This window comes from Cupressus sempervirens, chromosome 6 (genome assembly GCF_028749045.1).
Source record: "Cupressus sempervirens isolate cs-2001-9-10 chromosome 6, ASM2874904v1, whole genome shotgun sequence".
Taxonomy (NCBI): domain Eukaryota; kingdom Viridiplantae; phylum Streptophyta; class Pinopsida; order Cupressales; family Cupressaceae; genus Cupressus; species Cupressus sempervirens.
This window is the reverse complement of record NC_143123.1, coordinates 709756991-709895715: the sequence shown is the minus strand read 5'-3', so window position 1 is coordinate 709895715 and position 138725 is coordinate 709756991. Positions and strand designations below refer to the sequence as shown.

Here is a 138725-nt window from a genome sequence, read left to right as displayed (position 1 = left end):
ACAGAATTATCACAATATATTGAAGCATCATTTTTGTCATTATGTAACATTCATTTTGTTAGAGAGAAAGATGCAAAACAATTGCAACAAGTCAAAAGAAAGTAACAAAGCAAATCTGATTTTTAGAAGTAATTGAATGTGACTAAATAAAAAAGACCCCTCAAAAATGATCAAACCAATATTTTAATATTCAGAAAGTATAATAGATTTATTATTTATTCTAATTTAATAAGTTAAAAACTTGACCAAAATACACTAGTTTTTCTACTTAATATTTATAAACATTTGATGAATATACTAATATTCCTTCCCTAATATCAAAAATAAAAAATATTCCTAGCTTAATATTTAAATAACTTAAGTAATGGTAATAATATAATAGAATGCTTATGAGCTTCATTTTCTTACTCATATTTTTGGGGGACCATTTTTTGGGATGGCATTGGAACATGAGCACATAAATATAGTTATCAAACATTAACTACCCTATATATATATATATATATATATATATATATATATATATATATATATATATATATATATATATATATATATATATCACCTCAAACATCTTTATAAGTTATACAAGATTTCTGAAACATCACAAATATATTTTAATAATTTCAAATTAAGGACTTAATATGATTTTTAAGGCATTTTTACTAAGATTAATAGTTCATATGCCTACATGTGGCCTTTCGATCTTCTTCCTCCATCATAAAATTGTTTAATATTTTCATCATGTCAAAACTCCTTTTCTCATTGGAGTGGGATTAGTTAGAATCCATTTTTATAAGTTAGTTTTATTTTTTAAACATTTCTTGTCAACGTTTTTTATTTTATTTTGAGGTTTGGCCTTGAAATGTATTCAACATGTTTGTGCTAAAAAAAATATTAGAGTTAAATGTTTTAAGAAATAAATTTATTAAATCTAAATTTCTATTAAATCATAAGCTTTAATCTATATTTAATATATATTCTTAAAATCATAAGCTATATAATTTTTATTTCACAAATAAGAAATATGTATTTCTTTTGAAAAATTGTATCTATGTTCTTTTCTTTATATAATAATTTGTTTATTTTTAAGTTGATATTTAGCTGATAGGCTTTATGTGGGAGCTTTGCTCCCTTAAAAACAATTCTACTGGAAAAATTGTAAGACTTTGGCTGTTTTTCAGTTTTCCAGTCATAATCTCAAATTCTATTTCTAAACTTTTAGTTTATGTGCATTATTATTTTTTGTTTCTTTATTTGAATTTCTACATTATGTAAGTTTCTTATTTTTACACAAGATCTGAGGGATTTTTAAACATGTACTCAGAATTGTCAATGGCAATTTTATAATTGGGCATTCTTATGAAAGGATGGACATCACTTGATTGAAGGAGAGTTTCATAAGTGACATTATGTGGTGAAGCACAGTTGTTAGAAGGGGAGACTTTGCATGCATTTATATTGTTTGAGAATTTGTTGAATGTCATCTCCACACAATTTCTATATTGTAATGAGGTTCATCTATTTTACACAACTTAAAACTAAAAATCAAATTTTTATTTGTGTCATCTTATATTTTAAATGATTGATTAAAAATAATCAAATAAAATAATAATTAAATTTAATACTTGTTGATTCTTACATTAAAATTTAGTGTGTTAGAAACATTCTCTTATTATATTATTTCTAATAAAATAGATGTATCTTTTATGAGAAGCCATTAAAAATACTATTCTATGGATCAAGGAAAATTAATAACAATTAGGCATCTATAAGCTCTTTATTATTTTTGCATATAATAGCCTCTATTTTATTCCCAATATGAACATCATTGAATATCAAGGTTATTTAAATGACAAAAAAGACTAATTATATATCTCAAGCCATCTACTTTCATATTACATAATAGATAAACATCCTAGCAATCTAGAATGTTTATCTGTCAAGCATGATGTTATTTTTAGACATATTTGTAGTTAGTTTTCAATAAACATCTTGTACCACACACTAATTTGTTAGTAATATATTTGATGTTACAATTTTTAAGTCGATAAGCTTATATGTGGGAGCTTTGCTCTCAAGTTTTGCTAATTTTTGTCAGCAAATTGTCAGCCTTGCCAGCCGGTTTTATAATTTTTTGTTGACAAATCCTCATCTAAATAATTCTATTTCTAATATTATAATTGTTTCTTTTAATTTTTCCTTGTGTTAGAATTTTTTTTTTTTTCCTTTTTCATGCCAAATGTTTAGGTTTGTCATGCCCAAATACGAGGGCAAAAACACACAATTTTTTTATAAAAAAAAGTTAATAACAATAAGGTCCACTAGGGTTCAGAGTTTGATATGTAAGTTAAAATAACAACTCACTCAAAACATAATTTTCATCTAATTTAGAAACCTATGGAAACTAGCAATTAAAACATTGTTGAGCAAAATATTACTGAACGATATATTGTAATCACTCTGATATTGATTGGGTGGGGTACAAGTCTGATTGTTTCATAACAGAGACATCAAAGAACTAATTACTCTGATAAAATGAAACAATTTTCTATACTACATTCAAACTCAATTTTAAAATTTAATATAATTGAATTTATGAACTATTTGTAAAATGATAATAATGAATAACAAAAAAAAATATAGTCAGCAATAAATTTACTAGAACCTAAACTAAATTAAGGTAATTTATATTGCCAACACAACCATTACTTTCTTTAACAAAGAAACTAGATTTACACAATTTAACTTTTGCTAACCATTCCATAACATAATTAATTTAAAACATCTTAAACAAATATAATTAATACAAGACAATAATGGACCCTTTTCTAATCACCATTTAATAATACTTAAGTACACTAATGCTAATACAAATTTAAATTTAACTAACATAAAATTAAGCTAAACTAACCCAATATTAAAATGTAAACTAATACCAATTAACACTTTTGTTAATACTAATTTCTAAAAATAACAATTACTAACTGAAATATGAACTTCATACATTAAATTTAATCCCAAAAACTACATAAATAAAATATAACAAAATAACTAACAAATTCTAAAGCAAATAGACCTACCCACTAACCCTATACTACCCTAACTCTACCTTACCAAACAACTACCCTCCAAGTGGCCCACTCCACTTGTTCCCCATGCAACCCAAGGCTAGCTACTAGGTGCCTCCCAAGATACTCCATGCAAAACGAGGTCTGTCCCATGACAGAGTGTGCCAGGACAAGGGCGCAAGCACAAGCAAAAAGGGGAGAAAGAATTAATTATGGGTTTCTCCATAAATGCAACTCCTGACTTTGGTCAGTGGGGGGGGGGTTTAAACACATTTTCTCAAACAAACAGTGACCCCACAATCCAACACATGGCCCAAGGAGGATTCATGCAAGTGCGCCAACCAAGGACTTTGTTTTTAAAGCAACAACAAGGCAAGTTACAAGTAAATTTGACTTCAAACTAGCGCCTGGGAAAGTTGGAGATAGTTAATGCATAAAGTAAATTTGGTAGGGTAGATATTTGCTTATGCCTTAACATTAATTTGTTTATTTTTCTAAATAAGTTTAATTATTTATTTCAAGGAATAATTAAAGATTCCTCTAAGATTCTCTATCATAAGGGGGGGAAATTTAATTTGTTTCCCATACAAACTCCAAAGAGAAAAATGCTCCTGGGAGGATACCTTTTTTTTTCCCTCATGATATATATATTTTTTCTCTTCTTTTTGTGCAATCTTTTACAAACTTGCATAACTATTAAAGAGGCAATTTTTCTGTTTGCTAGGTGTTTATAAAAATTAAATGTATATAATTTTTTGTGTCAATATCATGTTTTTTTTGCAATTAGGTTTATAATGAGGGTGTATGCTTCCCTTTAAATTTGGGTTCACCATTTGCATGTTTTATCAAGATGATAGAAATAGTTCTTTAAATAAACAAGGAGGAAATTATTGCATCTCCTAGCACATATGGAATTTGATTGAAAATTCAACATGACAAATTCCTTACTTAACATAATTGAATTTGAAAGGAAATGTTATAATTAAGCATCACCATTTAATCTATCCTTCCACACATATACACATGAATTGAAATAACATAAGATGCAATGCAAGGAGTTTCTCTCAATCTTTTCTCTTTATTATTTTAACCTGGTTCAAGGCTCTGTCGGGAAAGAACCAGTAAGAAAACCCGACATCTTTGCCAAATACATCAAAATTTAAAATACATTTTTACAAATATTACAATTCAATTGAATTCTCTTCAAGGGTTTTCACAAGAGATCTTTTCCAATGTCTTCAATGCACCAAGGGAAGCATGGGAAAACAAGAACTAACATGGAGGTAAAACAACATAATAAAATGAACAATTCAAGCATGCATTCCCAACCCAGTTTTGCACAATAGGTTCAACATTGAACCAAAATAGGGGGGAGGTGGATTTTCTCAATAGGAGAAGTCAATCACTATACCATAACACAGCCCTTTCGGGGCTAAATTCAAGAACTTCCGTTCTTCTACAAATGCCCTTTCGAGGCCAATGCAACAAGGATTTTCATTCCTTCCCTTCCACAAGAATTCAATTTTTCATAGAAGTATGTGATGAAAAGTAGGGGCCCATACACCCTACCCTCTTTCCCTCTTCTCACCATGAGAGGAGACTCTACACTATTGAGGTCCAACTAGGGCCCTTCCCCCATACTTGGCCACTTCTTCCCTATCTAAGGGTGAGTAATGCCAAAACAATCCCCATGAAATCTCCTCAAAATTTTCAAGCAAAGCATAAAAATGACATCCAAGAACAAGTTAAGATTCCCCCCAAAATACCCTCAACGCACATACAAGCATTACAAGGATCATAATAATGCTTTATGCATGAATCAAGCATGAACAATAAGAAGAAACATGATCAAAAGAGTGAAGAACCCTACCTTCACAAAAGTTATGGTAAAAAGACAAGTTGAGAAGAGCTTATCCTTCCTTTTTTTCAATCTTCAACTGCTCTCTAAAAACTAGAGATTGGGTAACAAAAGAAAAACATTCACAAAAAGCCTCTAAATATGACCCTAACTCAATTAGACTTTAGGTAACCCCAAGGTGGAGTTTGAGTCACCAACTCATGGAGGAGACAAATAAAGTTTTGCAATCAACCAAAAGTAGGGTTTTTGAGTGACCCTAAAAGTCAACCTAAGAGGCTAAGGGGTTGGAGAGTACTTCCAACCCATACCCTTACCCCTAGGATACTTAAATTTAATATTTTTAGGCCTTAAAGACTTAATAAAACCCAAAAAAAAGCTAGGAGGATTTTAAGACTAAATAAAAACCTTTAAAGAAAGACACTGCAAAGATAGCACAAATTAACAAAGGGTTTAGTTTCGTCTTCCCATGGGGTTTCCCAGCTAAATTTCCTACAAACTCATTGCACACATCAGTAGTTCAACACACACACACACACACACACACACATGTAAGGATACGTATCAAGAAATTCATGTAAATTAAAACATCCATTTTATCACAAATTCATTGTTTATCGAATTCTATTCATTAAAATTGGAAAAATCAAAGTGTTAGTTCTGCATTCATTCACTTCATCATTGTACATGTTCATAAAGCATTAAATGATGAAATCAAATATTTGAAAGTAAAGCATCACACATCATAAATAACATAATAATGTTCAGTGCATCAAATAATGTTTTGACATATCGAGTCATGAGTATCAAAATAATAATGTATCATGGATGCTAGGATGGGTTAGGGCGAAGCCTCACAAGGTTGACATGTTAAATTTGAGCAACCGTTTGGACCTTTCAATTTGTTCATTTGTCCATTTTGATTAAAAACTTCTACTACTTTGGTAATGGCTTGAAGGGTTCAAGTCCCTATGCATCTATTCCTCTATATGATGAGTTTTTGAATGCTATATCATAAATTTAAGGTCTTTCTCCTTGAATTTCTTAGTCCTTTTGTCTTCAATGGGACTTTAGAAAGAGGGTGCACAATTTAAATTGAGAAAGAAACATTAGGCATTGGAACATTGATGCTTGCACTTCTATGTAACAAGGTACCTTTTCATGTGTGCATTCTTAATACCATTTCTCTCACATCTCCTATTACCAAGTTCCTTGCAAGTCGAAATTAGAACCTTGCAAAGGGATATTAGATACCATTTTATATTTTTAAATTAGGGTTATAAGTGATTTTTTATTAGAGTTTTAAAGCCCTATTTGAGGACAACTTGAAATTTCATCGGGGATGGTTGGATTTTCTCACTTAAAAAAGGAAAAACTTTATATTTTTGCAGATATGGTATCCATTGTGGTCAATTAAAACAAATTAAGTTTTTTAGTTTTATAAATTTCTTGTCTACTTGCTCTGTATATTGTTCATGTTATAATTGCATTTGGATTTTATATTTTTTTGGGCATCATCTACTAATTTGGGTATTGGAATGAATGTTGTTAAACTAAGCAATGATATTTAATAAATTTTTTTCCTTCAAATTTTAAGGTTTTTTATAGAAAATTATATGTTTAAATATATCTAGAAATTTATAGAAATATTATGTTTCTATTTAGATTTAAGTTTTAAATTTATTATTTAAAAATTATATAGATTTGAAAAGATGACATCTAAAATAATTTAGAAAGATATTAGCTAAGATAATATTAGAAAGATTTTACATCTATTTTAATTTTAGTTTTAGATTTATTCTAAATTTTTTTGTTGATTAATCAAAGTTTTAGAAATAATAATTATAAATTGTAAATGATTTGCATGTGAAATTCAAAAAAGAAAACTAAAATTTGATTGCAAATGTTAAATTCATAATCATTATTCAAATTTTAAGAATTATTTTTAATACTAAAATTTTAAAAATATATAAATAGTATGATTGTTTAGAAAAATAAAATAATTCTTAAGAATGGTAAATAGATAAATATTTCACAATTTAAAAAAATATTGTGTGAGGAGAAGGATAGAGTTAAACTAATTAATTTTTGAACAAATAGTATTAGGGTTTACTAAGAGTTGATTTAAGGTTAGTGCTAAAATTACATAATACACTAAAATAATTCTAAAAAGTTTTTATATCTATTTTGATTTTAGTTTTATATTTATTGTTGATTAATTCAAAATTTAAAAATAAATAAATTATAAATTGCAAATGATTTGCATGTGTAATTCAAAAAAGAAAACTAAAATTTGATTATAAATGTTAAAATATTGAGGAGTTTTTAAGAATGGTAAATACATAAATATTTCACAATTTAAATGAAATATTTGTGTGAGAAAAGGGGTAGAGTTAAATTAATTAATTTTTTAACAAATAGTATTAGGGTTTGTTAAGGGTTAATAGTTAGAGAAATCTTATCACCTATCGGCTCATTATTGTACATACAAAAATGTACAACTGTTAGTATATAGATTACATTAAGGTATTTGTAAGGCAATATGTTTAACAAGCTATGGACAAAATAAAATATAATGACAATGTGAGAGAATCATAAAATTGATCAATACAAGAATCTATGCTTTCATAAGAAAGTACAACAAACTAAAAAGATGTGATAATTATGTCAATAGTCATTGGCTCTTAATTGAAGAGGTTTAGTGGGAAGACTCCCAATAGCTAAAAAGATTTTGTGAAAGACCTCCATAAAAATAAAATACAACAAAGCATAACAAATATGTAAAAACTAGGCCTCCAAGCCTAATTATTAGACTATTATTAGTACTTCTCAGTAGGCTAAGTACTATTGTGCTAGTTTTTAGATTACTCATTTTAGCCAGTTATTAAATGGGTCCTACTCTACCAATTAAAATTCTTTTTATTTGATAATTTTTATACGAATATTCTATTTCTTAAAAAATACACATCAATTTTTTAAATTTGTAAAATTTGGTCTATGTTAATTTCCTAACTTTTAATTGGATGAATAAATTGGATTCTTATATGTGATGTGAGTTTGTGAGACATGATTTTTTATTAAATATTTGAATTGCTTTCTCTTCTCCCTAATTTTCAACACTTTTTTTTGCCTACACCATGACCATATTATCAACTTTGTTATCTATTTATCAAAAGGTACATTAAATATTTGTTTTAACACTTTATATATATATATATATATATAGATATATATATATATAGATATATATATATATATATATATATATATATATATATATATATATATATATATATATATATATATATAGATATATATGTACATATATATATCTATATATATATATATATATATATATATATATATATATATATATATATGTACATATATATATATGTACATATATATATATATATGTACATATATATATATATATATGTACATATATATATATATATATATGTATATGTATATATATATATATATATAATGTACATATATGTATGTATGTATATAGATATATATGTATGTATATATATAAATATAAATAAATAAATAAATATATATATAATGTAGAGTTTTAGTAGCTATATAGACAACTACTAAAACTCTACATTATATATATATATACATACATACATATATATATATATATATATATATATATACATAGATATGTACATACATACATACATACATACATACATACATACATACATACATACATATATATATATATATATATATATATATATATATATATATATACATACATACATACATACATACATGTATATATGTATGTATGTATGTATGTATATATAATATAATATGATAAGTATATTCTTCATAATCTAATGAATAAACTTTAATTTCAAGGTTCTTTCTATTTAATGCCTAGTAATATGAACATTTATCTCTTGAGTATGTGAATAAAAATGTATGTAAAATAAATTTTTAGTCCATTTAATTATACTACCAAGGAATCTATATTAAACATTAAATATTTTCATGTTATATTACCAAATTCATGTTAAAGTACAAGTGGTGGAGCATTTACCTTGGAGGAAGATTAGTTTCTTGGCTGAGAAATAAACAATATTGTATTTCACAAAGTACAATAGAAGAAAAATATGTACTAACAAAAAACAATTACAATTAGATCATGTGGATGAAATAGATTTGAAGGATATTGAGATAGAGTTTATAGAACCTATTATCATACATTATGATAACACAAGCATACTGAGAATGTCTAAGAGTCCTGTGATACATTATAAGACTAAGCATATATTGATTAAGTATCATGTTCTAAGGGAGAAAGTTGTAGAGAAAGAAATCAAATTAGAGTATGTGAATATGAAAGAGAAGATTGTAGAACTTTTTAAACTATATTTTCCTAAAGATACATTTGAATATTTGAGAGGTATGCTTGGGGTTATGACCCTACCTACTCTTGAGTAGATGATGCAGTGAGTGCATCAGTCCAATGGAATAGAGCACTATTGTTTATTTGGATTGAATGTTGATGCTTCCTGTATGGGGGACTAATTGTGATTGAGAAGTGCCACTCTCTTGGTAGCTAGTATGAAATAGTTTCTTCAGACACTTGAGCTGGTTGAAGACTTCAAGCAGATGATTGACATAATGATGCCTTTGTCATTGATTTCTGTTCTAGAGAAATTGCATGAAAAACATTTTTTTGATAGTATGTGGGAGATGTATATGAAGGAGAGAATGTATGGGAGAGAATTATTCATGAGATATTGATGTCAATGGGGAAGTATATCAATGGGGGAGAAGTGTGAACAATTGATGACATCCATATAAGAATGAGGAAGCACAGACAAAGAGTTATTCCTGTGGGTTTCATATTTGATTAATGAAGAGGATTTGAAAAGATGAGAACAACACCAATAACAGAGTTGAATTTAGTATTCTTGGAACTTTAATGTTTTTCATCTATGTTGCCATCAATACCAAAAGGGGAGATTGTTAGCATGAATGTTAATGGTGTTCCTTTGGGGGAGTATGCCAAGCATTGGTAGAAAAGTTGGAGAGATTGTTACCATAATTGACATGTTGGATTCATGGCTATGTTTGTCATTGATGTCAACATAGTATTATTTCTATAAAGAATGACATAGTAGAAAACAAAGAACACTATCATATGAACTGTCTATTGATGATGAGGTCAACCCCATTTGAGGATATGTTCTACAATGTGTCATGATGATATGGAAAAGTTCATGTGTAAAGAATCAAAGATATGTGAGAGATATTCATGATTTACAGAAGACAATATGTAGACATAGTACCACTTCTTGGTTTCTAATGTTTTGATTATGTCTCTTAACATGGAAAAAATCATGATGAGAAAAGTTAGATAGTGATAGTAGACATCTTGATGATAATGTCAACAAGTGTGCAAGGTCTGAGGTCATACGTGTGAGAAGTTGTATTTATTGTGAGCTGGCAGTGTTTTGCAATAGTGAAAAATGTAATGAATTGTAATATCTTAATGAGATCCTATTATAATCAATTGGAAAAGCCTAAAGGCTGGTTTAATGAATTATTTTGACGATATGGTATAAAGGAAGATTAATTTTCTTGTGGTGAAAGTGTGCAATGTGTGTAGGATAAGTGAACTTGTATTGTGATAAGAAGACTTGTATTATGATATGCAAAGTTGGTAAATGCATGTAAGTGATAAAAGGGAATAGACTGAATAAATTTTGAACATCTAGTATTGAGATTTGAGAAGGTATTTGGTGTGGTATCAACATAGTAAGAGGAAAAAGAAAGAATTTGAGTTGCGAAGATCAGTTTTCATTTCTATTATTCTACAACGAATAATGCAGAGGCTAGTTGGACAGTGAGTTTGGTGGTCTTACCCTTGAAGCTATTTGGACAGTGAATCTATCTACCTTCTACAACTCAAAACATGGTTGGCACAACTCCTAACATGGATTCAAAGTCTCCTAACAGATATTGATATGTACTAAAATGTTTCATTGGTTCCTAACAGAGTCCATCCTCTTACAAGGAATATTTATATTAGTACATCAATTTGTGGATACCATCCCTACTAGAGTTTTCCCTTTGATGAAGGGTTTCTCTCTTAGTTATCTTGGTGAACTTTAATTTCTAACACATTGGACTATTCATAGGATTTTTATGGGAGGTGGTGAACATTGAACATGATTGATAGACCTTTTTAGCAAAAGGATGACACATTTTATTTTATTTTAACGTGTTTCATAAGTAAATGATTTTTTTCATTTTATTTGTTTAGATTTAAATTTGTGGATTATCTTTGTAGTGCCTAGCCCTAGTTTTCTTTTTATGTTATATTGCCAAATTCTTTTACGCCAACTTTCATGGTTATGTGATGTGATTTAGCTGTACTTGGTTACCAGATTTGGTTGATGCTATTTACATACTTAGATTATATATTTGATTAGATACGTTATACTTAGATATTTGATGTGTTCATGGCTATTCTTTTGATGATGATATTGTGCATATTTCATATAGTGATTTCAGTTACTTTCTTAATGACTGATTTATATGTGGTTTTATGGTTACTTACCCCATACTTGCATGTATATGGTGTACATGAATGTTTTATTTTATGTTTGACATATCTCATGTGGTTGAGGGAGGGAGTTGTAGTCACCTACTAGTTAGGATCTACATGATGTACCACTCCCTACCATTTCCTTTTTTGTTTAGATATATATGCATGCGTACATGTTTGACTTTTATGTAGATTGTAGGTACTGGACATTGACTTCCTTAAATTGCCAGAATGAACATGCCCTATCACAGTATCTCAATGATAAAAGAGGGGAGATATTTCTCAAGTTCAAATCCTAAACCTGAGCCAATTGTCCTAAAATATAGGACAAGTATACATATGATTTATTTACCTTTCTGAATTTGTCAAAATGACATGAATTCAAGATTTTTAACCTTTGAGTTTTATTTGTACTTTGTCTTTTAGATGATTTTTTTTTATTGAGTTTGTGGATTTGTTGTAATTTTCAAGTATAATTAAATCAACCAAAGAGATTCTTAACTACTTTAATTAAATGAAAATTTTATAAAGATAAATCAATTTTATTATATTTAATTGATTGAGAAATTAATTAAATAGAATAAATAAATCTAAACATTTAACTAAAAGACTAAATTTAGAGTAATTATATTTATTTTATTTAATAATAATATTTAAAATTTATATTTAAATAATGGACTTTAAATATTATTATTAGTTAAATTAATAAATATGTTTTCTAAAAACTACTTCTTATTTAAAAAATGAAGTGGAAATAATTTAAATAAAGTTTATTCTAATTAAAAGAAAAATGCATGCATAAGGGAATTAAATAAATTAAAATAATCAAAGTTTATTTTAATGAGAGACCCTTGAATGTTCAAAAACTAGAAACCCTAGGTTGAGTTAAACTCTTTATTGAGAGATTGAAGCTCATTTCTACTTACACAAGTTTTGAAGGAGCAATTTTCAAAGATTGGAAGATTAGGTATTTCTGAAGGATTTGGGAGATGAGAATTTTTGCAATCATTGAGCTTTTGTTAGATTGTAGAATTAGATCGAGGTGAGAATCTTTTAGATTTCATTGTAGTAAATCTCTTGAAAAACCTCTATCTTCTTTGTGCATGTTGTTTTTAAGGAAAAGTGGCAAGCCACCATAAATTTATTAAAAATTAAACTAGTTCAAAGCTTCAAGAGGAAAGAGCCAGAAATAAAACCTCCCAATAATGATTTTGTTAATGGAAAACATAATTTAGATCAAAACCCTTGTTCTAGAAATAATTGTTCTTCATTATTGAATCATCTGGGAGAAATGAAATTGAAAACCTTTATTGGTAAATTGATTGTACTTCATTTCTTATACATTTGTAAAAATAAAATAAAAATTGAAACTCTTACCAAAAAGCTTGAAAACTAGAAAATGGATTCATAGGTAGGGTATGAAATTGAGGAAAGAATTATTTTCAATAAAATTGACTAATTGTATCTATTCTTTCTATTAGATTATATAAAACAAAAAACTAAAAAGAAATACATAAAAATAAAATTATTACAATAATAAAGTATTATTGTGGTAATTTATCTTTACAAGAAAAACTAGGCATGCAATTTTTTTATAAAAAATATATAAAATAAAATGTATATATTATTAAGGGAGGTGGGGCCACCACCCCCACCTCCTTTTCTTTTAATTCATGTCAACAACCTTTAAAGGGTTGTGCATGGTAGGCCTTCTGTCATAGCAGCAAATATTGCTGGCACAATACCTTGCTACTGTGGGAGCAGGGTTGCCATGAAAATGCCTTACCCCAAGGGGGGCTTTTATGCATTGAGGTATGCATTTTTAAAATTTTTTTTTTTTAATTTAAAAAATATATTAAAAGCTATTTAAACTATATGTCATTTTCAAAATTAGTTTTCATAAAATTTGATTTAATTTAGTATTCAATTAAATTATGATTTGTTAAGAGAAGTTTAATTAAAATTTATTATAGTTTTTTAATATATTATTTTGAAAATTGGGGTTTCACTTTAAACATCAGAATTTACTATTATTATTATTTAAAAAAAATAGTAATGACTATTATCAAATTTAACAAAAAATTAGTTTTACTAAAGATGGGTTCTTTTAAACTACAAAAAATAGGTAATTAATTGTATTATGATAATCTAGATTTTGAAGACACATATACTAGTAAGACTTTTACAAATAGAACTTGAATTTTATGCAAAATGATTTTTATGAAATTATGTCGAAAACTAAAATGGTTGATTAAGTACACTTGTCTTATATACTTGTTGAGGTTTTGTATTTTATCTTGTGATGGGTTTTGGGGAAACCTAGTGTCTTGACCAGTTAGGCATGTTTACTAGAGGATTGGGAAATGATTGGTTTATGATGCTATTATGTGATTTTTTTTAGTCACAATTGTTTCATTCCCAGCCATTGTGATGCATTCAAGTGTTTTTGTGGTGAGAACCTATTCTATTATGTAAGCTCATGTGATTTTTATGATATAACCTTTGAGGGTTGATTAGTTATCTATCATGCTTTCTAGTTACTGGTATAGGACTGATGTGGTTATTGTGATGTTATGAGATATTATTTTATGAGCTTAGGGTAGGTTATATTTGTGTATGCTGAGAAGTGGCTTGCAATAGAGGCTAGAGCCCTAAAGAGGTTGTTGGGTAAGGCCATGGTAATGGTTCCCACTTTTTGGCCAAGTTTGACACTAAAATAGACATTTTTAACAAAAACTTGATGTTCAAATGCATATTATTAAAAAGATGTATATAATTTGATGATGATGTACACTAGTGATTTTTAACATTTTCTATCTAGTTTCCAACAATATTTTCAAAATTTTTAATAATTTAATTTGAAGTCCATTTTTTATCTCCTCTGAGAAGCGATTTATACGAAAGCTGATATTTTCAAAAAGTGATGGGTGTTTTGATCAACATAGCTTTAAAAAAAAGAGGATAATTAAAAAATTATTTCAAGACTAGAATAGTAACATCAATAGATAGAATTTTTTGTTGGTTTTGTGCAATTTCATAAAAAATCATAGATTTTATTTAGTGACAAAGTGACACTAACGATAATTTAGACATAGGTTGCTTTTGATCAATATTAATAGATTTTTAGTTATCGAAATGCAATTTTTCTTGACTTTCTAGAAAGCTAATACACATAGCTTTGATGATCATTTTTCAAAAAAAATTATTCTTTACTTTTATTTTTTTCCCAAGCCTTCAAATGGAGATTTCTAAAATGATAAAAAAACCTATATTTGATAAAACTAAAAATAAAACATAACAATAAACATAATATATGCTAAAAATGTATTAATTAGAAAGATTATTAAAAGGACAACACCTTTTCAAACTTAGTTTTAGAGTTTAAACTTATTTGGCCCTTGTTTGAGCTATCCAAATAGGAAAATTTGACAGAAATTGAGAATAAATTGAGAAATTTCCATTTTTAGCCACTTTGCAAGAAGATGACTTAATTATAAGCCCATTTATGGGTCTTTGCATGAAGAGTCTTCAAACAAAGCCTTTATGGCAGTTTACCAAATTCTAGGAGGGGTTTTGTTCAAAGCCCCTTGGGTTGTTTACTAGCTACTAAGAGAGGCCATGTGGGAAGGCCCAAAGGACTTTGTTCAAAGCCCACTATGCAGACGAGGGGCTTTGAACAAAGCCTCTTAGCTATTGCTTTGGATATGAAGAGTATTTATATGAGGCATACATCATAAAATCATATACATATGGCTTGAGTAAGAGAGTGAATGAGTGAGTGAGTTTGTGTGTGAGAAAGAGATAGAGGGAGTGAGAGAGATGATAGAAAGATAAAAGCTATGATAATACTCTTACCTACTTATTTGCTTCATGTTTGGGAAATAATCACTGTTTATTTTAGAGCATGATTGATTATAATAGATGGAAAATAAAATCATGATTTCCTACTATTATTTTAGTTGCATTATGTTGTATATCTCTTCTATATATTTTCAACTCATTTCAAATGGAGTCAATTAGAGTTTGGATGTGAAAGTGATGGCTTCCATAGTGGCACCTATTTTTATTTCTTTAAAACCCAATAGAGTTTTGAAAAAATTGATTGAGTTTTGAATGAACTGATCAAGTTTTGCATAACTTGATTAGTTTTTTAATAGATTTTTCATCCTAGAAACTTGATCAGGTTTTGTTTTTTATGTAGTATTTCTAGCCTTAGTAACCAAGCATAGCCGATTTTTGAAATTTCATATAACTTGATCAGGTTATTCACATTTTTTTGTGTGTCCACTAAATTGTACACCATCTTGGTGCACCCACCCTTATACACACATGACATGTGAATATATATTTTTATCTCTAATATTTTTGGTATATATTAAATATGTGTCTTCAGGCGTGGATAGAAAACCTATGCATGGTTGCAAGAGGGTAGAAAAAGCACAATCCTTACATTCTGTTATGAGTACCAAAATGATTGCAATTAGACATTGTACATGAGAGACTACTCATTTTGTTGTTGTTATTGCATTGCTAAGAATTTCAATGCATGCATCAATCAGGATCGTAGATATGTAGGTCTATGGACTTTGGTACCAATTGTTGTTACTAATACAAATAATAGAGATGAAGATGAAAAATTTGATGACATTCTTTTGATTTCTATTGATTATAACCATATATCTGGACTAGTTCAAATTGGTAAGTAAAATTTTAAAAATAATATATTTATATATATTAAAGTCACCAAGAAATTTTAGAGCTCACAATATACATGTATGATATTTAATTTGTGTGTATAGGAAAAGTCTTTACAATTATTGCTAAGCTTGGAAATGTAGGAGTGAGTTACTATTTATTGCATTGCATTGAGAAAGGATGAAGTTAACTGAACCTGAGAAAAGTGATGGAATGTTATTCCCTATAGATATGTGCATTAAATTAACTAAATTATGTGTGTTTATATTTAAATGATGAATTTTTTTATTACATGTATGTACATTAAATAAATTTTTAAATGTATGGTTTGTAGGTTCAGTTGTTTGGGAGGGAACATATCTCAAGTAACACAAATTAGTGAAACATTGAATTCACTTTGTTGATTACTAACTTGAAAATAAAGTGCTTCAATATACTCACCATGTTATTGCTATGTCCATTTCTCTACATCCAATTGAACATAAAGGTGGATGTTGCAAGTGGAGATTAGATATTGAGGACCAAGAGAGAATATTAAATATTCTCGATGAGCATGTGGAACCACTTGGAACCACTTGACATATTTGACATTTGTAGCACTGGCTTAGATATTTCATATTTCGAGGACTTGCTACATTTAATACTGCATATTTTTAGCTCATTTGGTTAGATATTTCATATTTCATATTTAATTTAATCCATTTCATGTACATATATGTTCATTATATGTGTTTGAACATGTGTACATGTGTTCATTTCATACATAACTTGCTAGGACTTATATCTAGTGTATACATGTATGTGTTCATTTTATGTAATTTTCTAGGACTTATATTGAATACTTACATGTTCAAATTATATGAAGTTTAGGAGTTTATTTGTGTACATATACATTTTCATCAATCATGTGTACATCTAACCATAAACTAAATACATATATAATTAGTCTAATCATAAATTTAACCATTCATGTACATGTCTAGCCATAAACTAAATACATGTATATCAAATGGACCATAAGCTAGAAACATGTATATCACATTTAGATAATCATAAATTGAACCAATCATGTACATCTAACCATAAACGAAATACATATATCCCATCTAGACCATAAACTAGAAACATAAATTCATGATTGAATAAATTTCAAACCAATCATGTGTTTAATAAAAAATGAATCATAAACACACATGTGCAAAGATATATATATATATATATATATATATATATATATATATATATATATATATATATATATATATATATATATATATATATATATGTATGTATGTATGTATGTATGTATGTATGTATGTATGTATGTATGTATGTATGTATGTATGTATGTATGTATGTATGTATGTATGTATGTATGTATGTATGTATGTATGTATGTATGTATGTATGTATGTATGTATGTCAAATCATAAATGTATATGTCTCGATCAAATCAATGATAAAGTAAACATGTTCATGAGTCCTAAACTAGAGAGTCATCCAGATGCATACAAATAGAGTGGCCCTCTAATCGAGACTCATGAGGATCATGTGTTTGTGAACTATCAATTGAGCCCTACAAATTAAAATATAAAAATGTGTTAGACATGTCTAGGTTTGTATATATGTATATGGGTTCTAGTTTCAAATATTTAAACATATGTTTAAATTTAAATGCATTGATACAAGTGCACATGTATCTAGTAAATTCCAAATTAATCTAAATTTCTATGTAAAAATTACCTAAGCACTAGTGGGTGTCACATCCATCATATTTGTATCCCCATGAGTAGTAGGTGTCATGTTGAGAACATCTCTCCTCCCACTATGATTAGAGCCCATGCTAGAAGAAGCATGCTTTGCAATCGGCGCCTATAAAAATATAACTCATTTGGAAATATAAGTACATAATTATATACTTGTGAATAGAAATTTGTTATTGTAAAAATGAAACTTAAAAGAGGTGTACTTGGGTTTACAAAGCAAGATGGTCAAATGTAGTGAAACATACTAAGGTGTCATCAACAAAAACTCCAGCTCCAATATTCTCAATCCTTTGAAATAGAGAGGAGTGCAAAGGACTAAAAAGCTAGGATGGATGTGGTGTAGAGTTAGTAGGCTGAAATAGCATGTCCATGTATGATCCTATCTTAGTAGGAACATGAATTTGACTCAAATATCAAAACTATTAATCAAGCATGTCAAGTCCATTAGTAGAAATAAAAATATCTCGACCAACTCCTAAGGTCCCCTCAGTTGGAGCTACAATAGACTACTATATTTAGTGTTGAGCACTAGACTGTTGAGTGCCAGAGTATTGTGTAGAGTGCTCAATGCAAAATTCCTATGTAGAGTGTTGTGTACTCTAGTGCATATGACTTGATGGCATGTCATGGGATGCTCAAAATATAGACCTCTGTGAAATCATCTCTGTGACACTATGTAAAGGCATCCCCTATGTATCTATGATGTATGAATATGCTTGTAAAAGATCACCTAGAAGATATAAGGCCATCTTCATGTGTTTGTGCTCTCTAATGAGGCCACATACTAGGGTAGGAATATGTGCAACTCTATGGATCTCATTAGTGGGTAGTGTAGTACTAAATGATGCCTTAGAAGATGATATGCACTGACTAGGTCTACTCAAAAGATATCTGCCAAGAGTGCTAGATGTAATACTCCTAGTAGAAGATGTAATCTATCCTATCCAATCAACTACTTCCCTCTAAGAAGTAATGAAAGCTCTATTCATAGTAGTAGCCATCATTAGAGTCACTTTTGGGGTCCTAGATCCCACCAATGCATAGTTATGAGGAACAACACGAGTCAATTCACGATCAAAAATTCTACTACATCCCTGACCATAATATCTTGGAATATATAAATAGTTTACGTAGTGCTCCAAATGGAACTCTGCATACAACTACTTTGCAAAAATAATGGAATATAATGACCATGTTTTGCTAGGAATTGATTGGTCTTAGATTAGTTTTGACAACTGAGTGTCAACACACTTAACCACTTTTCATATAGGAGCCAAGTACACTACATGTGCTGAGCTAGAATTCCAACAAGTGCCAAGCATTACATAGGTGCTGAGTGATATATAAGTGCCGAGTCACAGTTGATGCCAAGCAAGACATTATGTAATAGTTGCTGAGAAAACTAGGATCAAACATGTGCTGAGCACCAATAATCCAGTACATGCTAAGTAACACATAATCAACATATGAGTTTTTGGCTTCACAAACATAGATGTAAACCATTTTTTAAGTTGACATAGAAGGGTTTTGAAGGATAATAAGGATAAGAAAAAATCTTTTATATTTCCTATGCAATCAACATGCAACCAATAAGAAAAATGGAGAAGGCATATAACTAATGAGAAAAGTGAAAGGAATGAATGAGAATTAAAGATTCAATATGAATTGTAGATCCATACCTAACCCTAAATGTACAAAGTCTTTATAATAAGGCTTAGAACCCATCATTTTATGTTGCTGAATAGAAGTTAAGGAAGTTGCTAAGAAAATAACAAAAATTGTAGAACAGGGCAAATAGCAGGGGCATCACAAACTTAGTGAATTGAGTAGAAATTACTTATCCAGCTGATCATAATAGAACAAGGGCTATGAACAGATATCAGATCAAGCAAGGATGACATCAAAATGAGTAGATCAAATGCCTAAAATTAGCAATTGAAGATTGTAAGCAATTAGGTCAAAATATTTCTAATACTTTCCAGCAATTGTATTAGATAGTGGTAAATCCTATGTTGATAGGTTAGCTTAACAACTATTTTTTAGATCCTTTAAAGAGGTGAATAAATCCTTTAACAAGGTGACACTTCATGTAAAGTGTTTGTAAATTCTTTAGCCAGGTCACTATTGACACAGTGTAAAGCCTTTAACAGGACAGACCATCAGAAGTGGTCAAACAATTATAGACACAGTGATTTTGTGGGTATCATTCCCAACCTGGTTTTACCTTCTTATTCCTGGAGGGTTTCTAGGTTACCAAATTCTTGTGTCATCTGTTGATGCATATGCTTATTTTATGTTTATTTAATATGTTTACATGCATGTAGTTTACTTTTAGTTATTTATTATAAATGATTTAAAAAGGTTAAAGTGTGGTACTTCTAATTCACTCCCCCCCCCCTAAGATGTACTCTTCCCATTTGAATATTCCAACAATTAGTATCAAAGCAAGGTTCTCACAAGGAGAAGCCTAATAGCTTAGAGAAAAGATCTGAAGATGGAAGTCTTCAAACTTGGAAATATCATAGACAATCGAGTGATTAATGTGCACCTCACTGTACATAAATTGGAGGATGCTAGAGAAGAATTGAGAAATTCCTTGAAAAGAAGGAAGGATATAGCCATAGCTTAAAATGAAACACACTACACGGAGATTGACACCACATAAGTGTTTTTTGATGGAGATTCCAAGGAATTTGATGCAACAATAGCTGAATTGATGGAGAAGAATAGAGCTCAAGTAGAAGATATCAGAATACTCAAGCTTGAACAAGAATCACAAACCATAATATTTTGTGAAGTAACTGAATATAAGAAGAAATCTATTGAAGAAAAGGCTATGATAGAAGATGACAATAGAAATCTTACCAATAGACTGGAGGAGAAGACAATTGAGTTTGAAAGAATCTCAAACATGTAGCTTGACACCTTAAGCTAGATGATGAATGCACATCATGAGTTGAATATGAAAGATATTGAGATCTCTACACTAAAGATAGAGAATGAACAACTACAAAATGACATAAAAATAGAGAAGGAAGTTGCAGAAAGCTTCAACAAACCTAGTGAAGCTATCAAGTACTTTGAGTAGCTACTAAAATCACCAAGGGCTAGTTGTCATGTCCCCTTTTCAAATAATTAAAAAATAATAATCTTTGCTAAGGCAGGCCAGGCCCAAGAAAGCGAAGTTTCGAAAAAAGGGGGTTAATCTTTGAAAACCGTTGGACTAATAAATGAAAATTATTATTAAAATATGTTTCATTAACCTATCTTGGACGTGAGTTACATTTATGCCCTCTTTTAAGGGGGTTTGGAGACATTTTGGGCACATTCCAGAACTTGATTTTCGCTCATTCTTTGTTATTCTTCAGAGGCTGCCAAACCTGTGGAGAAGGAGACCCAAGAATGGGAGTTTGCAGGTTTCCAGGGAGACTCAAGAATGGGAGTTTGTAGGTTTCTAGGAAGGCTAAGGATAGGAGTTTGAAGCCATTCCATGTGCATGCTCATACAGAGTTTGCCTTTGTGCTGAACAGTGTAGATTTGTGGGTTTTTGGGTATGTTTTTTGCATGAGTTTGGTGTTTTTAGTTGAGCATTTCATATCAGTTTTAGTTGCTGCTATATTTCAGACTTTAAGCTGTAAAAATAGAGCTGAATATATGTATTGGGACATGATTAAACTTTTGAGATAGTTTATTAGTGTTTTTGTGGTGTTTCCGGGCATTTTTGTGTTAATTTTGGGAGCCCGATGAGCATAGTTTTTGTCCTACATTTGTGAGCTGTTGTGTAAAGGCTGTATAGATCTGGAAATTTCATTTTGTAGGCTGTTATGCTGCTGAAATTTCTGTAAAAGAATTTCCATTTTTAAATTTATTAATAATTTGTGAAGTTCTGAAGCTTTTGGCACTATTTTCAGCATACCCGATTTGGGGTTTCTTGAGAAATTTGGTGGATCTTTGTGATATTATTTGTTTGATCTTGAACATCTAATTAGAGGATTGAAATATCATACAAAATCAGAAAAGGGACATTTCAGTGGTATCAGAGCCATGATCTTTCCAGCCTAAGGGTTTGTAGAAGTTGCAGGTCAGTTTTGACAACTACCCAGATCTTGCATGTCAGTTTTGACAACTACCCAGATTTTGCATGTCATAATTTATGGTTGCATGTTTCTTCTAATTAGCTACATGTTAAAATTTATGGTTACATTCTACTTCTAATCATTTTCATGTTATTTCTTGGTGAATTTGGTGGTTGTAGAAGTTTGCATGTTAGTTTTGACAACTACCTAGATCTTGCATGTCAGTTTTGACAACTACCCAGATCTTGCATGTTAGTTTTGACAACTACCCAGATCTTGCATATCAGTTTTGATAACTACCCAAATCTTGCATGTCAAAATTTATGGTTTCATTCTACTTCTAATCATATGCATGTTAGTTCTTGGTGAATTTGGTGGTTGCATGTTGCTTCTAATCAGCTGCATGTCAAAATTTATGGTTGCATGCAACTAAGTGAAAGAGAAAAAAGATATTTGCAACGAGAAAAGAATAAAGAAATTTTGATCAAACCTCCAGTTGAAAGTAAAAGTACAAAATCCAAGGAAGGGAAAAGTATGGCTGATCTAGATGAGATGGCAAAGAAATTCTTCCAAGACATCCAAAATACTCAGAAGCAAACAGTGGATAGTTTGGCAGAAACTAGAGAGGCTTTGCGAATATTGACAGAAAAACTACAAGAAGTTGCATCTATTAATGAGAAAGGGAACACTTCAAAGGAGCCAAGAAATCTGAAATCCACACCATCTAAAACAACCAAAACTATTTTCTTTCCTGCAGATGAGCCACCAGTACCAAATCCAGCCATTAATCCTATGGAAGGGGTTACAGGTAACTTGATTACATTAAGAGCTACTTATAATGGCTTAGATGATGACTTTCATAGTTTAGTTCCTTTTAGAGAGTATGTGGATATGATGAACACTTTGATGCCCAAGAAAGAGTACATAAGGGAGCATGACATAAGTGGAAGAGAGCTCAAAAATAAAATAAGCAAGTTTATAGCACCTACTTTTGATGGAACAAATAAAATTTCAGCTAGAGCATGGCTACAAAAATTACAGACCTTCTTCACACTTAACCCCATGAAGGAGAGTGATGTTGTTCAAATTGCAAGTCTACACTTGGAAGATGTAGCCTATGATTGGTGGTATCATGGAATGACTACTCAAGGTCATGATTAGGTAACTACATTTGATGATTTTAGTCAAAGAGTGATAGATAGATTTGACCTCAAGGATGATGATTATGAGGATGTTGTTGTGCATGATGGTGAGATACCTGGTGTAGATGACCAGACATTGAGCATTCATGACTTTTCTAAGAGAGAGTACCAGGCACAGTTAGATGCTTCATCACATGAGGTTGAGGCTAGTAGTACTTCACATGATTTATCCCTCCAGCTGAAGGTGAGTGAAGACAGTATTGTCACTACATTATCTCATCATGACAGGTATGTGGAGTTAGTTGGTATTGGTCATATTACTCAAGTCAAGATTTTGCTTGAGTTACCAGCTAATTCTAGTTTACAGATATGGACTCGAGATTGTTATATTGACATTTGGGGTTCAGTTGACTATAAATCATTAACACTTTTTGGTAGCAGTGATTGTTTGGGTGCTAACATGGATTTGATTAGCAAATTGCACAGTGTTGTCTTTTCTTGTGCTAGGAGCTTATCCGATGTTGGTATTAGTTTTTATACACCGGTGTTGGGCTTTGTTCATATATCCAGTCGACCATACTTGCTGGAATGTGTTGATGATATTTCATATTTGGCAGTGTGTACAGATGAGTCCCAGGATCATATTGGCATTAATGACATCTAGGAGGATGCAGTGGGCAGTTTTGAAGACTTAGTTTCCTTGGGTATAGAGGAGTTGGACAGCAATGCTAATGTTTTTGATATTCCGTATGTTGATATGAGCTTTAGATTTGATTCACAAGATATGGATGGTAATACTCTAGAGACTAGTAACTTTGAGGATACTCCTTTAGACAGTGCATCAGAGGAGATTTATAGGAGACAGTCAAGCCAGTGCCATCATGTGTCTAATCAGTTGAGAGTTAGTGACCGAGAAATTGCTATCACTTGCCAGTATTTCGATGTTGCTCGTCAGTTGTTAGCAGTTTATGGATGGGGTTCTCCTACTAGTGATGAGCAGGAAGGCATTTATCTTTCCTTGATAGAGATCCACTCTTTATGGGAGGCTATTCAAATTTTAAGACAGAATTATATGCAGTTGGTAGCCGATAGAGATTATCTTATGGAGTGGGGTAGTACAACATATGATGCATTGTTGGCCAATGAAGATGAGGTGAGTGAGCTTACTGAGCAGCTTGAGGTGACTTCTGAGATTCTTGAGAGTACATGGTTGGATTTCAAGGAGTCACAGTTTCATTTGGCTAAGGTGACCATGGAGTTAGAGTGACTACAGTCTTTACCTGATTCTATACAGTCACAAGCTGTGGTGTTTGGTGATCCGAGGATGACCATGGCCGAGATTGTCAAAGATAGTGGAGATGGGGATGCATCCATCCTTGATACTAACATTGGCATATCAGGTTCATTCCCACTAGAGTCAGGTTCAGTTGAGTTGGGTGTTGTAGCAGATTGTTGTATGCCTGACATGGTGGTGGCCTCTAGTACTGATGGCACAGAGACTAGAGATGTATCAAAGATCATGTGTGATGTTGGTGAGTCGACAGTTGGCATGGTTCCTGCTAGTAATACTACTCCCTTGGTGATATCTTTGGAGGTAGTAGTCAGTTCCAACATGGTTAATGATCAATTGCAGTTAGTTTCATCTAGATTACAGTCTGAGCCACTGACTGAGATTGGCGCATTCTATTGGCATTACACTATGAGGTACGCTCATCAATTTACCTTTGATGACCATGTTGATGAGATTATGATACAGAGATGTACTTTGGTTCCTAGTGCTTATCATCAGTCATGGAATAGTTTGATGCCTCAGGATGAGAGTTGTGATGGTCACGACATGGTGATAGGTCCTGCAGTTGATAGCTTTGATAATACATGACTTAGAGCAGGAGTTTTGGAGTGATGCTTCAGCAGGTGTTGTTATTGATTCTACTCCTTTGGCTATGACATCTCCTAACTTAACTAGTGATCAGTCACAGTGGGTTATATCACTTGTTCATGGTGAGCTGTTGAATGAGGTTGGTTTTTTTAATCAAAATTATATTGTAGGGTATGTGCATCAGTTAGCAATTGATCTTTGCGTTGAGGAGTTGATGGTGGAAAAATTTGGTTTGGGTTCCATTTCTTGTTGTTTATCTTGTGATGGCTTTTCACCATTAGGGGTGCATGAGAGTTATGGTTATGAGACAGTGGCTGATGATCTACAGAGTTGTGTTGACTGCAGGAGTTGTATAGTATGTTGATTCTCCATACTTGGTATAGTTTCATTTGAGAGCATTCACCATTGTTGCAGAGTTGGATTGTACATTCCGTATAGGCCAGTGGAATGCATTGATGGTATTTACTATGTTGGTAGTCCACTTTACTTGGGTTTTGATGTTTTAAGAGTTTGTGTCTCATTGGTTTCTAACTGTGGAAGTTGTGATTTTGGAGTTTGGTTGAGCTATAATTGTCAGTTTGATTATGGATTCCTCTTGGTCATATTGTAGAGGATATTGCAGGAGCCTGTGTTAATTGGTAGTAGTATAGTTCATGACTACATTTGGGATCCAGGTGGATTGATTGGTTTATTGTTCAGCCATTGCTTGAGGACAAGCAATATTTGGGAGGGGAGGACTTGTCATGTCCCCTTTTCAAATAATTAAAAAATAACAATCTTTGCTAAGGCAGGCCAGGCCCAAGAAAGTGAAGTTTCGGAAAAAGGGGGTTAATCTTTGGAAACCGTTGGACTAATAAATGAAAATTATTATTAAAATATGTTTCATTAAGCTCTCTTGGATGTGAGTTACATTTATGCCCTCTTTTAAAGGGGTTTGGAGGCATTTTGGGCACATTCCAGAGCTTGATTTTCGCTCATTCTTTGTTATTCTTCAGAGGCTGCCAAACCTATGGAGAAGGAGACCCAAGAACGGGAGTTTGCAGGTTTCCAAGGAGACCCAAGAATGGGAGTTTGCAGGTTTCTAGGAAGGCTAAGGATGGGAGTTTGAAGCCATTCCATGTGCATGCTCATACAGAGTTTGCCTTTGTGCTGAACAGTGTAGATTTGTGAGTTTTTGGGTGTGTTTTTGCATGAGTTTGGTGTTTTCAGTTGAGCATTTCATATCAGTTTTGGTTGCTGCTGTATTTCAGACTTTAAGCTGTAAAAATAGAGCTGAATATATGTATTGGGATGTGATTAAACTTCTGAGATAGTTTATTAGTGTTTTTGTGGTGTTTTCGGGCATTTTTGTGTTAATTTCGGGAGCCCGATGAGCATAGTTTTTGTCCTACATTTGTGAGCTGTTGTGTAAAGGCTATATAGATCTGGAAATTTCATTTTGTAGACTATTATGCTGCTGAAATTTCTGTAAAAGAATGTCCATTTTCAGATTTATTAATAATTTGTGAAGTTCTGAAGCTTTTGGCACTATTTTCAGCATACCCGATTTGGGGTTTCTTGAGAAATTTGGTGGATCTTTGTGATATTATTTGTTTGATCTTGAAGATCTGATTAGAGGATTGAAATATCATACAAAATCAGAAAAGGGACATTTCACTAGTAATGATAGCTCAGGACTTGGTTACACCGGCACTGAACAAGGAGAATCATTTAAGACTATAGAAGAAAGGAGTAACAAAGGTAAGAACACTAAACCTACTTGTCATTTCTGTGGTATAAAGGGACATACCTCTAATGTATGTAGGAGCAAGGATGGCAATCAGCATGATAAGCCTAAAAATGCAAGCTTTTGTCACAAGTGCAAAAAGCAAGGACATCAAGCACATGAATGTAGAACCAAGACCATGAGGACACCAAGATTTGATGGTCACTACTACAATTGCAAGAAATATGGACATAGAGCATTTGAATTCAGATCAATGCCTATGTGGACACACAATCAGCCTACAAATGGAAATAACCATGGTCATCACTACAATTAGGACTATAACACCAAGTATAGCTACCACTACTATCAAGAATATGGACACATTCTTGAAAACTACATAAGAACACACTTCAGAGGGAACTACAGTAGATGGTTAAGTCAAACCACATGTTATAGTTACTTGAAGACTTCTAATGTCCCCTTTCTAGCATTCATAGCATGATGTTGTCATTAGCCTATTTCCCCACAGTCCCGTAGGCTAACTAGGATATTAAAAGGGCTTAGAGGCCATTTGGCCTAGATAGTTTCAGTTGTAGGTCTTTTTGAGGGGTTCTGAGGCAACTTTGAGCATACTTACGATTTATAGTAAGTCATCTTGGACATGGCCGGACATTCAGTCACAGTGGTATGTCAATGGTAATTGTTTAAAATCGACAGGAAAACTTACTTATCATTGATAAAATTTGTTATGCATTGATAAAGCCATTTTATAAAGTTAAATTTAAATATTTAACTTTATTAATGCATAGACTATAGTTTGTGGGAAATATTTAAATTAAAAGAGTTCCCTTTATTTTTATAACACATTGGAGACATAAGGTACATAAAGGGAGTTATGTTTTATCCCACATTGAGAAAACGAAGGATTGAGCTCTTGTGAGAACACTATAAAAGAAATGGAAGAGCTTTTTTTTTGTATGCTTGGATGAAGATTAATGTTATGTTGCTAGATATCTGATTATTGGGCTTGGAGGACGGAATCTCTCTTTGCTAGCATTCTCTTCACTGTTGGAAGACACAGTCAGGAGGATCAAGGGTGTTTTCACTTCAGGAAACACACTGAGTTTCATTTGGGGCGTCTGCATAAAGAAATTTACAAGGGTTTGAGGTGCAGATCTGAAGTTAGTTATTGCTATAGTGCCGCATGAACAGTATTTTGCTACAGTACGGTGTGAACAGTGTTGGTATCAAGTTTACTTGTTTTTCTGGTTGATTAGAAGTTTGGAGGGCTGGCCGACTTCATCTGCAAAATACTACGGCCACTAATTCTAGGTTTCTTCTGTAAAATTTTGATATTTTGCATAATAATTGTTGAATACAAGTCTAAATAGTTGTTGCAGCCTTTAAGGCAGCTGTAAGTGCACATCTACATTTAAAAATCACCCTTTATTAGCAGATTGAAAGAGTTTCCAGATTTTTCATATACTATTGAATGTGTGCCAAGTGTTTGGGAAAATGTTATGATGTGTATTATGCATTTTAATGTCACTTCATAGTTGTTTGTATATCTACTCATTGGAAAGCAATTTATTGAGGAAATCAGCTTTATGAGTTTGCATACAAAGTGTTTGACAATATTCCTTAAGTTCAATCTCTGCAAGTCAAAGTTCAAATCAGGGGAGGATATTACAGTGGTATCAGAGCTATAAGTCTTGCCATCCTGTGGAGGTCTTATAGGAAATTTGGAATTGGTGGATAGAGGGGAAAGTGTTTGATGAAATGTCAAAACACTAAAATCAGAGTATTTATGTTTGAGCATGCGCCAGGGGCCTTATAATTTCTGCAATACCAGAGTAAGACAAAGTAGGAGTTCAGACCTGCAAAGAAAATAGTCTAGTTCATCCGTACAGGGGGGTATAGAATCCAGTCATACAGACACAGTGGAGGTATTCTTTGATCAAGACAGCAATATGGGTGACCGAGATGACATGAATACAAGATTAGGTGGAGGCAGGAATGCCGGTCTAGATCTTGGAGAGGAAAGATTCTTACAGTTATTAGAGACCTTGGTACAGGGTCAGCGAGTAGCAGAACAAAGGGCACAGGAACAGAATCAGAGATTGGATCTTATGATGCAAATGATGGCTCATCAAATGGGGTTGAATGCTAACATGGGTGGAGGAAATAATCAAAATGGAAATGATCAGGATGGGACACATAATGGAGATGAAAAAGTTGGGAACAATTTCAGTCATGCACCCCAGCGAGCTAGGACAGTGAGTTCAAGGCCCATGATTCTTACGTTTCCTCCTAGAGCTCCAGAGCAGCTCATACCAGAGCCCCAAATTACTGATATACAGGACCAGTTGAGGAGAGATTGGGAAGCCGGAGGGCCAGATTTTGCTGCTGCAATTACCTTTAGGGAGTATATGGATGTGCGGATGAAACATATGCCACGTGGACATGACAGGAACTAGAGCTATGAGCTACGGAAGAAAGTAGGGAGACTTGAGTTACCATATTATGATGGCTCACGAAAGTCTACAGCAAGAGCTTGGGTTCAAAAGCTTGACACATACTTTCAATTGAACCCTATGCCCGAGGAAGAAGCTATTAAGTATGCAACAATTCATCTGGATGGGTTAGCACACGAGTGGTGGCATCATTGTATGGTCACTATGGGACATGCACACATTACCTCATATGTGGAGTTTACAGAGAGGCTGATTGAACGTTTTGATAGGAAGGATCCAGAACTCCATTTCAAGGAGTTAGCTCAGCTTAAACAGTGGGGATCATTGGAAACTTACATTTTAGAGTTTCAGAAACTTGCAGTGTTAGTAACAGATGTATCTGAACGGAGGATACTAGTTCTATTTATGGATGGGTTAGCTGATCCATTGAGAGGGTGGATTAAAGCTCTCAACCCTCCCACTTTGCAGGAAGCCATTAAGAAAGCTCGTGATAAGGATTCCTCTTCATCTTCAAAAAATAAATTCTAGGAAAAGAGTTTCCCTTCAAGGAAAGATAAGGACAGGAAACCTTTTCATAAAGAGGTTCAACCGGCTAAGGAGGAAAGTAAGAGGTTGGACAATGAGACACTTAATGATCTCAGGAAGAAGAAGCTTTGTTTTCATTGTAGGGAGCCTTGGGATTTGTCACATAAGTGTCCATTGAAAGCAAAAGCTAAGGAGATGGAGTACTTTTCAGCCGAAGAGTCAGTAGATGGAGATTTAGAGTAGTCATCCAAATCAGATGGAGATGATGATAGTTCTTCACAGGACGAAGCACACGGTGATAGCACGATAGCTCAGTTGTCAAGTATACAGGAGGCTTTCACTTTCAGAGTTAGGGGAACCTTGGATTGACAGAGAGTTGTGGTACTCATTGATACAGAAGCGACACATAACTTCATTGATGAGAAGTTTGTGACACGTAAAGGGCTACATACAGAGGAGCATAGGGGATTTAAGGTGATAGTTGCCGATGGCTTAAAAATTGAATGTACCAAGAAAATCTCCAACTTGCAACTTCATTTGGGAGATTATGACATGACAGGAGATTTCTTTGTGGTCAACATTGGTGATCAGGATATGGTGCTTGGGATAAACTGGATGAAGTCTCTGGTAGAGTTTACATTTAACCTTGAGAAAATGGAAATGAGATTTGAGGCAAATGGTAAGAAGATAGTGCTTAGAGGTTTGTCAGATGGGAGACTTCGAGTGGTGTCACTCAAGCGGATGCAGAGTTTCTTTAGACATGATCAGGTGCAGTGGGCAGCAGAGTTTAGAGTAATGCCTAAGATGATAGAGTAGCATAAACAAGAGTATCCACCTAATGTACAAAAAATAATAACCAAACATACTAAGGTGTTTGGTGAGATACCTCCAGGGAGACCCCCGGATAGGGGAATCGAGCATGTTATTGAATTAGAGCAAGGGGCTAAACCAGTTATCATCACACCCTTACCGCCATATGAAGAGATGTAAGGATGAAATAGAAAAAGAAATTAAGGAGTTGATTGACATGGGGCACATACGGCCAAGAAAAAGTCCTTTTGCTTCTTCAGTAGTATTGGTGAAGAAGAAGGATGGTACAATGAGGATGTGCATTGATTATAGGGAGCTAAACAAGAAGACAATCAAGAACCGATACCCTATCTCGCGCATCGATGAGCTTATTGATGAATTGCATGGTGCATGCTACTTCTCCAAGATTGATTTGAGATCCGGCTACCATCAGATACGGGTTAGAGAGGTGGATGTGGAGAAGACAACTTTTAGATGCCACTATGGACATTTTGAGTTCTTAGTCATGCCCTTTGGGTTGACAAACGCCCCTGCCACTTTCCAGTCCTGTATGAATAGAGTGTTCAGAGATCAGTTGAGGAAGTTTGTGTTGATATTTTTTGATGATATACTGATATACAGCCGTACTTGGGAGGAACATTTGAAGCATATTGATACAGTGCTCAGTATTCTAGAGAGGGAGTCATTATATGCCAAGATGAGTAAATGTGAGTTTGGGATGCTAGAGTTGCTCTATCTAGGGCATATTATTAGTGCAGGAAGTGTTTGGGTTGACCCAAACAAGATCAGGGCCATTCTGGATTGGCCACCACCGAGGAACACTTCACAACTCAAGGGATTTCTCGGGCTTTGTGGGTTCTACCGTAGATTTGTGAAGGGATTTTCACAGATAGCAGCACCACTTACAGATTTGACACGAAAAGATAGTTTCAAGTGGTCAGAGAGGGCTCAGGATTGTTTTGACAGGTTTAAGGAGCTGATGAGTACATATCCTGTTTTAACCATTCCAGATTTCACCAGGCCCTTTGAGCTGCAGTGTGATCCCTCGGGAGAGGGCATAGGAGCTATTCTCATGCAAGAAAAACATCCCATCGCATATGAGAGTAGAAAATTATGAGGTGTGGAGAGAACCTAAAGCATCTACGACAAAGAGATGCTAGCAATCATGCACGTGCTAGCTAAGTTCAGGCAGTACTTAGTGGGAAGCCGATTCATAGTAAAAACAGATCATAATAGCTTGAAACATTTCCTTGGACAGAAGGACCTTAATGACAGGCAACAGAAATGGGTGAGTAAATTACAGGCCTATGATTTTGACATAGCCTATGTCAAAGGGAAGAAAAATATTGTTGCAGATGCTTTATCTAGAAGGCCTCATTTGCTTGCTGTTGGGATAGTCATGGATGATTGGAGAGAGATGATCTTGGCAGAATGTGCTAAGGATAGTTGGGCATCTAGCATTATTGAGGAAGCTATTCAAGATAGTCGATACACTGTTGTAAATGATCTGATCATCTACAAGGAAAGGATTTATTTAGTACCCGGGTCTGCTATGAAGTAGAAGATTTTGAGGGCATTTCATGATTCACCAATGGTAGGACATCCCGGATTCTTTAAGACATATCTGCAGGTGAGAGAGCGCTTCACTTAGAAAGGACTCAAATCAGAGGTGCTTCAGTTTGTGAGGGAATGCCCTGTGTGTCAGCAAAAAAAATAGGAATATTTTTTTTCGGGTGGTTTACTACAGCCCCTACCCATACCAAAGAAGAAGTGGGATAGCATTTCCATGGATTTTATCACAGGCCTCCGCAAGGCACAGGGTCGGGATTGTATCTTTGTTGTGGTAGACAGATTGACAAAATTTGCACATTTCTTTGCAATTTCATCTACATATTCAACAGCACAAACAGTAGAACTATTTTTTCGAGAGGTATTCAGACTACATGGGATACCATGAAGCATAGTCAGTGACAGAGATAGTAGATTTATGAGCCACTTTTGGTAGGAGTTGTTCAGGTTATGTGGAACAGAGCTCACTCCGAGTACCAGCTACCACCCCCAAACTGATGGGCAGACAGAGATAGTGAACAAATGGGTTGATGGGTACCTTCAAAACTACATTGCAGGAGAGCAAAAGGCTTGGGTGAAGTGGCTACATCTAGGGGAGTATTGCTATAATACCTCTTTCCATATGTCTATTCAAATGTCACCTTTTATGGCACTGTACGGGTATGATGCTCCTAATTTTTTGGATTTGTTATTTGGGGACAGCAGGGTGCCTAAGGCCAAGGATACTTTGCAAGAGTGTCAGGACATTATGTGATCCTCGAAGGAAAATTTGCAAAAAGAAAAAAATCAGCAGAAGCAATATGCTGATCAGCACAGGGTTGAGAGGTCTTTTGAGGTGGGAGATATGGTGTACCTCATGTTATAGCCGTATAGACAGTCCTCTCTCAAGAAGAGTGGAGCAGAGAAATTGAAAGCTACTATGGACCGTTCAAAGTAATCAAGAGAGTGGGCGAAGTAGCTTATGAGTTGGAGTTGCCTGCAGACAGTAAAGTGCATAATGTGTTCCATGTGTCACGCCTTAAGAAGGCATTGGGTCACAATGTGGTGCCTTCAATAGTATTGCCACCTCTTGATGATGAGGGAAAGCTTATCTTGGTTCCTGAGGCCATTCTTGACTCCAGGGAGAGGGTGCTTTGTAGGAGGACTATCAGGGAGTATCTAGTGAAGTGGAGGAACCTACCTGTCGAGGATGCTACTTGGGAAAATGAGCAGATATTGCAGCATCCAGAGCTGAAATTGCTTAAGGACAAGCAATTTTGGGAAGGGCAGACTGTAATGTCCCCTTTCTAGCATTCATAGCATGATGTTGTCGTTAGCCTATTTCCCCATAGTCCCGTAGGCTAACTAGGACATTAAAGGGGCTTAGAGGCCATTTGGCCTAGACAATTTAGTTGCAGGTCTTTCTGAGGGGTTCTGAGGCAACTTTGAGCATACTTACTATTTATAGTAAGTCATCTTGGACATGGCCGAACATTTAGTCACAGTGGTATGTCGATGGTAATTGTTTAAAATCGACAGCAAAACTTATTTATCATTGATAAAAATTTTTATGCATTGATAAAGCCATTTTATAAAGTTAAATTTAAATATTTAACTTTATTAATGCATAGACTATAGTTTGTGGGAAATATTCAAATTAAAAGAGTTCCCTTTATTTTTATAACACATTGGAGACATAAGGTACATAAAGGGAGTTATGTTTTATTCCACATTGAGAAAATGAAGGATTGAGCTCTTGTGAGAACACTATAAAAGAAATGGAAGAGCTTTTTTTTTTGTATGCTTGGATGAAGATTAATGTTATGTTGCTGGATATCTGATTATCAGGCTTGGAGGACGGAATTCCTCTTTGCTAGCATTCTCTTCGCTATTGGAAGACACAGTCAGGAGGATCAAGGGTGTTTTCACTTTAGGAAACACACTGGGTTTCATTTGGGGCGTCTGCATAAAGAAATTTACAAGGGTTTGAGGTGCAGATCTGAAGTTAGTTATTGCTATAGTGCCGCATGAACAGTATTTTGCTAGAGTCGGCATGAACAGTATTTTGCTAAAGTACGGCGTGAACAATGTTGGTATCAAGTTTACTTGTTTTTCTGACTGATTAGAAGTTTGGAGGGCTGGCCGACTACATCTGCAAAATACTACGGCCACTAATTCCAGGTTTCTTCTATCAAATTTTGATATTTTGCATAATAATTGTTGAATACAAGTCTGAATAATTGTTGCAGCCTTTAAGGTAGCTGTAAGTGCACATCTACATTTAAAAATCACCCTTTATTAGCAGATTGAAAGAGTTCCCAGATTTTTCATATACTATTGAATGTGTGCCAAGTGTTTGGGAAAATGTTATGATGTGTATTATGCATTTTAATGTCACTTCATAGTTGTTCGTATATCTACTCATTGGAAAGCAATTTATTGAGGAAATCAGCTTTATGAGTTTGCATAGAAAGTGTTTGACAATATTCCTTAAGTTAAATTTCTGCAAGTCAAAGTTCAAATCAGGGGAGGATATTACAAGACTGGTCATATCAATATGAATTGCCCAACAAAGTCAAAAGCACCCAAGTCAAAAGTCAACAACGGAAAAGAGAAGGTTGATATGGAACACATCAAAGGGAAAATGAACAAGGCTTGGAAGAAGAAAGATGAGTTCAACACATCAAATGGAGGGATCACTTCACCCAAGAGGTCAAGTGGTCATATCTCATCCAACTAAGCAAGAATAGGTGTATGTAGGTACATACCTCTAATGTATGCAGGAACAAGGATGGCCATCATCATGATAAGCCTAAAAATGCAAGCTTTTTTCACGAGTGAGAAAAGTAAGGACATCAAGCACATGAATGTAGAATCAAGACCATGAGGACACCAAGATTTGATGGTCACTGCTACAACTAAAAGAAATATAGACATAGAGCATTTGAATGCAGATCAAAGCCTATGTGGGCACCTAATCAGCCTGCAAAGGGAAATAACCATGGTCATGACTACAATTGGGACTATAACACTAGGTATAGCTGCCACTACTGTCAAGAATATGGACACATTCCTAAAAACTACATAAGAACACACTTCAAAGGGAACTAAAATAGATGGTTAAGTCAAAACACATGTTACAGTTGCTTGAAGACTTGTCATATCAGCAGGAATTGCCCAACAAAGTCAAAAGAACCCATGTTAGAAGTCAACAAAGAAAAAGAGAAGGTTGATATGGAACACATTAGAGGGAAAATGAACAAGGCTTGGAAGAAGAAAGATGAGTTTAGCACATCAAATGGAGTGATCACTTCACCCAAGAGGTCAAGTGGTCACATCTCATCCAACTAAGCAAGCATAGGTGTATGAGACTGATATACAAGTTATATCATACATCAGTTCCAAGACAAAGAAGTACCGCAAAGAAGAAATCAGCATGAGAAAAGATGCTAAATCAAAATTTGAAGTTTTCGCAAATATTGCTAAATTATCCTAAGATGCTGAGTAAAGTTCCAGTCCATGCCGAGTTGCTAGTAACAATCGAGTTGATGGTTGATACTGAGTTGAGAAATGTTAATAGAAGCTAAGTGAAGTGGAAATCTAGTAGAAGCTAAGTGAAAAAAATCCAATGGAAGCTGAGTCATGTTGAAACCTTCAAGTGCCAAGTTTACAGTTGTATGCTCTAAGTAGTTAATGATAGGTTTTGAAAAGTATAAGGTCAAATTTTGATAATTTTTATGCCATTCAAACACAGAGCAAAGATGAGAAGAGTGAAGAATTCATCAAAAAACAACCTTGAAGCCTTTTGCACTGATTTCAACATTAATTCAACATAAATTTCATTGATCTAAGGTATTTATGAAGTGCCAAGCTATGTAGTGTTGAAGTTTTTAATATATTGAAACCCTAGATTGGTATAATGGTTTCGAGTTCTAAGAACCCCAAGGTAAAGGAAAGTCATGAGGTCCAACTAGTTAGTAATGAAGTAAAAAAACTTGAATTTAGACCCATTCCCAAGGTAGCCTACAAGAATGACCCTGCCGACATGTTGTCCATAATTCCACCTAAGGTTGTCATGGTGCAGGATGTAAGGAAGTGTTACAACTATAAGATAGGGGCTATAGGTGACCTTGAGACATTTCAAGCCTATGACAAGCTGTGTGATAACAAAATACTCAAGGAGGAATTTCACATAGTTGAGAAGAAGAGTTTGACCCATGCCCTAGTTTACCGTACAAGTTTTAAAATAGAGTGGATAAGAATTGTTTTAAGCAGGATACACAATGGTTGTCTATGGCTAGAAACATGACCAGTTAAAATAACAAAGAAAACAATCCATAGGGTTATAGGTTTCCAAATCGTAGATCAGCCTAAGAACCTAAGAAGAGATTCAAAAGAGGTCATTGAAAGGAATATAGGGGCTAAGTGGAATAAGAGGGGTATGACAATTGATACTGTAATAGATCCTCTTCTAGATTTTGTAGTGAGAGTGATATCTCACAAATTTTACCAATCCAGTAGATTAAACAATGTACCATGTATTTTTGTTGATGTAGCCTATAAGCTTGTAAAGAAAGATCATACATGTGATCTAGCAGAACTAATGCTTCAACAGATAAATGATAGCCTAGGAGCAATAAGAAGGTGAAAAGGTGCTCAATGCAAGTTTGGTTTAGTTCTTGTATGTATATTTTTCTATGTCATGGAAGAGTTTCCTTCCATTGGAAAAGTGAATTGGAATCTAAACAAAACTAAAATCACACAAATCAACGAGTACACTGATTAGATGGTGACAATTTTGAAGCCCAAATGACAAGCTATTTTGAGGATTTTAAGAAATCCATGAAATAAAGAGTGAGAATACCAATTTCCTTAGTGGAAAAACATATCAATGATATATGCTTCCTAGTAGACATTGACTACACTTACATACATGTAGCAATTCCAAGGGTAAGATGGCTTAGACTGTTAGGTTATGAACTAGATGTGGATGAAGCTTTAGCAACAATCACTACATTGCTTGCAGAAGAGATTGATAAGGAGGCTCCTCATTTTGGCACATATGATGTTGTGAAATCTAGAGTTGAAATATAGTTGAAGACAACCTCTATAATTAAGAGGAAAGATAAACTAGTGAAGAAGATAAAGAAGAAATTGAAGGAGAAGTAGGTGCTGAAGAGGAAGGAGAAGAAGAAGGTGAAAGTGAAGAAGAAGAAGAAGGGCAAGGCCTAATGGAACTGACCTAGGGCTTAGGAGAAGATAAGGAGGAAGGTGTTGAGGAAGAAGAAGCTGTGGAAGCACCTACACAAGATGAGTTAAAGAAGAGAAAGGCTAAAACTTAGCCTCTAGCCTAGCCTAAAGCAAAGAAGGCTACAGGAACAAGACAAGCCAAACCAAAGGCACTAGTAACAAGAGCTACCATAAGGGCATCCTCACAAAAGGCCAAGGAGGAAACAAAAGAGAAGAAAAAGGACACTGAATAGATTGGTGAAGTGCAGAAGAAAAGAAGAAAATATGTAGCACAACCAAATTCTAATGAGGAGGAGAAGACTAAGATAGAGGATATTCAACCAATTCTGATTGGTGAGCCATCCTTCCAAATCTAGTATAAATAAAATTTGTGAAAATATTAAGAATGCAGATTTGAATGATTTGAAAAGCCTCAGTTTCAATAAGCTAAGTAGAGAAGAGAAAAAAAAAATAGAGGAATCTGTATATGCCATGATGGTTGAATTCAAAAACACACCTCTAGAGCTAAAAAATGCCATGCTTAGGGAGTTATATGAGATAGATAAAAATAAATGGTATTATTGTCTCGAAATAGAGAAGGAGATTAGAGAATCTACTTTAGCACAAGTGATGCATGACCTAACAAGACGTCAAATTAGTAAGGCTACTAAGAAACATGGTGAAAAATTTGCACCAAAATATAGAGCCTTTAGTATTCTATAAAATAAAATTGAGGATGTAGTGAATAAGTCCACATAATTGTGGAAGTCAATATACAAATTGACTGATGACAAGGATGTAGAAGTAGATAAGGCTAAAGCTAGTGAGAAGGAAAAGAAAGCCAAAGTAGTGGAGGAGAAAAATAAAATAGAAGAGAAGAAAGAAGAGGAAGAGAAGCAAGAAGAAGAGAAGAAAGAAGAAGAGGATAAAGAAACAAGAAAAGGAAAAGAAGAGAAAAGAGAAGAAGAAAAGGAAGATGAGGAGGATAAAGAAAAATGAGAGGAGGAAACAAAAAAGGGAGAAGACATGGAAACAACTAAGTAGTAGCAGCAAGAGGAACAGAGTGTGCAAGACACACAAATGCCACCCCCTAGCCCTCCTCATGTAACAATCACATCTGCAGACACTATAACAGTCAAGGATGTTCCTAAAAATTCTACTTAGAACATCAATCCCCTAACTATAGAGGATCTCTCTAGGATCCTTCACCAATCAACTTTATAGGAACAATTATGCACAAATCTTTTATTGGTGAGTGTAGATGAGTTACAAAAGGCAGTAGCAGAACCAAAAAGAGACAAGGTGAAACCAGAAGAACCATCTTTCATCTATACAACTACTAGCACTCAATTTTTAATGCTTCCACCACCATCTCCAACAATTGCAACAATTGACACATCAAGAGTAGGTGACACCATTCAAAAGCCAAGTGTAGAAGAAGGGAAGTCTAATGAGGAGAAGGAGGATACATCAAAGGAAGAGGAGTAGGCTTCTATTCAGACATTGGTAGAGCTACCAAAAATAAGCACTCCTACAAAAAATATTTAGAAGCTAAGTACTAAATCCATACCTTTACAAATATCAACACTAGGCTCGAGCTCAACCAAGGTGACCAAGGTACTTCATTATGGAGACCCCGAGCTAGATGAATAGATAGTAATACCTTCTTATGACTCAAATACTATCACCATGGAGTAAATTATAAAGATGCAAGATGCATTAAATAGAAGGAGAAGACAAGAAATGCTCAGAAAGGAGTATAAACATAAGAAAGCATTACATGAGATTAAGGAAATCTTTATGGATGCCTTTAGCTTGCAGTCACTAGATGAGTCAAAGCCCATAATTGAAAAATTATTAGATATAGTTGACCAGGTGACAAGTGAAGACTAGGATACCAATGTCAAACTTATGGAGTAGTCTGAGAGGAAGTTTCAAGGGAAGGTGAATGAGAAAATATCTAGTGGCATAGCACTTGCATAGGTAGAATTGTCCAAGAAGATTGAAAAGGTCAAAACAATACTTGAGAACATTTTCTCACTATACAAAAAGCTGTGTGATTTTTCCAATTTCACACAAGAGACAAGAAAAAGGATAATGAGCTTGAAGGGAAATCTAAAGATTTCTAGGATGCAATTACCAAGAGATCCAGCTCAAAGTGAGAAGCATTTTTCCTAATTGCTTCACACTCAAAGAGAATTAGCTGCACTAAGTGAAGAGGCCAATATATAGGCCAAATTGATGCAGATAGAGTCCTCCATTACCCCACATTTGGAGGTCCTCCACAAAGAGCAAGTTTATGCTGAAACTATTTTAAAGAAAGATCCCAATCTTTCTACATTACATGGACTTGTACATCTTTTTGCGGAGACTTCCATCTAACATAAGTCACTAGACAATGCTTTGGAGAATTGGGATGTAGCTCTCAAGATGATAATGGAGGTAAATAACACATTTTTGGCAAAATATGGTATTACTCCTTAGAACCCTTTGACATAAGTATCCAAAAGGGGGAGATATATATAATTTTTAAGGGGAGAAACAACAATAAGGAAGATATTACTAAGGGGGAGAATACTAAGTATTCTAGTAATTACATTCTTTCATTTATTCTTTTGGAGAATAAAAGGGGAAAAGATTGTAGATAGCCAAAAGATAGAACAACTCAACACATAGGTATAGATTATAGATTACAGAGCAAAGGCAAATAGTATCAGGTACATTTAGCACAAAATTTTGGTTACAAGAATAGACAAGGCATAATCAGCTCAGGGGGAGTTATAAGGTATTTTGAACAAATTTTGAAATTTCGTACATATGCAGAGTAGAATGATTAATGTATTCATAAGGTTAGATCAATAATGTTTAGTTAAGTGTTTTTCACACTCATGTCAAAGGGGGAGATTGTTGGTCTTAGATTGGTTTTGACAACTGAGTGTCAACACACTTAACCACTTTTCATGTAGGAGTCAACTACACTACATATGTCGAGCTATAGTATGTGTTGAGCCAGAATTCCAATAGGTGCCGAGTGACTTTAGGTATGAGCATTACATAGGTGCCGAGTGATATATAGGTGCTGAGTCATAGTTGATTCCAAGCAAGACAAAATGTAATAGGTGTTGAGCAAACTAGGATCAAACATGTACTAAGCACCAGTAATCCAGTATGTGCCAAGTAACATAGAATCAACATATAAGTTTGTGACTTCACAACCTCAGATGTAAACCATTTTTTGAGCTGACATAGAAGGATTTCGAAGGATAATAAGCATAAGAACAAATCTTTTATATTTCCTGTACAATCAATATGTAACCAATAAGAAAAATGGAGAATGCATGCAACCAGTGAGAAAAGTGCAATGAATGAGTAGGAATTAAAGATTCAATATGTATTGTAGATCCATACCTAACCCTAACTCTATGAAGTCTCTATAATAAGGCTTCAACCCCATGATTTTATGTTGTTGAATAGAAGTTAAGGACAGTGCTAAGAAGATAGCAAAAATTGCAGAATAGGGAAAATAGTAGGGGCATCATAGACTTAGTGAATTGAGAAGAAATTACTTATCCAATTGATCAAAATAGAACAAGGGCTATGAACCAATATCAAATCAAGCAAGGATCACATCAGAATGAGTAGATCAAGTGCTTGAAATAAACAATTGAAGATTGTAAGCAATTAGGTCAAAAGACTTCTAATACTTTCCAGCAATTATATTAGATAGTGGTAAATCCTATGTTGACAGGTTAGCTTAACAACTATTTTGTAGATCCTTTGAAGAGGTGACTAAATCCTTTAATAGGGTGACACTTCATGTAAAGTGTTTGTAAATCCTTTAGCCAGGTCACTATTGACATAGTGTAAAGCCTTTAACAGGGCAGGCCTTTAACAAGACAAACCATCAAAAGTGTTTAAACAATTATTGCTGCAATAATTTTGTGGGTATCATCCCCACCCCAATTTTACCTTCTTATTCCTAGAGGGTTTCTGGGTTACCAAATTCTAGTGTCATGTGTTGATGCATGTGTTTATTTTATGTTTATTTAATATATTTAATATGTTCAATTATTTGTTTTAAAGGATTTAAAAAGGTTAAAGTGCGGTACTTCTCATTCACCCCCCCTCTCAAATGTACTCTTCCCATTTGAATATTCCAACAAAATTGAGAGTATATCATACAAGCAATCTGTGGCATAACACATCTAGTAACATGATATGCCTTGACCTTGGTCTTCCCCTCATAAAATGGGAAGACTTCTCATTTGATAATCTCCTTAGAAACTAGGCTTTGAACCTAGTCTAAGGATATAATAATCAAGATCTTTGCTCTATGCTCCGTAAAAATCCTATCTATAGATTGTGATGTCAATGTAGTCTGTGATCTAAGTCTTTTAGTAAGCTCCTCAAGACTAGTCAAAATCTACTAACATATACCTCTATATAGATGTTCCTGAGATCTCTCAATAGATGATCTTAGTTTAGCAGTCTTTGTAGTCAAAAACTAGAATTTAGTCATCCTATCAGGAACACAAGGGTAGACAGATGATACATCAATAGGTGGTCCTTGTCCTTGAACCTAAGGTTGTGAGACTGAGCCTGAGCTTGAGCCTGTACCTATCCTTGTCCTTGTCCCTAATCATGTTCATGCACCTAATCCTCTCCTTGTCCTTGATCCTGAGGTCAAGGTTGATCATGGGATGCCATCTATAGGTACAATGTGCAAACTAAATGTCCATAAAACTTTGTGTCCATCCTTACCCTTCTTCAATTTCCTTCATCAGATCCTTCTTGAATTTTCTCCATCATAGATCTTTCAAAAAAATTTGACACTCACATTAAACCTTCTCAAACTTTCCAAATTTCCATCAAAAGTTAGCATCAGACTCCAATTTTATAATATTTTCTTGTAGCTATCAAATGGTAAACATTACATTTACTCAGGAAATATATAACTCAATTAATACTAACTTACTTATGAAACATTGTGTTCTTCCTTCTTCTTTATAATCACTCAGGTAATACTATAGTGATTTGCTAAATATTGTTTCCCTTTATTAACCTTTTGACCCAGTTAAGCTTATGATCTTCAATACATTGTAATAATACATGATTATAAAACAATCAAACCAATATTACATAATCATTATCTATCTCATTTAGATTCCCATTGAATACCTTATATATCAACTCTATCTTCATCATACATTTTTCAAATCCTCTTCATCAATCTAATGATATGGTACTTTCCCAATTTAGCATAATGTCTAGCAAACTAATACTTTGACATCCATGAAAATATAAAAATTGATATGAATCTTTTACATACATTCATAACATCATCGCCTAATAATCTTCCACTTTTAATTAGGGATAAAATTATGTTCATTCCTAAAGAATGACAAACTTGTTAGAAACAATAGTCCACCAAGATAACTGAAAGGGTTGGGGGGGGGGGGGGGGGGGGGGGGCGAATCAGTTATCCAAAAATTAAAACATTTATCTACTTTAAACAAACTTAACCATTCAACCAAAGTAAAAAAAAATCATAATAAGATGTACACAGACAATTACATCAAATATGTTAACTAGGGAAACCCTTGATCAGAGGGAAAACCCTAATGAGAATAATGCCCACAAGATGATGTACTAATATAAATATTCCTTGTTAGAGGATGGACCCTATTAGGAGTCTATTACAACATTTAGTGCATAGAGTCCTTGTTAGGAGACTTTGAATCCCTATTAGAAGATTCCAACCCTGTTAGGAGTTGTAGTACAATGTATGCAAGAAGAGCCCATTGCCCAAACATGTAATTTCAACTACAAGAAGAGCTCACTACTCAAACATGCAATTTACTGCTATATTTTTCTTTTCTTTGTTTTGTCAACTAAAGCAATCACTATCAAACCTTTTGGACTAGGTCATGAACCTCAGATCCAAATATCATACCTTGGATCACTCAGCAAAAACTCAGCAATGAAGTTTCCTTCACTTCCACTCTTCTTTGCTCAACTTTGCATTTCACTCTTTCTGCTACTTACAAATATCATCCGCAACCATTCCACATGCACTTTATGATAAAGGAAAATGTTCTTCCTTTATACCAAGTCCATAAAAAAATCCCTGAGTTAGCTATTAGACCTTCTCAATTAATCATTATAGGACCACATTAAGAACATGTTACACTTAGTGATAACATTAATCTTCTACCTTGCAACTTGAATAACTTTCTGCACATGTAATATTATAATGAGTGAAATTAGACAAATCATCACCAACATGTCTTCCAAACATCCTCAACCTTAATTCTTAGAATAACAATTCTGATAAGAGATATATCAAGTTTATGAGAGTATGCTTCTGTAAAATCTATCTCAGAATAAACATCACCAAAACTTACATAACTTATTCTAGACTTAACATTTCTTCATCTGATGTTGATTGCATATACTAGATACTTAGACGTATCTCCCATGAGCTAGGATAGTTAGAATACATAACTAGATATTTGTACCAACTTAATCTTTTCACTATTCTTCTGTCAGATACCACAAAAAATTTCCATGTTGACATCAATGACATACTTAGTCATGAATGTAACATATCATCATAGTAACATATCTACAATACTCCCCCATAGGAACATCATTAGTATTCATCTCTCAAAAAAACCTTCAACCATATGTTTCCTTTTAAGAAAAAGTCAGCCCCAAATATTTAGATGTCCATACCTTTGATGTCATAATTGACTATCATGCACCTCTATAGTACCCAAAACTTACTCTCCTGAAGATAAGTTAAAAGGAAATATACAATCATTCGTAATCTCTGCTCGAGAAACCCTTGCATATCTCTATGACTTATCCTATTGTAATTATTTTCAAGCATCTAAGAAACTGATAATAAATTCTTTTTTAAAGTAGGAACTAACAAAGTATTAGAAATATGCTTAATCTTTCCATTCTCATTTCTTACTTCAATAAATTTTATTCCTTTGGACCCATAAGAATAATTTCCCCCCAACAAAAAAAAACTATTTAATACTTTATCAAAATTGATAAACAAACCTTCATTGGAAGTCATATGCGAGGAGCAACCATAATCCATATACCATAAAGTATCTTCATTTGATCCTTTATTTAGATAAGGTAGAAATAGATTTTGTGTATCTTCTACAATATTATTAGTGGATTATTTATGCCAAAATTTAGATTCATAATGACCAAACTTGTTCATTGAAGACATTGAACTTGAATTTAATCTCTATTTGCATCCCTACTTCTACATCTGCTTCTACCTCTCAAATTGTTATTTCTTCCTTGGCAACAAGAACCTCTTCCTCTATTGTTTCCTCTACCTCTAGAGTTGTGATTAGCTTCAGCTCTATATCTCAGTTTGCAATTATTTGCATTATTAGATCTTTGAGTAGCCTTAGAATAATTGTGACTCTTCTTCTTATATTTTTCTTTGATGCAAATGCTTGTTCTAAAGGTTCTTGATTACTTTTCAATCTTTCTTCTAATGTTAATAAAAAACCACTTAACTCATCAAGTCTCATAGATGTAATATCTTTAGAAATTTTAATAGTATAAACAAAATTATCAAATTTGGAAGGAAAATTGCTTAGAATATTCTCAATCACATTTTTATTACTTATACCATCCCCTAAATTTCTCATCTAATTTATCATCCTCTCAAGTTTTCTTAAAAAATCATTAATTGATTCATTTTGGTTCATTTTAACATTTAAAAAAAAATTCCTTAGTGTTCGCAATTTGGTTGTATGAGGACCAAGATATGAATTTTCTAGAATATTTCATGCATCTTTATAACTTTAAGCACCACATATTCTAGGAAAAAAATGATTGAATTAATGCACCTTGGATTTGAAATGGTCAATGCATTTGTATCTTGAGGATTTGTAAAACCCTTACAATATTCTACAAATTCTTAGATTTTAATAGAGTCTACATTATTACACTCGAATAAGAAAAAAATATTCCTTAAAAAATAGGAATCATTACCTTTTTTATGCCAACCATATTTTCCATCTTATGCAAAAAAAAAACTATTTTCAAAGAACCATTCTTTAGTAATATCAATAATCTTTTTACAAGAAAATATTTCGACAAAAACTACTTTGAACAAATTATAGAAAAATAAATCTATTACCTCTTTTACTGCAGATTTTTAGATTGGATTTCTTTCAAACTCTTCTTTTGTAGAATATTTTTCCTTCTAGATATGTTTTTCCTCTTGTATTGCAAATATCTTGAGGTGTTTCTCTATTGTTTGAATTACAAATGGAAAGGTAAACTTCTAAGAAGGGGTGGGTGAATTAGCAGTTCAAACTTGGACCCATGAAACTTTTTCCATACATCCATCTCATGCTTTCAATATAAAAACTAAAATAACATGTAAAGAAAATACATCTAGATCACATAAACATGTAAACATTCACACACATAACACTAGATATGACTACCCAAAAACCCTCCAAGTGAGAAGGTAAAACTGTGGTGGGGATGACACCTACAAATCTTCACTACTGCAGTAATAAAGTGTATCCAATGAAGGTTATAATGTTTTGATCATGAGTCATGATCTACCCTGTGAAAGGTCTACCCTATTAAAGGCTTACAAAGACTATTAGGTCTCACCTTGTTAGAGGATTTTTACACCCTATTAGAAGTGTGCCTTGCTAAAGGACTTTAACTCACAACTAAGTAAGCACCCTGTTAAAGGATTTCATACAACCTATTAGGACTACTCTGCTAATTTTTTTTATTATTGAAATCACCCATTAGAATGTCATAGTATTGATCCAGTGGTTAGCACTTGATTGCTTGATAACATATCACCTCTAAACAATGTCTTCTTGATCCTTCTTGATCAAATGTCTCTTTGTTTTATACTATTCTCTATCCTCTATTCTGCTCTAACTGATTCTACAATGTACTTTCACTTCATAACTTCTAAGTCACTATGAACGCTCTTGTTTGTGCATACAAACTTCTTTCTTCACTCCTTCAATTCTTTACACATTCATTAGAGAGTTTAGGGTTTCGTCCTCCTTAAGAAGACTTAGTGACTTAGGGTTAGGTATGAATCTACGATTGAGATTCATCCATTTTACCACTTAAACTTTCCCATTTTATAATTAGATGCATGTAATTGCATAGGGAATCCAACTAGAGATTCATCCTTATCTCCAAAATACCATAATTTAATCTTAAGTCAACACAAAAATGATTTACATAGTTGTTTGTGCCATTACAAAGAAATATGTCAAAATTGTTTCACTTGACATTTGAAGTCTCTGATGCTTGGCGTACACTATATTTCTATTGTGACTCGACATTTGTATTTCTTAGGATCCATTGTCTACTCGGCTCTTGTTTCAAAAACACTTCAATATACATTAACATCTTTAATCTCACAAGTATAACATAACTTGACTCAGCTTATATACAAAACTTCAAAATTTCAAAAAATGTTATAAACACTTAGATACCTCAAAATATAATAACTCCCCTTGAGTTGATAGGTTTTTTCTATAACCAAAACTTTTTATTCTTATTGAGTAAATGTGTCTCTATTGATACACTTTGACTTCATGCTTATACTCTTTCATCTGATTTTTAATTTTTTTTTAAAAAAAATTTAACGCTTTGACTTGGAGCTATGAACCAGTGAGGCCACAAATGGGGGACCTCATCCCCATGAGATTTGAACCTTGATGGTAAGGATAACAACACAACAACTTAACCATCACAACATGCCACTATTGGCATACTCTTTCATCTGATATTTTGATGCTTCTCTCCCATTTTTATCTTTATCTTACTCTTCCTCTTTATCTTGTTTTCCCCTCTTCTTATTTCCCCCCCTTTTAACACTTATGTCAGTGGGCTATACACTAATTGTATTTTTGTCTAGAAAGGATTTATGGACCTCCATTATTATCTTAAGAGCTGTATCCAATTCTCACATGCAACATCCAATGGCTTTATTTGGATTGCAAGCTTGACAACAAGGTGGACTAGACCATCTAAAGTAGAAAGATTGGGGTCTTTCTTCATTAAGGTCTCGACATAGCCTAGTTCCTTGTGCAATATTTCCATATGTGGGGTGAGAGATGCTTGGATGCTAGTCAGTTTGGCCCTTATGTTGGCCTCATCTATTGTCAATATAGCTAATTAACTCTAAGTTTGAAACAATGTATTGAAATGCTTCTCACTTTGAGGTAGGCTATGAGGTAGCTTGGTACCTGATATGTTGATGTGTCTCTCCAGGCTCAAAATGTGACTTTTGGTCTCTTGGGTGAAGACTGTTGGATCACACAATTTGGTGTACAATTAGAATATATTCTCAAGTACCTTCTTCACATTCTCAACCTTAGTTTCCAATGAAACTTGTGTCACTGCTATATCACTGGATATTTTCTCTTTTACTTTGTTTTGGAACTTCTTTTCTGACAACTCTAATAGTTTGGCATTAGTATCAATGTCTTCATTATTGACCTTTTCCACTATATTTGATAATTGTTCCAGCAATGGCTTGGTCTCATTTGAACTTGGTAGACTAAATGCATCTAAAAAGATGTCTTTGATGTCTTGTAATGCCTGCTTTTTCCTATGCTCCCTCCTAATCATTTCTTGATGCTTTTTCTTTGCTAGGGCTTGCTACAATATGGCCATTTGTTCTATTATCATGGTATCAAAATCAAATTTTGGTAAAATAATTTCTTCATCAAAACTCACATCTCCATATTGAATTACTTCCTCAGCCTTTGATGAACTCAAGCTCAGTACTGAGATCTCTAGTGGAGAATCATTTGTGCCCAGCTTCTGAAGAGTTTGTGTAGAAGGAGTGCTACATGCTAGTAAGGCTACTAGTGCTTGGATGGAAACTTGTTCCTTCACCTTAGGTGTTAGCTCACTCTCTTTAGGCTTGTCCTATTCTACCATAATTACTTGACTTGCACCTTAAGCTTGTGCTATAGGTGCAAATAAGTCTATCTGACCTATTTTCTGTTGTCCCATAGTGGTGACTGGTTCTTTTTTTGTGTCCTTCTCAATAGCATCAATCTTGACAATTGTATCAACCTTGGTAGATGTATCTTCTAATATCTTGACCAAAGGTTGTACATTAGTGATTGGAGGAATTATGGAAGGTGGTTCTTGTGGATTCACCTTTTCCTTTGTAACATTAGTCACTAACTTTTGTAGTTCATCTATACTTAGCAAAACTAGATTATCACAAAGGTTGGCCTATAGTATAGACTAATCTAAGATCTTCTTCAAATCTTCTTTAGCAAGGGTATTGATGTTTTGAGCTGATAGATCACAAACATCCTTAACAGTTATCATTTCAGTAGTATTTGTTGTGCCATGTGGAGGACTGACACTCAACAATTGTGTGTCTTGCACACTCTATTTTTCTTGCTGCTCAGGCTTAGCTATTGTCTTGTCATCTTTTTTCATTTTTGTTTCTCCTCTAATAGTATTATCTTTTTCATCATCTTCATCACCATCCTTGACTTCAATGGGTTCTTCTTCACCTTTCTTTGTTGTAGCCAACCCATAAGTAACTTTCCACATTTGAGTGGATTTCTTTACTACATCTTCAATATTGTTCTATAAAATACTAAAGGCTCTGTATTTAGGTACAAACCTAACTGCATATTTCTTTATAGCCTTAGCAATTTGTGACTTTGTTAGTTCAAGCATCACTTGGGCTAGAGATGTTTCTCTTATTTTTTTCTCCAAGTCTAGGCAATAGTGCTATTTATGCTCAACTCTATCATATAGACTCTTTGGCATTGAGTTGGCAAGTTCTAGTGAAGTTGTCTTAAATTTTTCCATCATGGCATATATGGCCTCCTCCACTTGGTTTTTCTCTACTTTACCCAAATTATCAAAATCAACATGACCAAATCCTGATAGGTTTGCACTATTTCTAACATTTTCACATAAATTATCAATGTCTAAAAGAGGATTATGACTCACCACCTTAAATTTGCTATTGTCATTTGATTCTATTATGTCTTCATCAAACTTAGTTAGTGCAACATACTTCCTTCTTCGTCTCTTTTTCTCTTGAACTCCTTGTTCTATTTGCTTTGTCTTTTCTTTAGACTTTTGTGTAGTTGCACATGTGCTAGCTCTTGTTGTAGGTGTAGTGGGCTTTGGATGACTTGGTTTAAAAATTTTCTTAGCCCTTGCCATAGGTTGTGCCTTGACCTTCCTCTTCTTTGGCTTGACAAGAGTAGGTGCTTCCTTGGCTTCTTCTCCCTTAACACCTTCAATCTCCTCCTCTTCTTGGTATTCTCCCATGACTTAGGTTAATCCAAGAGGTTCTTGCACTTGAGTTTCTTCTTCCTCTTCATCCTCTTATTCTTCTTCTTCCTCCTTGGTATCCCCTCCAAACTTAGCTTTTAGTTTCTTCACCAGCTTGTCCTTCTTCTTGATAACTGAAGTAGTCTTTAGTTCCATGGTGATCTTGGATTTTTCCACTTCATAGTTTCACAATATCTTTGTAGTTTTATCCACTTCTTTTGATAGTAAAGTTTTTATAGCTACAGAGGCCTCATCCACATTTATTTCATAACCTAAGGGTCTCAACCACCTCACCCTAGGTGTAGTAGCTTGTACAAATGTATAATCAACATCTACAAGAAAGAAAATGTCATCATAGTGTTTCTCAACTAAGGATACTGGTATTCTCATTCTTTCTTTCATTGACTTTTTGAAATCTTCAAATTAGCTAGTCATTAGAGATTCAAATTCTCTCACAATTGCTCAATGTATTCATTAATCTACAGTATAACTGATCTATTGGTCTTCCATGCCATAGTACCAAATGAAGGGAAAGTGTTTTGCACATAAAAGAATATACAAACTAAGATTGAACAAAATTTGCATTGTGCACTCTTAGTTTTCTTGATTGCTCCAAGGATGTCCATTAATTGTTGCAATTGTAGCTCAACTAGATCATATGTGTGATCTTTCTTTACAATTTTGTATCCCAAATTTGTAGCTATATAGGGCACACCATTCAATCTACTAGATTGGTAAAACTTGTGTGAAATGACCCTAACAAAAAAATCTAGCAATGGATCAATGATTGTATCTATCGTCATGCCTCTCTTATTCCATTTTGCTCCAATATTCCTCTCAATTACTTCCTTAAAATCACTTTTTAGTGTCTTAGGCTAATCTAGGGTTGGGTAACTATTAACCTTATGGATTATTCTCTTAGTATTTTTGATAGGTCCATTCTCCAACCATAAAGAACCATCATGGATTCAATTAATTACAATTCTTATCCATTCTATCTTAAACACATTTGAAAAATTTGGGGCTTGTGTTAATCCCTTTCTCTCTATGATTTTGAACTATTCCTTCAAAACACCATTATCACATAATCTGTCATAGCTTCTTTGATTTCTAGGTCTTCAATGCTACCAATCTTGCAATTATAACACTTTCTAACATCTTGTACTATTATCACATTTGGTGGAATCATCAATAATGCACCAAAGGGGTCTTGCTTATAAGCAATGTCAGGAATAACTTTGAAAATGGGTTGCTTCAGTTCATGACTCACTAAATGAATGTTCAAAACTCCCTTCCCTTCTACATTCTTCGAGCTAGACACCATAATGTAAAACTAAGGTTTATGAAATTAAATTTGTGTAGCTTCACTCTTGATAAATACCTTGTGAAATTTGACAAATTGGTGTGAGATTGCTGCTAGAGTCTTTTCGCAACTACGTGGATGGATTTCTAGATCGCTTCTACTCTACTCATTCTCTCTCAAATTTGAAATGATGAAAAATGAGCTAAAATCATTCAAATAGCCTTTGAAAACCTTGCAATAAATGTTGAGTGCTTACATAGCTATAAGCTTTGACATCAACTAATTTTAGATTCACTCAAAATCCATTGACATTTCCATCACTTGGCAACCACTACAAGCTTGACATCAACTAGCTAGACTACTAGCTTGGCATCTTCTAACATTCCACTCAAAACACATAAGAAATATGCCATGCTCGACAACAACATGAAAAATTTAAAGATTTATCTTGAATTCCTATCAACATCTTGCATCTTTATTAATGCCAATGTAATATTTTTAGTACTATCTCCTTTTGGAACTAATGTATGATATAGCCTTTAAATATTGGTCCCACATACATCTCTATTTCGTAGTTTGATGAGGTGTGATCACCTGACCCATTGGGTGAAGTGATCCCTTCTCCATTTGATGTGCTACAAACATATTTCCTCTTCCATGTCTTGTTCATTTCATTTCTAACATTTTCAACATCTGCCTTGCCTTTGCCTTTATCAAATTCACAACTTGGTGTTTTTGACCTAGTTGGACAATATCTACTAATGCGACCAATCTTCAAACAACTAAAAGATGTGGTTTGACTTAACCACCTTTTGTAGTTACCACTAAAGTGTGTACTAATATAATTTTTAGGAAAATGTCCATATTCTTGATATTAATGTCAGCTATGTCTTGTATTAGAATCCCAATTATAAGAGTTTCCATTGTTCCTCACCTTTTTTTTCCTATTTGATGACCACATGGATTTGGATCTGCATTCAAAAGCTCTATATCCATACTTCTAATAGTTGTAGCAATATCCTTCAAATCTTTATGTGTGCATGGTGTTGGTTCTGCATTTATGTGCCTGATGACCTTGCTTGTTGCACTTATGATAGTAAATCATGCTCTTATGATTGACATTCTAACTTGTAGTCTTGCTCCTACATGCATTAGCAGTATGTCCTTTCTTACCACAATTATGACAAGTAGGTTTGGAGTTCTTACCTTTGTTGTTCCTTTCTTCTTCACTTTTGTATGACTAGATCCTTCTTCAGTACTTGTGTATCCTAGTCCAGACGTGTCATTATTAGATATAGGGGATCTTAATAGTTTCTCAAAGTATTTGATGACTTCACTTCGTTTGTTGAAACTTTCAAAAAATTCTTTTTCTTTCTTTAGGTCATTATGAAATTGCACATTCTACAATTTTAGTGTTGTTATCTCAATATCCTTGAGATTCAGTTCATAGTTGGCATTCATAATTTGACTTAAGGTATTCAATTTCATGGTGGAAATCTTGGTTAGTTTTAATGGTTTTTCTTCTAGTCTATTCACCAAAACTCTTTTGTATTCTTCAATCATGGCTTTGTCTTCCATAGCTTTCTTCTTCTATTCAGTCACCTCACATACCAGTATGGCTTGTGATCCTTGTTCTAACTTGAGATTTCTGATTTCCTCAACTTGGATTCTATTCGTTTCCATTAGATCTATAATTACTGCATCAAATTCATTTGAGTCTCCATCTACAAATAGTTTAGTAGTGTCTATCTCTCTATATTGTGTGTCATTTTCCTCAATAGCAATTTCCTTCCTTCTCTTTAAGGATTTTTTTTAAGGCTTCTCTTGCTTCATTCAATTAATGTAGAATGAGATGTATTTCAATCTCCTAATTCTCAATAGTCTTTCCCAACTTGTAGACTTCCATTTCAAGATCTTTCCTCAAAGTTGCAAAGCTTCTCTTTTAGAGAACAAGGCTTTGATACCAATTGTTGGAATAACAATAAGAAAGATAAACTTCTTGTTGGGGGGTGGGGGGGGGGGAGGGTAGGTAATGAATCAATAATTCAAACTTGGACCCATCAAACTTTCACCATACATCCATCGATATATAAACTGAAATAACATGTAAAGCATATACATCTAAATCACATAAACATGTAAATGTTCACATAGATAACACTAGATATGATTACCTAGAAACTCTCCAAGTGAGAAGGTAAAACTGGGGTGGGGAGGACACCCACAAATCTTCACTACTATATTAATAAAGTGTATCTAATGAAGGTTACAATTTTTTCATCATGAGTCATGACCTACCTTGTGAAAGGTTTATCTTGTTAAATGCTTACAAAGACTATTAGGTCTCACCTTGTTAGAGGATTTCAACACACTATTAGAAGTGTACCTTGCTAAAGGAATTTAACTCACAACTAAGTAAGCACCTTGTTAAAGGACTTCATTCATCCTGTTAGGACTACTCTATTAAGAGATTTGACTGAAATCACTTGTTAGAATGTCTTAGTATTAATCCTACAGTTAACACTTGATTGCTTGATAAAAGATCACCTCTAAACAATGTCTTCTTGATCCTTCTTGATCAAATCTCTCTTTGTTGTATACTATTCTCTATCCTATATTCTTCTCTAACTGATTCTACAATGTACTTTCACTTCATAACTTTAAGTCACTATGAATCCTCTTATTTATGCATACAAACTTCTCTCTTCACTCCTTCAATTCCTTACACACACATTAGAGAATTTAGGGTCTTGTCCTCCTTAAGAAGACTTAGTGACTTAGGGTTAGGTATGAATCTATGACTGAGATTCATCCATTTTTCCTCTTAAACCTTCCCATTTTTTGATTGGCTACATGTAATTGAATAGGGAATCCAACTAGAGATTCATCCTTATCTCTAAAATATCATAATTTAATCAAGTAAGTTGGCTCAAAAATGGTTTACATAGTTGTTTGTGCCATTACAAAAAAAATATGTCAAAACTACTTCACTCAGCATCTGAAGTCTCTGATGCTTGACATACACTATCTTTTTATAGTGACTTAACATCTGTATTGCTTGGCATCCACTATCTACTCAGATTCTGTGTCACTCAGCATGGTCTGTCTTCTCGGCACTTGAGTGAATTGGCATATGGGTGGCTTGATACTCACTATGACTCAAAAAGTTCTATGTTTTTCTTGACACATGATGCTTGTTTTCCATAAAGTGAGTAAATAACTTAAGTGTGTTGACACTCAATTGTTAAAACCAATATGAGATCAACACCTATCTATTTTCTTTGATACCAAATGTTACTATTATAGATATAAAATTGACAAATAAATATTGTGATGATCTATAGATCATCACTCTACAAAGGGATATAGAAATTTAAAGCTTTAAATTTCCATTGGATACTGTAGAATGCTTATTTATACAATATCAAATAAAACTAATTTAGATAAAATATACCTAACTTGAGGTAACTAATTCTTAACAAAAACTAATCTATAATATTTATTATCTTTTAGAACCTAGGTGAGGACAACAATACACCACCACTTAATCAACACACTACATTGTGAACCCTATTTTAAATTATATTTATATTATATTGTTCAATAGTTAGACATTTACAGTATTCAGTTACCAAGTAATAATATTTCATATTATTTACATCCACATACAAGCACTGTTTAAAGAAAATAAAATAGACATTACGTAAAATAAAAGAGGAACGAGAGGGTATTTGGCTCCTGAATGGCTATGTGGGTTTCCAATAACAATGAAGGTAGACATGTATAGCTTTGGCACGTAATTGTTGGAAATAAGCTCAGGGTGAAGGAATAGTGACTCAAGTGTGTAGGACTCTCAGCACTACTTTCCAACATGGGCAACAACTCAAATTAACAATGGAAACACAACTGGTACTATGGATGAAAGGATTGCTAACAAGGTGGATTTTGAAGAGGTGAGAAGAGCAGTTGTGGTAAGCTCTCTATGCATTCAAATGGATGAGAATGAAAGGCCGAGCATGGCTCAAGTTGTGAGGATATTGGAAGGCAAATCATAAGGTGGCATGGAACAATACGAGAGGTCACTCCAAGCCTTTGTCAACGATGTTTGTGATTAGTATAAATCTAGATATTATTATTATTTTCAAGGATGATGTATAATAATAACACTCTTAGTATTAATATTGGTTAGATATTTTAGATAATAATATTTATTAGTTAAAATATTTGAAGGTTTTTTGGTTGTATAAATTGTTATATTTTGATTGTTTAATAATAAAATTATATTATATGATAATTGTAAATTGTTTGGGATTTTATTATCTAGTAAATTTTCAATGTCATGTATAATTTTCATAGAGGTGAACTTGAATGTTATGTAGTATAAAAAGGAAGATGAATTATAATAAGAAATAGTGGTGATACTTACTTCAAAATGGTGTTTGTTTCAATTAATTTTAGTGGAATAGGGTCTCAATTCAATAATCTAAATAACATCAAATCCTAAAGATAAAACAAAAAGAATTCTTAAGTAATGATTCAAATAATTAACTAAGTATGTAGAAAAACATCTAGCAACTAAACTAGAAGACAAAAAATTGGACCTTAAAATGGTGTTAGTTTTTAGTATCTAAGATTTGAAACTAATTAGTGGAATAGATAAGAAATTAATGACATAAAAAAGAATAAAGTGTTGATTATATATATATATATATATATATATATATATATATATATATATATATATATATATAGATTTTTTTTGGTGCTTGAGAGAAGGAAGAGTGGTAAATAAATAGTTTAAGAGCATATGCAAGATATTATTTTGTTTAGGTTGAAGAGAAGAATTGTATGTGTTCATGTAAATAAGTATTTACTATTTACACTTTACTTAAGCTTACTTGGGTTAATGCATTATTTTATTATATTGCATTATTTTATTATTTATTTAGGTGAGACACTTAGGAGTTTGTGTACTCGCATGAGTTGTCATGTTGACATCACAGAAGTATGCAATTCTATTTCAGCACATGGTGTCTACAACATTGGAGGTTGTATCATTCACTAAGTTGTCACGTTGACAACACAATTATTCACACTCCCTTTTTAGTACATGTTGTCTACACCACTAATTTGTGTGCTACACCATTGTAGGCTTATCCTCTCATCATCACACTTACCTTAGTGCTGGATAACCCATATCTGGTGTACATGTGCCTAGTTGTATGACTTATCATGTTGTCGACTTCTATGCATTCTAGAAGCTCTCTAGAGGCCTTAATATATAGGCACTCCTAGTGAACTTTCATATGGCATATTCAATGAATATATCGTCATTTTGATCATACTCTCTCTTTGGTCTACTGTTGTGCTTGTGTTTGAGTTCCTTGGTCTTGGGTGAATTCTTCTATAAGGTAAATTCTTACATGGTATTAGAGCTTGGGAAGATTCTCTACACATAGCCATTTGAGACCATTCATGCTTTAGCAGCTCAACCTAAATCCAAAAAAATTGTAGAAACTGGGAGCATCTAGAGCCAGATTTGACCTCGCTATTGCATTTGAAACATTGATTTGGTGAAGATTGATTATAAATTTTCCTATGTTAGGCTAAAGTTGATTGTGAGGCAATATTTTTTTGTAAATTGACACCCAAAGGCATCAATTTGTAAATTGGGTATGATCTAATTGATTTGATTATTTATTTTTTAGATTTAGATTTAATTATTTAATCACTATAATTTTATTTTTTAAATTTTATTTTCAAATTTTTTTACCCATTTGGGCTGTCAGAATTTCTTTTTTGGCAAAACTGGGTAGTCATACCTTGGCCCTGCAAATTTTGGAAGAATATTCCTTACTATCAAATCAGCAATCCATACATCTCAGGAATCTAGCATGCATATTACATTTGATGAGTATACACAATTTTTTGGCCACCAAACTACCGACAACTAACAACTTGCCTTCATTACTCATGGCTCCATTTGAGTTTGCATATACAACAGAGTGTTGAAAAACAACTTTGAACCCTCCCACCCCACGAATGTGGGATATATGCAAAATATTGACATAGCATAATTAACAAAATTGGCCACAGAAAATCAAAATTTTGGCCACCACCCACCTCCAGCCTCCCATTTTAAAACTTTGGCACGAAGACCCCCAGCGGTAACTTGCACTTTTTTGGCATGATTCTGACCCCCAGTAAGTTTTACAATGCATAGATAGTATTTATAGTGACTTTAATGTGCAACTCACCTAACACATGTCAAAGCCTAGATGTAGCCACATGGCAATATAGTCAGTTGGTGACTATACAAGCCACCTCCACAGCTGCACTATTATCTAGTCAGCCAATCACCTTGACATATGGATTCCACCTCAATCGAATCATGTCAGCTACCATATGCCACATAAGCACTTACGTGGCTCCACATCAGTGATCTGTATAGTCCAACATGGAGTATAATCAGTAGTACACATCATCCTATGCCATACGATTTCATACAGTCAGTATGGTGTTGATATCATCAAGGGGACCCTTTTTTGCTAACATTTACAAGCCTAAATTTGATGGTCATTTGACCATCATTCCAAGAAAAAATAGAACTACTGCAATGGCTATATGACTATCAAATTTAACCCTATCTTTTGCTAATGCAACCACTCTCCAGATTGATTTTTGATTTTATAGTTTGAATTTGGGAGGCCATATCCTAGTCATCCAGACTCCAAATTAGGTACAATATTTTGGAAATTGGATAGAATTTCTTAAATTTTTAAGTGGTGTAGCTCTTTTCTAGTTTTGGTCCACAAATTTGCTAGAAATTGCATTTTTTGATGACTATACCTGCTTAATCCTACATTTTGCAAATTCAAATGCTCTGTGTGGGCACATTTGGACTCAAAAATAGGTTCTATTTTTTTTGAAAGTACATTTTTTTTTGTTTACTTTCTAGACCTATAGTCAGATTATAGAGTTGTGTGGAAAAAAGTGTCACTTTTAGAAATAGGACCTTTCTTTTCTTTGTATTACTTCAAATTGTTGTACATTGTAAAGTTTTAGATTTCTAATCTTATCAAGAGGTTATAACAAGAAAAATTAGAAGTCCACAAAGGCCAAAATTGGAAAGTGGCCATTATAATTGCACTACTTTGATTTAGTGAAAAGTGGGGTGTTCTTGGTGTTGTGTTCCTTCTTTTCTACAATTTTCTTTCTTTTTTTGCATTATGGGAAATTTAAGTTTCCAAAATTAACTCCACATAACTATGCTACATGGTCCATCAAAATATGGTATCATTTAATGCACAATGGAGTTTCTCAATATGTAGAGGATACCCTTCCAAAATTAGTAGGTGATAATGCATTAGCAAGTGATATTTTATCTTGGGTGACAATGGATAGGAAAACCCTAGGTGATATATGTTTGGGGGTTTATGACAAGATCATGTATCAAATTAAGAAGTCTTCTACATCCAAGGAAGCTTGGGATACCCTCAAAAACTTGTATGGTAAAGTGTTTGAAGAGGATGTTTTCAAAATTGAAGATGAGCTTGTCTCCTTAGATCCTAAGTCATTTGATTCTATACAGGATTTCATCATTAAGGTGAATGAACTAAGGGCAAAGCTTAGTAATTGTGGTAGTGCTATCAAAGATGATAGATTGATCTATCTCATACATAACAAGCTACCATCTAAGTACTCCACATTTCTTTCTTCTTATAACACCTCAAAGACTACATTAGGGTTAGCCTATAAGAAAGTATCTTTTGATGAATATGCTGATCTATTGGATACAAAAGAAAAGAAGTTGAAATCAATGGGGATTCTCAATTTACCTAAGTCTAAAGAATTGGTGGCCAATAATGAGAGTTCTCAAAATTCAGTTATATAGTCTTCAACTAAAGGAAAGGGTAAGAATAAGAAGTGGAAGAAAAAATTAGAGGAGGCAAAAATGACAACACCACAATCCAATAAACAAGGCAACTCTTCCTCAAATTCTAAGAAGAAGGGGGACAACAATAAGGAGAAGAAAAAGTGTACTTATTGAAAGAAAATGGGTCATGAAGAACATGAGTGTTATTATAAGAAGATTGATGAGTTGATGAACATCATGAAGAATAATAATGTTTCACTATCTAATTCTTACAAAGATAAAGGGTCTTCTTCAGATTCAAAGGGAAAAGGGCAAGCACTCATGGCTAATTAAACCTCTTCAAAGGGATGAATTCTTGACTTAGGTGCCTCATATCATATGGGTTCTTCAAAGGAGGATTTTTCTTCAATGAAGCAGTCAAAGGTACCTCACATCTTCATAGGAGATGATACCAAAATGGAAGTTAAAGGGAAAAGAAATGTGGAAATGGAAAATGAAGAGTTTAAAGATGTTCTCTACGTTCCAAACCTAAGTTCAAATCTCCTCTCAATTTACCAAATCACTCACCTCAAAGATGGATATAGAGTTGAGTTCCTTCTAGAATTAGTATAGGTGCACAATATTAAAGATGACTCATTGGCTATAGTGGGGAAAGTGAATCATGAAAAAAGGTTGTACTCTTTCTCCCATTTTGTGCCCAACTCTCCTTCAAAGGCCTTGTTACCTCAATGCAATTCAACAACCAAATTATGGCATGAATGGTTTGGTCATGTTTCCTTCCACTATCTTTAGCAACTTTGCATAAATAGAATGGTCAAAGGTCTACCCAAAATCAACTTTTCCATAGGTGAATGTTCAATAGATTCAGTGGATACGTATCTAGAGAGGAAGTTATAAAGAGGGAAGTCTTCAAGAGCACTAGGTGTTCTACAAATGGTTCACATGGTATTGGTAGGACCTTTTGCAGTTAGCCAGGGTTGCTACATACTGATTTTTGTTGATGAATTTTCAAGATACACTTGGGTCTACTTTCTTCATTATAAGAATGAAGTGTTGGACAAGTCTCTAGCCTTCAAGACTCATGTTGAACAAAAATCATGAAAAGCCATCAAAGTTCTAAGAATGGAGAATGGAAGCATGCATGTGAACAGAAGACTAAAAGAGTTATGTATACTCAAGGGAATTGATCTTTAGAATCCACTAGCATTTAGTCTACATAAGAAAGATGTTGTAGCATTGTGGATCCGAACTCTTAAGTCTATGGTAAGTTGTATGATATAAGCCAAGTCTCTAGATCCATCACTTGAATTCAAAGAAATTAGTAGTGCCACTCACATTCTAAATAGGTCTCCTCATCTAGCCTTAGATAGCAAGACTCCTTCTGAGGCATGGTGTGGCACAAAACCTATTGTGATACACTTCAAAGTCTTTGGTTGTCTTGCATGGGCAAACACATCTTCCAAGGGATGCAAGGCACAGTCACCTTGGCCTTGTACTTTCATTGGTTATGAAGGCAATGTGAAGGCATATAGACTATTGGATCCAGAGACAAATAAGATCTTTGTGGAGAAGGATGTACACTTTGAGGAAATTTCACCAAGCTTGTCCTCTAATCCTCTCCACACATCATATCATGTGGAAATTGATAATGACACCAGCGATAGTGCTTCAATAGATTCAAACACATGGAGTTCTATTGATAGTTTCAGCAAGAGGTCACTACATTAGTATTCTCCACATGCATATATTTCCATAGTGAAAGGTATAACACAATAGGGTACATCCAATCTTTTAGTTCCAGCATTAGTGATAGATTTTGGGGACAATATTGATGATATCCCTCTTCTTCTTGATGTAGCAACACCTTCTTCAATTGTCACAAGGGCTCCATCCAACCCTCTTGTTCATTCTCTACATGATTGATCATCACAAGTTAAAGTGATTGTGGATACTTATGATTAGCAGTTGCAAAGGGGTTTTTCATCAGCTAAGGAGACAAATTGTTCTTTGAGATAGGTTCTTCAGCCAGTTGAGTAGGTTTTAGAGACATCACTTATCCATGGGATTATTTACATGCATAGCGGAAGCGTCTCATTTGTACCTTTGGCATTATTTCTTCCTAAGGGGAGGAACACCATTCTGCAGTCTTGGATCAACTTCTTCACCGGAGTAGTCACTAGCAGGCATTCTTCTTTGGGGGGGAGCCTATTCTGTCTCTCTTCCTCTTCTCCTCATTTTCTTATGTATATATTGGATGTATGTCATAATGGGGTGTCTTGATTACTCCATCCATCCATACATTGTGTGTTTTTCATCTCTCTTTCTTGGGGAAGGTTTTTCCCATGATGTTTTTCCTCTTTCTCTGCTTTATGAGAGACTGCATTTTATTATGTACATGGGTACCTAACATGGTGTAGTAGCCGAGACCCATCATGCACTTCATCCTTGATTTTGTAAGCTTAAGGGCATTCCCCTAAATTGCACTTAAGCGGGGATGTTGGTGTAAATAAGTATTTACTATTTATGCTTTACTTAAGTTTACTTAGGTTAGTGTAGTATTTTATTAAATTGCATTATTTTATTATTTATTTAGGTGAGACACTTAGGAGTTTGTGTACTCTCATGAGTTGTCATGTTGACAATACAAAAGTATGCAACTCTATTTTAGCACATGGTGTCTACAACACTAGAGTTTGCATCATTCACTAAGTTGTGATGTTGACAACACAGTTATTTGCACTCCCTTTTTAGCACATGTTGTCTACACCACTGATTTGTGTGCTACACCATTGTAGGCTTATCCTCTCATCATCACACTCACTTCAGTGCTTAATGGAGGATAACCCATATTTGGTGGACATGTTCTTGGTTGTGTGACTTATCATGTTGCTAACTTCTATGCATTCTAGAAGCTCTCTAGAAGCCTTTATATACAAGCACCTCTAGTGTACTTTCATATGGAATATTGAATGAATATATCATCATTCTGATCATGCTCTCTCTTTGGTCTACTGTTGTGCTTGTGTTTAAGTTCCTTGGTCTTGGGTGAATTCTGCTTTAAGGAAAATTCTTATAGTATGAAGGTGCACTTATCCATTTTGAATATTGAGAAAGGTGCAATTTGTGAACAAAATTCTATGAGGGGACATAAATAAAGGAAAATGGTAACATTGCAAACCCACAATAAGGTTCAATATAGATTTTTGCATGGATCTTGAATCCTTCTTCCATACCTTGAAGGTCACTTCCATTTTATCTATGTGTAGAAATAATTTTGAATACAGTACTATAATGTGCCTCCGAGTTAGATTTACAGTGGTAATCTACATCACTAACCTTTCTGAAATGAGATGTATAGCTACATGTTGGAGAAGCAGTAGAATGATTGTTAACATAAATAAATTATATCATGATAATATCAATGATGTTACATAGAGGGATGCTCAAGTGAGAAAATCCAACCTTATATGTAAATGAGACCCTTAATTTTATCAAGATGAATTAGATATAGAAGGCATAACATTGTCAATAGTTTTTTTTTTTTACGTGTTAAAGAAATATATTTTGAGAAATAAGAAAATTTTTTGGAAGGAATATGGAGTTTTTCTCAAAATAAAGATTTCATAAAAAGAACTCTTATAAAATTTGTTTGAACAATGAACACTAGATTATGTTTTTTCAAGGTTGAAACCATTTTTGAAAGTAGAATAATCTAAAGGTCACTCATCAAAAGTTCAAAAAGTGGATCAAGACATATATATATTTTTAAAATAGTGAATGACACCATTTAGAGAATCCTTTAAAATTCCAACATTTATCGTAAAATGATATCCCTTGAATAACTTTTCAATTAGAAATACAAGATGAGAATTGGATTTGACACTTACATTTTGAACAAGTGAATTTTTAAACTTTAAGTTTTCTATACAAAAGGATATGTTAAAATTCTTATCACTCATAGAAAAGAAAAATACAACATTTGGAAGATGTATCTTGGGAAAGTAGCATAGGTAACCATTCTTAAGTGGTAAATTAAGCAAAGACACCATTGGAAATTGTTTACTCCAATATGTACATGGGTGAATGGAAACACCATCAACTAATGGTTTTTTTTATGTTTCGACATTCATTGATAACTATATTAGAATAAATGGGTGCATTAATAAAAAATAATCATGACATGTTTGAGATTTTGTAATAATATAGAGATAGATAGTTGAGGAGAAAGTGGATAGTATATCAAAAGTCCAAGAACAAACAAGTAAATTTGTTGGATATATCTCAAATGGCACTTGAATGATTTAAAAGGATCATGGAATATATAATAAAGTTACTTTTAGGAACATATCTTTAAAATAATGGCATGGAAAAGAAAATTAACAAAAGAAGCCATAGACATGGCCAAGAGTATGTTGATGATTAATTTTTTTTAACTAATGAGTATCAAAGAAATATTGTAGCACATGATGAAGTCTAAATAATTAATAAATATCCAAATGAGAATTGAGAATTTTTTTTTGAAGTAATACATGGAGTGGAAGAAAATATAAAGTTTAGCTTTTTAGAGTTTTTTATGTAGAGCATATACACATGCCCTAGAGAAATTTCATAAAATTAGATAAAAGGAAAAAAATAATGTAATTTTGTATGAAATAGTGAAGAATGAAAATTTAATTAATGTTATAATCCAATAACTAGAACGTTTTTAATTCAGAAGCTATGCAATTCATAGAAGAAGTTGCATGAGATGAAAGTACAAAAATAGTGAGTATTGTAGCTCAAGTTTATCATTAGATGTTAGAAAAGTATTGAATCAAAGAAGTATCATCTTCTTGGTACCTTCTCTCATACATTCTCAAGATTTACAAACTATCAACAAGCGATAAACTCATCAAATAGGAGGACATCACACTTGCAAATAAAAATTCCTTTAAATGATTAACCCAAAATATAGGTATAGGGTTCAATGAGAGTTACAACATAATTTACACTAATTTATTATAGAATGGTTTCAATAGAAATGAAAATCTTCCTATATGATTCATTAGGAGTAACATAATAATTTATCTTATGCTTGTATAAAATAGCTGAACAATATGAATAACAATGAGTCAATAGGATTCAACAAGAGTAAATGAAACAATGTCAATCTTGAGGAATTCCTTGAAGTCTCAGAAGATTATTCTTCCTCTTGGTCTACTAACTTGAATTGGACCCTATAAAATACCTCTTAAAATCACCAAAACTAAGCCTTTAAGCCCTCTTCTCCTCACAATGAGGCCCTTGTGTCATCTTCCACTAAACATGTTCCTCCTTATTCTCATGATCCCTTCCCTAAGTAGCAAAAACATATTTACACCCACATTATATTGAAAATTATGTTAACAATTTGTATGGTCTTTATTATAGACTAAGCATAATCATTAAGTGGTTGTAGGAATGGATCCACACTACTAATAAGAAGATTAACAAGATTGAGGCCCTCATAGAATTTGATGCTAGATTAGGTATTTGATCTCAAGATATCTAAGATGCAAGACTTTGGGAAGTCATAGATGAGATCTCTATCATATTGGATAATTGGTCATTTATCGAGGAGTAGGTTAGGGAACTCCACAAGATAATTACTTTGAATGAAGAAAATAAATAAATATTGTATGATATTGCCAATGCAAAAAAAAATTAGAATCAAGCTAACCAGAAGTCAAAGAGATTGTCAATTTAAGAAAGGAGATGCTAATCTAGGACTTTGGTTTCTCTCCAAATTTTGCACAATGATATTGTACATAGAAAATCCAAAAGGAAGAGGAAAACAATGACAATGATGAGGGAGATGGAAGGTCATATTATTTTGGCCTTTGTGAAACAGACTCAAAAGAAAGGTTGCTTATTGAACACACCAAACAAATGAATCTAAGAGAGGAAGGAGTTAAAGGCCTATTCTCTTTAGTCTTTCAAACTTTGTGTTTTTGGTGTTTAGTGGGTCTTTATCTAATTATTTTTTTGTTGGCTATTTCATTAGGTTATTTGCCAGGATTTCTCCTCCTTGATTTCAATCCTTGCGAACACTCTTTTGATCTATTGTTTCACTTTATCTTATAGTTTAGGCCCCTTTTGTACTGAATTAATTAGAAAAATGATCCTATATTATATACAAAGATGAATTATCAAATTATATATTAATTATACATTTGTGTATTGATAACTTTATATTAAAAAATGAATTATTAATTAATTTGTTTATAAACCACTTCAATTAATAATCCAATCACCAGCTTGACTAGTTGACATAGTTTTGGGCTATAAAAATGTAAGGGACACATATAATCTTTTTCCTACCGATGTAATTGTTAAGAAATCACTTGTGATTAGAGTGCAATACTCTAGTTTTAAATTTTCTAAAGCTAAGTTGTAAGAACCATAAAAGCTACACCTCTTATATACCTTATATAAATTGTCATAGTTTCGTTTAATAATTAATAATTTATTAAATTATAGTTTATCTTGTCTAACTTGGTACAAAATTATGTATTTTGTAAAAAAAATGATTTAATTGTGACCTATAGCATTTGAGATCTACATCAACAATTCTTATTCTTGATGATTATTTCTTATAATTAAACCAAATTGCACATTTTTTTTGCACTATTGAGCATTTAAGTTTTAGCGTGTTAATATTTTCTTGAGTGTGCCTTGGGTTCGTTTTGTTGTTATATGTCAATATTTTTTATTCTTACAATAAAAAGATTACATATGTATATAAAGATTGGCATAGTTTAGGAATTCATTAATAGTAACATTTGCATAAATTTTAGAAATGAAATTCATAGAACATTTATTTCCTTGCATAAATAAATAATGATCTAGTTGCCTTGCTTTTCATCTTTCTTTTAATTTTGCAAGTTTGATTGCAAACATCATATAAATATATGCATACAATGAAGTTTTTTTATGTGTTGAAATATGGGCAAGTGAGACTGTCATATTTTGAAATATTCAGAGAATGAAAAACACTACCATATGCACTTAAGTTAGTGGTGCAAAAATACATACCAAGTGCACATTTATGCATTCATACAACTAAATTTAGTTTTATCAAGCATGCAAATTGTTAATAAAATCACATAAGTACATTAAGTCTTGCAAAGTAGTAGAACTAAGGAAAATTACTATAAGGTTTATATCTATAGTATCTTGATTTTCAAATTTCTTATTTTTGTAGTATTTTCTTATTTAGTTATTTAATAGTTATTTATATCTTACTATTTTTAGTTTGTCACTATTTACTTTCAAAGTTACATTTAATCTTTCTATTATCTTTTAATAGATTCATATTGATATCTTTCTTTAGCCTTTTATTTGGTGCCATGATATCAAATGTTTCTCCTTCCACTCATTTTAAGTGCTAACACTAAATATAATTATCGTAAATTATGTCACTTGACGTAATTACAATAAGCTATACCACTTGACTCAAGTACTAGAAGTTATGCCACTAAGCATAATTAAGATCAAGTTAATACCTTTAGCATCTTGTTTTTCAATTTTACTATTTCTTCTATTATTTTGTAATTATTTCTAGTTTTACTATTTTTAATTTGTTGATAAAAAAGAATTGTAAGTAGATGTGACTGACTATAATTTAAATACGTCACAAGCAAAGCATGTGGACTTGATCCTCTTTAATTATTTCCAAGTGAAAATCTACAATTAACATAAAAAAAGTTTATAAAGAAGGATGCTAGTGCGTGGTAGATAAGACAACATCAAATGAAGGCAAAGATGCTCCAAAAAGTTAGTATGTTTCCTATATTATTGCAAGTTGCTGGCATTTTTGTGTTTAGTTTTATTATTTTAAGTTGGCGTTGTTTTCTAAGCATAGCTTTTCTCATAGAGATTTTAATAGTGCTTTGAACCGGCCCATTTTTGTTTGTATCATTAGCTTTAGTGATGCATGCTTGATGATGTTAAGAATTATATATAAACTTCTAAAACTATTTTCTTCTATCTGTTGCATATTTTCCTTTAGCAATGACGATTGAAAAATATAAGAAAATATTTCAAATTTTAAAAAATAATCTATTTTATTGCTAATTTTTGTTTTTAAAGCTTGGAAGGGGGAGTAGCCCCAATAGAAAATCTACAATTAGTATGTGCACTATAGTTCCCCCCTTGGGAGGAGGTCGAGGGGTGAAGACTTGCCCTTGTTCATCAAAAGAAATGACCATCTCAATGGAGTCCAAGGCCTAAAATTCATGTTTTCAAATTCTAAATATGGTATTACAAGGAGACATTTTCACATTTGGGCATAAAGAAGAGTGTATACTACCTAATTTGATGAAGTGTGGTTATTAGATTGTAATATTATTGAGTTATACAATATTTTACCTAGTTGGATGTTAACTATACTAATATTGGTGTATTGATTGAATGTAGATAACTTGTGGTTTTGCTTATGAGATTATATGTTCTTAAAACATACAAAGTTCTCTCCTTGTTCTATGCCACTTCTATAAGTTTATTAATGACTTTTTCTTCATGATACATGAGAGAGGGATATCACATTGGCTCATAACTAAAATACCTATGCTATTCCCACACTATATTAGATTTCCATAGCTTTCACTTATATTTAACTGTTCAGAAGAAATTTTTGGACATGGTTAATTGGTTTCACTCAACATAGCAAAGTATTTGACATCTTCATTACACAAATGCAATGTAAAATAAAAAAATTCAAATTGCACAACTTTCAAAGTTGAGAACTTTTAAATTATACAACTTTCGAAGATCAATTTTTTTTTGCTAAATCAACTAAGCGTATCTTTTGCACTATGTGTTGCACTTACTACACATCATAAATTTGTACAAGATAAAACTTTAATACACTTCATTTTTAAGCCGATAGACTTTTCACCCACTGACGGAAACTTGTCAGATGTTGGGAAATTGTCTTATGTCCACAAAAGATTATACAGAAAATATTTTCCGGTTATACAATATAAATTTTTATGAGAGAGGATTTCCTTCCGCACAAGAAGTACCCTATCGTTACAACCTCTTGACACAGAGCTGCTGGCGGGGTTTTGTTCTCATCAGATTGTACGTCAAACACGCCACAAAGCAATTTTGTAGAACGCCTGAGATCGATGTGCTTGCCGGTGATTGTCACCGCCATTGCAGATTTCATATAGTCTTAATTAAAATGATGGCGGTTCACCTCACAACGATGATTTCTGTTGAGAGTTCTATCCAGTTTCAAAGTGCCTCGTAAAACTATGCTCACTCATGCTACCTCTTGTTCGACCGTGGATCCTGTAGCAAGTAGGCTAACTTCTATTCAGTTTCAGAACGCGATTTAAATCTATTAATCCTAGGACGTGCTTTCAAGCAAAATGTGACAGATTCTCTAACATGTAACATTTAAGGAGGTTGAAAATTTCTGCGAAATTCTCTCCAGGTCAAATATAACAACAGTTCCACAGTATATTACTTTCTCTAATTTTCTGATAATCAATGTACATGTTGGTTCAATACATAGAAAGAGCTCAAGGAGTAATCTTTTATGGATTCATCACCAACTATATAGTTTGTATAGATACCAAAAGATCACTAAAATATTAAATCCGTGAACCAGAATTTGAACTTTTTGTATTGCTTTGTGGAGTTTAGGAATGTGAGCTGGAGGAGGGGTTTGGAGACGATGGCTGGCAGTGCAAATACATGCATAAAACATGGACACATTACTCCAAACAAGTTCTATTCTTCACTGTTTAAAACAAGTTCAGATCGCAGGGTTGTGATTAATTTGTTAAGGTATTGAGTTATTATTGTGGTCATCTAAGTTCAAATTAAAGGGGCTTCTAGTGTGAAGATGGTTTCTAAATAAGTTTATTTATAATTTGTGGCTCCTAGCTTTTCATAGGTTGTTTCAAGTGTGGTTGTTTAAAATAAATATGTCGTTTTTAAGAATGAGATTTTAAATTATTTTTCAAATTTTTATATGACTTATACTATTTTAAAAACAATTGACATGTAAAATCTATAACTTAGTCCAGGTATATAGAAATTACAATTGTTAAAGATTGGAAATTGTTAAAAAAAAAAAAAAATACTTTGAAGATTTATTAATATGCTAATTAAATAATTTATTTTTATAATCATTGTTATTTTTCTTTAAGAGCATAATTAATTAATTTAAATTTATCATTTAGAGGAACCTACAAAAATTAGAAATGAGAAGAAATTATAGTTCATATTTCAATTAGAAATTAGAATAAATTATAGTTTATATTTTTTTGTTTTTAGTTATATTATAACTAAATAACATCAATTCATACTAATGCAAAATTTTTGTTTTTAATAAAGCTATAGATAATTTATAAGATTTAGATGTGAAAAAATATATAATATCTTAAATAACTCATTAATGTCTACAATGACAATTATAAATGACTATTAAAACATCCTCATGACAATATTTAAAAATTACTAGAATATTATCTTTTCCATACTTTTAGATTAATTATTTTTTAATTTCAAAAATGAAAACTATTATTCTAATATTAAATATTAAAGTTAAAAATCAAAGGCTAAAATTTTAAGTAGTAAAATTAAAATGTAAAATGTTAATTTTTAATTAATGACTTATTTAATTATTCACTCTATGTATATATTTAAAAAATAAATTAAATGATCTTTTGGGGGATAAATGTAGATTAACAAGAATTTCATTAAAGGGGGAAGGAGAGGAGGAGGAGGACATAGACAAAGATGAAGAAGAAGATCTAAAGAAGAAGAGGAGGAAAGGATAAGGAAGAAGAGGAAGAGGGAGAGGAATATGAAGAGAAAGAAGAAGAGGAGGACAAAGATGAAGAAAAAGAGGAATAGGAAGAAAAAGAAGAGGAGGAGGAGGCGGCAAAGATGAGGATGAGGATGAGGAAGACAAGGAAGAGGAAAAGGAATATAAAGAGAAGGGAGAAGAAGAGGAGGAGGATTAGGAAGAAGATGAAGGAGGAGGAGGAGGAGGAGGAGGGAGGAACAGGAATAGGAGGAAGAAGAAGTAGAAGGATGCCAAAAGGAGGAAGAATAATAGGAAGAGGAAGATGACAAGTAGGAGGAAAATGGCAAGGAGAAAATGGAGAAGGCACATGAATTATTTTATATAATGTTACAACAAAAATGTCATCTCATGGAATGTGATAATTGAACAATATGCATGAGACACATTTGTAGATAAGGCTTTAGAAACATTCAACCTAATGTAATTGGCACCAACAAGGCATAATGGTGAGCTAGAACAAAAAGTACAAGGATGTAATAGATTTATTGAAAAAACTTCTAAAATTGTAAGCAAGAGGAGTTGAAAATGGTTGGGTACAAAGGTGGAGAAGATTGAATGATGTGAGATGAGGAGCACTAGGATACTCGTATGAGAAGCTATGTGGTGAACATATAATTTGGCATGTTTATATAGTTCCATACATTACATTTTCATGGCCTATTAAATATGATATTTTAACTTTGCATAAAATATAATTTAATAAGAGATATTAGAAGATATGAATAAATATCAATAATTTTCTTATCAGAACTATTACAAGTCACCACCAAATATTAAATATCACATTTTAACCTTTGTGGAAAAGATAATTTAATAAAAGATATTAGAAGATATGAATAAAGCTCATCAATTTTCTTACCATTAAAATTTAGAAATTTAGAATTGAAACAAAATCAAAAATATTTTATGCAGGAATTCACATGATTGATAAAATGATTAAAAATAGTGTTTTTTGTCAATATTTTATGGAGGAATTCAAATGACTAATAAGATGATTAAAAAAAACTTTTTGGAGCAAGTTTATAACTATAGAAAAATTATGCAAAATGATTTTGATTAGACAATCAACTTGACCTTTAGACCTTGGAAGTACAAGTGCTAATATATATTATGTAAAGCCTCAAATATGTACAATGCTTTCACATTAAAGACCTGTGACACATCCCTTCCTATTATAAGTATACTTACACTTAAATATGGGCAAGTCAGAAAAAGCAGTGGTGAATGTAGAAAAGTTGAGCAAGTCAGAAAAAGTAGAGGTGAATGTAGAAAAGTCGAAATAAACTTTATTATCGAGTGGTATTCTTTAAAGCAATGTGACATTTTTAGACTCTTGAGTCTATGAAATCTGTTTAATATGGGCAGGTTAGATAAAGTAGTTTGGTTTGGTGAACTGAATCCGATCATCTAATGAATATCACCGAAAGCTATGCATGGCCAGATGAGATATGTTTCTTCCATTGCTAAGCATCTGTACTAAAAACAAGAAAGTGATCATAGGCGAAACAAAATGGATCATGTAGCATTTAACTATCTGAAACATTTTATTTTTGCTCTTGCCTTCCTTATGAGTTGCAATTCAGTTGTTGATGGTGGAGACATCATCTCTTTGGGGGCTTCTCTGAGAGGAAACCATACCATCATTTCTAAAAAATGGTACTTACCAACAACTAGTATGTTGGAATTTGGTATGCTTAGATCACTAAGAAGACCATCATTTGGGTGGCTAACAGAGAAACTCCCATCAGAAACATGCCCGACATTTTTATGCTCTCTGCATCTGGTTATCTCAGTGTGTCAGATTTGCAAGGAGAAGTCATTTGGTCGAGTAATGATACTCAACAAGCTAAGGCATCCATGGCTTCCATACTCAACACTGGCAACTTTGTTCTTTTGGGTGTCCGAAACAGTTTAGAGATTGTGTGGGAGAGCTTCGAAAATCCCACAAATCATTTCATGCCCACCGTGAAGCTTTGAAAGGGCATGAAGTTGTAATAGGCCCAAAGAATGTGAAACTGAAAAAATAAAATGAAAGAAAAAAAATAAAATGCTGAAACTATTGATTCATATCATTCAGATACACATCGAATTGAAACTAACAATGATATTGAAATCATACTGAATTATTGGAATGATATGAATATTGATATGAATAATATTGAATAATACTAAATCATTACATTGATGTTTGGGCATCTTTATATAGTTTTATTTTCCCTTACAACAACTACTTACGGGAATAATTTCCACTACCCCTTATTACATTAAATCAACAATCATTCTCGCTAACCTAATTAATGTAATAAGTCTAACATTCCCCCCCTTATTACATTAATCCAATAAAATTGAAAAACCTTCACCAAACTTTGAAAGTAGTCTGCAACTTCAGATTGCAAATCCTAATCTTGAAGTTGCCCTCATATCCCAACTTCAGATTGCAAATCTTGAAGTTGGCCTCATAAAAACATTGTTTCTACCTCTTTTACACAACGAGACATAGTTCCTCCACAATTTCACATCTCCATGGAGTGTGCTTGATGCCTCCTTTGGTTCTGCACATGAGACGCCTTTCCTCTGAAAGTCCATAGCTCCTCTGAGTGTGTCTAATGTCTCCTCAAGTGTCGTAGAAACAATCACCACTAATATGTTTGGACAGCTTTCCTCTGAAAGTCGACATCTCTTCAGAGTTTCTCAAATGCCATTGTTGAAATCTTGGCCCCTCTTACTCAATAGAAGGACAATCATGTAGCCAAGCCCCCTCTTTTCTTTAGGGACACAAATCTATCAATTCCCTTCTTATCTTTAGGGAGGAATTGGCCAAGCCCCAACTTTATAGGGACACAAATAGTGGCTTCTCATGTAGTAATCATTTCTAAGCGAGAAGCTAACTTGAGATGATAAAAATCCTCCAACCTCCATTGCCTCCAGCCTCCTATTTTATTCACAACAAATAGGGTCTGGTCATCCAAATTCTATTAAAAGCACTCTTCTCCCCATTGATTAACCTGCTCTGATACCACTATAATAGGCCCAAAGAATGTAAAACTGAGAAAATAAAATGAAAGAGCAAAAATAAAATGCTGAAATTATTAATTCAGATCATTCGAATACACATAGAATTGAAACTAACAATGATATTGAAATCATACTGAATTATTGGAATGATATGAATATTGATATGAATAATATTGAATAATAATAAATCATTACATTGATGTCTGGGCATCTTTATATAGTTTTATTTTCCCTTACAGCAACTACTTCCCTTACAGCAAACTACTTACCGGAATAATTTCCACAACCTCTTATTATATTAATTCAACAATATTCTCGCTAACCTAATTAATGTAATAAGTCCAACATTCCTAACCTAATTAATGTAATAAGTCTAACAGAAGCTATACTCGTGGAAGAGTTCCGTTGACCCAGCGCCTGGGCCTTTCTCTGTCCAATTGATTCCATCTCCAGGAAAGACAGACCTTATACTGCTGTATAAAAACAGTTTTTCATATTACACCGCGGGAGAATGGACTGGTAGATATTTTGCGACCATGCCACAAGCAATATCTGATATCTCATTTCTGCAGAAATTCGTCGAGATTTCTCCCACAAAAATGTACTACGCATATGATCTTACGCCCAAAGCTCGGTTGACGATTATGGGGAGGGAAGTTATTAGCTGGAACAGCCAGCTAACATTTTACTTCTTGGTTAATAATGCTTGGACCCTGGTTTACAATTCACCCAGTTCAGATTATGACGTGTACGGTGTGTGCGGAGCTCATGGAGTCTACTTTAACCAAGCCAACACTCAGTCATGCAGATGTATGGATGCTTTCAAGCCAGGAAACTCTACAACATGGAGTTCTCAGGAGTGGTGGTCAAGCGGTTGTGTTCGAAGCAGTCCACTAAACTGCTCCTCAATTAAGAGTGAAAGTTCCAAAACAGAGGGTTTTCTCCAAGTCACTGATAAGTCATTGTCCGAAACAGAAGCTGTTGAATATACCCACGAATCGACTCTACAAGGGTGTAAAACTGCTGGTCTGAACAATTGCTCCTGCACGGCCTTTTCTTTCACTGGTTCTAATTCTGATGTTTGTAAGCTGTGGTTTGGCGACCTGTTAGGCATTCAGTCTAAGTCTAGTTTTTCTCAAGGCCAGCCATTCTTCATTCGATTGGCTGCTTCTGATGTCAAACAGTTGTCAGCCAACACTTTTGGCAGAAACAGAGTATTTGCACCCTACGTTGCTATTCCTTTGGGCGTTGCTATTGCGAGTAATCTTTTCATTGCTGCATCGTTTATTCACCGCAGGCGCACAAGACTTGTAGAGAAATTTGTGAGGCACGACGCATCAACATCGCTCAGAACGTTCACCTACACAGAGCTCAAAACTGCGACCAACTAGTTCGCCCATCAGTTGGGAAAGGGAGCGTTTGGCTCTGTTTTTAAAGGAACTCTGCCAGACAATACACTTGTGGCTGTCAAAAAATTAGAGGGTTCTCATGCACAGGGAGACAAGCAATTCCGTGCAGAAATAAGCACCATTGGAAGCATACATCATGTGAATCTGGTGAGACTCAGGGGATTCTGCGTAGAGGGATCTCATAGAATGCTTGTTTATGAGTAAATGCAAAATGGGTCTCTCAACTCTTTCTTGTCCGGCAAATTCAAAGAAGAAGACAAGGTGTTGGACTGGAGCACCAGATTTGGAATCATTTTGGGCACTGCAAGAGGGCTGCTTTATCTCCATGAAGAATGCAGAGATCATATCATTCATTGCGATATAAAGCCAGAAAACATTCTTCTAGATGCAGATTTTTCTCCAAAAGTTGCCGATTTTGGGCTGGCAGAGCTTGTTGGCAGATATTTCAGCAGAGTGTTGACGAGAACAAGAGGAACGAGAGGATATTTGGTTCCCGAGTGGCCGAGTGGTCTGCCAATAACATTGAAGGCAGACGTATACAGCTTCGGCGTGACTCTACTTGAAATAATCTCAGGCCGACGATATAGCGACTTGAGTGTGGATGAATCACAACACTACTTTCTGACATGGGCAGCAGCTGAGATTGAGAAGGGAAACACAGTGGGTATTGTGGATCAGAAGATTGCTGACAAGGCAGATGTTGAAGAAGTGAGAAGAGCAGCTTTGGTAAGCTTTCTGTGCATTCAAATGGACGAGAACAAACGGCCGGGCATGGCTCAAGTTGTAAGGATACTGGAAGGCAAAGCAGAAGGTGACGTGGAACAATATGAGAGGTCTCTCCAAGCCCTAGCTAATGATCACTTTGTTTAGGAGAAATCTCGGTAGTTATCTGGATATTAATACTTTCATTATATAGTACTAGAAGGTCTTACTAATATTAGTTAGAATCAAGGTGACGGGGTGTGACGGGGTGTCTTCAGGCCAGTGGCTATGGGACTACTTATATGTACTCATAGTCAGTGTTAAATAGTGAATTTTTTTAATATTTTCATTGAATAAAGGTGCTTATAAGTTGTACTGTAGACGACACCTATCTCTAGTGGCACCACCGATCACCACTGTTTGGAAGGGATAGGGAGACATCCTGAGATTTCTTGAGAGGATAGCTGAGACACATCTCTCGGTCCCTTGAGGGATGGTCGGAAGTCCCCCTTCCATTAAGGAAAGAAAAAAGTTGTTTTAAAAATTGAATAATGAATATTGATATTATGTTATTCAATGTAATTGTAATGGGCCCCTGAATGTCCCAAAAACTAAACCAAATTGCTGAAAGGAATTATGTCAAACAGTTTGCATTCAACCTCTTATTTCTCCATTTAATGTTTTAAACCTCTTATAAATCCAGAAATCAAACGTTTATTTGTTTGTTGTGTTTTGTGCATGGAATTGGTATCATACAACATAAACAAGAAAGAAACTACAATAATATGCAAAGTGGAAATGAACTGCTGCCAATAAAATGTTATTTTCAGAATTCATAAAACCAAATACATGGTAGATTTATCAACTCACTAATTACTTCAGCATGATTGACATAATACTCCAGCGCATGCTTTCGAACTTGCTGCTACAGTACTTTGTCCTTCAATCAGTCCACTACCTTCGTAATAGCATTCTCTCAAAGTGGCATAAGCGTCAGACAAGTAGTGAAGAAGATATGAGCAAAATACCAAATCTGCTTGTAGCCGAAAATGCAACTAAACTGCCTGATAATGAGGCCGATAACAAAGAATTCTAAATGCCAAACCCCAAGAGAATGATGTCTAGAATGTTACAAGAGAGGATAAACATCCTCAAATGCCAAGAACAGAGCTACAACTCACACACCAATTTCTTCTCATATTCAACCTGTCTAATGAAGCCACAAATGCTTCCTTTTATTCTATTCCCAATGGGTCCGCTCAACTCATATGGGCAATGTGGGATAAAAGATGTGTAATATATAAAACATATATTAAAATACCCCTTATGTCTCCCTTGGGTACACATCACCATAAAATAAATATTAAAGTAACACTTTAATATTTTAAAATTAAATTAGACATTACTTTAATAAAACTTCAGGAATTAAAATGTATTAGCAATCGGACTTCGAATAATGCGAGTGATAGCTCATCGGAAAGCTCTTACCGAGGAGTATCGAATCCAATCACCAAAATTGACCTGCACTGTGTCTTGCCGACTTACTAAAAATAGTAAGTATGCCTTAAACTGAGTAAATCAACTTCATTTTGGCTCAAACTGGAAATGACTAGGCCAAAACACTCCAGGATCCCATTAAACCCTTCGTTAGCCCTCAACACCATGTAGAACAAGGCTAACGCACACACACTTGGTCAACTGCTAAAATGGGGACATTACAGTAATCATCTTTATAATGATTGATGAGATACTAATGTTTTTAAATTTTGATATCCATGACTATTATTATGTATTCATTCAAGTATTTAATATTCTAATATTAATATTACAATATTCAATGTTCTACTTTAATGTTCAATTTTCAGTTACAATGCACAATGTTTAGGCATTTGAATTTTTGGAAATTAATATTATTTAATTTTATGTCTCTAAGTCTTATATTGTTATACATCTTTTCATAATTAGCATGTTAAGTACCACGTGTATAGTATGTACAACTCCCTCCCATCCCCTCTCCATCCCATCAAATTGGCTATGCAATAGACATAATGATTGAATATTAGAATTTATTAATTCTTTGAAATTTACAAAATAGTGAATTTATAATTTTAATTAAATATTAAATAATAAGTTAATACCCATCCTATTGGTTGGGTAGACACTTCCCGCTGCCATCCCCCATTGTTGCTCCCCCACCATCTAATAGAGGCCCATGTGCCCCCTTGCTTGGAAACTTCTCCCCGTGTCTCGATGCTAAAGTTGTTGTTTAATAATAAAATTATATTACATCGACAATTGTAAATGATCATATATTTTTAAATCAACAAGTGAATATACAAATATGACTATAAATAGTCATACAAGTAGAAGACTCAATAGACTAACAAATGAATTGGTTTTAATTTGTTAGATAATGTTTCAATAGGGGTAATAATGAGTCTATGTTATATACAAAGATGATCTCTAAAAATTAGGTTTTTGTATGATATAGTGAGGAATCAATAGCTTGCAAATTGTATAATCTAATAATTAATTAATTTTTATTTAGCAAAATATCAACTGATAGAAGAATAAGTATGGGATGAAAGTAGGAAATTAATTAGAAACCTAGAAAGTTGAGTACATGGCAGTAGAAAAGTACAACTTCTATGACTATCACGTTCTTGCTACCTCCTTTAAAAACCTTTAAAGATATTTTTAAAAAATCTACAAGTGTTATCTTTATCAACTAGGACATGCTCGCCCTTTCATATGAAAACTTCATGTTAAATGAACAACCAAAAATTCTTATATAAGTTTCAATAGAAATAACAAGTGTGGTATTGCAAGCCCCTTGCCTTGGCACCTTGCATAAATCAATTGGTTGGATAATTTTATGTCTAGATTTCTAAAATTTTAATAGATGTATTATAGAAGACTACATTCCAAGATACACAAATAAGCTTTAAACCTTTTTGAAGATAGAAAGTTTATGAAAATCAAGCATCTCTTCTACATTATACTTATTGGTCTCTACATCTTCTTGAATTATAGACTTCTATGCTTGCTATTCAAATAATTATTATTTTGTCATGTGATACGGTATTATTAACTTGTCAACATTGTGATGAACACATTTCTTCAATGGAACAATAATGTTATAATTAGTCTTGAGTATTCTTAGGAAACTTCTTGTATCAAGTGTTAGGTATTAAAGATTCTAGAGAAAAAATATATCAAATCAACTAATTATCACAATTAGATTAGATAGGTTTGACCCGTGACATCCAACACTAGAGTTCACATAGGATTCACCCTTAGTTTCTTGGAATCATGAGACTTCAACAAAGTAAACCTTATCATGCACTGATAGAATGATGTCGATAGCTTTTCATGACCAAAGGTGTTGGAAACAGGAGTTATAGTCCTACAATCAATTGTTGTACAAATTTTCAATTTGATCTCCTTAGATTCAGCCAAATTGAAACATTTTAAAAGGTAGTTGATACATGATACTAAATAGTATAAATCACAAAATTTGAAAATGTAAAAAATAAAAAATCTTATCATTCCTACAATTAATTATTTAAAAAATATTTGTATTATAAGTTATTAAAAACATATTTCTATTAAAAAATATTAAAAATTAAATGTTCAATTATATATATATATATATATATATATATATATATATATATATATATATATATATATATATATATATATATATATATATATATATAGATATATATATATATATATATATATATGTATAAAATCTTTTGAAAAATTAATTTTTAATTGTAATAATTTGTTTCTACTTGAATATTTTCAAAACATCGGTTATTAATATACAATATTTTGTTAATTTATTTCTTATATATCAAATATGTTCTAATTTTCAAACAGATATTTCTACAAATACTAAACTATAATAAATCCGTATTATAAGTCACATAGACCATGTGCATTCTTCTTGATGTAGCTTTTTAGAAATTTCTAATGGTTTAAATTCTTTTACCTAAAAATATTTTATAATTTCATGCATTCAACTATTTTTGAAGTGTTCAATTTACACTATTTTTAAATTCCACATGTTCTAATTTATCATTAGTTTTTATTTGCATTAGTTATTAATATACAATAATTTGCTAATTTATTTCTTTACTACCATAGATTCTAATTTTCAAATATATATTTCTATAAATTTTTTTACAAATAAGCATTTTATAATTTCATACATTCAACTATTTTTCTTTACATTCAATATTCTCTAGTTTCTTAATTGTGTACATATTTAAGCTTGTCTATTTAGTTTAAAATATTCTTTAATTAGATCTATTAAATTGAATTACTACTTATTTGTTTGTCAATATCTTTACCTTAGTATTATTTTAAATATTTGATAAGATGAATACTTAGCACTCCAATACTTTTTATCTATTTGTCATAATTTTTATAATATAAAATCATAATAGCCTTGGCATTCCATGAATAAGAAAGCCCTATGTTGGTCGCTTCCTTCAAGGAATTATTTATTTGTCAATATCTTTACCTTAGTATTATTTTAAATATTTGATAAGATGAATATTTAGCACTCTAATAGCTTTTATCTATTTTTCATAATCTTTATAGTACAAAATAATAATAGCCCTAGCATTTCATTACTGATAAAGCCCTATGTTGGTCACTTCCTTCAATAAATGCATGTGATATAGCTTGCACCTTTCAAAGATGCAAATGCTAGTAAATACTCCTTCACTTGGAAAAATTTATGGTTTACTTTAACCGACATAGGAAGAGTAAATATTGCGGTACAAAAAATAGATGATGCACAATGGAAAATTATGTTTGTCATGTTACAATGTTTATTGATAGCTCCCTTTATATCATTTCTATTAATTTCATTCTTCAATTTCAATTTTTTTGTTGAGCTACAACTCTTGTACACTAGGACTCACCTAAGACCTTTCATTTGCTATTGAAATGCTCTATAGGCTGAGCTACTAGACCACTTTGACAATCCATTGTTAGTTTATTTCCAATGCCCACCCTTGACCCACATTATAGGTGCTTAGGTAGTGGTCCCATGAGGGGGCTACAAGTCTTATTTTTAGCTACTAGATCACTTTGACAACCCATTGTTAGGTCCAAGATTGATTATTTCCAATGACTACCATTGACCCACATTATAGGTGCTTAGGTAGTGGTCCCATGAAGGGGACACCAAGTCTATTTTTTAGGTCCAAGAGGTCTTGTGAAAATTTTATATTTTATATTTTTTGGGGGAGGGAGTGGCTACATAACTTTAATTAGAATATTTTCCATCAAAATAAGAGCCCCAGTTTTTTAGATCTCTAAAAGTGACCAAGTAAAATTGGTATGGTGCAGGAAATAGTCCCACCAACTTAGGAAAAATTTTAGCAACTTGTAAAAAAATGATACAATTTTATTCTCAACTTATAAAGTAAAGAACCCTAGAAAATTCATAGGACAAGTATTTTTAAGGAAACTGACATCCATGGGACTCCTATATTAGCTCTAATACCACATGTCAAGATACAACTTGTATGAACCAACTAGAACTCAAAAGTAGGGCCTTCCATTTGCTGAAGGAATCTAATAAACCTACCAGTCCCATTATGACCAACCCATTTACCATTTAGTGGCTAATCAAAAACATTTTTTAGCTTAACCATTTCAAAAGTACTGGTGTCTTTGATCCCAAATATTTGCATTGTAGCATTTCTTATACTGCATTGATTTTTTTTGGATTTGATTGTGTAAAGCTTTTTACCATCAAAGTTTTGAATAACATCAATGTTTCAAATCACACTATGTGATTTCATCATTAGAATCACAGAGAGTAAGAGATGTAAAAATCTTTGCACAATCGAATCCAAAAACAAATCAATGTAATGTAATGTATTGTAGAAATTTGATCTCTTTAATCTCTTATATTTCTATTTCATGGATTCATTTTTTACCACATTAGTTCAATACATTGAAAAAGGAATTCTAAATTTACCTTGATCTAGACAATTGACAGAAAATTATCATATGATACCTTATGCAAGATTTCAAAGAGGAATTGATAGCTTGTAAATTGTATAATCTAATAATTAATTAATTTTTATTTAGTAGAGATATCAACTCATAGAATTATAAGTATGGGGTGAAAGTAGAAAATCAATTAGAAACCTAGGAAGTTGAGCATAGGGCAATAGAAAAGTACAAGTTCAATGACTATCACCTTCTTGCTACCTCTTTTAACAACCTTTAAAGATATATTTTTAAAAATGTATAAGTGATATCTTTATCAAGTAGGACATTCTCACCCTTTCATATAAAAAATCAATGTTAAATGAACAACCAAAAATTATAATATAAGATTCAATAGAAATAACAATAGAACTGACTATGATATTGCTATTAGAATTCAAGTGTGTAGTTTTTGAGACATACTCATTGATCCATATTTCATGAGTAGTGGTTCAAGATAACTCATGTCTCATGAAAATGAATGGAACACTTAGCATTTATTGCATCTAGGTGATTCGCAAAGAGATGAAGCACTTTGACTTCTTGGGAGATCACCTATGTCAGTACTTAGATGCAAGGTCCTTAGATGCAATAGATGACACCATGGAAAGTCTTCCTTATTCTTTTTGAGGTTCATCTAGATGTAATATTTTATTTATTCTAATGAGAAATGAGTTCTTGTGAAGCACCATTCATGAAACATTTGTTAATGAACTCGACTCAAAAACTACATAGCTATAACAAGAATATTACAATTTAATTTACTGTAAAAAATATTTCCTATTTTCAATAAAATATCTAATCTAAATTTGTATACAAAAATAAATAATCAAAGAGATATTTTAATTGTATATATATATGATGACTTGACAGTTACAAATGACTTATTAATTTGTCCATTCACTACTATAATTAATAATCCCACAACTAGTGACTTCGTATGGTGGGACTTCAACATTCAATGTATAATTTATTACTCTGTCATTTATGTTCTCTTCTGCTTTATGCAGAGATAAATGTCCCTCAATATGACTTCGATGATGAATTGACTTTGACCATTTTGGAGGGGTTTAGCCTTTTGTGTTAAGAGTCCAAATAGCTTGTATGGAAACAAACATAAGAAGATTTAATCTAGAAAGAAAAATTGGCTATTATTTCGTTTATAAAAACAAGCTACAGTTCATAGAATATATCTATCTATCTATCTATTTATGTAATCAATTTTATTTCAATATATTAGAGGATTATATCTGGTATGTTGTAATTTCTTTGTTCTATTCCTTTCCATCTCTAGTTTTTTCTTTAGAATCTTGAAAATGAGAAGCTTAATATGGAAAAGTATTCATAAAGTGAGTTGATCTTCTAAATTAACTTTGAACTAACAAATGTTGATTTTTTTAGTCCCTATCTTATATAACATAGGGAATTAGAATGCTTTTGTTTGACCCTCTATCTATTTCATTTTTAGGAGTCCAAAATCATATTTCTAAAGTTTTGGATCATATATTTTTAAAATTCATTTATAAGAATCAAAATTCTTTTTTTTTTATTGGTCTAAAGCTATTTTCCTAGGCATAAATCCTAATTGTTTGATTTAAAATATAGAAAAATTTCAAAAGATTGGAATGCAATGAATGTTTTTGTCAAATTTATTTTATATTCTACACACCTATCATAAGTGTCAATAAGTGAAAAAGGGAACAACTTATTATAGATGCTAGTAGAAAGTCCAAGAATACTTCGTGTAGAAGATGAAGAGCATTTTTTTTATATTTAATGCACAAAAGTGTTGGCTCGTGGCCTATGCATGCCAATAACAAATATATACTTTTTCAAGATTTTGTTTTTAGTTTTACTTTGGCTGAGAATTGTATATCAATTTATAAATTGATGTATAATGGAGCTATAAACTAGATTTTCTATTAAAAAAATATTTTTGAACTTTTACGTATTATTGTCTCATATATTGACTTTGAAGGGCTAAATACAACTAACTAATATATTTTATTAAAGAAAGTTGTTTCATGGATTTGGTTTAACTGTAAATATTTAAAAATATTGTAAATAGTTTGATACTATTGTACAATATTAAATATAGTTAATAATTTTCCAAAATTATTAATAGTATGCTGACTATGGCCTCTATTTTTATTGTTGTAATTTTTATAATATATCTTTGAAAATTTCAACACTTATTAGTTGTAACAATAGCAAGATGGTTATCAATCTATTAGAATCTTATTATAAATTTCTATCACTGTCTTGTATTGGAGTTTCATTTTCATTTCTTGAGGTTTGCTTGTTAACCACTATCTAAATTAATTATTTCAATAAAACAATGAAAATATGTGAAGTTTTTAAGTAATTAAATAAATTGAATGTGCGTAATAATACTTAAGAGAATAATTCTCCCCAAAAGATATTGTATAGGCCATCTAGACAATGAATTCAATTTTTTAATTTTCTTTATTTTAATAATTAGTATTAAATATATAATAGATCTTTTTATTGACTCATTATATTTAAAATTAATCTACTAAAAATATTTTATTTGGTTTGCAAAATTTTATTTAATTTTCACTAAAAAATAATTAAACTAAGGTTATTGTTAGCATTAGTAATCTTTCCTTGGTTGTATTTATTTATTAAATGGGATAAACCAAGGTATCTCTTATGTTATTTTTCCTCTAGTCCACATGTGATGACATGTCACTTGCTTGTCCTATTGTCCATGTGTGAAAACAACTCTTTTTTTGTAATTCCTTTTATAAGGAAAATAGTTATTCTTCCTTAAAAGGATTATGACACTTGTTATGCACACACTTATGGATGTGGCAATTATTCAAATGGGAGTTACTAAATAACTCATCTTCTCATCTCTTTATAAGAGATTCTTTCTCATTCTCTAGAACATATAACTACTATGTAGTTCATGTAATGAGCCTTTGGCTCCTCTCTCTCTCTCTCTCTCTCTCTAGATTCTTTAGGCATTTACCTCATTCAAATAATTCACAAGGGGTTTTCTTTACTTTCCCATTTCAAAATCTTTTTCTCCTCTCTTGTGTTGATCTTGGAAAGCTCACATAAAGTATGGTAACTATTTTCATTACAAACTCTACAGATTAATTTATGGTTCTTCATTTTAGTTGATTTAAATTTCATTATATCTAACATGGTATCAAAGCCTAGTTACTAACCTTTGTTTTGAATTTTAGTGTTGAAGGTTTCCATTCATTGGATCACACCTTATTAAAATAATTTCTACATAAGTATTTCTATTAAAAAATAATAATAATTTTTTTGCTTGTTTTGGAAGGCATTCCACCAAAACAAGTAACATTTATCAAATTTTTTTTTAAAAAAAATTATATAATGTGCAATTGTTTTTAATTAAATATTTAAAATCAAAAATTATTATTTCCCTAACATTTTGATTGTAGGGAACACTTAATTAATGCTATTTATGACTATAATGTTAGTCAACTTACACTACTAGGTTTAATCCTATTCATATTGTTTTTGCAAATTTAAAAATTTCACTCATTTATATTTGTTTTGGTTTTTGAAAATGTTTAATCCGTATTTATATATTATTTTTAGAAATTCTGAGAAATTTCTAATTTGCTCTTACCTTATCTTTTACCTTTCTAGTTTTTTTAAGTATCTTTCCTTAATTCTCCTATTTTATTTCTCTAATCTCTTTATGCTATTCAATCTTTCATTCATTCTTTGTTTGCTATTTTACATTCTTCTTCTTATGTTTTTGTTGTTGATTTGTTTTTTGCTCTTCTTTATCTATTCCATGAGTTATAGTTGTTGCCCTCTTTGCATGAGCTTTAAAAAAAAAAAAAATCAACTTCTGCTCCTTGTGTGAGAGCCTCTATGCATTAATCATCTTTTTTCTCTACTGCACACCTCTCTCATACAAGCATTTGAATTGCCCTTTTTGATCATGTGTGTGGCACCTATGCCTCCTTGTAGCTCCTTCCATTTCAACTGCATCCTTCCTTGCTAAGCCTCTAAACTCCCTTTTATTTGGTTCCCACCATAAGATGTTTACTCTCCTTGCATAAAATTTCTGCTCTCCTTGCTTGAAACTTGCATTAGCATTCAATTTGTTCCCCTTACACAAGTCTTGAGTTCTCTTGTTCCTTCTTGCTATATGTTATCATGGCATCCTCCCTGGCTGCTCATATCTCTCTCCTTGCATTTTCCTATCTCCTCATTGGCAACTGATCCTCTTTCTTACACGGCTTCTACTATCTACTTTTGTGCCTCCTCACCTTGTAGTCGCAACCCACTCTCCTACATGATTTTTTACCCTCCCTTGTAGCTACAATCCCTCACCCCTCTCCTTTCATGGGCGCCGAACCCTCTTTTTCCTATGCATGTTTCTTTTTTTAATTTTTTAATTTGCATTGGTTGAGTCATGCCCTTGCTTGTTACTTAGTGTTTGAGCCTCCTCCATTTCATTTATGTTATATATTATATGTTATATGTTATCAGTTATAAGTTATATATAAGTTAGAAGTATTCATTTAACTTATAACTTTATAAGTTTGGAATTATTTCAAGTTAATTTTGTGCTATTTAAGAGTTTTTTCTGAATTGAGGAGGCATCACTTCTTCGTTTTTCTATTTAGTTGTAACGTATGCCATTCAATTTTTTATAATCATTCTTTTTATATTTCTATTTTAAGGTTCTTGCAAGTTCTTTGCTCTTTTAATAATTTCATAACACTTCTATATCATTTTTTTTCTTATGCTACTGGATAAGTATTCCTCTGACATTTTCTTATAGGACAACACTATTATTCACCTACAATCACATTCATTTTTTAATTATTCTCTGACATATTTTTTTAACTCGAGATTAATCTTTTGTTATCTTATTCATAGTTTTATCAAGGATGAATAATTATTTTATTACATATTTGTAGCATTACCAACGCTTTATGTATGTTGATCCTAGAGGAAATTCCCATGTCAAAATGGGAATTAGCACTCAAAAATTTAGTACTTTGTGATCCATCTCCTTTTTGCACCCTATATTCAATATAAAATATAAAAATAGCCATTTTTATTGACAAATAGATACTATTGAATACTCTTCTGTAAAAGTACAAAGCTGTGTCACCTTTTAGGCCAACTTCTCAAAACAACTAAATTTGAATATTTGTATCTAAAACTCAATTTTGTCCAAATATATGATCTTGAAAAATTTATTCTAGATAAGTTATATATGGTCTCACATTTTTCCAATTGGAAATGTCTATTAAATGCATGTTTTATACTAGTTAGTATCTAATTACTAAAGAAATACATTTATTTCAGAAAACTAACATTTCAATAACTCTTACTATTTTTTATGATTTTTTTAAATAACATACAAACAGAATTTTATAAAGCTCTAAGTCAAGAATATTTGCATATAGAGTTCATAGTGTTTTAACTAGATATAGTATTTTGTAATTAAACAATTCTACAAGTATTTTAACACTCAAGAAGATGTCGATTTTGAGAAAGAAAAAAATATTAAATCATATCAATAAAAATTAACAATTATATGACATTCTAGAGGAGAGAGTTCTCTTTTAGAACCTATAATTTTTCTTTTGTTGGAATAGAATTATTTTGAAAAATGTGGTGGGAAATGAAAACTATTGATTTGAATAAGTTGAAGTTTGAATCATTATAAAAAAGAAAATATAGGTCTAAAGATTTTTTAAATTTTCGATTGTTCTAGCTACATATGTTATCTATAACATAATACGAGATCAAAGGGAAATAAGTTTATTTCCATGTAGTTTTTGGTGGGAACTAGACCCCTAATTTCTAGCTTTTTTCAACAACTAAAAAGTTATCATTAAAATATAGGAAAATATATCATTTCTTATTCCAAATAACTATTAAAAATTATAAGCCTAAACTTCATCCATTTCTGCACATTTCATTAGTTTACTTCATTTTCAAATTCTAAATAATAATACAAGTTTCATGTCATTGAAGGTGAACAATTATGCTTTTTTTAGCCTTTTCCTTTGTAAAAGGGTAACACAGGTTTGTGCTTTTACCATGTTGATTCTAGAGGAAATTTCCATGTTAAAATGGGAATTAAAACTCAAAAATTTAGTAATTTTTGATCCATCTCCTTTCTACACCTTGTATTCAATATAAAATATAAAATAAGGCTTTTTATAGACAAATAGTTACTATTGAATACTCTTCGATCATGTGCATTACCTTTACCAAGGATTAGATAGATTGCCCTTAGCCAAAGATTCATCTAACCATGAGTAAAACTCCAAACACTTCTTTCAATTTTATTCTACCCATCTGCATCTTATAGTGATTAGAAATGTTTCCTTGGTTGTCTTTATTTATTAAATGGGATAAACTAAGGTATCCCATATGTTATTTTTCCTCTAGTCCACATCTAAGGACATGTCACGTGCTCATTCTATTGTGCATGTGCGAGGACAACTATTTTTTTTGTAATTCCTTTTATAGGGAAAGTAGTTATTCCTCCATAAAAGGATTATGACACTTGTTATGCATACACTTATGAATGTGGAAATCATTCACATGGGACTTACTAAATAACTTCTCTTCTCATCTCTTTATAAGAGATACTTCTCTCTCATTCTCTACAACATATAAGTGTTATGTAGTTCATGTAATGAGTCTCTCTCTCTCTCTCTCTCTCTCTCTCTCTCTCTCTCTCTCTCTCTCTCTCTCTCTGTACTCTTTCTCGATTCTTTAGGCATTTTTCTCATTCATATAATTCACAAGGGGTCTTATTTTCTTTCCCCTTTCAAAATCTTTGTCTCCTCTCTTGTGTTGATCTTAGAAAGCTCATGTAAATTATGGTAACTATTTTCATTACAAACTTTCTTGGATTAATTTATGGTTCTTCAATTTAGTTCATTTCAATTTCATTATTTCTAACATGGTATCAGAGCCTAGTTACAAATCCTTGTTTTGAGTTTGAGTGTTGAAGGTTACCATTGATTGGAGTAGACCTTATTAAAATAATTTCTACCTAGGTATTTCTATTAAAATAAATAAGTTTTTTTTCTCTTATTTTGGAAGGTTTGCCACTAAAACAAGTAGCATTTATCAATTCTTATTTTAATATTATTTTTTATTATATGGTGTGTAATTTTATTGATTACATATTTAAAATAAAAAATTATTATTTCCCTAACATTTTGAGTGCAAGGAACACTTAATTAATGTTATTTATGACTATAATGTTAGTCAACTTATTCTACTAGGTTTAATCCTATTCATATTGTTTTTGCAAATTTAAGAGTTTCACTCATTTATGTTTCTTTTAGTTTTTAAAAATATTTAATCATAAGTTATATATTCTTTTTAGAAATTCTAAGTAGTTTCTAATATGATATTTCCTTATCTTTTACCTTTCTAGTTTTTTTTAGTATCATTCCTTTATTCTCCTATATTTTTCTCTAATCTCTTTCGACTATTTAATCTTTCATTCATTATTTGTTTTCATTTTTACATTCTTCTTCCTATGTTTTTGTTGTTAAATTGTTTGCTACTCTTCTTTATCTATTGCATGAGCTATAGTTGCTGCCCTCTTCGCATGTTTTTTTTTTAATCAATAAAAAATCTTTTAGCTTTTGCTCCTTTTGTGAGAGCATCTATGAATTAATCTTCATTTTTTCTGCTTCTCACCTCTCTTGCACAAGCATCCAAGTTTCCTTTGTTGGTCACATGAGTCGTGCCCATACCTCCTTGCAACTACTTCCATTTCAGCTGCATCCTTTCTTGTTGAACCTCCCTTCTCCCTTTTATTTGGTGCCCACCATAAGATGTCTGTTCTCCTTTTGTAAGATTTCAACTTGTGCCCCTTGTGTAAGTCTTGATCTCTCTCATGCCTTCCTACTATATGTTGTTGTGGCTTCCTCCCTAGTCACTCCTAGCTCTCTCCTTGCATTGTCCTATCTCCTCACTAGCAATTAATCCTCTTCCTTATGTGCCTTCTAATCTCTGCTACTATTCTTCCTTCCCCTACTGGTTGCTACCCACTCTCCTACACCCTTTTTTACCCTCCCTTGTGACTGATGTCCCTAACCCCTCTCTTTTTGTGGGTGTGCATCCCTCCTTTTCCCATGTATGCTTCTTTTTATCTTTTTTTGTTTGCATTGGTTGAGTTGTGCCCTTGCTTGTTGCTTGGTGCCCGAGCCTCCTCCATTTCATTTATGTTATATACTATATGTTATATGCTATCAGTTATAAGTTATATATAAGTTACAATTATTCATTAAACTTATAAGTTTATATGTTTGGAATAATTTCAAGCTATTTTTTTGCTATTTAGAAGTTTTTTTGGTATTGATTGGGCATTGCTTCTTAGTTTATCTATTTAGTTGTAGCATATGCCATTCATTTTCTTAATCATTATTTTTACGTTTCTATTTTAAGTTTCTTGCAAGTTCTTTGCTCTTTTAATAATTTCATAACATTTCTACCTCATATTCTTTTCTTACGTTGTATGAGAATTATTCTTCTAAGATTTTCTTGCAGGGTTGCATTATTATTCACTTGTAACTACATCTATTTTAAGTTATTCTTTGACAAGCTTTTTTAACTCGAGATTAATCTTTTGATATCTTATTCATAGTTTTATTAGCAAGTTTTATCAAGGAGGAGTAATTATTTCATTATGTATTTGCATCATTACCAAAGCTTTAGGTATGTTGATTCTAGAGAAAATTTCCATTATAAAATGGGAATCGACACTCAAAAGTTTAGTACTTTGTGATCCATCTCCTTTATGCACCCTGCATTCAATACAAAATTAAAAATAAATCTTTTTTATGAAAAATAGATACTATTGAATACTCTTTTGTCATGTGCATTACCTTCACCAAGAATTAGATAGCCTTCACTTAGCCAAAGATTCATCTAACCATGAGTAAAGCTCCCTATGCTTCTTTCAATTTTATTCTAGCCATCCACAACTTATAGTAGTTCCTCTTTCATTTTCTTCATTCCTCATCGATTACATTGTTGACCACCTAATGCATGTTATTGAATTTCTCTGGCTCACCTACAACTTTCTATCCTAGTTATATTCTTTGGTAATTGCTACCTCTGATATCATTATTTTAACATCTCTACAGGTATGGATGAAGACAACAATCTTTGTAAATGTAACATTTTTTTAATCAAACTTTTTCAACTTTCATCATTCCCTAAAATTCAATTACACATGTCTTTGTGTTAAATTACTTTATTTGGTTTGGCAAGCCATTCGTATGCCATTTGTAATTTAATAATAAATTTCTTTGACTATGATTTGTTAAAATTTTATTTTATCAAATTTCTATACATAATTATTATTCAAACTTATGATATTTTGTAGTTTTACAAAATGAACATATAATTTCATAAAAGGATACTCACAATGTCATTATTATTATTTGTTAAGAGTAAATCATAATTCTTTCAAGTATTGTGAGTTATCATTTGAGTATATTTATTCAAGTATATATGGGTGCATACATATATGCCTAGATAAATATAAAATTTATTATGACTATGATGATTAGTAAATTGGTATATTCCTTTAGAAAATAAATTTAGTACCCATGTTTACCGTCAATAGAGTTTTCTACCTGATATCTATACTTTGTTTATTACTCATTGATCTTCCTTGGATCACTACATTTACCTTAATTTTTTTATTATTTTTGTATTATGAGTTATCTTACACATTTTCCTTCAACTTTATTTTGATCTATTGATTTTCACATAGTTGTAATTTTATGATTTTATAGCATCATTCTATGCCCATGTTGGCACTTTATGGTTTTATATCATTGATCTATATGAAGTTATTTGGATTCTTTGAGTTGCATAGGGAGCCAATTTTTCAATGTTAACTATGAAGGTCCCCTTAGTATAATTGATAAATAGTTTCCTTATCTAGCCCATTGAGTATCCCTCCATCCTATATTGGTGCACACCCAATTTATATGGATTTTTCCTCCATTTTGTTCTACTTGTTCCACTTTGAAAGGATGATATTTATATGGAGTTTCCCTCCATTTGGTTCTAATTGTTCCACTTTGAAAGGATGATATTTATATGGAGTATCCCTCCATTTGGTTATATTTGTTCCACTTTTAAAGGATGATATTTATATGGAGTTTCCCTCCATTTGGTTCTATTTGTTCCACTTTGAAAGGATGATATTTATATTGAGTTTCCCTCCAATTGGTTCTATATGCTCTACTTTAAAGGTTGATATTTATGGAGTTTTCCTCCATGTTGTTCCATTTTATTCCTCATTAAGAGGACATTATTCTTGGAGTTTCCATCCAATTTTAGATGATTTGATCTTGTTTGAAGGTAATATGTTGTTAATCCTCATAATTCTTTCCTTTAGTATCCTACAAAAATCATGATATAATAATACTAACTTGATAAGCATGTCTCTCATTTTAATTTAATTCATATACTAATGTGATAATGCTCTTCATACTTTATTGCTTAGATTGTGAGTCATGTAGGTTATGAAGGGACACCCGACACCCCCATTAACTTGTAGTGAGATGATTCATTAAGTGAACTATCTCTATCCAGGCGATTGATGCAATGTTGATGCAAGTATCATTATTTGGCCTTCTTTGTGGTCATCTATGCATTAGTATGTACTTTTCATGAGAGCACTAATCAATTTGTCCTTTTGATAACTTTTGAGCATATAATCTATTTTGATATTAGGTTAACTCCATTTCTTTGTGATGACATGTCACATTTTCATCTTTATCCTAATTTTTCTTTATGAGAGTTTTCTTATCCTTACTCAATATGATTGCTAATTTGAATATCAAATGAGATCCTCCTTGCATATAATTAATTGTCTTGTTTCTTGTGTCTTTTTTTTAAAGGTAATCCATCTAGGCACATACACACCATTATTATTTGGTGTAGATATCCTATGCACCATGATTCAACTTGAAGAAGTAACACATTCAATTGACTTATCCACTTCTCTTGGCTCTACCAAGATCTACCCACACTCACAAGAGACCTCTTGTACAATTGAAGACATTCTCAATGATCAAGTTGCTGATATATTGACAAAGCCTATTTCTAGAGAGAAATTAGAGTTTCACTACAAAAATTTAGGTTTAATACCCTTTGATGTAATTTTTCTAAGTAAAGATTAAAGGAGGGTGCATGTTAGCATTATGAATCTTTCTTTTTTTGTATTTATTTATTAAATGGGACAAAAAAAGGTATCCCTTATGTTATTTGTCCACTATTCCACATGTGAGGACATGCCACTTGCTTGTCCTATTGTCCATGTTTGAGGACAACTCTTTTTTTTATAATTCCTTTAATAAGGAAAATAGTTATTCCTCCTTAAGAGGATTATGATACTTGTTATGCACACACTTATGAATGTGACAATCATTCACATGGGAGTTATTAAATAACTCCTCTTCTCATCTCTTTATAAGATATGCTTCTCTCTCATTCTATACAAGATATAACCACTATGTAGTTCATGTAATGAGCCTTTTGCTCCACTCTCTATCTCCCTCCCCTCACCTCTCTCTCTCTCTCTCTCTCTCTCTCTCTCTCTCTCTCTCTCTCTCTCTCTCTCTTTCTCTCTCTCTCTCTCTCTCTCTCTCTGCGCCCCCGCCCCCCACCCTCCCCATTCTTTAGGCATTGCCTCATTCATATAATTTACAAGGGGTTTTCTTTGCTTTCCCCTATCAAAATCTTTGTCTCCTCTCTTGTGTTGATCTTGGAAAGCTCATGTAAAGTATGGTAATTATTTTCATTATAAACTCTCTTGGATTAATTTATGGTTATTCATTTTAATTCATTTCAATTTCATTATTTCTAAGATTTATTTAAAAATTCAAATATTTTTATATATATTTTAATCGGGACAATTTTTAACATAGTTTTTTTTTCCCCCCTCAACACATACTGATAGCTACAACCCCCACTGTGACCCAGAAAGAAGGGACTCCAACTCACAAAGAGCTCTTGTTCTATTTAGTTTAGTTAATTTTATGATTTTAGATGATGTTGATAGATTAAAAAAAATAGGAGTTTATTTGGATGGAAAGAAAAATGATTAAATGTTGCATTTATTAAAACATCATCAGTTTAAAAAAAATTAGAATGTGAAATGGAAATATGATTAAAATACTGGAATAGATAGGATGTTGGAGTTTAAGAGTTGGTAGCTTAAGTTTGTATGATTAGTGAAAAAGAAGGAAAATAAGTTATTATCATTATTTATATTTAAAGTTTGTATCATTTAACAAGTTTCAAAATATTTGATATATTTTGAAATGTAATTTTATTTTGTACTTTGGAAATGATACTTAAAGGTTTTTCTTATAGTTTGATCATAAAATTATACTAAATAGAACATGTCATGAAATTAAGGCCGTGCCTAAGAGACTAATCAACCAAGATAGTTTGAATGATATTAATTGCCAATCCTTCCTAATAATATTGAAGGGGCTTAAACATTTGGCCTTGAAGAAAGGAGTATAAATATCATTATCATTACAATGTGCTATGTCCCATAGATTATCATCAATAGATGATTGTATGTGAAAGAATACTAAGTATTTCTAGTGTAAATATCCATCCCAATCCATTTAGCTATCCAACAAATTCCTTGAGCATATAATTTTATAGTACCTATATTCTCTTTTTCCATTTGACTCCTAAGAGTCTTATAATAAATTTAGTTAGCTACTTAAATGCATGAATTCCCAAGAATATCTTTTTAACTTGGATACATCCCATCACAAGTAGGAATTCAACTTTTATTTATAGTATGAATTTCACATTTCCTCAAATAGTAATGTCAATACCAAATGGGATGATAAGCTCTCTAGTAATATTTTCATGCCTTACATCTTTCTACTCCTTTAAGATGCATGGTAGGTGAAGGTTAGAAAGAATCACTGAAATACATATATCATGCAAAGCTAATGATAGCCTAAGACAGAACAAGGCTATTTTGAGATATCCACATTACAAATGTGAGTTGCTTCTTCATTAGCATTACTAAGAAGAAGATGTCTCAAATAAGGCTATTAGTCTAGGAATATTAAATAAGGTATATGAGTGCATTAATTACAAGGACATAAAATTTGTGGATAAAATTTTAGAGAAGAAATCAAAGAAAGAGAAATGATTTATAACTTGGTAAATATATCTATAAATAACATTTTCATATGAGCACATATTTTGGGGGCATATGTTGCTTAATTGTATGATATAACATCTATAAGTATTCAAGATTTTTTTAAAAAATATTATTATTTTTTAAATGGAAACATACCTATGTTGAATTTTCACCTAAGAAAATATATATGAAAGACGAGTATGCATGTATTAGACTAAGTTAGACAAGGTCCCTTTTTAATGTCTAGAATAGAATTCACATTCATAATAGTGGAGATCAAAATGCCAATATTTCTAATCCTTTAATTCATGATCTCAAAATGAGAATCTTTATATGAAAATATATTTTGACCATGTTTTAATATCTCCCATGTTAGAGCCAAAATCATTCCTTAAAGTATTTTGGCACCTTTTTAGTCTTTTGTAGAAATTAGATTTTAGTTTTGAGTCCCTTATGTACATGTATTAAGAACTTTAAAAAGAACGTGTTCAAATATATAAAAATCAAAATTGAGAGGTCAAGGTTGTATGAATAACAAGAGCTATTGGCAAGGTAGAGTTCTTGCTTTTCAAAATCATAGTGAGCATGTCTAGTTGTTACCATTTGTACAAGGAAGGAAAAGTTTTTGTAATGTTTATGTGCAAAACAAAATACTTTGTACTATGCTATGGATTTAGAGGGTTTACATTTGAATATGAACTCATAGGTTTAATTAATTTATGTAAAAACCATGTATGATATTAACCACTAACAATAGTGTTGAAGTCATTTATTTGCTCACAATTTTTTCTACCCATAAACATAGAACAAGGATTTCCAAATAGATAGATAAATATGAAAAATTAAATTAAACTTGTATATATTCAATTATATCAATTTTTGTTCTCTTACAAGATATTAAAAATAAATATAATTTGACATAAATATTTTAAAAAGATAAATATAACAATAGGATAATTAGGGAAAAAAAATCCTAGACCAAACTTGAAGTAGAAAATGTTAGAATCAAGAAAAACAATTAATTATCTTTTTAGTTAGCCTAAATGTATGAAGCACATTGATATAGATAACCTAACCAAGAATTAAAATTGCAGTAGCACAATTTAGAAAATTATTGAATCCAATAGGTATAATCTTCTTGTTACCTCCTCTCATGCTTTCTCAAGATTTACAAATTTGTGTAGAAGTGATACTTTTGTCGAATAGCAGGAAATGCTCAGACTTGTAAATGAAAATTCCTTTAAATGAGCAATAAAAAATACTACTATAGGATTCAATAGGAGTCACAATAGAATTGATACTAACCTATTATAAAATGAATTCAATAGGAATAAAAATGAGCCTATAAGATTCAATACAAACTCTAAAATAATAAATGATCCTACCTTAGTATAAAATGTGTGAAGAATAGGAATAACAATGAGCCTATAGTATTAGATGGGAGTAATGCAAGAATTTAATTCTTGAGGAAGCCCTTAAAGTCTCGGATGATTCTTCCTCTTGGTCTACTAAGTTGAATTGGACCTTGGAAAATACCTCTTAAAATTACAAAAACTAGGCCCTTGAGCCATCTTCTCCTGAAAAAGAGGCCCTTGAACCCTCTTCTCCTCACAATGAGACCATTATGTCCTCTTCCCCTTAAAAAATTCCCCTCTACTCTCATGATCCTTTCCCTGAGGAAAAATTACACCTATTTACACCCACATAATTTAAAATATTAACATTTTATGTGTTCTGTATTATACGATAAACACAATCATTACGTAGTTGCTAATGTGGATCAACAATACCATGAAGAATATTAAGAGGGTTGATGCCTTTGCTAAACTAGATGCTATAGTAGGTGATTGGTCTCAAGATGTCCAAGATATTAAAACATGGGAACTAGTGGATGATTGGAAATGAGTCAACATTTAATTAAATGAGCTTTTAATACACTTAATCACCTCCAATGACCTTTCAATCTTGTGTTGTCCATTCAACTTCTAGTAGGAATGCAGATCTTATAAATCTTCAACTTCCTAGAAGATGTATAAAGGGGTTCAATTTGAATCTAAGATTATAATGATATGGAGATACAGAGCATTTTTTAAGATTGCCAATTTGTATGAAATCTTGTATATGGAGTTAATGGGCATACATCTCATCCACAAGAAAGCCCACCTCCTATGGAGTTCATGGGCATAAATCTCATTCACATGATTGCCCAACTTTTATGAACTCAAACATACAAATTTGATGTGATGCAAGATAGGAGAATCCCCAAAGTAGATGTCATAGCCCCTAGAAAATAACCACATAGCCGAAGAATAAAAATATCATAGAGATTTAGATCCAAAATAATATCAAATCTCATAATATAATTATAAGATTTACATCCAACATGCCCGATTGTAAGGCCTTCCAAGTTACAGAAAAATGCATAAATAAATACAACAACTCTACAAGATCTTGCAAGATCCAAAGCCTAGCTAACCCAAATCCATAATCTGGTAAAAATCCTAAGAAGAATCTAAAATCATGCTTGCAAGACACCAAGCAACCTCCTTGTTTCCCAAGTCATAGCTACTAGCTCTACTAACAAACTTCATTCCTCTCAGCTACTCTTCCTCTCTATGTTGGATGAATTATTACTCTAGACTCCACAAGACACGCTACTTATACTAAACTAAGCCACAAGTTGACCTAGCCTAAAAGACATTTAATACAACTTCAAGCCATAAGTTGGCTTGGTAGAAAGCATTAAATACATGAAACAAGGAACTTTCCATTAACTTTTAAAATGCCACTTATACACCTTAATAAATGAGATGACAACTATTTTTCTGATTTTTCTTTTTATGCCACTCATGCACCTCGATAAATGAAAAAGTCATTTTATCCATTTATTATTATTATTTCTTTAATTTTGGTCACTTTCTCTCTCCTCCAAAAATTTTTAAAATTTTATTTATTTATAAATCTAAATTATGCTCCATTTAATTTTGTGATGCAAGATGCTCTTGCATCAGACTCCCTAGGTAGAAAAGTATGTCCCATTCGTTGATGCCAAAAGAAATATCTGCACACAACTTCATCTTCACCAGAGGTTTCCAATCTATCCTATGCATAAGAATAAATTTTCACATCAACCATCTCTATTTCATCCATACAAACATTGGAATCATATGAATCTCAACAACCCTATCAACAGGCTCACTCCTAGGAACAAACTAAATATAATACTTCACAAACAATCTCTACAATTGATCAAAACCTACAATAATAAAATCCTTAAACATGAAATCTATGTTAGCAATGTTATGTAACTTCAAAACCAAATCAGCAACATGTAAGACCAAATCCAAAATAAGAGAAACATGATGAATCTTCTACTAGCCTCCCTTTGTAGTTGACCAGGTATTGTTCATAAGTTATGTTTCTTGTACTTTTACCAACACAATTGTATAATATCTCCTTAATCTCCTTTTTAATTGAACTAGCCGCTTGAATACTCCACTATGCTTCTTCAATTTCATCTCCATGACCTCCTTCATGACACTTTATCAAATTTGAAATGTTAAATGCTGGTGAAATATTCAGTTTTGAAGGAAACTTCACTTCATAGGCATTTCTAGAATCATGTCTTTTTAATATGTTGCACCATCCAAACTTCTTGATTTTCATCCTATTATATGTACCCACTAGAAAATGTTCCTTTCTAAAACGAACCATGACCTTAGCTCCAATAAAAATTTCCATATACCTCCTTTACATATCTACCTTAGCCTTGTACTATGTTTTCAACTTTATAATGTTCTTTCTCACCTCCTCATGGATGTTCTACTTATTTCTTCTTTATTCAACTATCTCAATTCATAAATATTTTTGGGACTAGTCCCATATACAATTTGGAATGGTGGTTTACCAGTACTCCTATTGATAGAATTATTATATGAAAATTCTTCTTGTGGTAAAATCAGATCTCATCCTTTTGGTTTATCTCTGACCAAACATCTCAACAAGTTTATGAAACTATGATTCAAAACCTTTTTTTGTCCATCAGATTGTGGATGATGTGATGAAATGAACTTCAAATATGTCTTCAATTTCTTCCACAATGTATGCCATAAATACCCAATAAATTTGGTATCTCGATCTAAAACTATACTCTTTGGTAGACCATGTAGTCTCACCACTTCTCTAAAAAACAACTCTGCCACATGAACATCACTAGTCTTCTTGCAAGGAATGAAATGTGTCATCTATGAAAACCTGCCAACCACCACCACATAAATAGAATTGTGCCCTCATTGAGTCCTTGGCAATCCAAGAATGAAATCCATACTAACATCCTCCTATGGCTTCTTTGGTATAGGTAATTGGTGATACAAGCTCATATTCTACTTCACTCCTTTTTCCATTTGACATACTCTACAACTCTACACAAAATCTTTGTCACATCTTGCTATAACTGTGGCCAATAATAATTCTTAGAAACCAAAGCAATAGTTTAATCTCTATCAAAGTGTCCAACCAGTCATCCACTATGCTTCTCTTTGTTGAGATTCTCTCTCATTGAACTTCTCGTAATGCCCAACTAGCTTCCTTTCAACAACATACCATCTTGGATTATGAAATCCAACAACTTCATCCTATCAAGTGTAATAGGATCTGTACAAGCCTTCTACACTTCACCAAAATCAAGATCCTTTGGATACAAATTACTAAGTTCCTTGAACCCAACCACCTCAATCTACATTTCTGTCAACAAAATTTGTCTTCTACCAAGAGCATCAACAACTCTGTTAGACTTCTCACTCAAGTGTTTCAAAATAAATGTATAACTCTACAAAAAATCAACCCATTTCAAATGCCTTTGGTTTAATTTTCCTTGACTATTCAAATATTGCAAAGCTTGATGATCGGTTACAAAAAAAATTATTAGGAAGAAGATAGTGTCTCCACTTCTTCAATGCTTAAACTATAGCATAGAATTTATGATCATAAACATAATATTATCTTTTGGAATCATTTTATTTCTCACTAAAGTAAGCAATAGGTCTACCTTTTTGGCTCAGAATAGCTTCTTTTGTAGTACTATTAGCAGCATAGTCTACTTGAAACACCTTGTTAAAATATAAAAGTGCTAAAATAGTTTGCTCTATAACTTTCTATTTCAACATATTAAAACTCTTATCTTCTCTACAACCCACTTAAATTATTTCCTATCCCCTCTCATTGTTTTAGTTAAGGGTCCACAAATATTGCTAAAACCTCTTATGAAATTTCTACAGAAACTTTCTAGTCCATGAAAAGATTTGATATTTGTAGCACTCTTTGGAGTAGGCCATTCAAGGATAGCCTTCACTTTCTCCAAGTCCATTTTCAAGCCTTCTAGTGAAACTACAAATCCTAGGTTCACCAACTCCTTCACAAAACTACACTTCTTCAGGTTTATCATAAACTTTTCTTCCCTTAACTTATCAAGCACCTTTCAAATATGCATCAAATTCTCTTCCAACATCTTACTAAAGATCAAAGTATCATCTAGCTAAACTATGACAACCTTACCTAGAAACTCCTTCAGTACTGCATTCATCAGCCTTATGAAAGTACTAGATGCATTGATTAGCCCAAAAGGCATGAGGTATAATCCTTCCCTTATCTTAAATGCAACCTTCCACTCATCTCCTCTTATGTGAAGGGTAAAAGAACAACCCTGTGTCACCTTTTATAAAGAAACATGATATTAGAATGTGACAGTTCAACATTAATGACAAAAAAATTGGTATTTGTGTTTAAAATATGAAGACGATGTAAATTGATGAAATGTGTAGAATTGTATGAATTTTATGCCTATAATTTTTATAATTTTTTTGACTAAGAATTTATTCATTTTATTTTATTTTGAAGTCCCTTTTTTAACTCTAAAAAATATAGGATGTAGTTCCCGTCAAACAAGTATGTGCAAATCATCTTTTTTTGTTCTGATTTGAAAATATTTTATAGATGACATGTATAGCTAGTGAACAAAAAAAGAAATAATTATTTTTGATGTATATTTTCTTTGTTATAAGTACTCAAGTTCAACCTTGTCAAAATCCAATAGTTTTTTCCTCCCATCAAAACTTCCCTATCAAATCTATACCTTCTTGAAAAAAAATTAGATATTCTTGAAGAGGATTCTCTCCTCTAGTGATAAATATAACTTTTTAAATTTTTCTGATATGATTTACTATTTTTTTTCCTTTTTTGAGGGAGCATCTTCTAAAATGTTGAAATAAAAACTTATAATATTTTGAGATTATAACATATTATAACTAATCAAAAGACTCAAAAATTTATATAATAATGATATTGACTCTAAGATCTATAAAGGGTATTTTTAGTTTTTGAAAAAAATTGAGTTTTGATAGAGAAATGAGATTTGACCAAAATAGGTTTTTGTATTACAAACGGTGACATAGATCTGTGCTTTTACCCTGAATCTAATGGTATCCACTCTTAAGATCTATCTTTGTGAAATACACAACTCCACTCAGACAATCCATAATATCATCCATCTTTGCTAATAAAAATTTGTACTTGATTGTGATCTTATTGATAGCTTGTGAATTTGTGCACATCCTCTATTCCCTATTCTTCTTTGGTGCTAATAATATTGGTACAACACATGGAATCAAACTCTCTTGAATCAACCCCTTCTACAACTAACACATGAACTTGCTTGTTTAACTCTTCACTTTCTATAGGTGTCATCTCTTCACTTTCTTGTTTGGCAAACTGGCTCCTAGAATCAAATCCATCTAGTGACTGATTTTCCTTACTAAGGGTAATCCATTAGGTACATTATTTGACACAATATAAAGAAACTCTCACAATAAATCTACAACTTTTGTAGGTACCTCCTCTACTTCTTCTTTATCATCTTTTGGGATTACAATGAAACACATGATCATGCTTCATAGCTTGGAGAAACTCCTTTTCATCAAAAAAACATATTTTGGTAGCATGACATACCTTTTCTTCTTTCTCCTTCAATGACTTCAACTTATGTTTCACTCAATCTTTTTTTAGATTGTAGGTATTTTCTCACACGTTATGTACAATATGGCTTTCAAACTATCACAACATACCCAACAACATATGAAATGTTTCCATAGGTATGATATCACAAGGTACCTCATCCTGGTAGCTTACAATCTTGAACTTCACTAGGCACTAGTCATTGACCATGACTTTATGGTCATCTTGCACCTAGGCAATATAGTATGGACGTGGGTGTTTTTGCCTCTTGAGATTTTAACTTTGTGACCATCTTTTCGGACACTAGATTTTTAGTTCTTCCACCATCAATGATCGCATCACATCACTTATCTTCACATTTTCACCTTGTGCAAAATAGATTGCTCCTTTCATTAGGTTCATTCTCACCACTCAATAAGACTCTTTGATTAACTAGGACTTCTCCTCTTTCAACATCTTCAGGATGAGATGATTTAACATCTTCTCCAACATGCACAACTCTAGCCTAGCCTTCCATTCTTCAATTTTGTCCTTTCTTGGCACTGGGAACATTCAAATTCTCTATTTCCTTGTTCTCCATTGTGAAAACATTTTCCATGGAAACCTCCTCTTCTAGATCCTTTCCCTCTACCTCTTCCTCTTTGATCTCTATCGTTTTGATCATAGAAAAGATTGGAATTTTTTCCCCTCTCATTCTAACTACTACTTTCATGCTCATCCTTGTTCTTTTGATCATCATTGCAGCCTCCATAAGACCATCCACTAGATCTTCCACCAAGACCTCTTCCACTATTCTTGTTATCAAAATTGTTCTTTAGCTTTTCTTCAACTATTAAGAAAATTGGTATGCCTCTTTAATACTGGTCATTCAAACTAGACTCAACTCCTCCTAAATTCATGGCATCAACCAATTAAGATAACAGGTAACTTTCTCTTCATTAGCTTCCGCATGGCTAGTTCTGATAAGAACTCAATAGAACTCCTCAATATACTCTTGAAAACATCTTCCTACTTTCTTCAACCCTTGTATTTTCTTTAGTAGATCAAGCTCATAATCTATAGGGATGAATTGTCGCTTCAATTTAGGTACCATTTGATCCCATTTGGTGATTTTGTCCTTCCCTCTTCTATTTCACTCCAATCAAATCTCTTGCCACCAGATTTTTGCACGTCCATTCAATTTTTCCTTTGCAAATTTGACCCTATTCAGATCCTCAATATCTTCATACTCAAAGTATTCCTCCAATTCATTGATCCAATTGATCAACTCCTTTGGGTTAAGATTTCTCAAAAATGTGGGAACCTCAAACTTAGATCTTTTTCAATATTGGAGATGGCCTTGAAAGTTCTTTCTTCTTATGGGTTTAGAACATTAAGAACATGTTTAAAAAAGATTAATTTGAGGATGACATTTGATAAAAATTAATAATGTTTGATAAGTTTCAAGGATAAGGACAAAGTTAGTTATGAGATCAACAAATAGAGAAATTCAAAGATCTAATGGAGATGATTTATCAATTTTGAATAGATCAAAAAGTTCAAGGAGGAAGTCTATTTATTGAGTGTATAGATTCAATGAATTTGAAGTTAATGGAGATCTACGATAGTGATTAAGCAACAAAATCTAGAAGATTCTAGAATGAGAAAAGTTTTCTATTTAAAAGGATGAAAAAGATGTTTATGATTGTCTTTTATTGTTGATGAGAATGTTGTTTATTGAAGTGGAAGAAGAAAAGATAAGGTGAATCAAGCCTAAGAGTATTGAGGAGATCAAGCAAAGGAAGTGCTAAGTTGAAGTGTGAACTATATGAATCAGCCAGAAAGAGAGAAAAATAAAGAGATTGAATGAACCAAAGATCTAAACAAGAAAGGCATAGTACTAAAACCCAACAAATCATTTCACTATTACTTTCTTGTCATAAAAAGGAAGGACATATTTTTTTGCCTAAAGGATAAAACATTATCTATCAACTTTTGTCCTTGTCATCTAGTTTGCATAGATTGAACAAAACACAAAGTTTGCATGATTCATTTTCATATTTCTCCTTATAGTAGATAGTATTTGTTATCAACACTAGATCACTATAGAATTTTCTATAGAAGATCACTACCTAATATTAATACAATCACCTTTGAGTTAATTGGATGAACTTATGACTCACTTTGTTAGGGTCTGCTAAGAACTTGCCTTGATTTTCTAAAGATTTTGAATCTAGAGGTTGTAGAAATTTGCTATTTTAAAATTGATTTTTATCCTAGGTGTATTTGATTACCAATTTTTTTAAGCTATAACTATAAATTGATCACTTGTATTATTTACAAATAATTTTAAAATTAATTATTAGGGTGAACCCACAATAATGGGTTCCAGTTTAGTGGGACGAACAAAAATGAAAAAAATTGCAAAATAAGAAATTGAGTTTACCATATGTTCACGCGAACACACTTATTGTGTTTGCGTGAACTTTTTTTAAAATTATGTTTGCGCAAACATATGTGATATATATGTTCGCACAAACATGATTTGCATGTTCGCACGAACATACGTTTATGCGAACATGGTAAACGTGTTCGCGCGAATGCCATGTTCGCATGAACATGCAAAATCACAAATATTTTAACCTATTTTTTTTTTTCTTTTTTTCTCTTTTGACTGCCATAATTGCAGGAGAATGATCTCCTACTGTAAAATAAAAAAAGTCAAAATGTGGTGCTTGGAGTAGGCTTTCCAACGACTATAATTTTATTACATAATTTAATCATTAAAAATTTCAAATATGAGTTTAACTCATTATAGGTTCATTACTGATTAAACATCAACCGACTTTGACACTTCGAAAAAATTAGTAAATTAGGTCAAATTTTTTTTGAAAAATATGGAAGCACTGGCTTATTGAAATACCTTTCTATTCAAAAAAAAAAATGGTTATTGATAAATTGACTTCAAATTATTTGTGTCAAACGGAACATATGTCTAAATTACAGTTCATGTCACTTCAAAACTTCATAAACTATACAATATTCAACAAAAATAAATCAAACCAAATGCAGACACTGGATATTGATGTTACAAATCCAACGCCGAAAGAATTACTTCATTATCATTTCTAGAAAAAAAGTTATGTGTGTCAAATAGACTATCACTTTTTAAAACATTGAATTTTATTATGTACCACCTTTTGGAGGAGATAAAAAAAATTGACATAAATAATTTTATTTTTTTTAGATTAAAAAATATGTTTACAAAGTAGGAACAAAGTACTCAAAATCACTAGTTTATGCCATCTTGAAATTATTTATAGTTTTGGAGATATAGTCACTTGAACTTGACGTTTGCTGCAAAAATATTGATTTCAGTGTCAAAATTGGTCAAAAAGTGGAACCCATTATTGTGGGATCACCCATTAACTAGATCTAGATATCAGTAAGATAAAAAGAAAATCTTTGTATTGAGCGGAAGAGTTGAGTTATATGTAACCTAAGTGTTAAAGCTTGAACGTTGGTATGCAAATACCCGATCTATCTCCAAGATTGTATTTTGTTTAAAATTATTATTTTTGAAAATATTTTTCCTGCCTTATTTTGGTCTTGCTACTACTGTAGGAAGTGATAAATCTACTACCCAGTGAAAGCCACCATAAAAATATTATAGATTCATCATTCAAATTTAAATTTAGCATCTACATTTTTCAAAAACACAAAATGAAGATGACATAGGTAATGGCATATGTATTGGTTAAATTATAAATATAATTTAACCTCTCCGTTTGTTTTAGATTTTCAAGGTCACGACTCGCATCACTGCGTAGTCACAAACGTGGATTTAGTATTGCTTTGCGCAGCAATCAGCAGTGGGGTCGGGAGGCAGCTTCCATTATCACCTTGTCTCTAACTCTAAACAGCGGACGGAAAAATCTATCGACTGTTTCGTTGTCTACTTAATATCTTATTAAAAACTCTCGACAATCGCAGCTTGCGGTACCAGATACATTTCTGGAGAGAAAAATAATAGCCCGAAGAAAAATGGAGCCGTTCCTGAAAAATCATTTGGCATTCAACTGTAAGAAACGTTTCTTTCTGGCGCTTGCTCTGCTTATTCTCCAGCGCGGTTGCAATTTGTTTGTTACTGGTGCAGACACCCTCTGTGTCGGGTCTTCTCTCAGAGGAAACCGGACCATCATTTCTAACGATGGTACCTTTGAATTGGGATTTTTCAAACCGAATGGAACAAACAACTGGTATGTTGGAATCTGGCATGCTCAGATCCCAGACAACACCATCATTTGGGTGGCTAACAGAGAAACTCCCATTAAAAACCAGCCAGGCCTTCTCTCTCTGTCTAAATCTGGTTATCTCACTGTATCTGATCTGAAAGGCAAAATCGTTTGGTCGAGTAATGATACTCAGAAAACAGGGGCGTCCATGGCTACCATATTGGACTCTGGTAATTTTGTTCTTTTAGATCCCCAAAACACTTCTTAGACTGTGTGGGAGAGTTTTGCACATCCCACAGATCATTTCATGCCTACCTCGAAGCTGTGGAAAGGCATGAAGCTATACTCTTGGAAGAGCTCGTTGGATCCAGCGCCTGGCCCTTTCTTTCTCCAGATGAATCCATCCCCAGGAAAGACGGACTTTGTTCTGCAGTATGAAACTGGCGTTTCAAATTACACCTCGGGAGAGTGGACTGGTAGATATTTTTCCACCATGCCAGGGGCCCTATCTGATACCTCATTTCAGCAGAAATTCGTGGAGATTTCTCCAACAAATATGTACTATGCATATGATCTTTCACCCAAAGTTTGGTCGACGACTATGGCGAAGGAGTTTGTTAGCTGGAACGGCCAGCTGTGGTTCTCTGTCTCGGTTAATAACAAAGCCTGGAGCCTGGTTTATAATTCACCCACTTCAAATTGTGACGTGTATGGTGTGTGCGGGGCTTATGGAGTCTGCTTCAACCAAGCCAACATTCAGTTATGCAGCTGTGTTGAAGGTTTCAAGCCCAGAAATGCTACAATCTGGACTTCTGAGGAATGGTGGTCAAGCGGTTGTGTCCGGTGTAGTCCATTAAACTGCTCCACAGATGGTTTTCTTCAACTCACTAATATTTCCTTTTCAGAGGACGGAGCGGCGTTTCAGAATGCACAAGAGTCGTTGAGTCTACAAGGATGCAAAACTGCTTGTCTGAACAATTGTTCCTGTACGGCCTTTGCTTTCACTGATTCAAATTCTGCTGTTTGTAAGCTGTGGTTTGGCGATTTATTAGGCATGCAGACTAAGGCCACTTCATCTGACGACCAATCTTCATTCCTTCGATTGGCTGCTTCTGATGTGCCACAATTGTCATCTGACGGAGGTAGCAGCAGCAGATGCAGAGTAATTGCTGTGTCTGTTTCAATTCCTTTGGGGCTTGTTCTTTTGGGTGCTCTGTTGATTGTTGCATGGTTTATTCAGCGCAGGCGTCGAAGGCTGCTTGAGAAAGGCAACTACAAGGGCCCAACAACACCGCTGAGAGCATTCACCTACAGAGAGATGAAAATTGCGAGCAACAAGTTCGCCCATAAATTGGGGAAGGGGGCATTTGGATCCGTCTACAAAGGAACTCTACCAGACAAAACTCTTGTTGCGGTGAAGAAATTAGAGGGATCGGGACAAGCAGAGAAGCAATTCCGCGCTGAAATAAGCACGATTGGGAACATACATCATGTGAATTTGGTAAGACTCGTGGGATTCTGTGCAGAGGGATCTCAAAGAATGCTTGTTTACGAGTACATGCAGAATGGGTTTCTCAATTCTTTCCTGTCTCGCAAGGCCAACGAAGGGGGCAGAGTGCTGGATTGGAATACCAGATTTGGGATCGCTTTGGATACTGCTAGAGGGTTACTCTATCTCCACGAAGAATGCAGGGATCGCATCATCCATTGTGATATCAAGCCTGAAAATATTCTTCTTGATGGAGATTTTTCCCCAAAAGTTACAGATTTCGGACAGGCAAAGCTTGTTGGCAGAGATTTCAGTAGAGTTTTGACTACAACAAGAGGAACAAGAGGGTATTTGGCTCCTGAGTGGTTCTCTGGCGTGCCCATAACAGTGAAGGCGGATGTATTCAGCTTGTACATGACACTGCTGGAAATTATCTCAGGGCGACGAAATAGCGACTTGAGCGTGGATGAATCAAAGCAATACTTTCCATCATGGGCAGCAGGTGAGATTGAGAAGGGAAACATAATTGGTATTGTGGATGAAAGGATTGCTGACAATGCAGATGTTGAGCACGTGAGAAGAGCAGGTGCGGTGAGCATACTCTGCATTCAAAATGATGAGAATGAGAGACCGAGCATGGCCCAGGTTGTGAGGATATTGGAAGGCAAAGCAGATGGTATGTTGCTTAGCAATTATCTTGAGAAAGCGACTAAAATTCGAAACTGAATGTAGTTAATGCTTATAACCGAGGCCACAACATAATGGTCACTTGTTAAATGCATATTGTCCATGCTTGCAAATATTTACTGTGAAGTCTCTTGTCTGACGCCTCTCTGTGAGATGATTTAATGCATGAGTAAATACTCTGTGAACTGTTTCTGTCTGAGCTGCTCCGTGCAGATTCAGTATATAAAAATATCTTTTAATTTAGGACGTGTGTGTGACCTCAAATGTCTTTACAAGTTCGTCTTTACAAGTTACAAAAGATTTCGTAAATGTCACAAATATATTTTAATAATTTCAAATTAAGGACTTATTATCACTTTTAAAAGGTATTTTACTAAGATTAATAGTTCATATGTCTACATGTGACCTTTCAATCTTCTTTCTCCATAAAATTGTTTAATATTTTCATCATGTCAAAACCCCTTTTCTCACTGGAGTGGGATTAGTTGGAATCCATATTTGTAAGTTAATTTTACTTTTTTTAAAACATTTCTTGTCAATGTTTTTTCTCATATTTTGAGGTTTGGCCTTGAAATGTATTCAACATGTTGTGCTTAAAAAAAATATTAGAGTTAATTTTTCTAAGAAATAAATTTATTAAATCTAAATTTCTATTAAATCATAAGCTTTAATCTATGTTCTTGAAATCATAAGATATATAATTTCTATTTCACAAATAAGAAATATGTGTTTCTTTTGAAAATTTGCATCTGTGTTCCTTAATAAAAATCTATCATATACAAATAATAATTTTTTTGGTGATATTATAAGAATTGTATTATTTATTTTTATCATTATATAATTTTATTGGATATATTTATATATTTATAGTTTCATTATTAACAATTAATATTAGCAAGGTTATCATAATAAATGAAATTGAAAGGTTATAATTATTGTTATGTTTGGTTGATGTTATTTATTATTTTATTTGATCTCCAAGAGTGAAATGTATAAAGTTTATAAAATCATTTATTGAGTTTTGTGCACAAAAAGCTAAAAGTCAATTACGATAGCAAAAATAACCAATCAAATCTCAAATAAATAATTTCTTTTCAATCATTAAAAATGCACCATATATTAGAACTTTATAGATGAAAAAGGTAGTTGAAAAATAAAGTGATATGATTGGACAACTAAAAATTAAAAATTAAAAATTTAAAAGTTGCATTACAATGAATGCTATAATATCCCACCTAGGGCCTATGGTGGGAACTAATAATTTGTTTATTTTATATAGATTATATTAAAATATTTGTAAGGCAATAAGTTCAACAAGCTATGGCCAAAATAATGGCTCAAGATTTGTATGTTAAGAGAAGTTTAATTTTGGCCAATAATTTTTTTAAGTAGAAGTTGAAGTGTGAAATAATTTAAAGTTTTTAATCTAGAAGTTGATAGCATCCATAGACTATCAAATAGAAAATTAAACTTCTCTTAGCATACAAATCTTCTCTTAACCTGGGTGAAAGTAGAAAATTAATTAGCAACCTAGCAAGTTAAAGTATTTCTTAAGAGAAGTTTACTTGAATTTTATAATAGTTTTTTTGATATATTACTTTGAAAAATGGGGTTTCACTTTAAACATCAGAATTCATTATCATTATTATTTAAAAATAATAATAGTAATGACTATTATCAGGCTTAACAAAAATATAGTTTTACTAAAGATGGGTTCTTTTAAGCTACAAAAATAGGGAATTATATTATGATAATCTAAATTTGGAAGACATATATACTAGGAAGACCTTTGCAAATGAAACTTGAATTCAACACAAAATATTTTTTATGAAATTATATCAAAAATTAAAATGGTTGATTAATTACACTTGTTTTATATACATGTTGAGGTTTTGTGTTTTATCTTGTGATGGGTTTTGTAGAAACCTAGTATCTTGACTAGTAAGGCATGTTTACCAGAGGCTTGCGAAGTGATTGATTTATGATGATGTTATGTGATATTTTTAAGTCACAATTATTTCATTCCCTTCCATTGTGATGCATTCAGGTGTTTCTGTGGTGAAAACCAATTTTGTTATCTAAGCTCATGTTGTGATTCGTGATATAACCTTTTAGGGGTGATAAATTATCTAATGTGTTTTCTAGTTGCTCATATAACACTGATGTGGTTGTTGTGATGTTATGAGATATTATGTCATGAGCTTAGGGTAGGCTATCTTTGTTTATGTTGGGAAGTGCCTTGCAATTGAGGCTAGAGCCTTAAAGAGGCTCCCTAGGTAACCCATTGTAAGTTATCTTAGTAAGTGAAAATATTTCATTAATGGGGTTAAAATGAATTAACAAGAGTCAGCATGTTACCTCACCCATGCCTGAAGTGCTATATAGGCTAGGATGGGAGTAGAGAGAACACTTGGTTGCAACCTTGCCTAGTTAGTATGCCTTGTCTGTAAGAAAGGATACTAATGCCACATAGAGTCACTAGGGGGTTGGGGTCAAAAGAGGCTTCCAAGGTAACATTAGAGTTGACTCATGTGATGACACTTTCCTACATGCATATTAGGTTTCCTACATGTCTTTGTTTCCTCTGGGATTAGATGTTACTTGTGTATTTGGTAACTTTGAGATAGATTGCTATAAGGATTCCTTGACCTAGATTCTTGTTATAACTTTTGGATCCTTATCTATTTGGGACTTGAGATTATCTCCTTAGCACAGTGGTAGTGATCCATTTAGGTTCCACGAGGTCAATTGTTAGTGTTTCTTATACCATTGAGATCTGAAAAGATGGATGTTGATGTAGAATATTTCTTGCACAGTTGTTCTATTCTTTTTATCTTGTGATTATGTTTTATAGTCATATTTTGGTATATTGTACTTTGATTATTTGAGATCCTATGAGATGTTTTATGTTATCATGATGCATATTCTTTTAGCATTTCATACCCTATGAATTGTATAAAGGATGATTATGCATTTTGGTTATGCCATCTGGCATCTTATGTACTTATATATTATTTCACTTATGGTTATTCTATGGTATGGACTTTGTGTACTTATCAAATTTATTCTTAATAAAACTTATGTGTGTGATTCAATGTTATGGAACTCTTGAGATATGCAATTGTTATTGTATTTCTTATGTATGTATATGAATTATTGCTTCCGCTATGTTATCTCTTATTTGTTTTAATCTAAAAATAATAAAAATGTTTAGTAATCTTAATGACATTATAGGTTAGTTTCTCCTAGGTTCCTTAGTAGGGCATTACAATCTTTAGTTGTCCTTTTTTCTAAAAAAAATTAACTATAAGAGAAAAACAAATAGTTTTTGAAATACAATATGAAAAGTAAACTTTGAGAAGGGGAGGGCTGAATTAGTCCTTCAAAACTATAACCATAAACTTATTCAGAAAACATCCATCTCACAATTTGCATATAAACTAAAATAGTTAGCTAAACATATTCATCTATAGCATGCAAACAAATAACATCAACACATGTATGACACAAGATATTTGGTTACCTACATACCTTCCAATAAAAAGGTAAAACTGAGGTGGGGATGACACCCAAAAATCTCCACTATTGTAGTAATAAAGTGTATCTAATGAAGGCTACAATGTTTGATCATAAACTATGATCTACCCTTTGAATGGTCTGACCTATTAATGGCTTACAAGATTATTAGATCTTATTTAGTTAAAGGATTTCAACACCCTATTAGAAGTGTGCATGACTAAAGGACTTTAACTTATAATGAAGTAAGCACCTTTTTAAAGGATTTATAATAGTTTATTAGGACTACTCTGTTAAGAGATTTAATTGATTCATATGCTAGAATGTCTCAACAATGATCCTTTGGTTAACACTCTGCTACTATATAACATATCACCTCTTTCCTGATGTGTACTTGATCCTCTCTTATCAAATGTATCACTTCTATCCTCTAACTCCTTTCCTTTGTTCTCCTCTAACTGATATTCTGCAATGTATTCCAATTCACAACTCCTTAGCCACCATCAATGATTTGTTTTCCCATGCAAACTTCTCTATTCTTGCATTCCATGTTCAAGGTTTATCCTCCTTAAGAAGACCTAAGTGACTAAGGGTTAGGTATTAATCAACAATTGTGATTCACCCATTTTTCTGCTTAAAACATTCCTTCAATTGATTGGTTGTATGTACTACATAGGGATCTATAATATAGGTTCATCCTTATCATCTTAGAATCACAAAAAAATCCCTAAGTCAGCTCAAAAATGCTTTACATAGAATTTTTCCATTACAAACGACTATGTCCAAAGTTGTTCGCTTGACACTTGAAGTGTTTGATGCTTGGCATCCACTATATATTTAATGTTGTAACTTGACCTCTAAATGACTCAACATTCATTGATCACTCGACATCTAAATGTCTTGACATATACTATCTGCTTAGCACTTGAGTAACTCAATACTTATTAGATACTCAATAAATACTACATATCTGACAACTTACACTCAACATATACTACTTTTTCAACATGAACTAAAAAAATGACTTAAGTGTGTTGTCACACATATGTCAAAACCAATCTAAGATTAATAATCCCCCCCTTTAACATGAGTAGTAAAAACACTTGGTCATGCATGAATATCCTTAGCTCTTGAGCATAACTTAGATAATATCTATATAGTACTTGGCTTACATACAAAATTTCAAAATTTCAAAATTTTGCAAAACACTTATAACTTAACAGTCATACCTCAAAATTTTATAACTCCCCCTAAGTTGATTGTTCTTTTATGATTCTAAAACTAAATATTCCTATTGAGTATATCTGCTTTGTTGGCTCTATTTCTATAGACTTTATTTTTGTTTGGTCTCCCTCAAAATTTATTCTCTCCTTTCATGCATTCTCCCTCGCTTTATTCATTCTCCCCCTTTTGACACTTATGTCATGGGTGTATATGAGCAATGTTAGTATGCTAATAGAAACCAAATTTAAATAAAGCTTCTACAAACTAAACAAAATTCATAAAACTTCAAGATAGACTAAGATGAGCTCTCAATTGAAAATATGAGCCATTAATGGGCTCTCTCAATGAGAAGCTCTCTTGTTGAGTGGCTTTATCTAAATGGATAGGATGTATGCTCAATATGCTTCCAAAGGCTTCAATGGATGATTGTGGATTTTTGGTGTGGATATATGACTTTAGTATGGATTTGGCTCTCAAAATAGCATTATAACTTTACTTCATGGATTGTGTTATTTTGCAAAGGGGAAGGATCAAATTTATAGGCAAGAGGCTTGAGGGATTGAGGGCTAAGATGCAAGGATGGGAAAAATCTCATGGAGGGCTCAGATTGCATGAGAAGAGAGCACATGGATTGTGCTTCCTTATAGCCAATCAAGGAGTGACACATGTCACATGGTGAGAGGATGGAGGAAAGGGGAAGGATGAGTCAACAAAGGAGGCTCAAGGGATAAAATCTTCATAAAGACCCTCATAATGACTTGTAAGAGCAATAAAAGGGCTTGTAAGAGTCATTTATGACCTAGTGGACTTCATAAAGTTTTATGGTTGAGATATTTTGAGGGTGATGAGAGCAATTTCGACTTGGACTTGATTAGGAAGGTTTTAAGCTTGTTTAGGCTTGTGCAAATAATTAGAGGATGGATTAGGATGGTTTAGGATTAGCTTAGGGATAGGCAAGTGGATGGCATTTAATGAGGGTGGGTGAAGGAGGAGATATTTGTTAACTTTGGCTTGGGTTAGTAGTTCTTAAAGACATCTTCTAGAAGAGTCTAGACTTTGGATGAGGATAAAGACTTTCTAAAATAGTCTAGAATTTCCTAGGATGAGGATGAAGACTTTCTAGAAGAGTCTAGAACTTCTTAGGATGAGGATAAATTAGATTTTTAGGAAATAAATAAAGTTTTATTTATTTCAAGGGTTTGGGTTGAGGAGATATTTATTACAACTTTTTAAATAAACATGAGGATTAATATTTAATCTTAATTAAATATTTTGAGTTGGGATTAGGGGTAGGAAATGATGGGATTAGCCTTTAATTAAAATTAAAGAAGGATTAGAAGATTTTGGAAGAGGTTAGTGGTCTTAAGGAAATTGACCAAGTTTTGGGCAAAAAATAATTTTTTTATTTATTTTAAGATTTTTGGTCAATTTATTAATTAAATAATTAATAAATAAGGAAATAATGTTTAAATAAGATTTAAACATTTTTGGGAGGGATTCCTTAATTAAATATTTGAAATTAAGATAAAGGGATTTAATGGCATAAAAATTAATTAATTAATTAATTAAATAATTAATTAATAAATGATGATGTCATCAGGGATTTTTTTCAGAAAATAAAAATATTATTTTCTAAAGGATTTTTAGGTGTCTACAATGGGTTGTACATGAATTGTGTATTTGTCCAAGAAAGATTTATGGACCACCATCATTATTTGCAGTGATGCATCCTAGTTGTCATATGCTACCTCCATAGATTTTATTTCTATGTCTAACTCGGCAGCAAGGGTGACTAAGCCTTCATGTGGAGAAAGATAGGGATCTTTCTTCAATACTATCTCTACATGGGCTAGTTCCTTATGTAACACCTCCATGCGAGGGGTTAACATGGACTGGATGTTGATTAGTGTAGCCCTAATATTTGCATCTTGAGCATGTAAAGCTACTAATTGACCTTATGTTGATAATAAATTCCTTAAGTGAGATTGACTTTAACCATGAGATTTTTGTAGAATGCTACCTATTTTCTTCAAATCTCCCTCTAGATGGTCAATATGTCTCTGCACTTCTTGTGTGAATAGGGGAACATCACACAAATTGGTGTAAAGAGAGAAAATGTTCTCCAACATCTTGTTGGTTAAAATAATAGTCTTGACAATTGAGTGTCAACACACTTAACCATTTTCACTATATATGCTAAGTACACAATGTATGCCAAGCCATAATTTCAATAGGTGCCAAGCCATAGTTGGTGTTGAGAAAGTTAGAACGTAGTATGTGTTGAGTGATCCAAGAAATGTTCATGTGTCAAGTAATCCAGAAATGTTCAGATGCCGAGCAATATAGAACATACATGTGCTGAGAAAACTAGGAAAGTAATAGATTCCAAGCAATCTAGGAATCAATTCATGCCAAGCATCAGTAATGTATTGAGTGTTGAGTAACTCAAAATTAACATAAGAGTTTTTACTTGCACAAACTAAGATGTAAACCATTTTTAGAGCCAACTTAGAGAGATTTTGAGGGAGAAAAAGGATAAGGATGAATCGTTTACATTCTCTATGCAACCTACATGCAACCAATCAAAAAAATGGAAAAGGCATGCAACCAATGAGAAAAATGCAAGGTATGAGCAGGAATTTGAGATTCAATATGGATCATAGATCCATACCTAACCCTAAGTCTTTGCATTCTTTATAAGGAGGATGAATGCACCATTGCATATGTGGATGAGAATAGTGTATGGGGGAGATTATAGTGAAATTTTAGTGTGAAAGAGGAAAGACTTAGAGGAATAGAGCAATAATTACATAACAAGTTAATCGGAACAATACAAGAGTCAAGGAACACATAAAGAGATCGGATCAAGCAAGCATCAGAATGAGAAGAGAAAATCTAGTACTTGAACCCAACAATTTGAGATTGCATTCAATCACATCAAATGTTCTAATACTGTCTCACAATTGTATTAGAGGTTGAAATCATATGATGATAGGTTAGCTTAATAGCTAGGTAGGAGAAACTTTGGAGAAGGTCTTGAAAAATCCTATGTATTAGGTGGGTTTAACAACCTATTGTAAATCCTTTAACAAGGTGACACTTCATGTAAGTGTTTGTAAATCCTCTAACCAAGTCACTATTGACACTGTGTAAAGCCCTTAATAGGGCAGGCCTTTTGTAGGGTAGACCATCAGAAGTGATTGAACATTGATTGCTGTAGTGATTTTTGTGGGTGTCATCCCCACCCTAGTTTTACCTTCTTATTCCTAGAGGGTTTCTAGGTTACCAAATCTTTGTGTTATGTGTTGATGCATGCTTTCATTTCATGTTTTCTTATATGTTTACATGCATTATACATTGCTTTCAGTTATGTGTTAATAAGGGTTTGAAAGGATAAAAATTGGTTACTTCTGATTCACCCCCCCCCCCCCCCCCCTCTCAAAAGTACTCTTCCCTTTTTAATATTCAAACACATCTTCTTCACACCCACAATCTTGGTTTCTAACTCAACTTGGTGTACTGCAATGACACTAGATATTATTTCATCCACTTTGGTTTGAAAATTCTTTTCAGACCATTCTAGTAATTTGACATTGGAATCTACGTCTTCATCATTAATTTTCTCTACAATATTTTCCAACTACTCAATGATTGGCTTGGCTTCATTAGGTGTAGGTAGGATGAATGCATCAAGAAAGATATCCTTGATTCATGAAGTTCTTGTTTCTACCTATGCTCCCTTCTAACAAGTTCTTGGTGTTTCTTGCAGAGCATCCTACAATATGCTCATCTTCTCTATTGTGATTGTTGTAAGAACATACTTTGGTAACTCAATCACCTTATCTAAGTTGATTTCACTATAGGATGTTACTTCATCAACCTTAGATGTCCTAGGACTTGGCCTTGATGCTTGCAATGATGTAGCTTCTATACTCGGCCTATGAAGTGCTTGACTAGGAGTAGGAGTAGTAGTGTTAAGGTAATTAGTGTTTATATGGCTATTAATTCCTCTAACTTTGTATTCAAGACTAAATATTCAACTCTATCCTTCTTTTTTACCTTTATTTCTACTCCACTTTGTGTTTGTGGTGTAGGTGCAAAATTGGCTTCCTAACCTATTTGGATTGGTGTCCTTTCTTTCTCAATTATTGTAATTGTTAGTACTGAAACCTTTTGTACCTTAATGCTAACATGTGAAGGCATTGTGTCCTTCCTTTGATATACTAAAATAGACATTGTAGGTTGCACCTTTGTAGATTGAGGCGGGGTAATAGATAATGCATGTGTTTTCTCCCTTGTAAATGTCAATTCTGCCTTCTCAATCTCATCCATATTGACCAACATAGGATGAATGCATAGTTGTGCCCTGGTGGTGGAATTAGTTAGTATCTTCTAGATATCCTACTCTATTAGGGTATTCATGTTATTAATGGTAGTTTCAAACACATCCTTAACCTTTACTATATCTACTTATGGATTGGTACTTGGCATGTGTACTTTTGGTACACTCTAGTCCTGTTATTGCTCTTCCTTAGCTGTTGCCTCTATAGTGCCTCCCCATGTAATTCCTTAACAAATTCATCATTATTTACTTCAATTATTTCTTGTTGTTCTTTGTCTTCACCTACTTCCTTAGGTGCTTTCCCAATAGCTTATTGTGTTGTCAGCCCATAGATTATTTTCCATGTTTGTGTGCTTTTTTGAACAATAGCTTCACTCTTGTTCTGTAAAATGTTAAAAGCTTAGTACTTTGGAGAAAATCTCCCCTTATAATTGTTAATAGCCTTTTTTATCTCATATTTTTCCAAGTCTAGCATCACTCTTGCAAGTGTAGTCTCTACAATATTTCTCTTTGTTGTGAGACTATATTTCCACCTTTGCTCAACTCTCTCATATAGGCTCTTGGGTAAAAAGTTGGTAATCTCAATTGGAGTCTTCTTGAAATTTTCCATCATGGCATATATAAAATATTCTACTTTATCCATATCTAACTTTCCAAGTTTATCAAACTCAACATGTGCAAATCCACTTAAATCAACATTATTCTTGATATTTTTACAAAATATGTCCAAATCAAAAGAGGGACTATGACTTACCACTTAGAATTGGTTATTATCATCTAACTCAATCCCCTCCTCATCTAATTTAGTAAGGGCAATATATTTCCTTCTTTTCTTTTTCTCATGTTCATCTTCTTTTGTAGTTGTTCTAGCTCTCTTACCTTTAGGCTTCTAAACTTTTAGAGTCTTCTTGGCAGTAACTCTTGTGCTAGCCCTAGTAACATGAACTATAGGCTTTTGTTGTGAAGGTTTCACAATATTTTTAGGTTTTCTTTCTATAGGCTTCTTTGATTTCCTTCTCTGCTCTTCTGTGGCAATGGGTGCTTCATTGGCTTCTTCTTCCTCAACACCTTCATAAACTTTTTCTTCTTTTCCTCCTTTGTCCTCACCTTGACCTTGTGTGAGAGAAAGTGGTGCTAGGGTAGGTGCATCCTCATCATCTTCATTATCTTCTTCCTCTTCATCTCCTTCTACCCCTTCACAAAATTGTTCCTTGAGTTTCTTCACAATCTTATTCTTCCTTCTCAACATAGAAGTTGTCTTCGATTCTATTGTTATCTTTGACTTTGCTACATCATAGTTTCCAAAAGTAGTAGCATCCTTATCTACTTCCTCTACCAGTAAAGTAGTGATGGATAGAAATTCCTCATCAACATTAATCTCATAAGGTAATGGTTTGAGCCATCTCACCCTTAGAACAATAGCTTGAACATAAGTGAAATCAATATCAACTTTAAAATTAACATCATTGAAATGCTTCTCTACTACTAATGCTAGAATCCTCTATCCTTTTTTCATTAACTTCCTAAAATATTCAAAGAAGCTAGTCATTACAAACACAAAATTATCTCTAAGTTGCTCTATAAATTGACCAATCTGCACTACAACTGACCTATTGCTCTTCCAAGCTATTTTCCCAAAATGTGGAAAAAGTGTTCTAGATAGAAAAATATGCAAACACGTATTGAACCAAATTTTCACTATGCACTTTTTTTTTCCTTATGGATCCCAAGTTTTTAGATAATTGTTGGAGTTGTAACATGACAAGGTCATAAGAATGGTCTTTCTTCACTATCTTGTAACCCAAATCCATAGCCATACAAGGTACACTATTTTACCTGTTGGATTGAAATAATTTATGTGCAATAATTCTCACTACAAATGCAATTAGGGGATCAATAATTATATCTATGATCATCCCTCTCTTGTTCCATAGTGCCCCTGTATTCTTCTCAATTGCTTCTTTTGCATCACTCCTCATTGCCTTAGGTTTGTCTAGGGTTGGATGCCCTACCACTTTGTGAATAATCCTCTTTGTGATTTTGATAGGGTCATCCTCCAACCATATAGAATATTCATGAATTCTACTAAGAACAATCTTTATCCATTCTATCTTGAACATGTTTGGAAAATCTAGGGCATGGGTTAACCCTTTTCTCTCTACAACCTTGTATTCTTCTTTTAATACTCCATTCTCACATAATTTCCCATATACTTCTCTTATTTCCATGTCTCCAAGTCTTCCAACCTTACAAGTATAGAAACACCTTACATCTTGTATCATCAGAACTTGTGGTGGTATCATAGATAATGCACTAGACAGGTCTCCTTTATATGTAATGTTAGGAATCACCCAGAAATGTGGTTGTTTGAACTTGTTACTTATCAATTGAACATTAAAAAATTCCTTTCCTTCCTTGACTACAACAACAAAAGAGCTAGATGCCATAACAACTAACGAAGGTTAGTGTAAATTCAAACAACGTAGCTCAACACATGATAAATACCTTGAAAATTTTGATGATTGGTGTCGAGTAGCAGTTGAATTTAGTTTTCAAATGCTTGAATTGATTTCTCCAATTCATCTTTAGCTCTTCATTCTCTCTTCAATCTCAAATCATAGAAAATGAGTAAAAAATTGACCATATAGCCCTTAAAGCTTCGTAATTAATGATTAGTGCTTACACAACTATAAGCTTTACTCTAATAGAAATTTTGACTCACTTGGCTTCCATGTAATTCCTACTATGCTAAGCAACCACAGTGAGCTCAGCCAACACTGTCACCTTCAATAGCTCGGTAACAACTAACTTTCACTTGACAACTATAGTGAAACTTTTCATGCTCAACAACAACATGAAAACTTATAGATTTCTTCTAAGTTCTAACCAATACTTTGCATCTTACTTCATGCTTATATGATCTTTTCAAAACTAGATCCTTGGAACTGATGTATAATTGAGCTTTGAAATATTAGTCCCACACATAGCTCTTAATTTCCTAGTTGGGGGTGGTGTGATCACCTGATCCATTGGATGAAGTGATCCCATTTAAACTTGATGTGCTATAATATTCCTTCTTCTTACATGTCTTGTTCATCTGCACTATGACTTCTTCAACATCAACCTTTTCTTTTCCTTTGTTGAATTCACTTCTAGGTTCTCTTAACCTTGTTTGACAATTTTTGCTTATGTAACCAGTTTTCAAATAGCTCAAACAAGTAGTTTGAGTCAACCATTTACTATAGTCACTTCTAAAATATGTTCTAATGCAATTTTTAGAAACATGTCCATACTCTTGATAATAGTGATGAATATACCTTGTATTGTAATCCGAATTGTAGGATCTGCCAGTATGGTTTACCTTAGCTTGCTTGTTTGATGACCAATTAGGCTTTGATCTGCACTTGTATGCTTTATGTCCATACTTCTTATAGTTGTAGCAATAAGCTTCAAATATTTGTGTGCTTGATGTCTTTTTCTTACATTCATGTGCACAATGTCCTTATTTTTTGACTTGTGATAGTTACCCATGAATTTCTTCTTAGGGTTTTGATTTGTATTGTTGCTCCTACAAACATTTGTTGTATGACCTATCTTACCACAATTATGACAAGTGGGTTTTTAGTTCTTACCATTTTTGTTCCTTTGTTGGCCACTTTTGGATGATTCTCTTTCTTTAGTACTGGTGTAACCCAATCCATTAGTATCACTATTAGATCTAGGAAATCTCACCAATTGCTCAAAATACTTGATGGATTCATTAGGTCTATTGAAACTTTTAGAAAAATCTTTTTCTCTTTTCAGATCATTTCTTAGTTGTTCATTTTGAAATTTCACTATTGTGATTTCGATATCTTTTCCATTCATTTTATGATTGTAAATCATTATTTGATTCAATGTTTCTAGTTGTATGTGAGCAATCCTATTCACCTTTAATGTCTTCTCTTCTAGTCTATTAGTCAGTATCCTTTTGTCATATTCAATCATGACTTTTTCCTCTTCAACTTTCTTTTTCTGCTTGGTTATCTCACATAGCAATACTGATTGGACTTCTTGTTCTATCTTAAGATTTTTGACCTCTTCAGCTAGAGCACCATTATTTTTCCATTAGATTTACAACTACTACATCAAATTCATTGGATTTCTATCTGCAAGTAGTTCAATAGTGTTAATCTCTTGGTATTGTGTGTTATTCTCTTCAATATCCATCTCTTTCCTTCTCTTTAATGAGCACTTCAACTCATCTCTTGCTTCATTTAACTGATGTAAGGTAAGCTAGATTTCAATCTTCTGATTATCAATAATCTTTCCCAACTTGTAGACTTCCATCTTCAAGATCTTTCCTCAAAGTTGCAAATCTTTCCTTTCTAGAGAACCAATTCTCTAATACCAATTGTTGGAAATATGATAGGGAAAGTAAACTCTAAGAGGGGGGTGGGAGTGAATTAGTCCTTCAAAACTTTGACCATAAACTCATTCACTACACATTCATCTCACAATTTGCATGTAAACTGAAATAGCTAGCTAAACATATTCATCCATAGCATGAAAAAAAAAAAAAACTTTAACACATGTATGACACAAGATATTTGGTTACCCAAAAACCATTCAATGAGAAGGTAAAACTAGGGTGGGGATGACACTCGGAAATCTCCACTAATATAATAGTAAAGTGTATCTACTGAAGGATATAACGTTTGATCACAAACTATGATCTATCCTTTGAAAGGTCTGCCCTATTAAAGACTTACAAGATTGTTAGATCTTACCTTGTTAAAGGATTTCAAAACCTTATTAGAAGTTTTCCTAATTAAAGGAATTTAACATACAATGAAGTAAGCACTATTTTAAAGGATTTACGATAGTATGTTAGGACTATGCTATTAAGAGATTTAACTAATTCACATTCTAGGATGACTCAGAATTGATCCTTTGGTTAGCACTCTGTTAGATAACAGATCACCTCTTTCTTGATATGTGTTTGATCCTCTCTGATTAGATGTATCACTTCTATCCTCTAACTCCTTTCCTCTATTCTCCTATAACTAATATTATGCAATGTATCTCAATTCACAACTCCTTAGCCACCATGAATGTTCTATTTGTGCATGCAAAATTCTCTATTCTTGCATTCCACATTCACACAATGTTCAAGATTTTTCCTCCTTAAGAAGACCTAGGTGACTAAGGGTTAGGTATGAATCAATGATTTCGATTCACCCATTTTTCTTCTTAAAACACCCCTTCAATTGATTGGTTGCATGTACTCCAAAGGGATCTACAATGTAGATTCATTCTTATCATGTTATAATCACAAAATAATCCTTAAGTTGGCTAAATAATGGTTTACATAGAAGTTTGTACCATTACAAACAATTATGTCCAAAATTTTTTACTCAACACTTGAAGTGTCTAAGGCTTGACATCCACTATATTTTTAATGTTGCAACTTGGCCTTTGAATGACTCGACATCCATTGGTCACTTGACATCTAAATGATTCGACATATACTATCCGCTTGACACTTGAGTGACTCAACACTGACTATTTACTCGGCACATACTATATATGTGAAAAATTACATTCAACACACACACACACACACACACACACACACACACACACACACACACACACACACACACACACACACACACACACAAATTTTTCAGCATGAACTAAGCAAATGACTTTAGTGTGTTGTCACTCATATGTCAAAACCAATATGAGATTAACAAAGAGTTGCAATTTTTTTGTTAGTTTGAGATTGATATTAGTCTTTGGATGGGGATGCAGGTACATGATCTATTTCTTATAATTGGTTATATATGCATCATAATTGTATTGATAAAATTTATAGATATTTAATAGTTAAATTAAAATTTAAGATAAAATTATATTCTTCATTTTAAATTAATTATTAGGTGTCAAAGATTTATCTTATCAAACTACTTTGAATGCTTATATAGCCAATTTCACTAAGTGTCCATCCATCAATTATTTAAAATTTTGTTTCATTCAAACTTTCCTTTTACTATTTAAATCTTCTTCTATTATTAACCTATCCCACTTGTTAGATTTCACAATCTTTGTTATCTAGAGATACCCTTGAAGGTAAATTGTAGGTACTATTGCAATTATGAAGCACCCATTTTCTATAGAGGAATCTTATATAGATTGAATACTTGATCTTGAATTTTCTCATGATAACATGCTAAATTATTCTCTTGTTCACATTTAAGATTGAATTTTAATAGAATAAAGAAATAATAATATGATTTGTGTGAGAATATTTCTTTGGCATGAAATACCCTTCAATGCCACATGAACATTTTATTACCTAGAGCCATAAACTAGTGAGGCCACAAATCGGGTACCTCATCCCCTTATCACAAAGCTAAACAATGAACCCATGTGCACATTAGGTCAGTGAAGGCATACAAACATAATTTACAAAGAGATATAAAGCTTCACAAATTTACTATATCCATTGAGTACTATATAATTTTTATTTATACAACTTCAAATAAAACTAATTTTAGATAAATAGTACCTAACATGAGATAACTAACTATTAATAAAAACTAATCAAGAATATTCATTACCTTTCATTCTTCCACACAATAACTATTGTTAAAATAGAAAGTAAAACAAAATGTTTATTATTGCTCTTCTCCCTCATAATGAGCATTGGGAAGAACACCAAGTAAACTTTGAAGTACTTAAACATGACCTCTAGATAGGGGCTTTGTGAAGATATCAACAACTTGTATTGCAGTGGGCAATATACTAGTTCAATCAAGACTTCTTGAACTAGCTTGTGAATGTAATGATGTTGAATATCAATATGTTGAGTTCTACCAAGAAAAGCTAGATGTTTACTCACTTGAATTGCACTTTGATTATCAGAATATAACATGTTATAGAAATTGAAATATTTGATGCAACCAAATAGCCTAACAAGAAACAAATGTCACTTCTTTATAGTTAGCCTCAACAATAGAAAGTGGTACAATAGGTTTTAACTTTTATTTCCAAGAAATGATCGTGAACCAAAACTTAATGCATAACCAAAATTAGACTTGTGATCCATTGTAGAACTTTCAAAATCAAAATAAATATACCCAACTAGTTTATACTAATTAGAATATTGAAAAGAAAAACCATAATGAATTTCTCATTTAAGATATTTGAGTATCACTTTAGCTGGACCCCAATGTGTTTACCTAGGCTCAAACATGAACCTAGAAACCAATCTTTTTACAAATGTAATATATGGTTTGGTAGTGGTCAAGTAAAGTAAAATTTCAAATAATTTCCTATAAAGGGTAGGATTGACATAAGGAGAATCATAATAAGTAGCTGATTTAATGCCAGCCTCCATAGTTGTGCTCATCAGATTGCAATCCTACATACAAAACTTTTGCAAAAGATCTAAAACATATTTTTATTGGGATAAAAATATGCCACGTATATGTTTCCAAACTTCAAGACCAAGAAAGTAATGCATCTTGCCTAAATGCATCATTTCAAATTCTAAAACCATTGTTGCTTTAAATTTAGAGAATAAAGAAGAATTATTACCATTGTATATAAGGTCATTCCCATATAGTAAAACAATGAGTATATCTTCAAAAAATGGACAATATAAAGAATAGGATAAGAACTTTTGACATAACCTTTTTTCAAAATAAAAGAGTCAATTTAAGAGTACCATGCTTATGGTTCTTGTTTTAGACCATATAGATCCTTCTTTAATCTATGAAAAAAATATTTTCAATGGAACTTCAAAAGATTGATGTTGCAAAAAATAAACTTCCTCATCAATATAACCATTCAAAAAAGTACTTGTAACCTCTATTTGATAAAAAATCCATCCATTTTGAGCATCCAAAGATAGCACTAAGAGAATAGTATCCATCCTAGCTATAGGATAAAATATATATGTATAATTTGTTAGAAATAGTAGTCCACCAAGATAACTAAGAAGTGGCAAGGGTGCAAGGGGGGGGGGGGGGTGTTGAATCAGTTATACAATAATTAAGCCATTTATCCACTTTAAACAAACTTAACCAAAGAAAAAAACAACCATAAAGATGCACACACCAATTACACCATATATGTTGACTAGGGAAAGCCTTGATTAGAGGGAAAACCCCAATGGGAATGATGCCCACAAGATGATGTACTAAAATAAATATTCCTTGTTAGAGGATGGACCCTATTAGGAGTCTATTACAACATTTAGTACAAAGAGTCCCTATTAGGAGACTTTAAATCCTTGTTAGGAGATTCCAACCATGTTAGGAGTTGTAGAAAGTAGCTAAACCCACTGTCCAAATAGCTTCAAGATCAGATCAGCAAACTCACTATCCCATTGACCTAGATACTATTCCTATTAAGTCTACTATGAGTTAGATACTACAATACTCCAATCATAGATATGTAATTCTTTTGTTCAACTATAGGTGTCTCATGTTTGCTTGATAACTTGCGACCAATTACCATAGGAGTTCCAACAAGTTTACAATTTTTCAATCCAAATCTTTTAAGAAAATTTTTCAAGTACTTGGTCTGAGAAATAAAGATACCTTATTTATTCTGAACTATTTGAAATCCTAGGAAATATTTCATTTCTCCTATGATACTCATTTCAAACTCTTTCTTCATTTCATCTGCAAACCTTTTACTTTCTTCATGATTTCCTCCAAATACAATGTCATCAATAAATATTAACAAAATCAGCAAACCATCAGAGTCATAATCCATCACTTTTTCCTTGGTGCAAAAGTTTCATCAATTCTTACATTTTCACATTCTACTATAGTTTTTGTTCTATAGTTGAAACATCTATAAGCTTTACTTTTCAATGAATAGCCAAGAAATATACCTTCATCATTCCTTGGGTCAAACTTACCTACATCATCATCTCTTTTGATGTAGCATTTGCTTCCAAATATTTTGAAATATTTGACTAATGGTGAGTATCCAAACCATAGCTCATAAGGTGTTTTCTACATACCTTTTTGGATCTAAACTCTATTCAAGTATATATTATTGTATTGACTACTTCTCTCCAAAATGTCTTTGATATAGCTCTTGTTGCTTCAACAATTGATCTGTTTCTTCTTTTAACAATACCATTATGCTTAGGTGTATGGAGTAAAGATAGATGTCTTTTGATTCCATGCTCTTCACAATATATATTAAACTCTCTAGAGGTGAATTCTCCTCCTTTATCAAATCTTAGACTTTTGTTTTTAACTCTAGATTCATTCTTTACTCTGTTCTTGAATATTTTGAATTTCTCAAATGCTTCTAATTTTTCTTTAAGAAAAAATACCCACATAATTCTAGTAAAATCATCAACAAATATCATAAGATACCTTTCCCCATAGAATCCTCTTGTTCTTGAAGGACCACTCAAGTTAGTGTGGATCAATTCTAGCTTCTATGTAGTACCAAATTGCTTGCTAGGAAATGAGACTTTCTTCTACTTAGCCAAGATACATTCCTTACAAAAAATGTTAGTTGGCTTAGTGATTTTTGGTAGATCTCTTATAGAAAATGTATTGCTATCTTTCACAATGTTATCAAAGTTTATATGACAATATCTTCTATGCCATAACCAACTGCTATCAACTTTATCTACTAAGCATGTCATTTCAATGGTGTTCAACTAAAATACATTACCTCTAGTTCTTGTGCTAGTACCAAGCAATTTCCCTTCCTTGTCTTTGATGATACACGTGTCATTACCAAACTGTAATTGGTAACTTTTTTCCACAAGTTGTCCAACACTCAACAAATTATGTTTCAGTCCATCAACAAAATAAAAATCATTAGTACTTGTTTTACCATCAAGTGTGATAGATCCAATTCTTGTAATGTGATAGGCTGCATTGTTCCCTACTCTAACAATTCCTCCATCATGGCATCTAAATTTGAAAATTCTTCTCATATCACTAGTCATGTGATGTGAACAACCACTATCAATTATCCAATCTTTCTTTTCAACTTGTGAAATTAGTGCACTTTATTCTCTGATTTCTCTATCAAGATCCTCCTCCTTTATAGATACAAATCCTAATTCATCTTCATTTTTGTTTTGATTAGATTCACCTCCTCCTTCTTCTTCATTAGCATATAGACAATTTCTAGGTCTTCTAGATTTGAATCTTCACTTAAACTTTCTTTCTCTTTTAGGACACTTAGATGCAGAATGACCATATTCATTACATATCCAACATTTAAAGATATTCTTACCATCTTTTTCTCTTTCCACAAGAAGAGCCACTCCTTCCTGGATCTTTTCCTCAACAGACTTGCTACTGCTAGCAATGTCTCCTTGCACTTTTGTGCTCCTTTCTAGACTAGGTTTAATGCTTAAAGTACTAAATATTGTCTTAGCTTTTCCTAATTCTCTAGATTGTTTCATATCAAATTCTATAGCTTCCAATCTACCAAGCAATGTTTCCTTGGTGAAATTTGCAGTACAAGGTAACATCAGCTGGATCATCTATATTATGGTCTTGAAAGGTGGTGTCAGGATTTTCAAGATCTTCCATATTACTTCATCATCAAATTTCTCTCCACCATGAGATATGATTCTTGCAACAATCTTCGATATTTTGCCAATATAGCTTCTTATTGATTCATCTTCCATCATTCTAGCATCTTGAAATGTGGAATAAAAAATTTGTAATGTAACTCTCTTTGCATGTGTATCACCTTCATAATTAGCTTCTAAAATTTCCCAAATTTCATGAGATATTTTGAGTAATTTTACCTAACTATACTCACTTTCAGGTAGTGCATACAATATTGCTTCTCATTCCCTCATGTTGCACATAAATACTTCTCTCTATTCCTTGATATAGATTTCAAGATTGTCTTCTACAATATTCTTTGATGCCTTGGTTACAAGCCAATATCCTAGACCCATGCACAAAGGATGAGTTTTCATCTTATCCTTCTAGCTATCATAATTAGTGCCATCAAATCTTGTACTTTCCTTTCTGAACATGTTCGCCATGGATCTCCCAAAGTTGTTAAACTTTTTTGTCAAGGACCTAACACTTTGATACCAATTGTTAGAAATAGTAGTCCACCAAGATAACTTGGGCGAGGGGGGGGGGGGGGGGGGGGGGTGTGAATCAGTTGTACACAAATTAATCCATTTATCCACTTTAAGAAAACCTAACCAAAGTAAACAACAACCATAAAGATGCACACAATAATTACACTAGATATGTTGACTAGGAAACCATTAATCAAATAGAAAATCTTAATGGGAATGATGCCCACAAGATGATGTACTTGTTAAGTTTTAGAATTTGCACACAGTACTAAACTAAAAGAGTTCAAAAATCTTGATTTAACATGGGAATCACTTCACTACATGGGATGCGCAAATGAAATGAGACCTCTGGATTCTAGGATGGCTCTTGTTGAATAACTAGTGATATTTCAAAAATCCTAACTTAAAGTTTAGGGAAAAGGGAAGAAATTGCTGAAAATGAACCTAAACTAGGAGATGGTGATACATGAAAATGATATGGAAAACTTAAACACACTTAACAAAGAAGGATTAGACAGCTACTCGGAGTTTATGCAAAAAATGCATCTTTCTGTAAATGCTTGCATAACTAATTTTTAATAAGGTTTTGAAACACAAACTACAACCTATAGGTAGACTTACTTTCCTACATGAAGGTGCTAAAATTAGACAAACTAATGAGGAACAATAAAAGCTCACAAATTTTTTCATCAAATCATTTTGATACACACACATAATTGCAAGAAGAAAGAAGGCTTAATAAGTAACACCAAATTAACATGAACACAATTCTATCACCTATATTGAATTTTCCAAGTTGAATTAAAAATTCTACCAAAAAAGAATAAGGATTGAAAATAGAAGTTACATCCACTTCTTTGTATAATATGAACTCCGCAAAAAATGAGTTGCAAAACTCATTAAGTACAAACCCAACACTTGGATTGAATGAAGAAAGAAAGCCACAAAATTAGGGCATAGAAACTTCTAAAAATGAAGTATTTTACTCATATGACTCCACTAACTCATTATGAAGCCTATGACTCATCTTAAACTACCCAAAAAAGGTCTCTAACTAGTCATCAAGACCCCCAAATTGACTTGATAAAGGAAAATCTGACCCAAAAAGCCTATATTCCCTCCTAGAAGAATTCCTAATGTTTGCATAATGAACTCTTCTTCAAAGGAATGAAATACATAAGGTCAAATCATAAACATTCTTTTTGCATTTTTAAATAGGAATTAACATTTAATGATTTATATTTTATCATAAAATTTTAATCCTTTACAATATTGGATTATTGCAAAAAGAAAATAAAATCCCCTTATTTGCATTTTAGAATAAGAAAATAATGAAAAATGATTTATATGTATCATTTACTATCATTTCCTTACAATATTTACACTTATGCAAACAAAACATTCCTAATACAAAACCCCCTAAGGCATAATATAAGCCAATCCACATTATGTTCAATAAAAGAAAAACTTTAAAAAGGGATTAAAATCCCATGAAATAGCCATAGACTCCAAATAATATAGAAAGGAATTTGGGGTAGAATTTCTTATTTAAATGCCCTAATAATTCCTTCATTTTATCATTTTGCATTCTGGAGGTTTCGAATGGTGAAGAGATTAAGGGTTTGACTGTTTTTGTGGCTTCCATTGTTGAGCTTGCTAGAAGGTATTTTGTCATTTTTTGCTTTAAAAAGTTAGATTGCTTCTTTGGGTTGCTTTTCATCTTTGGGTTTGTAGGGTTCTCTTTCATCTATAGCCGCCATTGTGATATATTGTTGTTCTTTCTTGTTGTCTTCTCCTAGGTTTTCCTTGCCACATGTGTTTTTCCATGAGAGATTTACTAGTCCCTTAGTAGTCTTCATGAGAAAGATGTATTGGTTTGGAATGAAGCCACCATTGATACATTTGTTGGAAGGTAATATTGTGTTTAAAATTACAAATGAAAAGTTATATACTGCCATTTAGTTTTAAATACCCATATTGTTGAACTTGCTAAGGTGGTCTTTGCATGCATTCTCAATAGCAATCATCTTGAACAATATACATTGTCTTTCCATGTTCTTACTTCCAATTTGATTTCCAATCTTGTGAGGTCAAACTTTTGTCCCCACTATTTAAAATTTTTAGTATCACTCCTTTGATTCTTGCACCCCATGTATTGAAAAATGACCCATAGTTTTGTATGTCAACTATCATACTTAAAGGCACAATATCATTCTTCTCAGACTTCAAGTCAATGGGCATCTCCAGGGAAATACTTGACTTGTTGCTACTCCTTGCATATTGTCCAGTAATGAAAACATGTAACACATGACCTAATAAATCTATGTGAAGAACTGGTTGTGTCTGATTTTGAAGAAATACTTCACTATCACTAACTTAGACACTTGTTGTGTACCATAGGTAGTTAGTAGAATTCTTTGTTGTATTTATTTACTCTAGCAAGGCAGACTTGGAGAATGCTCCAATACTCCAAACACCTATTGGCTCTTGCTGCCAACTCCATTTTGGGCTTATCATCTCTATGCCTGTAATTTTCAAGAATATTTGCTTTTAAAAGGTATTTTGGACTATTGTGAACAGTGAAATACATGCTACATGGAAACTCATTTTAAAAATAATTGTTTGTTGTTTCCATTATTTGATGGTGAATTTTGTGATAGTTTACTTCTCTTTGCAATCATGAAGATATACTACTATTCTTTTCTTTGCTTGCATATTGAGCCATTGCTCTTCAGATTCCTATATGCAACCATGTGATATATCTCTACTGAATGATCTCTACAGGAACCTCAATCTCACCAAACATAGAGAACCATGTCTTCTCTGATGGATTTCCAATAAATCTTCCTATTATGAGAATCTCTAAACCTTCCTCTGAGTAAGCCAATCAGGGAAAAATCTCATTAATGCTAAAATGCTATATTTGAGCAACTGTTACATACGAACTTTCTTCTAATTAATGATCTCCCATATTATTTGGCTTCTCAAGTAGTATGCTATAGTAGTTCGATGGGCTATGAGTAGTATTCATATTTATGTCTTCATGATTATGGTAGTGGTCTATAAGATTAAGGTCAATAACATCTTGCCATTGAGATTTTTTCCATCTTCATCATTAATGTGTCCCTTGTGATGCCTTCATTGTTTATCAAAATGCTTACTGTACCTCATGAATTAACTACTATTTTAAACATGATCTCAACATCAACTTCCTTTGATACATCTACTCCAAACACCACATCATTGTTTGAATTATGTGTCTTATTAGAATGACTTTGAGAGATAAATAACTAATGTTTCAATAATCATGGATGACCATTGCTTGATTCATGTTATAGAACTGAAAGCTCTTTGTTTATTTCATTGTTATTGCCCTACATTTTCATGTTCCGAGTTTGAGCTTGAGCTTTTTAGCCAACCTAGTGTTTTCCTACAAGGTACTGAATATTCTTCATGGTCATTTCTATCATGGCACCAATATCAAAGTGGGTTCTCTTCTTGTTTCCTTTTGAATATATTGAGAGTTACATCAGTGATAACAATGATTATTTCATAAGGTTTGAGCATGGGCTCGTGACACTCATAAAACTACTATTTTTGTGATCTGCATTTAATTTCTATTATAATGAAAGGTTTCATACTAGAGTTAATATGTCTCTTTGACATTATATTTTTTTCTTTTGCATTAAAGCACTTGGAATTCATTCTACTATTTTTTGTATGTATTCAAAATAAGAGAAATACATGACATGTGCAAGTATTGAGTTGTAGATAATCAATCATTGCTTAGATCATAAAGATCCAACTCCAGTTCTTTCTCTTTTAGGGGAATGAAGAACTAGGAGCTTACTGGATTGAGAGCTGGACTAGGAGTGACAAGGCAACAATAAAGAACACCTAACCAGTCAAAGTCTGAAAAGAAATGATTGGTTATCTCTGACTTTCTCCCATATGCTTTATTTTTCTTGTTCTTAGTACATACGAAAGACAATACTTGTACTCACAATTTGTGTGAGATATGTCATTTCTAGCACTTTCCTATTCATTTCATACTTTGTAGACATGAAAATTGTACATATTAGTGATGATTTATACAATGAACACTGTATCTCTTTTGCTCATGATTTTTATATGATTGCAAAGTGATGGAATGTAAATGAATATAAAATGAATGTTTTCCTTCTATAATGTTACTTGTGATGTTACTTGAAGTAAATTTTTTAGCATGTGTAAAATTTTAGTAACATTTTTTGGTGACCTCTATTGTTTGTCTGCCTACTTGACATTTGACTAGTTTTCTCTTATTCATTGGGCATAGAGTCTGAATTATGCATTCCTAGCACCTAGACCTGACAGAAAGTGACTTGTAAAGTTGCTAGTTCAGTTTTGAATGCATTCACATGAGTTTAGTAGGACTTGAAACTCTTATTAGATTGATGAGTATGCAAGGTTAGACCTCAAGTATCAACTTTACGAGTCAAAACCGTCATAGTCGACCATTTGGTTTATGTATGGATGAATGTGTGGTGTTGAATGGATGCATGTATGTAGTGGATGCATGGATATACATATATGTATGGTTGGTAGCTAGACATATTTGTTTGCAGCAATATGTATGTGTGTGCTAGATATGTGTATGTGTTCAATCACATACATTTATGCATGCATGAATGAAATGAGCGAAAATGACTACCTAACAACATAAACCAGCAACTTAACTAACTAAACTACAAAAAAAAAAAGGAAAATACCCTAAAATAGAAAACTAAACTAAACATGTGCTTGGACAACACTTAGGGAAAACAAACAAAAACTAAAAATGTAGATGCACTTATTGAAAACAAGGAAACTAAACTAATATTTACGAGGTAGGACTGAAATTTATACCTCAAAAAAAGGTTTGAGGTGTATCCCGTTCATAGGGATCAGTAGTAAATCTCCTTCCATAGTGGCCAACTAGTAAGCATTATGTTGTTTACACTCAGCAATCTAAAAAGGCCTAGGCCACATATGATCAAATTTATTGTGTTGGCCTAGCCTGCTCTTTAGAACATCCCACTTCAGCACCATGTCACTAATGTGGAATTCTCTTGCTCGAGCTTTTCTATCAAAGCTCTTCTTAATCTACATTTGCTGATATTCCATGGTTTGCATGGCCTTTTTTTGCTTTCCTCCAACTCCATTAGCTGGGCACATTGCACTAGAATAGGATCACCTTCCTCAAACAAAACCAACTGAGTAGCAAGATCAAGAGTTGGTGATTCTATTTCAATTGATAGTCGAGCTTCCTTTCCATATACCAACTAGTAGGGTGAGTTTCCAATGACTTGCTTTGGGGTGATTCTATCAACCCATAAGGCAACCTTTAACTTTGAATGCCAATCTCTTTGATTTTCTTGCAAAGTGCGCTTGATGATTCTTGTTAGATTCTTGTTGGAAGATTCCACTAATCCATTACCTTGTGGGTAATAATTTGAGGTAATGCTAAGATATATGCCATGTTTGAATGCCCAGTTAGTTACTTTCATTCCAATGAAAGCAAGTGCATTATCAAAGATAATTGAATCAGGCACTCCAAACCTATTCACAATGTCATCATATAAATTGAGGACTGCTATTTCATTTGTCTCCTTTAATGTTGCTATCTCAGTCCAATGTGTGAAATAATCAGTGGCTATGATTATTCACTTGTGACCTACACTTAATGGAGGATTAATGGGTCCTATAAAATCAACACCCCATTTTTGAAATGGTTGTTCTGTCTTAATTGGCTACACAAGCAAAGCTAGTAGCCTTTCCTTTCTTGCAAATGAAGCACATTTGGCACATTTCCTAACATATGCATGATTTTCCTTAAACAAATCAAGCCAATAATAGCCAGCTCAGAGAATTTTGTATGCTGTTGTTCTAGGAGAAAAATGTCCTCTTGAATGTCTATCATGAAATTCATGCAATATATTTGCAACCTGATCTAAATCAACGTACCTAAGAAGTACTCCATTTTAGTCTTTCTAATACAAAATATCATTAATCAGGACAAAGGGAATAGATTGTAAGTAGTAATGCCTCAATTTTGCTTTATCCAAAGTGGCTGGACACTCACTAGTCTTCAAAAAGTGAATCATATCTTTTAACCATCTTGCTGCTCCATCATTATTTCCTATAGAAAAAATCAACAAAACAACATTTTCTTGTCCTTCAAGCTTTGAAACTTCTTTTTCTGCAATCTATTCACACAAGCCCTTTCCCCTAACTAGCTTGGTTATCTGGATTTCTATGCCATATTCCATGACATGTGTTATCAAACCAGCTCATTTCTCATTCAGATCCTTACTCAGGAGGAACTCCTTGACACTTGGATGTGCCACACATAGAATTACCTTGTTATGTTTCAATATGTGTCTAAATTTTTTAAGGCTTTTGACAATTGCAAGTACATGTTTCTCAACAAAACTATACCATTGCTCATATTCTTCAAGTCCTTTGCTGAAAAATGTGATTGGTTACTCCAATCATTCTAAATTTTTCTATACTAGCATGGCTGAAATGACATCATAACCACCATATGCATAAAGGATAAAATCCTTACCAAAATAAGGATTCATTTGTACTAGAGCTATTGCTAATGCATCCTTGATGGCTTGAAAATTGTCTTTTGTCTCTTTTGTCCATGCAAAGACTATATTTTTCTTCAGCATGGCTGTAAATTTCTTAAGTAGAGCTGGAATGTTAGGTATAAATCTCCTCACAAAATTAATGTAGCTAATGAAGCTTTGCAGGCCTTTTTTGTGCTGTGGTAAAGGTAGCTCTAGAATTGCTACAACTAGTTTAGGATCCACAGTGATGCCTTCTTTAGATACAATATACCCAAGCAATTTACCTTCATGTACAGAAAAACTGCTCTTCTTTGGGTTTAATGAGATGCCAAACTCTTTGCAATGTTCAAAAATCTTCCTTAACTGGTTAATGTGATCTGCTATTTTTTGAGGATAAACAGGGACATTATCTAGATATACAAGAACAAACTTGTACATTAAATTGCTAAAATCCATTTCCATCACTTTTTGAAAAGTTGCCCCAACATTTGACAGTCTAAATGGCATTCTTTTGTATGTTATTGTTCCCCACTTTGTTGTAAAGGCTATCTTGAATTGATCCTCTTCCTTTACTAGAATTTGATTGTAACCCAAACATCCATCCAACAAAGAGAACCTTTCAGCTCCTGATACACTTTGTAATATTTGATCCATGGATGGAAGTAGGTGTCTATCTTTCAATGAGACTCTATTCAACTATTTCAAATCCACACAGAACTGTAGCTCTCCTTTTTTCTTTCTTACTAGGACCAAATTAGCAACCTAGCTCATGTGTTTGATAGGGAAAATTATTTTTCTCTCAATTAGCTTGAAAACTTCCTTCTACATCAAAGGCTCTAGCTTAAGATTAATTTTCCTAGCTATTGGTTCCAACTCTATCATATGTTGTGCAACCTTTGGGTTAAAACCCTTTATATCACTATGTTTCCATGCAAAAACATCACTAAATTTTTGAAATAAATGAAGAAAAGACTCTTTTTCTTCAATAGAATTCACCTTGCCAAACTTAAGGCATTTACCAGGTGCAATTTCTAGATCTTCATACTAGTTTTTTTTGACCAGTAAGTTGGCTTTACTAGGTTTTAGCTGATCATTAGAGTTAATTTTTTTTTCCAGCATTACTAACCCTTTAGGCAACTTGTTATTTTTTAGCTATAATACCTGATCACTATACAAATCTTTGTACTTCTACTGGTTAGAATTGGCCAAAAGTCTTCTTTAAACAGAAATTGTAAAATTTTCTCATCACTCTCAAAACTTGCCTATTAGTATTATTATCAAGTACTGAAGGCCTGGTAATAATTTTTATATGTTGTTGATCATTTTGTGCTGAAACACTATTAACAATATCATATTGAGCTCCTAGTGCTACTAGTTTATTGACATGTCAGTTTTTATTTCTAGAAACAACCAGTATATTAAAATCATCAAAATTTTCAAGTAGATCCCACACACAATGTTTGTAAGACTTAAGAATATCATTCTTAACAACATTCAATCCTCTAACTTGATTCACTGCCAATTCACTATGACCATATACTTTCAAACACTTGATACAATGTTTTCTTGCCCATTCTAAGCCATGAATCAACCATTCATATTCTAATGTATTATTAGTGCAAGAAAAACTAAATCTAAAAGTAGCATAGTACTTTTCACCTTCAAGTGAAACTAACATGGCACCCCTACCAGCACCTTGTTTACCCCTTGAGTCATCAAAAAACATGCTCCATAGCTAGTTTTGGGATTCTTTCAATAGATCTTCTAGTTTGACCAGATTAGAAATGATTTCATCTTGCTCATGTATGATATAAGTCCCTAAGTCATCATTTTTCATATCATAAAATTAATTTTAATATTTTTGAGTTACTACCCATTCATCAAGAAGAATATTTGGAACACTATCTAGCTAGGTTCTAGTTTTAGCAGTTATATGATGCTCTTCCTCATCAAATGCAAGCAAATTTGCATTGACATCACTATGTACGTAAGGTTCTATATGATTTCTTACAAGTAATTAAGACTTAATCATTACCTTAGTACCATATCTAGTCCTAAAAAGCATGTGAGACGAATTAGATGATAAATAATTGCTAATCTTTGTAGTAAAATCCCTAGACAAGCAAATGGCAAAGTATGGAGGTAAATCTATAACATAGATATCCTACTGAATGGAAAATTTAGGACAAGCATGAAGATTAAAAATTGCATCTTTAATCACACCTATAGTACCAATAGATGTTCCATCAAGTTGAACAACACCTCTTTCAATGGGCTGATATTTTAACCCTAACTACTCAGCTATCTTTTTGGGCATGACTAAGCTTGTAGCTCCACTATCAACCATATAGTTGTGGACAAATTTATAACCAATATCAATGAAAGATAGAAAGGAGGAGGTTTAACTACCATACTTGGTTCCTTAGCAATCATATCGCTATCCTCTTTCTTTTCATCAACATTTGTTAATATAGCCTTTGTTGGTTCATCCACCACTTTTGTAGGATTTTCTTCATCAAAGAAAGCTTTCTACAAAATATCCATTTGGCCAAGAATAGCCAACATCTCCCACATTGACATGGACATGTTCATCTTCTTCATATTCTCCATAATATTGAAAGGTGTAGCAGTATGTGATTTCTAATGTATTTAGCAGCACCATGTTCCACTTGCTTGTGAATGTTTTCTTTAGTGACAGGGACATGAGTATCTCCCATAGTATTTGTGGCACTTGATGGTTTAAAAATATTAGGAGATTTACCTTTATTTGTTATCTACTCTACTTCAAGAGCTCTCTTCTTTGCTCAAGTATTGGCTAATATTGGTGAACCATCATTATTTATTGCACAAAACTCATCTTTCTACCAATTAAGGAAAGTGATTTCAGGAGCATGTGCATCATAATGTTGTTTAGCTACATTAGTTGTTGTATTTTTCTATTCCACCACTATATTTTGTACCATTAATGCCTGATTAATCACCCTATTGGTGCAAGTAGCCTGATTATGTGGTTCATTGTATGGATAACACCACTCAAATTTTGCCGCAAGATTGTTTTGCATAGGCACGATATCCCTTTACTAGATTAGCAGAGTTAAGAGCTATTGGGTTATAAGGCTAGAAAGGTCTTTGGTTGATATTTTGCCTATAACCCATTGCATTACCCTGATATAGCTGTCTATTAGCTTGGGGTTGACCTTGGTTTTGCTGCTGATATGGTGGATTTATAGCTAGATTTTGCTATTGGTAAGGTGGTTTAGATTGAAATTAGAACTTTTTAAGATTAACTAGCTCATTACTAAAGGTTTGCATCATATTTTCAATCTTGAGCTGATTGTTTTTTATCTTCTACAGCTCTTGTGGAGAGCCTGAAGGGCCTACTATAGAAATTTATTGACAAGAAACAATAGGTAAAGGGTTAAAAGGTGGGATTGTAAAAGGCATATTTGGTTGTATGTCTAGAAAAATAGGCATTGGAGGCCTAAGGGCTATTTTACTAGCTTGGATAAGGCTATTTTCAGCTTGGATAAGGCTTGAGGTAGTGAAACACCTCCCATTGACTGAATCATCATAGAAATATCACTATTTAAGCTTTTCAAATAACAAAGAAAAGCATGGTCTACTGAAGGCCTTACCATGACAGGTATCCTAGTCCAGGTTCTTTGAAATTGATTGTTAAAATCCATCACTTGTTCTTGAGGAGCATACTTTATGGTTGTGAGCTGCTCTACAAGAGATAAGAAATCTAACTTATCTTCAAAGTGTCTTGTCAAAGCGTCACCCAAAGCGTCCCATGAACCTATTGAACCAACAGCCAAACTTTTGAACCACTGAAGTGCTTTCCCCCTAAAAGATGCTACAATTAGTTTAGTAGCAACATCTTCCTCTGCGATATGATGAACATTGCATAAAGTAGCAACATCCCTTATATGCTCATATGCTATAGTCTTGTTTTCTCTAGTGAAGTCTAGTAAACTCTTTAATGCAGCAAGTGGTATATCATGATGTTGAGCAAAATATAAGGGACTCCCTTGATTAAATGGCACAAAAGTATATGCTCTTGCCATTGGAGGAGGTTTCTATATAGGTTGCTATACTTGCTATTGTACAAGTTGCTATGGTACTAAAAATTGTATAAGAACACTTTGCTGAAAGCTTGTATTTGTTGTACTTGTTGGTATAAAACCAATACTTGCTAAAGTTATAGTTGAATTAGCAAATATTTCAAATAATTCAGTCCTTACTATTGGACTTGGTGAATGCCTAACTTTCCTTTGATGTCTTCTACTATACACATAAAGACTAGGGGTTGAAAGCTACCTCCGTGATGCTGGCTTTGTTCTAACAAGACTCCTTCCATGCCTTTTTGGAGTTTCCAACTATAAATATTCAAAAGAAGTAGAACTTCTTGTTTGAATTTTTTTTAATAAATTCATCACAATTTGCTGGCTGGTTGAAGTATAACTATTTTCTATACCATCATAGTTTAAAAATGC

At 32.7% G+C, this 138725-nt stretch overlaps 1 protein-coding gene and 2 pseudogenes across 1 annotated transcript; all 3 read left to right on the top strand.

Moving 5' to 3' along the window:
- The first annotated feature begins 68090 nt into the window (after positions 1-68090).
- Positions 68091-74353, top strand: LOC149554254 (G-type lectin S-receptor-like serine/threonine-protein kinase SD1-13). The gene is made up of 5 exons (XM_089790491.1): positions 68091-68152; positions 68555-68698; positions 71459-71690; positions 73121-74050; positions 74132-74353. Exons 1-5 carry the CDS (start codon positions 68091-68093, stop codon positions 74351-74353), a joined length of 1590 nt encoding a protein of 529 aa, XP_089646617.1.
- Positions 74354-105023, top strand: LOC149554253 (G-type lectin S-receptor-like serine/threonine-protein kinase At2g19130 pseudogene; annotated as a pseudogene).
- Positions 105024-105104: 81 nt separating this feature from the next.
- On the top strand, positions 105105-116482 carry LOC149554252 (G-type lectin S-receptor-like serine/threonine-protein kinase At2g19130 pseudogene; annotated as a pseudogene).
- The last annotated feature ends 22243 nt before the right edge of the window (positions 116483-138725 follow it).

Bases quoted from the DNA above. Each gene is read 5' to 3' on its own strand.
- LOC149554254 (XM_089790491.1), top strand. From the start codon at position 68,091: ATGGCGGTTCACCTCACAACGATGATTTCTGTTGAGAGTTCTATCCAG. The intron at 68,153-68,554 runs GTAAAACTATGC...TGTGGAGTTTAG, and splicing joins ATCCAGTTTCAAAGTGCCTC to GAATGTGAGCTGGAGGAGGG. The intron at 74,051-74,131 runs GTAGAGAAATTT...GCGACCAACTAG, and splicing joins ACCGCAGGCGCACAAGACTT to TTCGCCCATCAGTTGGGAAA.